Consider the following 121,016-nt stretch of genomic DNA (forward strand, 5'->3'; position numbering starts at 1 on the left):
CATTAAAACTTGACGGTTCAGATACCTGTATAATAACTACACTGAATATCACAGAAATATAACTTAGTCTTGATGCCAGTTGCTGAACCCTGTTTTATCGTCCGCCTAATGTTTTGTTGTTGTTTTTTAAGGTGGTTTTACCTTACTTCGAAGGTGCCAGATCCAAATCTGGATGATGCAATTACTCTTGCATCCAAGAGGGTTTGAGATGTTCAAGATGGCCGCTAAAATGGTCTCCAAATCTGAAATTCCTTTTAAAAGTTGGAAAAATGAAGGTTTTACCTTTTTTCTTTCCAGGGTGCTGAATCCGAATCTGGATGATGCAACTTTTGCGGCCTTGAGGAGTTTGAGATATTCAAGATGGCCACCAAAAATTGAAACTGTATATTAGCGTAATCATTTCCCTTTGAATGGTTAAAAAAGTAAAAAGACTGGATGTTTTTAACCTCTCGTAAAACAAGGTTAGACCCAAAATCTTATTAGCACCCAGACTATAATGTAAGGTTAAAAACAGCCGAGTAGCCTAGGTCGTAATAGCTATTACATGCACGGAGTGAGTGCGTCGTGCATCCACACTTTCCCTCTTCCCCTTCTCAGCTCTCTCCAGGATGGCTCTCTCCCTCTCTCTCTCTCCCCCTCTCTCTGGCAGAAATAAAGTTTTGTTTTTTTTTTTAACATAATCACCATTTAGTTTGACTTCTATCCATGTGAACTGATGTACGGCAAAATCTATAGACTCAGGAACATACTGTAATGTATTACAGTGGACAGGTTGCCTACATTATACGCCTATTAGAATCATCACACATGACAATCCTCAATGGGTGATATACCTCATTATTTTAACCTCTAGAAATGGCAATTTTTACTTTGTACTTTGGTGCTGTTGATATCAATTACAATAGTCATGTACTAAAATAAACGGCCGTATTAGGCAATGTGAAACGATGGGTCAATACCACTTGGCATATTTATTTTCTTTATGGGACGTCGTCCGGATGATATAACGTCCTTTGTCTTGAAAAGGGGGAAACATGTGTCAATAAATTTCTCTCCTGAATCTCTCATAAGCCTGTACAATCATTAAACTTGATTTATAAGCGCCTAATTTGAAGCAACGATTCCTTAACAATCAGCGTTTCCAATGCATGGTATATATATAGGGCCTATACATAATCATGCCACCACAGGTGAAGTATATCTAAAGAATACCAAATCCACTCTTAATGCAAAACAACTGTCTCCGAGAGACTCCAACCAGAATGGACGTGATGGCTCATAGCTCTCTATGCATCTGCATCTACTATAAACCATGATTAAAAGTTCCTCCAATCTTAGCACACCCCTCAGCCTATGACCAAACGTTTAATGTTCACGAACTCGGACACGACGTGGAGCTTGCATTGCGGGCTAGGTCCATCGTAATCGGCGATCTCCAGAATACCTTGCTCGTCGCTCTTCTTCGTCCAGTACATCGTCCCGTCAACCACCGCCACGTCTTCCAGCCGGACCACTTCGGGATGTCGATGGCTGCTGGCCACCTCTTTGCTCTCAGCCGTCGACAAGTTGGTAACGTCCCTATAAAACACGGTGTTGTTGGCAAAAGGACTGAAGAGTATGCGAGAGCCGGTGACTAGATGCAAACACAAAGAATAAGTTATGTTAACTTTTCAGTATACCGTTTTGTGTAATATTAAAACAGAGCATCAGTACGGGCCGTTTTTAAAGTGAGAACAGGGACGTTGGATGGAGGGGCAAGACATTTTGAATGACAGATATATTGTGTCCTAAAATCGGCTGAAAAGCCCACGAAAAAGTATTCCCACTTTTGAATGCCACTTCCAACCAAAATCGGCTGCGACTAGCCTCACATTTTTCAACATCAACTGCTGACAAGCAATGAAAAACAACAAAAAGTCAACCCTACATTTTCTGACAAAAAAAAAATGGGAGGGGGGGGGGGGGCAAGTGGTAAGACCCTATGTCTTTATACATTTTGGAGATGGATTCTCCTCAGTCAGCTATCCATCTTGTAATCATGATATCAGTTCCTTGAAGGGTGGTGTGACTATATTCTTTATTTTATCACCTTGCCCCGATGTAACATTTTTTGATACGATAAAGTGACCGGGCTCGAGCTGGTAAATTTTGTTTTGCTATAGATATGAGACCATTACCGTATTCTAACGTACCACTCCTGTCGACGAATATTCCGCGAAAGTGGAACATGCTGCTCTGGTGGACTGTTTCTACAGTTGCTGACCCGTCCAGGGGTTTCCGGTCAATGCCGTAATCCCTTGTCCAGTACAGGTACCTATATGTACATTAGCCAAAAATAGACGACACCCACATTCATCTTGAAACTGTGCTAATAACCTATTTAGCTATGCATTCAAACAATTCTGGTATAAGTGGGAGATGATAAGTATTTATTATGAAATTTGTTTAGCATTGCAAAAATATCACTTCGAGAGCAAACTTCAGCTCTCTGGTACGATACAAGATATTTTGGATGAAAATCATTGTAATACATGTAGATTTTACGAGGGTTGTCATTGAAGACCACGTACAGAGGACTTTATGTTATTTTCCATCTACATCCTCTGGCAATGTTTCTCAAAACGATGCAAAAAGAAGTCACTGAGCAACGAACCCGCCGTCCTCGTCTACAGTGATGCGGCTGGTGAGGCGAGTCCCGACACGACCACGACTGCATCATCGACACCGTCGATATCAATAGCAAGAATGTCACCTTCCGCCTTTCGTACACAGTATAGAACTCTTGCCTTCTGGGCCACAACTATCTCTTTCCGATCTGGAAAGGAAATATGAAGATAGATAGATATAGATTGATGAATTCTTTAGATATAGATAGATAGATAGAAAGATAGATAGAAAGATAGATAGATAGATAGATAGATAGATAGATAGATAGATAGAGATAGAAAGCTAGATAGATAGAAAGATAGATAGATAGAAAGATAGATAGATAGAAAGATAGATAGATAAATAGAGAGAGAGATAGAGAGATAGATAGATAAATAGATAGATAGATAGAGATAGATGGATAGATAGATAGATAGAAAGATAGATAGATCGATAGATAGATAAATATATAGATAGATAGATAGATAGAGTTTCAGAAAGAGAGAGACTGGAAGGGAAGAGATTAATTCCCTTGAACATACTTCTTCTTTTCAGTGCGATGTTTCTGAAGCAAGTGGGAGCGTTATTCTTATTGCGTATTGAAAAGCTACTGACGTGAACAGCGCTGTGGTAACCAATCAAAGTTAAGCTGAATTTTCAAGCCGACCTGTAATAAATGTTGCGGCTTAAAACGATTATACTGCATCCAGCCTAAAACGTGAAAGCACTTTCGTCATCTCTAATGATTCTGTTTGATAAGTTATCATATACATGTTTGTATATCTTATTTATATAAGTGTGTGTGTCATTTACTAAATTTCAAAAGTTGATTTACCATGTACAATGATATTTATTTATTTATTCATTCATTTATTTATTCATTTATTCATTTATATCACTGAAACAAATTTCACCTGTCAGATGTGAGTCTATGATCAATGCTTATGAAAACAATAAAGATACATGATATAAGTAGCTTTTGAAGGACTGGCAGTATCTACAAAACGTGAGCATTGTTGATCAAATCACTGTCATTATCATCGTCATAGTTATCATGCGAATAATGACACATTCGTCAATGATCATAACGATAAGAATGGAAAAGATAAAGGAAAATTAGTGAGGGTGATGATGAAGGAAGACAGGAGAGGAGACAAGTTACCCGTCCCCAAGGTCTGGAAGACTTCCACCTGTCTATCGACTTTCTGAGCCCTGTAAATCCCAGTCTTGTCTGTCCAATAGACCCTCTGCTCGACGGCATCCAGGGCGATCCCCCAGAGGTTACCGGCCGACGGCAGCACGAGAAACTGGGAGAACTGTAGACTACTGTCCAAATCTGCCATCCATATGGTGCTCGATCCTCGGTCGATCACGTACATAGTGGGTCGTTCTTCACAGTGAGTAAAAACAAGAGACTAGAGAGAGGGGGAGGGTGGGTGCAGAGTTAGACACGGAAGCAGGGACAAAACGCCCGATGTAGACATTTTCTTTTTAAGACCCCTAAATCATCACAATCAGCCAAACCTTTGAGATCAATGGATCGTCTTACATCAAATAAATCACAGTGTTGTGCAGTGTAAAACAATCTGGTCGCTATAATGGACTATAACAATCATAACTAAAACACCAGCGTTTCGTAATAACAGGTCTCGACGAAAACAAAAGAGCACTGAACATTAAATTGCATTTGTGCTCATTTTCCTTTTTCTTTGCGTGTGTTCAGGACTTTCAACGACCAATTCCAAAGAATCTTTTATATTTTATGTTGTTAAGTTCCGTCAATGTTACAATCATACCAGCATTTGTATACACAAAAATATATGATAAATATGTAGCATTATATAAGAAATACACCATCAACGTCAAATACACTCCTCTTTTCAGGATAAACTTTTAGGTATTATGCTTCTGTCGGCTGCGAGCCAATTTTTAAGCAAACCTGATGAAGGAGGAGAACTGGATATCGTTGCCACGGCTGTAGTTGCCATGGCTACGGTTGCCATGGCTGCGGTTGTCATGGCTTCGCTTGATCCCACTACCACAGACGATGTCGATGCGCCAGTTACTTGAGCAGATGTTGACGTCATCACAAACTGTTGATGAGTCCTGTTCGTTGCAGTTACCATTTTCGTTAATCGTGGTGATGAGGACGTACTTGAAGCAAAAACAACACTTGGATTCTCTGTATGATGAAAAAAACAAACAAAGAAACAAAGACACACACACAACAGGAATGATGATGGTGAGCATAGAAAAAAACCCTATTGTAATAGTGATGATGATGATTATGATTACGATGACGATAATACTGATATGATCGTGAATGAAAATAAATGATAACAATGAAATGAATATTCAAAAAGAATAGACAAATAGAAAAACCTTAATGATAAAACTGATTTCATGCTTAAGTCACTTAGATATCAATTATTTCTCTATGTATCGTAATTGGACACCTGTGTGTTTTAACATCTTAACTTGCTTTTCATTCTAGGTCATGAATATTTACCTTCATCGCAATTTAAACCAGAAAAATGGGGAGGACAGTGACATGTGTAACCGACCATTGTTTCTTCACACCAGCCGTTCGAGCACGGATTACTGTTACAATCTGGAGAGAAAAATATGGAAGAATAATTATGGTTAAGTGAAGTATTGGATTTATGACAGCTTTCATGTTCAATTCCAGGAACCAACTGTCTCTATGAAGTTCTGAACAGTTACTGATCGACAGGTATCTATATACAATATAGAATTGGCCTACTTTAATTCATTCAAACCCATCACTTGAAAGAACTGACATCAGATTATTTAAGGGGAAAGGCTTCACTTCAACTGCATATGTTTCTTTGCTTGCTCGGTTTATTTCTGCAGTCAAACAAATGCAAATTCAAACTTATATACAAACAATGGAAAATTGCTTTTACCCAGAATGAAATTTTAGCCAAAATTAAAGTCAGCTAAAGTACACTGAAAAGTTGTCAAACGTGTATGTACAGCGCATGTATGCTGCGATCCTCATATAATTGCATCCTCTACACCCTGTTCCCGTCCTTGTTGAGTCCGACTTCACACTCGTCGAACATCGGTAAGGTGTAGTTTAGGTAGATGCCGTTGACACTACACGAAGTCTCACGAACTTGACTGGAATGCTTCATCAGAGCTTTTGCGAAAGTGAGTGGTGTGAAGTTGTTACTAAAATGGTAACTTATATCAGTGCTATTTTAGATTTCAAGTAAAAAATCGATTTGGGATTTTATAGGGCATTTCAATTACACTCATAGGCTTCCTCTTTCGCACTATAATAAACAGGAAAACAAAGAAACCAAAGCACGACATGAACAGTCGTAGGGTAATTTGGAACAATTTTATCATATGATATGGCTTTTTGCTCTTTGAACATGATGAATATCGGTATTCGAACTATCTTAGTGGTATTCTATGCTAGAAATGGGAATTAGAAAATATCAGAACAGTGTCATTGTTATACCAATATCACCTTGTACACACACGAACCTTCACACGTTTATTTGAGTGATATATCCTGGTCAGGTACAGATATCATCAAAAGAGGAAGAAGAAGGGAAAAAATATGTAGTTGTCTCAGAAATCCCAAACCTTCATCAGTTATCTAACATCTTGGTAAGCAATTACCCAGCATGATCAGAAGCATGACAATCCCGCTACGAGGTGACGAGATAGGTTTCCTCCGCACGTCCATCCTTTACAAATGAACATATTATAGTCGGGTTAACAAAAGTAAAGTGTTCTCACTCAATTTTACAGTCATATTGACCACTAGAGTAACCTTCAAACTCTGTTAAACAAAATGATTCGGCATGCAGTGTTATTATTATCATCGTTTGTAAAACTGTATTCACTCTGACAGCAATTTAACAAAAAAATACGAGGGAGAAACACTCCTCACAAGAACATCAAAACGCTGTAAGAGAATTTTAAGGAAATACAAATCAGATGTCATCAGTAGGCCCTATACATGCAGCTGATACATCTTCAGATGCACAATATAATCATCAATCATCGAAATGCATCACAGATAATCACATCATATGTGGGGTATAAAAAGCGCATGTTATAGACAGCGACACAATTACATTATACATAATATTATTATTTACATTTAAGGAAAAAGAAATAATGATACTCGATTTGCGGTACTATAAAGAGAGGGCTACCATCCGAAAATTAATCATCCAAGTGTAAAATGATTATTTCTAATAGAGGTAGCATTTTTTTTTTTGTAAGAGCCGTGACCATAGTTAAAATTTTCTGTTATCAACATGATTAGAATTAAAGGAACGCAAGGTATTATGCTCCCATTAATAGAAAACTTACATCAAATATCAAGATCTGTGCCCAAATACCAAAACTGAAATGTAAACATTAACCGTAATGTAAAACTCGGGCATTCCTTGGCTTCACTGCATACATCTCAGAGCTCCGCTCTTGAAAGATACACGCATTTTATATTCGTTCTGCCTTTTTCTTATTATTACTCCTCTTATTTCTTGTGATTTTGTACGCTAAATTTTGTAACAATCACTTGTAAATATTGTGATTTCTCATGATTCTTTATTAAAAACAATTTTTTTTTTTCAAAATGTCAGGTGTACCCTTTTGCGAAAGTGAAAAATATAATCTCTTGCACCGGTCCTGATCATCTACGGTAGATGTAGACACATGGGCGTGACAATGACAGAGCAATATGTTTTAACTTACACTGGTGTTTATTGGCCACAGAAGAGAAAACAAAGCCAAAATACACGCCTCCAGACCTTTTTTCCCACTGGCTATTCACTTGATGTTTCTCCTGTAGACCTATCAATTCACCGTTTTCAAGCAAAAAAAAAAAAAAAAATGCAGCGAAATCAAAAGAATCTGTCAAGCTCTAAACAACTTTACTTCTATCTCTCTCCCTCTCTCTCTCTCCATCTCTCTCTCTCTCATTTTCATGCACTCATTCAGTGTCTCTTCCCCTCTCGTTTATACTTTCACTTGTTTCTTTTTCTCTTTCGAATTGCTACTCTTATAACTATCAAAAACATGAAAAGACAGAGTTTGTGCGTGCATAATCGAAATTTCCCACTCAAACCTGTTTTAGTGCATAGTGCGAGAAAACATTGGTATCAACAATACCATAAAGTATGGTCATCGTGGTCTTCCAATATTATATCCATTAAGTGATACAACCATTATTTTGAGGACTTTAACACTCATATAAGCTAAATTTATGATATTAGCTTATGGAACAACGGTAAACATTGATTCACTGTTTTTAGCATCGCTTAATGAGCCCCAGTGCTGTAATTCTCAATTCGAGTAAAGTCAATTTTATTGCTATCAAAGAGAAACAAATAACACACATTCCTCAAAAAGTATCTGCCTTTTCTAGCTACACAGTCAACAGTTACTACATAAATTACCTTGATCATCATTCTGTAAATCACAGAAAACAATATTCATTGAACAGAAAATATCAATAACGTATATTTTGGGCAACGTAAATCAAGAAGTAGAAAGAAATTAATTCCAACTTACATTGCCTAGTAATCTCTGTGAGACTATCGCTGCAGTCCTCTATGGTATATAACCATGCTTTTCTTGAACTTCCTCCTTCAGACCTTGCCTAATCACAGAACTGCATTGCTTGAAAAACAATCAACTCTGCTGATTTATGAATCAGTAGGTTCGTATCTCCCACTGACACACGGCAAGAAATAGGCAACCTGTACAGTTGGAAATCAGGGCTACGCAGCAATGTCCGAGCATGTAAGCTATATAACTCCCGCACACTTCATTTTTTTCCCCCGATCGTACCAAAAATATAATAATCAGAAGTCAACAAAAACTGTGCAAGGCTTTGAAAACAGCACCATAAGGAGCCCCTTTTTATACCTAGTGAGCCTGAAAATTTCACTCGCGGCGGTTTGGCAAACGATGCGCTATATTGCACGCATGAAAGCAGGAGAAATACATGCATGAAATACAGGAGATCGAATGTCTTCAAATACCGGATATTAAGGATCGATAACCTTTCCTCGAATGTAAAGTCGATGAATAGCCAGACAGGTATGGCAATATTCAAATCAAATAGAGCAAAAAGAAGTAAAGCAGAGATAATGGAGAAAAAATAGAGATAATCAGCCAAATGAAATTGCGAACAATAATTGCGTAGAGCATGGAGAGAAAAAGAACGAGAGTGGGGGCGGGGATGGGTTGAGTGATTTGACGTGGGTATTTGTGTGTATTTGAAGAGTGTGTGTGTTTTTTGAAGATTCACTGTTTATGAACTATGATCTTGCTGTGGAAAAAAAAAAGACATAAAAGGGACATAAGAAATTGAAATGAGATGGAGACAATTTCCAACCATATTCAATATCAGAGAATATGTGACGATCTCTAATAGTCCGACAGCATGACACAGGGGCCAAGACAAATACTAAAACGACGACGACGACAACAACAACAACAACAACAACAACAACAACAACAACAACAACAACAACAAAATGTGGTGTTGTCTACGGATGTGATGGGTTAAAGAGGCCAGCTTCAGTGTCGGACAAATGCTGGATGCTCCTCTATACAAACACACATGAGACCAAAAAATAAATAGAAAAAATAAACGTTGTGACATTATCCCAACCATAATCTATAACATCGAATCCAATGTATCTCAGTATACCCCTAGAGGTCCTCACGATGATGTTTCTGTTTGGTCGCGTCCCTGTATTTGTAAGTGTAATGGAAACGGCAGAACCGTAACGTAATATTGCCGAATAGGCATGACGAAGATAATATTATACTAGTAACCATCACAGTGGGGGATAAAAACAAACAAACAAACAAACAAACAAACATGAAAATTGAAGAGGGAGAGGAGTGAAACGGAGAGTGTGTGATAGGGAGGGAGAGAGTGAGGGAAGAATGGGGGGATGGGAGAGGGAGAGGCTAAAGAAATGTAATCAAAAGCACACATAGCAAATGTATAGGGAAAACGAAAAAGAGGAAAAGATGTAGAGAGCTGGGAGAAAAACGGAAGAGCGATGGGAGCAAAAATAATTGAGTTGCATCCCACCCACTCCATTAAAGGTAGAAAGTAATATAAAAACAGAAAGAGTTAATACAGACATGATAGAACGGAATTTAGGATGACAGAGACAACAATGAGGGAGCGGAGAGTCGCAGTGCATGCACATATTACCGGAAGGAGCGCATGATATTATGAAACAATATTCGGTAGGAGCCCTTGACACGAGCAACTGTCATTACCGCGTCAAGGGCGAACTCTTTCTGGATGCGATTTGATGTCAACAACAACGACAAAAACCAAAACCACGCAATTTGAGGTCTCTGTCGGAAGGGCAAGGTCTTTTTACCGGTCTCCGCCCCCCCCCCCCCAACTCGTCGGGGGCAAAGGAATGTTGAAAGACCTTGCCCTTTCAACAAAGGGCTCTAGCAATTTTTAGTATTCCCTCCCACTGTACCATCAGCTGCCAACTACAATATGTATTTTCATCTGAAAAGAGAAAATTCGATCGGCATGAGATGATTTTTCTTTATTTTTCAGACTGCCTTTAGAATTAGAAACACGAAGATAAAGGAGATTGATATGAAAGATATTTACACTCTTGTCTCCCTTTGTACAAACGTACGTTTGTACAGAAGAGGGAAAAAAGATTGTTTAATTTCCTCTTATAGAAATATACCTCAGAAAAGATATGTACACACCGGTTCGCAGGAAGTTTGAAGGGGTGGGTGGATTTTGTCTGAGTGCTCCCGGCGAAAGGGCAACCCCTCCATACTGGAGAGGAACGTATGATACTGTAAATTCATATTAAACTGTAATGACACAACGCACATGCATACGCTCAAATTCACTTCGGCCGACTTTATCCAAATTTGAGGATTTGTTGTCGTTGTTTTCTTTTAAGTCCATGTTCTAGATAGCCAAAAGTGTGAATTTTGTTAACCACGCAAGGTTTTCTTTTCCAAATGATGGATTAAAGAATTCTTGGACTTAATCTTAACAATATCTGTGAAATCAAGATTAGAGTGGTCTAAACTTGGGGATTTATACTAAACCCAAATACACTGTATGTGGATTGAGTGAATACAGCAATACAGCAATATCAGTACAACATATGCACGACAGTTAAGTTTGAGGAATATCAAACAATCCGTTCAACAATTGTGTTTTTAAAGCTTTGGTGCCTCCATCGCTGGATGAGACTTCATGACAACAAGCATTGACGATATAAAGAAAATATAAAGAAATTCAACATATTTTGATTTTTCAAGCATATTGAAAAAAAAAACCCACCCAATTGACTAACCTCTTTCAGAAAACATGGGGAACTATATTCCCACATCAACATATACCAATATTGAGCAGATGTGCACTTTCAATTAAAAAAAAAGAAGGAAAATTTGTGCAGTTCTGTACATTTTCTTCATATTGTTGTCTATGCAAGATGCCACGAACTGTTGTAGTCTTCTCATCCAGCGATGGTGGCACTGAAACTTAAAAAAAAGTCATAACCTTTGACCAGATAGCCCTATTTTCCTTAAAACTTCATGGACGTGTTTTACTAATATTGCTGCATTCACTCAATCGACATACTTATTTGGTTTTAAATCTCCTTTGAATTTAGTCAGTCTTTATGAATTCAGACTATGCAGTGAATGAAATAGCAATCTATCTTGTGACACCTTCAGTTCATACTACGATGTAATGTCAAGGTTATTCAGTAACTACACACTTACACGCGCACACACGCACACACACACACACATACACATACCAGACTTACAAGTAGCATCGCTCATCCTGACCATAACACACACAAAGAAAATATCTATTTACATCTATGTCTATCTTGGCATCCATCTTTCTATCTATTCATCTCTCTCTCTACCTTTCTATCTATCTACATACACTTGTTTCTATATACAGGGCTAAACAGGGCAGTAGCCTAGTGGCCTAGGGCCACTAGAAATTTATGTCTGGCAACAAAATCTCTTACGGTGGCCCAATTGGGAAACGAAGATTTGAAATAGATTGTTATATTTCTGGGTTTTTTTCGGGCCAATACATTTTCCAAGCCACCACAGAAAAAAAAAGTTAGTTGTAGAGACCTCATGTATATGATACGTTTGGGCCACCGCTAATGTTGAACCATGCCTACACCTTGTATGTATGCATATATATATTTTTCCTGTAAACATGATGTATTTTTTTCAGCATGTGGAATGTAATGAATATATATATATATATATATATATATATATATATATATATATATATATATATATATTTATTTATTTATTTATTTTTGCTTTTGGTCTCTTCTGTTTTTCCTGTAAACATGATGTATTTTTTCAGCATGTGGAATGAAATGAATTGAATTGAATTCATTTGATTTTCTTTTAATGGCTGCTATTAAGGTTACAGTGCATGCTTGTAAGCACACACATACACACACACACACAGACACAAATTGGACATCTGTACATCCCTCATCATCTCATTACCTTACCACTCCCTCTCATTCATACTTAATCTGTAACACTCAAAACCTTTGATCATTGAACATATCCTCTGATATGATTTTACAATATACAAAGTGTATAGTCTGTATCAACACAAACACTATCATTTTACAGCACTCTCTGAAGGAGATTCCCCCCCCCCCCCCCCCCCCACAAAAACTGTTTCCAGTAAAAATCAGAATTCTGTATTCAAAAGTTGCTGGTTGGTAAGTATTTGTCGGGAATCAGGATAAAAAGAGGCTTTAAAATTTTTGCACATAACTGGATCTTCTTGATATGGCATGTCATTTAGCATTTGTATAATAAAACAAAATAAATAATAATGACAATATCCTTGATATTCACCTTGCTAAAAGTTTAAAGAACCTTTTTTTCTCCTAAAGAAAATTAGTGGTAAGTTATGCAGCCCAGAGAGAGAAAAACAACATGAATAAGTCACATGATCTACATAATTATGTAGATCATCATTTTCAGGTGCCTGTAGAATGCCACTATTCACTCCATTCTTTTACTGACACTGACTTTATGTAGTAACTTCAAGAACATTAGGAAATTGTCTTTTAACATTATTTCCATGACACAGTACTTCCAATCTGTCACCATCCTGTTTTTTCTCATACCAGAACACAAAACTACTAGTTGTACACCCGGTTAGGACATTGTTCCATTTATTTACAATAGTTACATTTAATCAATAAATGTTTCAATTCATGTAAAAGGCAGAAATCATAGCTGTTGAGAATGTAAATAATTAGGTATATTATGAAGTCTATTGAAAAAGTTAAAAAAATAATTATTCTGTGCTAAGAATGAAAACAGATTCATTACAGACAAACAATCCTGGAGTACACTGCATATGTATCATGAATGTATGCTTAAATACAAGTGGAAGGCAACTCTGAATCAAGCTGAATCCATTCTGACAGGAAAATAAATTTTCACTTGGGCAATATCTTGACTTGCAAAAAAAAAAAAATGTACTAATAACACACATCTTTCACATTTCTAGTTTGAGAGCTTACGGGTACCTCAGATCAGACAGAAATTCCGACTTATGTGGTCTTGACTACAGGACTTGACTATGATGCTGCCCTTGATGGGACTAAGGAATAACCTAACTTGACAAAAACTGTCCTCACCGGGAATGGGCAAGGATTAAGAGTTTTTGCTAAGGAGGAAGGGAAGGATTTGGTAATCATGACACTTTGCTATAAGCCAGGTCATATGGTAGCTCTTGTGCACATTTGTACAATGGACCTTTCGTTTTTCTTCGCTGGTTGGGCACTTCACTCATTTTCAATGAAACATAATGCATAAGCTTGCCCGATGTAACAAGTTATCGGATTCATGTTCAGAGGAATAAACTGTGTAGACCAGCTGACCAGAGTGGTCCATCAATTAAAACAAGGGGAAGCATCCCCTTCATTGTTCAGCATTAAATGCATGAACAAAATTCTTCTGTTTATTGTAAAATACAGTGCACTCCCGTTATAACGAAATGCTCGGGACCGGCAGTTTGCTTTCGTTATAACGAAATTTCGTTATAACCGAACAATTATACTATATAACGAAAACAAGGAAACCACGTATATCATATTCAGTTTGTTGAATACTCATCATACACTGGAAAGCTATGTGAAATTTGATGGGATAACTGTATTACAATAATAAACGCAAGTTCCCCTCAGAAACTGTGCGTGACGCAAGGAGCGAACACACAGTGGTGTGAAGTGTTTACCCATGCAGAGACGCTATACGCTTGTTCCGCTACGTATTTTCGAAAGCAATTCGCATTTCGCTATAACGGAGCACATTTCTTTTGTTTTTCTTTGTCTGTGGCGCTCGGAAACGACTTCGTCATAACGGAAATTTCGCTATAACCGTGTTCGTAATAAGTGAATTTTGTACCATAGACTTTAATGGTGATAATTTTGGGACCAGAAGATGTACTTCATTATAACGAAATTTCGTTATAACCGTGTTCGTTGTAACGGGAGTGCACTGTACATGATGTACGAGGCTTTGTTGTTGTCAGGTGGATTGGTTGCCATTTGCAAGGACTACATGAATAGTCATTACAGTGTATATCAGATCCTTATCTCAGTACATTTAAAAACCAGCATGTGAAATAACCTTATTCTGTTCATACACAAAGGGGAACTGTGAACTGGCTGATTGAGAGCTTCCCTAATGAAATCAGAAGGGGTTAGTATCAGCTACAACATAATCTAAACACAATTACTTCTCAGAACTTAGGGAACTAATGCATTTTGATCAACATGAAACTGTTGCCACTATTTGAGTTAATGGAAAATATTCCAGGTAACTGTCAAACACAAAATGAAAAGAATTAGTACTCATTATGCAAGTGCAGAAATAGAATGTCACTCATACAGTAGTCAAACTATATTCCTCATTCAGTTTCCATACATTCACAGGCAGAATATACAGCAAGGGTAGCTTCTATCTCTCCAGTGTTCTCCTTGACCTACATGTCATGACAATCACATAGATATCCTCCATTGTCTTGGTGACCACTTAATGCCGTTTTGCCACTAAATAAGATTCACAGAATTTAAGATTTGCAAGCAGTTTATGGCTAAACTATAACCGATGTCTATGCAAAAACTCAATGGAATCCCATTTTCTGTGCTCATTTTTCCACCAATAATTTATATTCATTTCTAGTCAATTTTCTTCTGTTTGCATTTGTTACATACTAAAAAAGCTGCATCACTTTGGTGATCCCTCGCATTTATCCCCAAGTTGAATTATCCTTTGGGTTTATGCCAGGCTCAAGTGTGTGCTTGTGTGTCACACACAAACACACTGCTATAGCTTCAAACCATCCGAGCATTGAGAATTTAGGGTTTCTGGGACGAACACTGAATTAGGGCTTTCTATAGCTTAGTCGGTAGAGCACCGGGCTAGCAATCTGGAGGTCTCGGGTTCGTATCCCGATGGAATCCCATTTTCTTTGCTCATTTTTCCACTTACAATTAAAAAAAAAGAAACAAAATAACTAGAAAAAACTGACATTGGTAGTGAAATCAATGACATTTGAAGCTGAGCATACCAACTGGGGTGTACTCACACAAAAAAATAGTGAAGACTAGATCAGCAAAACCTGGATTTTATTTTAAACATGTTCTGCTATGAGGAGAACAAACATCTTCTTGAACATGTTTATGAATGTTTTTTCACCGCAATGCACAGTAACTGTTCAGGCTCTATCCACAACATTGGTCATTACAACTCAGTGTGTCTGCTTATGTCGTTTCTCTCAGATGACATTCATCTACTCATGCACAGAATGTGACTCTGAATTGACTTATAGCTGAGTTCACTCGCTGATAGTACGATGACATCCTTCATCTCTTAATCAAATTTAAAAAAAAGGAATGGAAGGCATTGGTCTGCTGTCATTCACTAATACAACTCTTCGTATCATGTCACGCAAAAACACAACATAAGCATTGAATAAATGCCCTTTATGCATGACATACACACATCACTTGACCTTATAGTTTCATCTTGTGAAAGCATCTTTCACATGCAGAACTGCAGCATGTGCACACTGTTCCCTCAGTGCTCATTATTTCCTTTTTTCTGAGTTAAGTCTGTAAAGAGCATAAAGAGGCTTATCACATGGAAGCTCGTCCAAGCATCCTACTTTGGCTTCTTCTGATCTCAAATTATGGCTGGGTGAACCAGTGCAGTGTGAAGTGGGCATCTTGCTCCACCTCCAATTGCACAGCTCCTGCATGAATAGGCAAGGTCTGAAATGGGCATCAGAGTCCAGGGTCTGCCTAAAATTATAGCATGGTGGACTGGAGTAGTGTGAAAATGGCAGGTTACTCCAGGATATTATCTAAGGCGCGAGTAACCTGCCATGCTGTCATTGGCATTCAGGTGCCTTTACCAACAGACGATCTCCGTTCCACCTAGGGTATGATTTCACCCGGGGAAACAGCTAGAGAAGTCCATCTGGATTTTCTGTGGCTCCAATTACCTCATGACTGTCTGGCGATTGAAAAGGTCAAGGGTCACTGAGCTAAGGAATGCTGGAATGCTGTCACCACGGAGTAGGAACTCCTCCACCATATCAGTGAGCGTGGATGAGAAGTCATTCTCCAGGAGATTCATCTCACCAGTTGGTGTCATCTATGCAAATGAGATGTATGGGAATACAATGCTGAAGTTTACAAATCAAATACTTAAAAATGTAGTAGGTTTACTTCTTATCCAGGATGTATTTCAAGTAGCAATCACCTATGAAGCCATTTTCCCCTCATTTTGTATGTGTGCTGCAGAGACATTTCCTCTGAAGTCAAAAATTTTCATTTTGAATGGAATATATCTCTAGAACTGAAGGAGCAACTGTATTTGTCACGGATAATTAATGGAAAGAAAAAGGCATCTGCATTTTTAGAAAATGTATGGTCGAATGTGTCACTGGATAAAATTTCATAGCAATTGTGACCTTTCATGGTGAGATTTCCAGGATCACACTCACTGCTGCCATTTTGAATTTAGAACAATGAAAAACCAATCTTCTTTCTGCAAATTCAGAGTCTTCGGGACTGAACAACAGTTTGATAAGAGCACAGTCTATGGATGTATGAAAGCTCTCTAAAACAGAGTGACAGTGGTGATATTAATGACATGAATGCTTTGAACTAAGGCCATATTTTCATTTATTTATCTTACTGCATCTATGTTTACTTCAACAGCACTTTCTACTCCCACAGCTTGCTGTAAAGTGCAGTTACCATGTGTATCGTCTATTTACTCTGTCTACCAATACCTCTCATTGCACACTGTAAAACGAGGAATGTTTGCATGCATTCTAATTTTGCGAGAGCCAGGATTTGCGAAATTAAAATACACGTGAAAGTGCTTGTCTACACTTTGTGCAGTGAATGTTAGAGGCAACTCGCGAAAATTTCATGCTGCGGAAGAGGCCATCGGCTCCAATTGGCAAAGTTTCATCTTGTTTCACAGTAGTTGCTTAGTACAGCCATTATACTAAACAGCTTTCATGGTACATGTTCTTGAAAGGTTTCCATGGTGGTATAGCATTTAGTTGTGGGTGATTTCAAAGTACACCACATATCATTTCTCCTAAGGACACTAGGAGCATGATTACCAAATGCTGATATTGAGTAGGTTCTTTTCAGAACCACACTTACATGTAAGAAAGAATACAAGTAAATGCTGTACCACGAAACCACCCACCACTAAGCATTCATGGCATTATCAGGGTACCGTCTCATGAAAGTTGTCAGCCCATACAAGTTCTGCAACTTCAGTAAATCCTAGGTTTTCATTGGCTTAGAAGCTCTGGTATCTGACTGTTACCATGGTGATTGTCGGAAACTGACAACTTGTCAGGGCTGACAACTTTCATGAAACGGTGCCCTGGTGTTGTGTATGTTTAAAATGCCTAAACCACAGTATGCCAGGGCATCTGCTGTGCCTGCAGGTTTATGAAGCATTCAACTGACCTGAAAGTGTAGGATGTCGTTCGGCGTCTCTGCATACATGGACAACAGCTTGTACTGGTTGTTGGTGGGGTTGTCGATGCGGTAACCAGTGAGTCGGTAGCAGGCCTGCCGGAACTCCTGGATCTTCTGCGAGAAGACCTCCTTGAGACGCTGGTTGCGGAGCTCGGAGAGCTCTAGCTCCTTCTTCACATCTGATTGATTGAAGGATTGACAGAGAGATGGTATATGAATAATGCACATTACAGAGGGTGTTAGTAAGCAAATAATCAACGTTGGTGAAGGTGACGGGACAAACTATCACTTCCGAGGCGATCTGGATGTAGCTATCTTTCCGGAGCGCAGCTGAGGAAAGATAGCGTACACATTCAGATCGCCGAGGAAGTGATAGTTTGTCTCATTGCCTGAAACTAAAAGTTGATTATTTGCTTTATATTCCACATCTAGAGACCTAGATATTCCCCTTTTATTTCACATCTGAAACCGTTTTAGCCGTCTTTAGGTATCCTCAGGGCTTAGACTACGTAGTTTATTTCAGACGTATGCGCATAGATGACAAAACAACGAATTTGCTCCGCGCCCAGCCCGTGGCCCCGAAATAAAAGTGCATTGCACTGTGGTCTATCACTTGACCCAGGTCAAATGATAGACCACAGTGCAACGCACTTTTATTTCGCGCGTACTCAAAATTGTAAGTTATATCACGCGTTAGGACTGTGTGGACTAAGAGATCAGCAAAACAAAATCACTATCATCATAGAATGTAACGAACTTGTCTTCTCAGGTGATGTGATGGGCAAAACTACGCTTTATCACGTGATCAGCTCTTGACCAATCTTATAGCAAGATTCTTAGTATGTGGAACATAATGAGAATTATCCATCTGATGGTAACTTTTGAACAGTCAGATACATTCAGGGTGGTGATGAGTATGTTCATCTGACTATTACAAAGTCAAGCAGGGTGGATAATTTTACTAACGCCTGACTTGTTACATGCATTAGTTGTTTTAGAAAATGGTGACATAGTTTCACTTCTATTGCAACAAGTTTTGCCAGATTCCAAGGCCAGTACATACCAGCTCCAAGCTTACCGAACTGCCCAAATGCAATGCATTAGTAATACACAGACAATGTAGTTGAGTGCAGACTATCAGTCGTTAGTACTGGTCATTGGTACACTAATGGCTGGTAAAAAGTAGAGTGTGGCCTTTAGGCAAAATAAAACACTGGTCATGCAATTACTCTTGGCCAATCATTGGACTATGATCAATATCACCAGTTTTATAACAGATATTAAATCAAGATTGCTTTTGGATCTTCTCAGCCCCTGCATAGCAAGAAGTGTCATCGTCTCGTAGATGGTGGTATTGCTGCTGTTGCAGATGATGACTACACAGTACTGCATACCCTGTTATTTCTGCGTACAGATATTTTCGTGCATGAGGTCATAGATATTTTTGCGAGATGTTGTTTTCACGAATTGACGCAGACACTATTAAAACGAAATGTACCCAAGTGCATAGAGACTTTCTTGCGTGTTGTTAAATTAATGATCCAACTTTGATTCGCGAAATTCACGAAAATTAAACCCTCGTGAAAATAATGGCTTTAACAGTACATGATGATTATCAGGATAATGGTGATAATAATGGTGATGACAGATGACAAGGCTAGTGACAATGAAAATGATAGCATTGATGACGACGATGATGATGGTGTCGGTGTTGATGAGGGTGGCAATTAGGAAAACAACAAATAACATGATGATAATGCCGATGGTGAAGATGATGACAATGACAATAATGATGACAAATTCTGGATATGATGAGATGGAGAAAAATAAAACCAACCCTGTACTGCTCGCGTTTGCTCCTCCTTGATCTTATTAGCGATGACCTCTGTATCTCCTCCGTCTCCGGACTCTTCCAGCACCCTCACTCGCTGCCTCAGGGTCTCGCACTCCGCCCGGAGTTTCTCTAGCTCCTCCCCCTTCTGTTTCTTAGCAACGGCAGCGGGGTTCATGCTGAAGGACAGGATCTTGGTCTTGGTGGGGTCATAGTCTCCCTGTTCAGATTGAGATTAAAGTGATTTCTGATTAAAGTGACGTGTGAGCTGAACATTTCATAAGATGGTCTTCACGCATGATCACAGTGCTTGACATAAATGTGATAAAACATGCATGTATATCTCTGCTCAGGCCTTGCTTCCTATGTGGTTTACCAGCAATATGGTTCTACCAAAGGGATATTTCACAACATCAACCAGTGTGTGCATTACAATTTACAGATTTTTTTTTTTTTTAAATCTAGTAGGATTATTTCCAGGAAGCTATCATTTTTAAAGAGTAAAGAAAGAAAAAGGTCAACATGAATCAATTATGTACATCTTGATAAAGCAATGAAGGATATCAGAGAGGAAAAAGAGGCAATAAGATTTAACAATATATATGTGACTACCCTAAATAATGTTAAGAATTATTGGGCATGCGTCATTCAAAGTAGAATTGAACTTGCCATGGAATGTTTGCACATGCAAAACCAGAACTCACAGAAACTCTGGCAGATTGCCAGAAGAATGAGCCTGGGTGAAAGTGTGCATCTTCTCCCCTCTTTTCCCCCCTCTCCACCTTCCATCATCCTCTTCCGAAGGGAAGGGGACAACATCAGGTCAGAGATTGATGGGGTACTGGGAAGGGAGGGTTTAATCTCTGGTGACATAAAATCACAAAGCAACCATGGCTGTGGTGCTGTGAGGAACGGTCACCAGTGTGATTATTATTATTATTATTATTATTATTATTATTATTATTATTATTATTATTATTATTATTATTATTATTATTATCATTATCATTATCACCATCATTATTATTATTATCATAATAATAATGATAATAATAATAATGATAATAATAATAATATTATTATTATTATTATTATCATTATTATTATTATTATAATTATTACTACTACTACTACTACTACTACTACTACTACGACTACTTAATAAACTGATTAATTAATTAATGTTTGTATTATTTTCTCCTTGTCATCCAGCACTGCTACTGGCTAAATGGTACATGTAGCTGCATGATATCTGATCACACTTAGAATATAATCAATGATTTGACTCATGCATTTCAGTTTAAAAAATGATAGGGTTAATTTTTGATGAGATGTATAACAATGATCCCTGTTCGTTTGATGACATGTAGGCTACTTAAGTGTGCATTAAACATGATTGTAATATCCTTTTAGAAATGTGACTGCATTAACGGAAACTACAATGCCAGGTGCGTCTAATTATATGGTTCAAATTCACCAAAATCAAACAGAAACTAGAAATGTCGCTAAGGCGACTGGTATGCCTCCACCATAATGCACGGTTCTCCTAATAGGTCTATAGTACACTGTCTTGACAATGTGTGATGACAGTTTCACACAATTGGCAAAATATTAGAATGACAGGTTTGCCACAAATGTGCTGAATGTTCACTTTCCTAGAACTAGGTTCAATTGGATGAATGATTAAAACGTCAGAGTGCAGGTATTTGGGGAACTGATGATTTTTACTTGACTTTTGACCCTTTTATAAGTTTATGCATTGAGTAATTTTCAAGGTATTGAGAAAAAGTATAATTTCAGTATCAAATGGTAAAATAGTATTATCTAAACCTGGCCTTTGACCTTTGACCTCACAGTTCCAAAGAGAATCACTGTTAGGTAGAACATGCATAAATATGTAAGTTTCATGATGATACCTTGAGTTACTTTCAAGATATGGAGGAAAAAGTGCGATTTTGCACTTTCACTTGACCTTTGACCTTTTGACCTTTGACCTTTTGGCAAGAAACTTCCCACAGAATATATATTGGGTAATACATGCATACATCAAGTTAAAAAAAATCCTTCAGGCACTGCATAAATATAAGGAAAGTAGTGATATTTTGAGGAGTTGACCCTGACCTTTGACCCCCTGACCTTTGACCCATGACCCCCAACTTCCCTAGATAATCACTGCCCATCGGTACATGCATATATACTAAGTTCTATGAAGATACCTTGAACCATTTGCGAGATATGGCGAAAAACATGAAATTTCAATCTTTTGACTTGACCTTTGACCCTTGACCCCATGACCCTAAAATCCAAACAAAGTATCATCCCCCCAGGATATACCCTCATACCAAGTTTGATGTAAAACCACCACACGGTTCTTGAGATATCGACAAAAACAAAACGGGACGAACGGACGGACAGACGGACGGACGTACGTACGTAGGGACGGACGGACGACCCAAAAATATAATGCCTCCGGCCACTTCGTTGGCAGAGGCATAAAAAATACTCAAACTCAGACAAATAAGACAATCTAAATCTTTCTTCTGTCATTGTGTACATTAATAGAAAAGGTCTCAATCTTTGGTTATCTCTGCAACTTTGCACTTGTTTCTGTAATTTTTTACCCTTTATCAAAAATGTTTGTGTGTGTGCACGTGCATGCATTTTTCATTTATGTGTGACAGTGACACAATGTTAGGTTCAACGTAGCTACAAAGTACTGTAATTTGTACAATGGGCTCCCACAGTCTGACTTGCCATCTGCATTCCCAATAGACACACACATACACACCTTCACACACATGCACAAACACATACACTTACAAAGGACACCACGATGTAATTTTTAACAAAGCACCCCATCTTACATGATTCTGCCATCACAATTTGCAATATGTTGTTTTGTCGTGTGAACACTGACATTGATCGAGACATGCATTGATTTGTCATATCAACAAGCCGTTGATCAAGACTTCCATCGAGGGTGCAAGTTCAAGAGTACTGGTGTGTTGTTGGGGTAACTGACAAGACCATTTTTGGTGAAAAACACTTTTTGGGATCAATTGTCAGACAAGTGAATTAGTTAAAAGATGTCCTGTCCAAATCCTAGCAATCTTACCCCAGAAATGAAGCAACCACGGCACGTCAAAGGAAAGGTGTTCTTATTTGTTATGGTGCTTTAGCTGCCATGCTTTTTAGCCCTCCTGAACATTTGACTTTTGGAGATACTAGGTTTTGTCCCCCCAGCTAGTGTTCTGAGAAAGAGAGAGAGAGAGAGAGAGGGTTACCTTCAGCGCACTCCTTTCCATGTGCAGCTCCAAAATCTCATTCCTCTCAGCCAGAGTCTTGCATCTCTCTTCCAGTGCTGCCACCTTCCCCCTCAGCTCCTCCACCTCGTCCGACGGGATGACGCCAGAGAGGGCGTCCTTCTTGCTGGCGGCTGCCTGGGCACTGGTCAGCTCCTCTCGCACATGCCTCAGCTCTAGCTGCAGCTGCACGCATGAGGGAAGGAGAGGCAAAGATTGAGAGGACTGAGAAAAGTGATGCTATCAATTTTTGTTACTAAGGGAACCAAGCATGTTATACCATTACTGGTTGGGTAGTCTAGTAAAAGATGAAATGATGCTTTATAAAGTATGGAAGAGATGTATCCTTCTTAGCACTTTCTTATCACCAACTCCCAGCTCTCCTGTTGTTCATGCACAAAAATATCAAAATCATGATTGTTTTTTGGTCAATAATTCAGGAACCTTTTGCCTCCCAAATACAGAACACAACATTACTGGGTTATTGCAGCAAAAACATGTTCTTATTACAAGGGATTAAACCATTTTGCTTTGAAAACAAGTGAAAAGAAGAAATTTAGCCGAGACTTGTGAGTAGGCAAGTGGAGAGTTGTAAGGCCATGACATCATCTACTCATCAACTTTGCATGTTTGGATGCTGCTAATATGACTGATTTGGAAAAAATATAAAATGTCACAATGCTGCAACTCTCTTATTACATGTGCAGTTTTGATCAGCCCTCTATTGTTCCATTCACCTGCTTCAACTCTATCTACCAAAGCTAATTTGAATATGGGGCATCTTATTGCACTCTAGGGAATCCCTCACACTGATACTGGATAATAATGATGCCATCTGCCATCCAAAAGTTTGAATAAAAAATTGAATTCCATAAGTACACCGCTCTCATACATTCGAGCAACTCATGAAGATCACCTTCTGTCTATCCATTCTTTTTTTTTACCTGGTGCTTGTGAGCACACACACTGACCTGTTGGACCTGCAGCCGATACTGACCGGCCTCTGCATTGGCCTGCTTGACCGTCTCGTCCAGCTGCTCGAGCTGGCGGTGGCAGGCCTGGGCGTTCTCTTCAGCCTGCTTCAGCCGGGCGTTGGCCTGAAGCTCAAAGCCGGAGTGGGTCACCTCGGTGTCGTAAGAATTGAGGATCTGGCGCATACCGTCTCGCTCCTGGTGGTTGGAATCAGAGAAGGAATTTGCTTTTGGCAGAACCAAATTCTTCGGATTAATGATTCTTGCATTAACTTGCTTTTATTAAAACTGAGTGACAAATTGCCCTTTACAGACGTAAATAAACACAAGAATCCTTAATTTGAACAGATTATACAGTACTTACTGCAATAAGGGATCAGAATCATCACTGGCTATTGGGCAGAAGGTTGGTAGTCTAGTGGATTTGATGTCTGGCTAGCAGTCAGGAGGTAATTTGTTCAAGTCCAACCCAAGTATGTATGCCCATTATCTTCAGGAACACCAAATAATCAGTGTTAATTCAAATTAATGGCAATTTGTCAATCAGTTGCAATAACAACTTGATTCTTGTCAGCAAAATAATGCAACTTCTTCTCTTCTCTGAAAGTGTGACAACAAAAGCCTGCAGTTATTTTCCTTTCCTCTTCCAGTCTCCCCTCTTGCTAGTCTATTATTTGTCACTGTTAGCTTCTTTCCATGCTTCACAAGAGGTTGTCAACCAACACAGATTAGAGGTAACTGCATGATGTGATGTACAGTCTGTATAATATGTTATATTCCTACATCCCAACATAGGAGAGCACTATGCCATCCTACACAAGGATTGACATGGTCAAGATCACTGCTTTATTACTTCACGTGTAAACTGTAAACCCAAGAAACTGAGGTGACAAAAACAATAACTATCTATGTTTCATATCTGTGAAAACCAAGAAAGTCAAGTGTGTAAACTAATTTGAGTTTCCAGTAAATTGTATGCCTATCCTAAAACTAACACATATTCAGGCTTCATTTCACCATCTGCTTCTTTGAATGCAAGAGATAATATCCATTCCTTGCTAAAGCTCTACAAAATAGTACAACGTTCATTCATATCATACCTTAGTCAGCATGAGTAGTCTCCTCTGCAGTCTTTTGACTAAATCATCTTGCTGCCTGTTATGCTCCTTTTCCTTCAGAAGATCCTGGCTGATGGAGACTAGTTTCTCACTGGTGGCCTTGTATGCCTCTTCATTTGCATGGGCACTGGTTGCAATATGAGCAGGGAACAAGATGAGCAGGAGGCAAAAAACAAAACAAAAACAACCCCCCCCCCCCGAAAATGAAGAACATACATTTAGCAAATATGCATTCACTGAAAGTCATGGTGTGTAGTAAAAAGAGAGAGAGATGTACAACTCCTTGAGATATTCTGCAAAGAAATAGCAACTGCTGTGTTAATAATACTCAAGTTGGAAACATGCAGCAATACTGCTAATGCCATATCTATGATCTGCTTTTCGATACTGCAAGTGAATTGATCATGTATACAATTTAAGTCCACATGATCAAGAAAGCAAGGTGATCAATATACAACTGTAAGCAATGAAGGAAACATAGAGTAAAGGAACAAAGAAAGAAAACTGAATACCAGTAAAAAGGGAGGATGTACATATGGTAGGCACCAAACACAAGAAATTTATAGTGCATTTATTGAAAGCATCGATTTATCACAAAGCTGCTAATGTCTGCACATGCACAAATCAGATTGCACACAAACTTGGGCACCAGCCCACAGGGTGAATCTGAGTGAAGATATGCATCTTATCCATCCTATCCCCCTTCCCCCATCCCTCCTGCCACCCCTCATCCCCAAGGGGGGAAGACAGTCGGCAGGTTGAGGAGGGGGTTGGGGTACTGGGAGGGGAGGGTTTGATCTATGGTGACATAAAATCACAAGGCACCCATGGCTGTGGGGATGTGAGGAACGGTCACCAGCAGGAGACTATTGGGCAATATTTCATGAATAGTAAAAATATAATCATCATAAAAATATTTCGCACAAAACCATGGAAACAGGGTTTCTTGGACTTGATGGGTAAAACATGAATGATAATCATGATGATAATCATACAACTAACTTTATACAGTGCATATCACTTGAGTATCTTTGCACTTGAGAATAACATATGACAAGTGTGTGGGTAGGCTACAGATTTACACTGAGTACCAATTTTAACTAACAAAAAGCCTTTTTAAATAGGAAAGCTTCTACAGTTTTCTTAAATGCATCTATCATCTGCATTCTAATTATACAATCTGGAACATTGTTCCATAGCACTGCAGAAGCAGCAAAGAAATTAATGTGATCCATAACATTTTGTACTAATTTTTGGGGAAACAAGAAGTGAATGGGGAAATGGCACATACAAAGCATGCCGACAAAATTTAAGAAATACTATATTCTTAATATGAGGAGAATAATTTCTCAATTTGGATGAAGAAAAGGGTGCCAAATATGATAAACATCCATCAGCTGAAAGCTCAGCACATGAAAAAGGGATGAGTGTGAACCCACCTTGCCATATACTGTCCTTGCTGCTCCAAGAGACTCACTTGCCCCCTCTGGAGATCCGTTATTTGCTGCACCATTTCTGAAGGAGACCTGCGACCAGAAAATGATAAACAGATACTCTATACACAGTATATTTCACAGTGTTTCTATTTTTATTAGCAAATGCTGCACAACTTAACTGATATTTGCAAAATCAACAACAACACACACACACAAAAAGAAAAGAAATGTTCCCAAATAAACAAATGCACAGTGTTTCATCTCCCAGGTGGGATATCGCTCAAATTTTTCTCTTGAAAAAGGTGATGATAGATGATATGATGATCAAACATTTCCACAAAATCCTTGTGTGTGTTAAAGGCATAATTTACCATTTGCAGATGAATAAAAAACACAGCATTAGTGCTTCAAAATAGTTCTAAAATGTGAGTTAGGGATAGAAACAATCAACGTATAAATTTGAATCAGTATAATCTATGATAAGTATTGCTAAATATACAAAATGTGAACAATATTCATACTAAAAATGTTTCCAGAATAAACCGTCTACAGTTATGGTTTATTGAGAAAAGCAGTGATATCTCCCTATATTTTAGGCTTTACTGCGAAAATTTTATACGGTAGGATGTTTTATGATACAACTGACCTACACATATGCATCAAAAGTGGTATCTTGAAAATTTCTAAAATCACTGCTCCCAAAGGTAAGTAGGACCTTTAACTGTTTGCAAACAAAACGTAGGTATGCTGGCTGCATGTACATAATGACAGACGCTATCATATATTGAAGAGGAATACATTTGCTACAATCATTTATGCCGCATTTCACAATAGCTGCAGGCAAACTCTTCATAGCTATTGGCAAAGTTATGATGAAGCAATAGCACTGAAAGAGCACACTATGATACATGTACACGAGTTGATTTTGCTGAATACTAATTGCCCAATGAAATTTTGAATAAGTATATTTTCTATCTCTTAACATAATCTCACATGTAACACACAATTCTAGCATTGTACAGTCTTCCTAGGAAGGAGCTTACATACACCAAGCTTGACAAGCACTAACAAGATATTCTTGTACCTGCTTATTTAAGGTGAATCCCCAATTTTTCCACGAAAGTATGAATTATGTCAGAATATGATGCCAAATTTGTGATACGACAGTGACGATACCCTGTTGCCATGGAAATAGGAGAATGGGGAGGTACCTACTTGGGTCTGCTGGGTTGGTCCCCACTGATGGTCTCCCACCGATGGAGCCTGGCCTTTAGGTCCTCGTTCTCCACCTGGAGACGGGCAAACTCTGTGCACCTCTCTGAGGCTCTGGCCAGCTTCGCCTCTAACCCTGTCACCTTCTCCTTCAGAAGGGCGTTGTTCTCCACGGTCTCCCTGCAAGAAGGCAGCATGTCACTCTTCTCAACAATACTTGTGAACAACAGCAGAAAATACATCAGATCACTTGGAAAGCCAAATGGTGTCATAGGTTATGGTGAGCACTACAAAAAAATCTTTCAACAGGAAGGTTTGAAGTCCATAAATGAATCATTCACTTTTTTCATATGATGGATATGCCAATCTCAAACTGAAGAAAATAATCAGTCTGTCCTTGTAATTGCATTCTTTTTTTAATCACAGATTACACAGGGATAATAGAAAATATTCCAATAAAAATGCATATGTAATACTTTTCAAACTCCTTTTTAAAATTTGTTTATAGCAGAATAGCAATACTTCATAATAAACATATCCCTGAATTTGTTGCTGACTTCAGTTCTTCGGTATTCTTCATGATGAATACTAAAAATAAAAACAAGATATATATGTATGTTATTCTTAATATACCTTTAACTTCAATTACTCAGTCATCAAGTTCATCTTTCTTTAATATGTTTACACCAAATCTCACAAATTGATTTCACTTATATGGATAATTCATTGAGTGACAACTTAGTAAAAGTATTGATTGGTATCAATTTCACCCATGTATTATCAAAGTCACATTTTGATATACTGTAAAACACGATATATTCGCGGCACGAAATTTTCGCGAATTGGAGCCGACGGCCTATTTCCTGGCAAGAAATTTTCGCGAATTGCCTCTTGCGTTCAATGCATATAGTGTAGATAGGAAATTTCGCGTGCATTTTAATTTCGCGAATCTTGGCGCTCGCGAAATTTGCGAAATTAAAATGCACGCGAACATTTCTCGTTATACAGTAGTTGTTTTCTCAGTCTCAATTAGCACTTCTCATAGAAACACAGCCAAAGGTGGAGGGTGCTCTTTATCATGAAAGAGCGACCTAAGATTCACAAGAATATGAAGCACCATAGACACTATTCACACAAATCTACCTGTAGAAAGCATTCTCGTGCTTGAGCCGTGAGATCTCCTGCTCCAGCTTGGTGACTTTCTGAGCGTTGGCCTGGACGGCCCTAGCAACCACCGCACCATCCTCCTGATCCCGTATCTGCTGCTCCAACATCTTCCAAGAGAAACGGAATTGAAAATAAGAAACAACAATAACAGTCAGCCAACAGCGACAGCTGCCATGAAGTGAATCTTTTTCATGCAGTCTACATTGAGCAAGAGTAAAATGTTCTAGTACATGAATAAGAGTTTGACTGCTGGGTACAATGTATTATATACTGTATACCTGGTGCACTTTATGATGTTTATATTTCTGTGACTTTTGCAAATTGGCTGGTATTTGTGGAATTAACAACATGCAAAAATACTACCTCCCATAACACAAATGCCTAGTAAATCATATCTAAGCTGTATAAACACTATCTTTTCTACCGACAAGGGATATTAATTTCTTATTTTTTTGCGTGGTGAGCGCTCCCATGATATGGTAAGAATACTTCTTACATCAGTCAATATTTCTGTATGGTGATGTGATAACAATACTGACCCTACCTTTATTTTATACTGTGCAGCCACCAGCTCTGACTTGTATTCCTCCATTGCCCTGCGCTGACTGGAAGCATCAATGCCTCTCCTTGAAGGAAAGAACACATCAAAAACCAACTGATAAATGGGATTAATACATTGCCAAGCATAGAGCAGAACAGATGAAATCTGTATGAATAACTTATCTTACTTATATAACTGTATCATGGTGATGGCAGACTTGATGTTGGAAAACTACAACCAAAAACTTGTACTGACGAAGATTGCTATATGACATGCTCAGATGAGTTACACAAGTAATTTTTAAGCATATACGTGTACATAAGGACATACAGATAATAACATTGGGACCTGATATTTTAAATAATTATCATCTGGAGAATTCCTCAATGACTGACTCCGAACAATATAACGTCGGTCGTGCGTCTGCGCCGATTGGCAACAACACTTTCCTGCCATCAAATCAAAAGAGCTGATGAAGCGTCCTGGATCGGCCTTGAACCGTTTTCAGAATTGAAACAGTAAGTTCAGTTGAATTGATTTAATTTTGTACCTTTAAAGACCTAATAAAATGCGTGCAAAATGTTTTAATATGCAAAAGAAATGTAAAATATATGTCATGATTATCAATGTAAATATGTTGTCAGTGTCGTTCCGGTTTTTATCGCTTCTAGAAACTCCCCCAAATGTCACATTTTTGGAGGACCCCGTTACAGCTTTTGCGAAAAAGATAGTCACGTGACCAACACCCCTGAACCGATTGATGACGTATAAGCACGGAGTTGTGCTCAGTTAGCAGACGCCGCTCAGCACAAGCACTCAGATTACTAGCTTGGTACACGCGCGTACACGATAGCTAGCCCGGCCAGGCCCGGGCCCCGCGGGATGTGCGCTCCCGATCGACCAACTGACTGTCGACATGTACGCGTACGCATTACCACGTACATTATCACAAAGTTAGCTTGCACAGATACCTGGTACCTCGAGCATAATGTCTTCCCCTATATGGGTAAACTTCGACATTGATGATGATGATGAAGACTGCAGCTCTGACGATAGCGGAGAAGAAGAGGAGGCACATGAAGTTGAAGGGGAAGATGGGGAGGGAGAGGCAGCCGATGAACCAGAACGTTATCGTGGGGCTGCACCTTACCGATATGAACCAGCTGCATCTCCCCCGCTGCCAGTGCAAGAGCATATAAAGAACATGGCACTAAGCCCGAGAATAGACCTCACGGAAACGATCGCCTGGGAAATACAGAGTGGTATGTCTGGTATGCCCCCATATAGTTTAACGTTAGAAAGGATATACGTGTACTGTATTCTACATGATTGACATTGTAAGTTGTAACTGCTTGTCTAGTAAATAGATTAGAAGAACAGACCCAGCTTGCTCACAAAGTGAACGGCTACTCCGGCCGCAGCAAGCAAGGGGGAGCGTCCCGGCCGTGGCCTGGCCCGTCGGCCGGCGCTTACATAGTAGTCTAGTACTAGATCTAGTAGCAGTCTACTAACAATGTTAGTAGTTATAGTAGTCTACTAGTAGTAGTAGTCTACTAGTACTACTACATGTGTACTAGTAGTAGTACTATTACCACTACGGAAGTAGGTCTAGTAGACTAGTAAGTAGTAATAGCAGAATCTTTGGTAGTAGTAAAAACAGAGGCTACACTCTAACGCCTATTCGGGGATATGTTGTTACAGGGTGGGTCGTGGCTAAAAAAAAAAGAAAAAAAAAAGGCCTAACCAGTTTCCCATACCATAGTCAGTTTCTGCAATATTTGTTATCAGTAATTTAGATGCGCCATTTTCTAAGAAAAACGATACCAAGAATGATCGTCAATTTTGGTCGAGTAGTTTTTGTTTTATGCTAAAAATCATACTGTGGAAGGAAGCCCAAACGCCGTGCTTGGTCTACCGATGAATGCCACGGTGGGGCTGGATTCACGAGTAGGTCTAGGCCTATAAAGCAGGCGAGTCGCCGTAGTATTAGTACAGACACGCAGTGGTGGTGGGGCTATCGTGAAATAGGCCCCACCACAGTGCGTGTGCACCGTACCCGTGCGTTTATAGCAAGCAAGGGTAGGTCCTCCTTGGGTTTAGGGTTAGGTAGGGTTGTTTGGTTAAATTGGCCGTTAAATTAGTCGAGGGCCATGTTATGAAGTCATTTTCGCCGCATTCACGAGTATTGACTGTGGAAGGCAGCCCCACCGCCGTGCTTACCTACCGAGATGAACGCCACACGGTGGGGCTGAATTCATGAGTATTTAAACAGGCGAGTCGCCGTAGTATTACTATTTATCTATTAGTACAGACACGCAGTGGTGGGGCCTATTTCACGAGTTTGCCGAAAATAATGGATATCCAAGCGTACCACAGTTGTAATCTGTATTATTGGCAGTATTAAATCCGATACAGTTCATTAAATATTCTTTTGTCTAGTAAAGGCTTAGCCAATGACAATAGTGCAGCGCAGCACCTGCTATGCGCTCGCTAGTATAGCTCGCTCCCCCGCCAGCGCTAGCCAGTGCAGCCGCCGGCCGCCGGCTGTCGCTGCGCTGCGCTAGCATAGCCTTGCCAGCTCGCTGGCTACGGCTCTAGACTGGTCGTGAACGACTCCGTTCTTAGACGTCATCACAATTTAGAAGTGATAGTGCGCCGCATGCGGCGAAAGTATAGCATGTTTTCCAAAACCGAGGAAATTGCATCCATTATGTTAACAAATATAGAACAAAATTCAGAACAGTAAAAAAAACCGCACAACCATAGAATTACTTAAAATTTAACATTTAATATTATTACATTATTGAGAAAAAAATGCCCAAACCATTTTATTATGTCTTTAAGGAACGTTATCTGGATGAATCAGAACTTACACCAATTGATCATTGCAACATAATTTCAAACTGGTAGTGCATTGTATCTAATTCAAGTACAACGAGAAACAAGACACAACAACATGTCCCAGTTATATAGTACAACTGACTAGCTTTGGAATATTTTATTTATCAATTTCTTTTGTCAGTAATGTGTATTCTTTTTTAATTAAACCTGAAGAAAGTCAGGTGTGCTCTATCCTAAAGACAGAGTCTGAAGTACAGCTCTACAATAATTACATATTAAAAAAAATGAGCCCACAGACAAGCTTTCCCTAATGTTTTATACAATAAATTGTCACTTTCCTGAAGAGGAGGAAAAAATATAAAGAAGACAAAATGAACAAAACAGAACAAAGAGTGTTTCAGAGTGAAACTCACTTCATGTGATATCTGAGCTGGGCATCTGCATTCTCTAAGTCCACTCGCAACAGCTTCATCTCCGAATCTTTCCTAGACGACAGGGAGGAAAAGGCCAAATTAAGACTTGGCAGATTTGTTTGTTTGTCTGCAGTACCAATGAGAAGGTACCTAAATACGATATAGCCTGTCACATCACACCTAGTTTAACATTTGATCTGCAACTCAAGATTTTTTTTTCCACCATAGTTTTAATGCTTGTCAGGATAAAGTACAAGCAGCTTGCATGACTGAACTTTACAAGCAACTCCTGAAAATTCCTTCACATACATTTTACAACACTATGCCAGGTTTCATTTGACAGAGGAATACTTCAAAGAAAAAAAAGGGTAAGCATCAAGCTCAGAACAATCTGAAAACGTTTCAAAAGTCTCATGATAATGAAAATTTGAAGTTAAATGAAGCTGATAATTACGCTTTGAAGCTTTTCATAGAGGAAACTGCACCAAACGATTTACTAAACCTTCAGCATTGACAAGTGATTTTGCTTTAACCCTGATTTTCAAGTGCAGGGTGGTCCACGAGGGGTTTCAAGATGTCGCTGCAACATGCTCAAAACAGGTTCAAAATAAAATGTATTCAAACATGTGAAAAACATAATTAAACATCAAACCACCTGGTTCTTAGATATTTGTGTGAAAAAAACAAACAAACGAGAGATAACATTGAATGTAAGCAGTACAGAGAGAGAGAGCTGCAAAATATTGCATACTATGTGCTCGTGATGTGCGCACTGCACACACATACAATTTCTGTAATATACTCAGATTCTGAGCTTGCAACATGCTCAAATTTCAAGTAGTGGACTTCCCTGAAGTGTATCTTGTTCACTTACCTGTTGATGTCATTGGTGAGCTTGGAGATGCTATTTCGACTGCTGATCTGAAACTGTAAAGGAATAGGAAAGAAACATATGTGTAAGGCGGTACAATAACTAGAAACATTGCAGCAGAAATCGGACTGTCCAAATCAGAGTATGATAAAGAGAAATGGAAAACAGCAATTTCAAGCTACAAATATAACTTTGAGGTTACCCACAACTGTAACAAGTACGTGCAATATGGGTTTTTGAAGTGTTTTTGTTGTTGTTGTTTCAAGCTTTTAGACCTATTTCATTCCAAATTATGATATTAAGGAAATATATATCACAACAGAATTAATCTATCCGAGTTAATACATGGAAAACTAAGATATACACAATGCATTTGTTACTTGTCACGTGAAAAGAACCTTAACTACTCTTTCCTTCGATGACTTTTTTGCATCACTTTGGGGTCATTTTGATTGAGTTCTTCAGACCAAGGAGTTTCATTGTAAAACTGAAATAATCTTAATTAACCACAGTAACAATAATATCCAATTTTGATATAACTTGAAACTATAACTTTAAGGAAAGCATTTTTTTTTTTTTTTTGGGGGGGGGGGGGGAGGGAAGGGGAGCTTTTGCACCCCTTGCAAGACTCTCAATTTTACATATCTGGAGATGAAGTCTGCTCACATCCTGCATTAATGTCTCCAACTTGAGTTTCTGCTCCCGGAGTTCCTGAATCTGTTCATCGTACTGCCTTCGCATCCCTGCCTTGGTGCTCCGCTCTTCTTCGAGCTCTCGCTTCATCCTCTTCTCCTGGTTCACGATGAACTCAAGCTGGCGCTGAAGGTCCTCGACGGTGTCCATCTTTTCCTGTTGCGCGGGCATCAAGTGAGAGTAAGATTCTAATTGAAGGGGGATCTGTGTCTCTGATAGTTTGCATCAAGTCTATTTTAAGGTGACATATCATTATGTACACAAAACACAAAATGTAAAGTACCAGGTAATGTCACACACTAAGAGGGTAATGTTTCTTCACGTTAGCAGGACACAGTTGTTAATACAGGCAAAGCTGCACTCATTCTAAATGGGATATAGTAGCACAAAATTCTGCATCAAATGCATATTATATAAACTTCTCAAAATTGTTACCAATTCACCAAAATATCAAAAAGTTCAATTTTGAAGCAACAGGGAGTGGGTGAAGATAATCATTTTGTAATTGCCATATTACTATGACACTCGATACAGGCCTTATAACAGAAAATTATTTCCATAGTACAGTGTACAAAGAAATGACGCAAAAGCTCTAAGAAAATTGCAGCCGGGCCCCCATACAAGCTCTTGCATGCAGATACAATGCACCAGCCCCAGTGAAATAGCAGTCCAAACACCAAACACTTGAAACTACAGTATATAATCCATCATTGTGAAAGACCCGGTAGCATGGATATACCATGGAGTGGAAAGGCTGGCCCGGCTTGGATATAATCGAGAATCTCCTTTACAAACTGTGTACAGCTTTATCACTGAACCCTTGGATAAGCACACACACACAGCTGAGGAATCTCGATTGGAGTCGACCATTACCAATGAGCTTTCGCTTCCATACACATATTCACTGACAAGGGCTATTAAAGTGGTTTTCGAAAGTACCTCATGCGGTCAGTAAAGGAAGATTGATTCAATCCACCCATGTCTCCTCATGCCACTAGGTCTTTAACCCGTTAAGGATGGACTGATTTTGCTACAAACACGCATTTCCCACAGACACTTGGCCAAATATACTCGGGACTCATCCTCAACGGGTTAAGGGCGTACCTGTAGCTGCTTTTTGAGTTTCTCCTCTCCCTTGTCCGCCTCCAGCCTCGCCCGCTTGCTGCTGGTCTTCATCATCTCCATCTCCATCTCCAGGTTGGCGATGCGGCTCCGAGCCGACAGGAGGTCACCTTGTCTCTCGCGGGTATGCTGGTCCCGCTTCCTCTTCTCTGCGTGTGAAGGAAAGGGGCCAGTGAGTCCCATCATTAGTTTTCAGAATATGTTGCGTGTAAATGAAATCATACAGACACTTACAATGATGTCATTGTGATGGTTATTCTGGTTTTTGCTTCACTTCTGAAGATTATTGCACTACACAGCATTTTCTAATGTGAATGTTGAAACACTGGTATAAAATCATTTGCAAAGACAAACAATAGCATCAGTTGTTCTTTGCTGAATAGAAATATTGTTGTAGTCTATTACAAATATCATTCAACTGACTATGCCCTTGTCGTAATTCTCATACTTGCAATTCATACCCTATTTCTGTAAAAGATATTCATTCTTTCCATTTTTCATCAGGATGAATGCAAACCTAAAACATCACACTCACAGGATCATTCCTAAGCCTTATCCAGGGGCGGATCCAGGAATATCCGTAAAGGGAAGGCGCCTTTACAAAATTAAATGGGGGACAGCGTGCACCCCCATTTCATTCTTTAGAAGTTCTTTTGTCTTAACAAAAAATGAAGAGGGGGCATGCGTACTGTGCGCCCCCTCTGGATCTGCCACTGTTATCACAAGTTTGGTTCTTACCGATATCTTTGGCGATGAAGCTCTCAAACTCTCCCATCATCCGAACCACCATGGTGTTGTCTCCTGGACTCTCCATTCTTAATGAGGTCTTCTGTCAGCAGTCTCAGTCACGCAAAGTCTACTGAACACTAAAAGAGTAGTAAGCACATACATAACCTAACTGTGCACTGTATACATCATATATTTAGCAAGGGTAATCTTTCGCTAACTGGGACTCATTGACAATTTTGCAAGTGATTGAATTTGTCATGGAGTACAGTACCGAAAGGAGACATGTATGTGTGCATGTCACACTTTAATATGTTGGAATGAGAGTTCATACTTTAGCGTGTTTTTAAATTCGCGAATAGCATCCCACTCGTGAAATTCGCAAAAAATATAAACCTTAGAAATATTCAGCGTATACAGTAATTGCACACTTCTGTGGTTGGAGAAACTGACGTCTAACTGGAAATGTGGCATAGTCAATGGTGTGGACTTGAAATTAGACTAGAGGCCAGAGCCCACACCACACATCTGTCCTGATGGAAAGAATGTTAGAAATACGCAGACACTGTAGTAGGAACTTAATACAGTCCACTTCTGCTATTACAAGCACAGTTACAATTATAATGAAACTCTCATTACAACAATGAAGCAAAAATTCAGGTCTCAAAATTATCATCTATCTACTTATTAGTACATCTTCACATACTTTTAATACTGTTTGGCCATAACAAAATTTTGACACAGTGCACTCCTGTTATAATGAACACGGTTATAACAAAATTCCGGTTACAACAAAGTAAGAGTTCAGGCCGCAACATCACCCACTCTGTGTATTTTTATCATTTATTTGGTTATAACAGAATTCTGATATAACAAAAGGAAACTATCGGTCCCGAGGACTTCGTTATAAGTCCACTGTATAACAAAAGACAACTGCCAGTCCTGAGGGCTTGGACATGACAGAAGTTGCCTGTTAAAGAGACAGCAGGGCTGTCTAGAATGCAAACAAAAATCAGGTTACTTTCTTTGTGATGGTGGTCGTGTGATGCTACAGTATGATGTATGCTGCACGTTAGTGTGGCTGTATCCTGCCTCTCAACCTTAAGCCATGGTCAGACATTACATGGATATCCTTTTTTTCATATGCGGTCACATCACTTCAACAGCGGATTTTTCTGTAATTAATACAGGTGTACTGTACTAATTGAGATACTGTATGTGGCTGAACAAATGTTAACAGACTTGGCGTAATTGTGCTTTCTGGCATAATTTTTGACGCTTTTTTTTTTTTCATAGTTCGAACAGAATTGTTCCAAAAATATCTATTCTTCTGGATGGTAGGCCTACTTTCCTGCCTGTTTTTTTGCTTCTTTTGTTTTGTTTTTGTTTTTTTGACAATCCATACGCATCTTGTGTACTATGATCCAAAGACCTTTTTTTGTTTTTGTTTGTTTGATTGTCAGCCAACATGTAAACAGAATTGCATAAATGTGAATCTCTGGTGATGTGTTCGCTTGCTTGTCAGCTGATTTGGGGAGAGACTTGGCAGAAAAAAAAAAATATGTGAAGACACTTTTTTTCTTTTTGATTGTTTGATAATTGAAAAATGTAGCATAATTCATTTTCATGGTAATTGAGCATAACTTTGGGAGGCCTCTAGCACAATCCCATTTTTCATGCTAGCCATATACCATCGGTGGCAGTGGTTTGTTCCGTAAGCAGGGAAACCATGATTTCATCATTGGCAAGCCAATTCATTCTACCAAGGTACCCTTTTTTCAGTATCTTTGTGAAATCACAAATTTATCTCCCAATCGGTAGCAGAGAGCAGTCTTGAAATCTGATCTTTATAAAATTTGAGTCCTTTTTCAAGTTGTCTAAACAAGCAAGCTGTGGGATTTTCAGAGCAAGTTTGTAACGTATGCATGTGAGGAGATTTCTGTGCATGGCGTTTTATTGCATGATGGCTTGCATGCTGTCTGCACTGGATCCAGTGGGACACTTGCACGAAAGGCGCCCAAAGGCTAGAGGACGGCAGAATTCACAAAGAAAGTGAATTCATAATACCTACAAAGTGATTAATTTGCTGACAAATTCAAGTACCCACTTATTCTATCAGGGAGAAATAGCAATTTGGAATATATGCACACAATCAGGCTGGTTCTGATTCTATTTTTCTCTTTCAGTGCACTCCCGTTATAACGAACACAGTTATAATGAAATTGCAAGTACAGCAAAGTAAAAATTCAGGCCCCAGATTATCCACTCTTTTTGGGGTTTTTTTACTGTTTATCTGTTCGATTATAATGAAATTTCGATATAACGAAAGAAAACAGTCGGTCCCGAAGACTTCATTATTAATGGGAGTCGACTGTAGGAATGTTTGTAAAATGATGTCAGACTTCACTTTCATGGGGCTGATTCGTGCGCGGAGAGGCAAGAGCCGTAGGAAAAAAAAAATTTTGAGTCGGATCAGGCCGATAAGTGCGGCAGTCCTGCATTCAGCGATCCCGCTGGCGCCCGTTTCAGCAGGTCACTGCATATCGGTTGATTAGGAGCGTGTTTCTACAGGGGACACCTCCCATCACCTCGTATCACCTCGCATCACTGCTAATTTTGTCCCTCGCATCACCTCATATTTTACGACTACTAGAAATGTTTCTAATGAGCGATAAGTATGTGGTGATGCAGGACGATGCGAGAGAACTTGCTGTGAACCGGAAGTCGCGTATTTTACAGATGTGGTCACAGGTCACACCGTATGGGAAGGTAAACAAAATGATAAAGATAGCACAAACTGTCAAACTAGATCAGGACGTAAAATGTGCATTAGTATTTTCGCTCATACTTTTTTCACTGCCAATCAGAGAATCAGGAGTCAAGTTCAATCTGCTACTTTGAGAAGGAGAAAGTGGCCGCATGTTTAGGGAGATGCAACGTCTCAAATTAGTAAGAAGCATGTATGATAGGCTACATACATGTAACGGCATTCTGCTTTGTTTTGCGTCCCAAAATGAAATGCCCCTCACTACTTCTGTCATCTGCCGTGTTTTAATGGGCGCTCTGCATCGGTTGATTAACACTTGATTTTTGAAAAAAAAAAACAGATAGGATTTTTTCTTCTTTTCATCATGGATAGTGGACACGTGTGAGTAACAAAAAATCACCGTGCAAAGTTGCGACAATTTATACATCAGATGTGAGATGAATAGAAGTGAATAGGGGGGCCTCATGAGGCGTTCCCCCCCCGGGCCTCATGAGGCATGGGGGTGGTCCTCATGAGGCGTGGGGGCGGTCCTCATGAGGCGGGGCAGTCCTCGTACGCGGGAGCGGTCCTCATGAGCGGGTTTCCCGGACGCGTGTTTTTTTTAGACGGCGCAGATTGGGGACCCTAAAAATCTATTGGGGACGCTATCCCTAAACCTAACCAGTCCTAATCCTAACCCTAACCATCAAACCCTAACCCTAACCCCAACCCTAACCCTAACCCTAACCCTAACCAAAAACCCTAACCCAACGTTTTTCCCATAGGTTTAACACGCGCCATGCCCCAATCTGTGCCGTCTTAAAAAAAAAACGCTTCCCGGACTGATATAGCACGACCACGGCCACGGTACGGCACGGCCGCGGTGCGGTGTAATCGGTAATTTAGTACAGTCGTGTATGTAAATATCTAATTAGTTTATTGACATTATATCTACCATATTTACCTTGTGCAAGCGTTTCCTTCGGCAGATGCTGTATTCGCTACAATATATGGAAAATTATAATTATAAAGGCGCTTTTTCTAGCTCACTGCTCTGCCAACTCCCAGCCCATCCAGCTTCAAATTTCACAGGGCGCTGACATGTTAACCTCACTCAGCAATTCTTTAACACTATTTTTTGAAGAAATTAATGATTAAAACAAGAATAATAATTCAATTTTAAATATTATTAAGTAGGTGATTATTTTTATAATTAATTCAAAAATATATTCAAAATCAAACTTAAACTTAGTTTATACCAACTTACTGTACGTTTACGGTAAATTCTGCCAAAGCGACCTAGCCACCTAGCTCGTATTCTGCGATCATGGCGTCTCTCAGCCAGGCTGCCCGTGCGGCAGCAGTAGCAAAACAAGTGAAGCCATTTATGTCCAAAACTCCCGAAGAAGCCAGGAGAAGAGCGAGACAGCTGTACAAGGCATGGTGGAGAGAGGTTCCACACGCAAGTATGCTTTTGAATACTCCATTTTGTATCTTATTGGATTGTTTGAAGATTCATGTGTGGATTCTAGTCACTGATGATGATGATGACACTGCTTGGGCTACTTAGTGTACAGACTACAGTACAGTACGATTACTTACGTGCTAGCTGCCGATGCTATCCCGCGGTCCTGACGGCCGCGCCGCACGGCACGGGGTGGCCTCACAGAACTACAGTATTGTTGCCTTCGTCGTTTGTGTAACAGTTGCTAGTTGGTGATGTGTGTATGAAGTGTGGCGCTAGTGTGTATACTTTTGAATTCGCACCTGTTTGTCAAACGATCTCCAAACATGTATACAAACTCACTCTTGGGAAAGAGTTCCTTATGTACCCCCCACTAATTTGCACAAAATAAATAAATTACTATTTTTTTTTACTACAGCTGTAATAATAAACTAAATAAAGGTTATGCTTCTAGGGTTATGTCTCAAATTAGGAAGTCTTCCCATAAATGGCATCACCATAACCTTTATTTAGTTTATTATTAGTAAAAAAAAATAGTAATTTACTGGGGGGGGGGGGGGGACATAAGGAACTCTTTCCGAAGTTAAGATTTAATTCTAAGTATTTACAAGTGTCGGAAAATCATTGGAAAATTTTGATCACTTTTTTAAATGCTGCTCTGTACTCAACTCTCAAGCACTGCTGCACAGTGCAAATACAGTAAACCTCGCATGAGTCGAAGCTCTCGGGACTGACAAAAATGCGTCGACTTAAGTGAACTTCGACTCTCGCGAGAGTCGATTTTTTTTTCGACTCACAGTTATGTACATGTATTATAGTACATTTGCATGCATGTGTGTGTGTGTGTGTGTGTGTGCGTGTATGTGTTTGCATTCAAATTTGTCTGTTCTTGAAGATAATGTTCTTATTTTGTTCTAAATTGAACATGGAATTTGTATCAATACTAGTGTAGTTAAACATAGTTCTGTGAATGTCTGCGCTAATGTGGCAATGTGCAGGTGCTATGTCTATGGTGCAACATAGGTAGCCATCTCTGTCAACCTACCATGAGACAAACACTCTCCCAGGCCCATCCCACCTCCATTGAACAAAAGTATACAGCCAGCCGGTCACGCACAAACAAGCTCCGCCCACTTGGCCTGTCACTGAAATATTAAGGAGTTCTTGCTTGACATGGATAAAGTATGGATGTGCTGTGTGTATGGATAAAGTATGGATCGATGTGCTGTGTGTATACATGTATACATGTGTATGTATTCGACATGCGTGCGGAGCGGTACGGTGATTGTGCATGCTTACCTGCAGCAGGTCAGGGACGGGGTTCTGCGACATGCCGATTTTTTATTCTCCTCTATTAAAATGTAATGAGAATGCCAGAGAAATCTTCTTCGGCTCAAGTGATGTAAACTACGTATATTTTGTACAAAAGGGACTGAATGTTTTACTTCGACACAGCCGAAATTCGACTCTCGCACTTCGGCTTATCCAAATATTTCTTAGAGAAAATACATAGGGAAAAATCGGGACTTTTTATTTTGCTTCGAGTTAAGTGATTTTCGACTCACTCGACGTCGACTTATCCGAGGTTTACTGTACGCTCAGCGCTAACCGCACCAGCAACCCTAACCGCACCAGCGACCCTAACCGCACCAGCGACCCCGGGCCCAACACGTACGTGTTACTAGTACAATGTGTAGTTACAGCGACCCCAACACGTACCATTGGTTAACAGCGCCCCGCGCCGTGGTTAGTTCAGCGCATGCTCTGTACACAAGCACAGTACGAATACTTTCAGCGCATGTTCTTTGCACTATTAAAGGATCGTTCATTTGGTCTGAATGTAGTGACACAGGTCAGCTTTTGGTGTTGTTGAAGAGATAAAAATTTGTTTTTCTCTTTTCCTTGGCCAAGTCTTGCATTAGCGGTTGTACATGTACATGTTGTACCTTCAAAGTGGTTGAGCACGTGTGGAAATGTGTGCTGCCACTTTCTCTTTCTCTTTAATAGTACAACGTATCTTTCCTTCTTTCATTTTCAGGTAGAATCTATACCATAATTTCCCTTTCCTTCCTATCAATCATTTCTGTGTGGTTTTCCTCTTGTCTAACTTTATCAATTTTATATTTAGGCCTAATTGTAACTACTTTGTGCCTAATAAATTGTTTGTTGTTTCTCCATGCATGGGTTGTTTTTCCCTCCAACTACAAAGGTCTTTCCCTTCTATCCTCTCCAATATCTTTTTATGTGTCATTCTAATGAATCATTTTCTTGATTTCCTTTTCAACCTGTATAATTCTTTTTTTCCTTCATATTCATATTTGCCTTCATCCAGTTTTGATTCATATCTTATTCTATTACTCTACAATTGTACCTAACTGCTTTTCTGTTTTTAATCTATATTTTTCTCTTTGCTTTCCTCATTTGTTTTCAAACATATACATTTCTCCCTTGCTTTCCTTTATACATATAAATGCATGCATGTTTATCTTCTTTTTTCCCTTCCATTATCTTTTAGTGTACTCTCTATTTTGTAAACCTTTTGTTTCATTTTACAGGTTTTTTTTTGTTTCTTTCCTTTCCTTTTCCCCCTTTTCCTATAGCCTTAAAGCCTAAGGCTTTATATACGTTCACCCTTGTCTCACATGTATAACCACATTTTTCACAAATCTTCTTCCACACACACACACACACACACACACAACATGAACAACCCCAATCCTCAATCAATCACTCCCGCGACTCGATACAAACTGAGAGAAAGGCGGAAAAAAGTATTATCTTTTTAAATGTGACGCAGGATAAACGCACTCATAGGCAGAAGTTACGTTTCATCTCTTTTTATTCCGCTCAGAAATAAATAATAAAAAAGAAAACCTGTGTTTGGAGTAAACAAACAGCAAAACAAACAAATGAATATTTACAAGTTATTGAAACACGTTCATAAACACGTTCAACATAGAGAAAGATAGATACATGTGTTACTGCACCAAAGAGGTAACATGTGTAAAGTGAATAACAAACTGAACGTATGATGTTTACTCAACAATACATCATAGTATGTAACCATGTAAAAGAAAAGAATGATTCAATGAGAAATTCTCAGCTAAGCCAGCTATCAAATCACAATGCATCACTGCATAAGTCCATATGAAACAGTGTATGTAAAAGACTATCAAACCCATCATTCACTCAACAGAAGTGAAGATAACAAGAATACAAAGCAAAAAGAATATGACGTCAAGAAGACTTCCATATCAGTAAACTGTAAACTAGGCGTTGACAATGTTTACCAATACATTATATTAAATATTCCATAATGATTGTATCTTTGTAGTCTGACACATCAACTAGTCTCTCCATACTAAACACTATTTCCCATTCATCATAGCTAAATGCAAGTAAAGCATGAGAAACCATTAAAACCATAGAAATAACCATAGCTCTGGATTAAAGATAATCCAACTGAAACATAGACAAGTATAGAAGTACATAAACTCTACTCACTGTCTAGAAAATGATACATATTGACACAAATGATCTAATAAATCAACAAAACATCTTTATGAGACTCACCCTGGCCACCTAGCCTGTGCTCATAAGGAATGTACAGTAACTGGCGAGTGAATGTCCAGTTACAGAATTACAGAAATTCTGCTGGCTCCATGTTTGCAGAACCTAGTAAATTAATAACACAGCATGAAACAATAAACATATGGGCTAACTGAAAGTGGTAAAAGAACATCAAAACTGTAACTGAAATCACAACTCACAATATACCACTGTTTTGGAGATTATAGTTTCATATGTTGTAACCCAAATAAGTTGTTAAACAAGCAGTTTGACAGAAGGATACGCAAGTAGCATATAGGTCGAGAAATGCTACAAAAGCCATAAATCCAAGTTCATACTAATCCTTTGACCAGAAGCCATGCAACTTGAAATTGCTTCATAAATACATAAATGGCTAATCTTATTCTGTACTCTTACCAAACGATGAATAATATACAACTAAGGTACATATGTGGCATCTAAAACACTATTAATGAAATTGGCAAACCAATATTAACATCACCTGTCCACAACTCTACTTAAACAAGGAGAACAAAGGTAACAAAGTATTCAGCCATACAGTGCATGTGTACAAAGCACACTCCTTCCTTGGCTCTACTGAGTCTTATCTCGTTGCCATAGTAACAAGAGGGACTGGTCAGCAAGAGTAGGCACACAAAGTCACTGCACTCTGTGCCATTGCACTCTGCACTATGCCTTATTACCTTCACACAAATATATATGTACAATGTATATACAACGCCTTCCTACACACATGCACACTGAGGTAACCAATCTCTCTCTCTCTCTCTCTCTCTCTCTTTCTCCCTCTGCCAGCTTGCACTCTCCACACACATCCAAACTTCCATCTAATTTGCATATATGCCTCCATGTAGTAATCAGTAGGCCTACACATTGGCCCTATGGGATGGAATATATACACACTCTCTTTCATACACACAGCCACACAAAGCTTAACATCAAGTACAAACAACTAGTCCTTTGTTCTTGCATCTCAAAGTTCCTTGCAACATAGCATGGTATACCCTATGAGACAACTCTTTGAACTCTTCAAAAGTTTCTTTAACTACATACGCATACTTTAGTTACAATTCTACGTTAGCATGCATCATATATCTTTGTACTACTATGTAACATATTACTAATATATAACTAACACACAAGTTCAATTTTGTTATTAAACTTGTTACCTTCAGTCATATAACATATAACTATGCACAAGTTATACAGTGCATCACTCAAACTTGCATGAGTTGGAAACTTTCATCATCAATACTTGGAACATTACTTTTAAATCAAGTCAAACAAGTATACAACTTTCAGTATTTATACTCTGTGAATGGAACTAACAGAAAATCAATAAAAGATACAGAAACATACCTTCAGGCTGCAGATTTTCTGGGCAAATTTCAGATTTGAGGAGATGCTCTGTGGGAGATGTTCACCTTGGTAGAGCAGCTAGAACAATGGCAAATTTGGGGTCTTTGTGCACCCACAAAGAACTCTCTAGCAGCTCTTGGCTGGCTTGGGATTAAATATGCAAATTAAGCTACTTGCAGACTGCTCCACTCTTAATGATGGGGGGGGGGGGTGCATCTCAGGAGGGGGCATCTGCAGGGTCAAATATACTGGGGACAACTTTACTGCTGCACTTTTGCAATGTTACACACTTCCCTGCTTGAGGGTTTGTGTCCCACATAACCCACTGAATACAAACAGTAAAAGTAAGCTAACATCAAAATCAATTCGAACATACCACATCATAAAACTTACTTATATTGACTTAACATCTGCATTATAAGAAGATTTGACTTTGCAACATCTGCCATGATGCTGGGATGTGACTGACTATGTATTTCAGCATTGATTTCTCTCACAGATGAGCGAGGTAGATTGTGTGGGTTTGGATGGTGACCTGCTGTTGTTCTTGAAGACCGTCTTGGAACATTAGAAGGTTCAGGTTCATCACAAGCTCGTGTTTGAGTTTCAGGTTGGTCACCAATTTCGTCTGCAGGTGGGTTTGGTATGGACTGATCATTACTGTCATGTTCATCTTCGCCATCTGCAGAATCGTCTTCCAACACAGGTAATACGCCATCTAGTGATTGATCACTGTGAATACTTGTTGAAATCTCTGCTGGTGTATCATTCACCACTTCGTGAGTAGGGGGATTTTCCTCTCTAGGAATGGGAGTAGGTATGTGAACTACAAAGTCATCTAGACATTCGTCATCATCATCAGATCCATTAGATTCACTATCTGATTTGCCTGATGAGGTGAGTTCAATCTCATCATCTGGCTCGACATGCAGTCCCATGTCTTCGACAAGTGTCTTTGAATCGAGCAAATCTCTTCTGTGGAGAGTTTTTCGCTCTGACTCTCTACCAGACACAGGCTCGACAACATAAGCATGTCCACCGCTTTCCAAACGTTTGACCACCTTGTAAGGCCTTGATTCCCAAGTGTCTTGTATCTTGTTCCGGCCTTTAACAGTACGGTTCCTAATGAAAACTCTGGCTCCAACAGGGAGATCCACATCAGTAGCCTTACGATCGTTCAACGCTTTTCGTCGCAGTGCCTCCTGCTCTGTTCTCTTTGCTGCCAACTCAAATGCTTGATTAAGCTTACTGTGATGGTCTGCGATCCAACTATCTAATTCTTGGTTCTCTTCCGAGTGTGTGCCGACACCAAGTAGGTGGTCTATTGGTAACACTGGGTCTCGTCCGAAGAACAGATAGTGTGGTGAATACCCGGTTGATGAGTGAGGTGTGCTGTTGTATGAGTACACTAGCTCAGGTAGGAAGTCAGGCCATTTCCTCTTGTGTTCTGGAGGCAGTGTCCTCAATCTGTCGTGTAAAGTCCGGTTGAACCTCTCGCATTGCCCGTTACCCTCTGGGTGATAGGGCGTTGTCCGGCTCTTGGCTATGCCATACACTTTGCAAAGCTCTTGTATGATCTTGCTTTCAAAGTTGCGGCCTTGGTCGCTATGGATGCGTCGTGGAACGCCAAACCTAACAAACCAATCTCGGACTAGTACACGGGCGACAGTGGACGCTTTCTGATCACGGGTAGGAATGGCTTGAGTGAACTTTGTGAATACATCGGTGAGGACAAGTACATTTTCAATTCCACTGCTGCTCCTTTCCAGCACCGTGAAATCCATTGCAAGTATCTCCAGGGGCCTTGTCGCTGTCAGAGATCCCATTGTGGGATGAAGGCGCTTCCCTGCTTTGGCCAAAGTACATCTCTGGCATTTCAGACAGTAGTCTGAGATGTCTGATGACATACCTGGCCAATAGCACCTGGTCCTTGCAAGAGCAAACGTCTTCTCGTACGCTTGATGACCTGCTTGATCATGGATAGAGCTGAGTACTCTATCTTTCAAGCAGCTTGGGAGTAGTAGCTGTCGCACTTCCTCCCCTCGATCGTGAATGACGCGGTAAAGAACACCATCCTCTTCCTTCACCTTCTTCCAGCATCTCAACAGTTTACGAGAATACTTGCCCTCTTTCATCAGTTGCCGTCGGGTTGGTGGATGCCCTTTTCTCCAGAAGTGATAGAACCTGCTTAGTCCCTCATCAGACTCTTGAAGACGTCTTAGGTCATCCCTGGACATGGAAGGCAAAGGGGAAACTGTCTTTGGCTCCATACCCTTTGACCGGGTATGCACCTCATTCAACAGTCCATGTGTCATTCCTTCATAGATACCTGCATGAACTTCTGGCGGCACAGGAGTAGGATTGTCAGCAATGACTTGTTCTTGCTGAACAGACGTCAGGGTGACTTCTTCCAGTCGAGCAGAAGTAGGCTGAACACCATGTTGTGTCTTCCTGCTCAGGGAGTCGGCGTTTCCATTGGACTTCCCTGATCGGTACTTGATCTTAAACCGGAATTGAGCAAGGTCAGCAGCCCACCTAGTCTCAGTTGCTCCTAACTTTGCAGTGGTCTGTAGATAGCTGAGGGGATTGTTGTCCGTGTAGACCTCAAATTCGGCACCAATGAGTAGATCACGAAATTTCTCAGTGATTGCCCACTTTAGCGCAAGCAATTCCAATTTCATGCTCGAGTAATTATTCATATTGCGCTCATTGGGTTTTAAGCTCCTACTGGCATAGGCAATGACCACTTTCCTCTGTCCCTGCACCTGAGAGAGAACAGCACCTAAGCCGAAATAACTGGCATCTGTCTCCAGGATAAATGGCAGCTCAAAGTCGGGGTATCCTAACACAGGAGGTGATACAAGTGCTTCTTTGAGGGTGACAAAGGCTTTCTCACACTCTGCAGTCCAGTCTGTTGAGATATTTCTTGTGTTATTATGCCTGGTCTTCTTCTTTGTGGTTTTCCAAACATCTTCTGGCTGTTTCAGGAGGTTATGGAGAGGTGCTGCGATCTGCGCGTAGCCTTGAACGAATCGACGATAATAGCCAGACAGCCCTAGAAAACCTCGGAGATCTCGCTCTGTCACTGGTGGAGGCCATTCCTGTACTGCACGCACCTTCTCTGGATCTGGAGTTGTACCTTCGCTTGACACTACATGTCCCAAGTAATGTACCTTCGTCCTGAAAAGTTGACACTTTTCAGGCTTAACTTTCAGGTTCAGTGTAGCTAAGCGAGAAAGCACAGTCTCAAGCCTGTGTAGGGTCTCTTCAAATGTAGCACCAAATATCAGGATGTCATCGAGATACACCAGAAGAGACTGGAAGTTGAGGTCTCCAAAGGCCTTATCCATCACACGCATGAATGTCGCCGGCGCGTTACACAGTCCGAACGGCATTCTGGTGTACTCATAAAGCCCACCTGTTCCAGTTCTAAAGGCTGTCTTCTCGATGTCCTCTTCGGCTACTGGAAGCTGGTTGAATCCATGAGCCAGATCCAAGGAGCAGAAGTATTTTGCTCCCTTGAGTGCTTGCAGAGCCTCCTCGATCCGTGGGAGAGGGTACGCATCTTTATGTGTCTTTGAATTAAGAGCCCGGTAATCTACGCAGACCCTCAATTTACCGTCCTTCTTTCTCACAAGAACAATAGGTGATGCATAGGGACTGGACGACTCTCGGATGATTCCCCTCTCAAGCGACTTCTTGAGATAGTCTCTCACTTCGTCCCAGTGATGTGGAGGGATTCTGCGATATGGGATCTTTACTGGTCTGTCGTCTTCTGTTACTATCCTGTGGCTGACAAGGTCACAATATCCTATGTCTTCATCATCCTTGCTAAAAGTGTGCTGAAATTTGGAGAGGGTTGTGAGGAGTTGCCTTTGCTGGTCATTGGTAAGCTCACCAACATCTAACCTGGATACAAGTTCATCAACATCACCACTGTGTAATCCATGTTCGACGATGGAGGCAGGTTTCAATACGCCGATGGGGGTTCTTGGGGGAAGGTACACATCTTTATCGCTGAAGTTAGCCACCTGCATGGGCACTCTACCCTTGTCGTCCACTGTCACCAATGCAGCTCCTAGGGTAACTCCTTGTGGTAATTCAGCTACATGGGACACATGACGCTCAAGGAGGACCTCTCGTCTCTGCCCAACAGAAGTGGGTTCACAGGATCCATCTATTACTGTTACTGTGCGAGCTGGAATTAAAATAGCAGTATTTCCTGCAATTCTAACAGTTCTGATATCAGCTTGGGGCCTATACACTTGGAGTGCATAGAGCATGTTGACCTGTGCTTCATTCCCAGACTCTTTGACCTTCTGCAAATATTGATCCCCGTGTAATGACTGAAGCTCTGCCTGGACATCCCTCAATACATTAGAACCGAGGACCACTGGAATTCTTTTCTTTCTTGATTCTACCGGAGTATTGACAGGATCTTTGACAACTAAAAATCCTAGATTGTAGAAAGTATGATTGAAGACTGTAATTGGGAGCTCAATGTATCCAACGAAGGGTATGTCTGCTCCTTGTGACGCAGAGATTTGGATGATTGATGACACATTCACTAGCTCAAAATCCTGAACTAGATTTTCCTTGAAGAAACTCTCTGTAACCGTAGAGACTTCAGCTCCAGTGTCTATCAAAGATCTAACCTCTGTGTCACCAAGCTTGATGCTAACCTCCGGACAGTCTCCCACCGCTCGTCTAATAATTGAGCCTCCCTGTAACACTGTCTCGCCCACCACTTGGCTCTCAGTAGCAGGCTGGTCTAGTTTGACGACTGCTGAGTAGTCTGCGAAGAAGGATGTGAGGTTGGAGTTTGGTCATTCATTATGGGTGCATGCGTTTTCGGGCAGTGTTTCCTCAGGTGTCCTGGCTCGTTGCAGAGCCAACATTTTCGTGTGTTTCCCTCACTTGGTCGTGGTGGTCGCTGTGGCTTGGATAGAAGGGTGAGCAGAGACTCAATTTGTTTCTGCTGGGCAGCGATCTGCTTGGCTTGTTGGCGGACAGTGTCTTCCATGTTGTCACCAACATTTACACCTTGCACTGTGACATCTCGCTTCCCCTTTCCTTTCTCTCTCCGACCCATGAGTTCTAAGACCCGATCCCTGGTGTCGAAGAAGGACATCTGTGGATGATCGCTCGAAAGACGTCTCAGCTCCATCCTCATCCCTTCATCCCTAACTGCTTCCGCTAGGCGATCCTTGAGTTGGGTTTCCCTGGTGCGCTTGAGGGTGGAATCAAGGAGAACCATCCTGTCAAACAGTTTGACGAGCTCGAGGGAAAGTGACACAATATCCTCCCCCTCTGTTTGTTGGTACCCATAAAACCTTTGTTGAAGCTGAGCTAGGTTACTGGTATCTCCGAAAACCTTGGACAGCACCTGGAAGATTTTATGGGGACATGTTTTGATATCCTCACCTCTACCCAGGATCTCGCGGCGAGCCTTCCCAAAGAGATGCTCCAGTATGAACGCTGCTTGTTCCTCTGGCCGGAGATTCTTGGATGCCATGACCATCTGGGCATCCTCTATCCAGTCCTCCGCAGAAGGATCACCAGACCTTTCAGGCCGACCGCTGAACCTCTCCAGCTTCCTACCTGCAGAAATATAAAGTGTCCTCGTCAAGGAGGGGTCAGGGAGTGGATGATGGGGTGTACTTGGGGTGGCTTGGTCATCTCCAGCTGATGATTGAGCATCCTCTCTGGCAGCCGTTGACTTTTTCAGCTCTTCTAACTCTTCCTTTGCCACCTTTGCTTCTTGTTCCTTCTTGTCCATGGCAGCCTTCATCATCTCCATCATCTTCTCCATCTCCTCCAGCCGTTTCTCAAAATCTGGCTTATCTTGAGACATATTGGAAAGAAAGGGAAAACAGGACAAAAGAAAACAAAATGCAAAACAAAGGCAAAACTTAACTGCCTCAAACAGTATTTGAGTACACAAATAAACAACTAGTATTATAGATTATAACTAGGAGTTATCTTTCTTGGAAGAGTAGAAGGGAACCAGCCATCAGTCACATGCTCAGCCGTTGTTGATACACCATCCTTCAGAGGAGCGAGAAGTCAGCCTCCCTCAGACTTTCATCACAGGAACTCGGAGGTGGGTCCACAGTCACTGCAGGCCATCGGTTGGTGTCACAGCAGGGAGACATCAGGGGTCACGCACCGCTCACCGGCAGCCAGGGTTTGAGTTGAGTGTCAGGAACATCCTGCCGACTACGCCAAAATGTGACGCAGGATAAACGCACTCATAGGCCGAAGTTACGTTTCATCTCTTTTTATTCCGCTCAGAAATAAATAATAAAAAAGAAAACCTGTGTTTGGAGTAAACAAACAGCAAAACAAACAAATGAATATTTACAAGTTATTGAAACACGTTCATAAACACGTTCAACATAGAGAAAGATAGATACATGTGTTACTGCACCAAAGAGGTAACATGTGTAAAGTGAATAACAAACTGAACGTATGATGTTTACTCAACAATACATCATAGTATGTAACCATGTAAAAGAAAAGAATGATTCAATGAGAAATTCTCAGCTAAGCCAGCTATCAAATCACAATGCATCACTGCATAAGTCCATATGAAACAGTGTATGTAAAAGACTATCAAACCCATCATTCACTCAACAGAAGTGAAGATAACAAGAATACAAAGCAAAAAGAATATGACGTCAAGAAGACTTCCATATCAGTAAACTGTAAACTAGGCGTTGACAATGTTTACCAATACATTATATTAAATATTCCATAATGATTGTATCTTTGTAGTCTGACACATCAACTAGTCTCTCCATACTAAACACTATTTCCCATTCATCATAGCTAAATGCAAGTAAAGCATGAGAAACCATTAAAACCATAGAAATAACCATAGCTCTGGATTAAAGATAATCCAACTGAAACATAGACAAGTATAGAAGTACATAAACTCTACTCACTGTCTAGAAAATGATACATATTGACACAAATGATCTAATAAATCAACAAAACATCTTTATGAGACTCACCCTGGCCACCTAGCCTGTGCTCATAAGGAATGTACAGTAACTGGCGAGTGAATGTCCAGTTACAGAATTACAGAAATTCTGCTGGCTCCATGTTTGCAGAACCTAGTAAATTAATAACACAGTATGAAACAATAAACATATGGGCTAACTGAAAGTGGTAAAAGAACATCAAAACTGTAACTGAAATCACAACTCACAATATACCACTGTTTTGGAGATTATAGTTTCATATGTTGTAACCCAAATAAGTTGTTAAACAAGCAGTTTGACAGAAGGATACGCAAGTAGCATATAGGTCGAGAAATGCTACAAAAGCCATAAATCCGAGTTCATACTAATCCTTTGACCAGAAGCCATGCAACTTGAAATTGCTTCATAAATACATAAATGGCTAATCTTATTCTGTACTCTTACCAAACGATGAATAATATACAACTAAGGTACATATGTGGCATCTAAAACACTATTAATGAAATTGGCAAACCAATATTAACATCACCTGTCCACAACTCTACTTAAACAAGGAGAACAAAGGTAACAAAGTATTCAGCCATACAGTGCATGTGTACAAAGCACACTCCTTCCTTGGCTCTACTGAGTCTTATCTCGTTGCCATAGTAACAAGAGGGACTGGTCAGCAAGAGTAGGCACACAAAGTCACTGCACTCTGTGCCATTGCACTCTGCACTATGCCTTATTACCTTCACACAAATATATATGTACAATGTATATACAACGCCTTCCTACACACATGCACACTGAGGTAACCAATCTCTCTCTCTCTCTCTCTCTCTCTTTCTCCCTCTGCCAGCTTGCACTCTCCACACACATCCAAACTTCCATCTAATTTGCATATATGCCTCCATGTAGTAATCAGTAGGCCTACACATTGGCCCTATGGGATGGAATATATACACACTCTCTTTCATACACACAGCCACACAAAGCTTAACATCAAGTACAAACAACTAGTCCTTTGTTCTTGCATCTCAAAGTTCCTTGCAACATAGCATGGTATACCCTATGAGACAACTCTTTGAACTCTTCAAAAGTTTCTTTAACTACATACGCATACTTTAGTTACAATTCTACGTTAGCATGCATCATATATCTTTGTACTACTATGTAACATATTACTAATATATAACTAACACACAAGTTCAATTTTGTTATTAAACTTGTTACCTTCAGTCATATAACATATAACTATGCACAAGTTATACAGTGCATCACTCAAACTTGCATGAGTTGGAAACTTTCATCATCAATACTTGGAACATTACTTTTAAATCAAGTCAAACAAGTATACAACTTTCAGTATTTATACTCTGTGAATGGAACTAACAGAAAATCAATAAAAGATACAGAAACATACCTTCAGGCTGCAGATTTTCTGGGCAAATTTCAGATTTGAGGAGATGCTCTGTGGGAGATGTTCACCTTGGTAGAGCAGCTAGAACAATGGCAAATTTGGGGTCTTTGTGCACCCACAAAGAACTCTCTAGCAGCTCTTGGCTGGCTTGGGATTAAATATGCAAATTAAGCTACTTGCAGACTGCTCCACTCTTAATGATGGGGGGGGGGGGTGCATCTCAGGAGGGGGCATCTGCAGGGTCAAATATACTGGGGACAACTTTACTGCTGCACTTTTGCAATGTTACATAAAGATACCATAAAAGAACTTGCTCTGATCGCTATGAGAAAGCTACATTCCGCGCTTGCTGCCGTGAGCGTGTTTTGTACACCGTGCTGCGCTGTCTGCTCCTTTGCAACGCAGTTATTGCCGAGTGAACATGCTGCAGTTAACATATTCTGACATGTGTAAAAGTATCAAAACAGTGAAAATTCCTTTTATACTGGACTTGAATCTCATGCAGATGCAAATATTTGAGGCTTTTGGATAGTTAGAGTGAGTTTGGGAATGTTTAGAGATTGTTTGACAAACAGGTGCGAAAGTACACTAGTGCCTAAAGTGTGCTGCAATGATGTCACAAACTGTTGTATTTTATTCTTCTCATTCAGCCATTGCAGCACCAAAAACTTGAAAAATTATTAACGTCAGAACAAATTTTCAAATTTAGCTGAACAAATGTGTTCTGCTAATTTCTGTTGATATTGCTGCATTCACTCATTCCACACATATGTACGTTGTATATATGTATATTTTTTCTTTAGTGTTAGTAAAAGGAGAAATATTTACAACATGAAATTTTCGCAAATTGCCATTGGCATAATTCAATTCATACAGTGTACACAAAGACTTTCACATGCATTTTAATTCCTAGTTTTACAGTATTTGTAATTACATCCCTACAGCTGTGAGGAACACTAGTGTATGCTTACTAGGTACATACTACCGTAGTGCAATGAATACCAGGCACCGACACATGCAGTGTAGTTAGGGGATGTAATGGCTGAATAAATGGGATTCAAAAATCTGGTCTATCTAGGGACCCAAGATCGTCAATATGTCTCAGGACTGACTGGTGTTATCTTCCTGGAACCAAGAACAGGTCCAGATCCTTGCTCATTCTCAGCACACCAGTTTGTGGTGCACCCTCTGATTACATATTTGCTGGATCTGATTTACAGCTTGAACACTTACAATGTACATTACCTGCATGTTAAAAAGAGCTTGTCTACACAATGTACTGTCAATCATACATTGCACTTTATCTTAATGATAACCTCAGGGACTGCATTTAGGACTGTTTAAGCACGGTGCTCAAGCATTTACTGGGTAGACCTACATGCAGAGTAGTCCAGTGGTGGATCCAGAGGGGGGCGCAACCGGCACACGCCCCCCCCCTTTATTTTTCGTCAAAAACAAAAGAAATAAAATCCCAAAAAGAAAAAAATGAAATGAAACCCGGAAGTGGCGCCAGAAATATTAGTTGCCCCCCCCCCCCTTTACAGAATTCCTGGATCCGTCCCTGTAGTCAGTGAGGTTATTCTGAGTTTCCTGTCATTATTCAAATGTTTTTGACTTATGATCATGAAACAGTGAAAATTTGTTTACTTTTTTGTTCTTTAGGTCCGTGAGGTTCAGTGGCAGTTATTTTGAAATTGTATCATATTGACTGATTGTTTTTCCCCCTCCTATCTCTCCAGTCCAACAGTACCAGCTTGATATAACTGTGAAGGAAGGAAGGAACAAGGTGCGAGAAATGTTCATGAAGAATGCACACATCACAGATCAGAGAGTAGTCGACATGCTGGTCATAAAGGTATGACATCGTCTGTCATTACAACAACAACAACAAAGAAAGAGTGAACAAGTTTATACCGTATATTTGTTTTTTTTATTTTTTATGACAGCACTCTTCATCTTAAATTGCATTCAATGTCTTGACTGCCATGATTTCATCTTTTTTTTTTTTTGTATCTTTAGAACAAATTGTGCTGGCAAATGCAAGGAGACAACTCCATTTAAAAATCAATGTTGAAGACATCATCAATTTTGATGCTGTTTATATTCTATGGCTCTTTAGATTCTAATTTTCTTGTTGTTTTATGTAGAAAAGGACATTGTCACATTTCAAATGTCAAAGTTACCAGCAGAAGTAATGATAGTTGTAGAAAAAGTATGATTATATTTATAATCATCTTTCTCGTTATTATTATCACCATCATCATCAGTATTATCATTATTCACATCATCATTATTATCATCTTCATTCATATCATCATCATCATCATCATCATCCTCATTTCCCATCATGAATGGGGAGCACTGCAGATGGATGAATAAGGCTTCAGCCTCTTGAAACGATCGAGTCTGGCATTGTCAAATCCTGCGTGATTCAAACATCCTTGGACAGGGTGGTTGACCCATAATGTCTTCTTTTGGCTCTGTTGAATAAATGGCTCCTTGGTAAGGTTTGGTTGATAATGATGGGGCCCCCTGGAAGAGCAGCTCTATAAACAGTGATGAGGCTTCACACTCATCATTATTTTATTAAGTACAGTACTACAAAAATTGTTATCATTGTCATTGTTGCAGTTACTAGACAACCAATTATCATCATTAGTGTTACAGTGCATCCACATTACAGTGAACACAGATTAATTACAACGAAAATCTCATAACAACAAAGTATGAATTCAGGTTCCAAAATTATCACTTACATCTACAGGTATCGTACTGTTCAGCTATAAAAATTTTGATGTAACAAAAGAAAATTTCCAGTCCCAAGGATTTCATTAAGATGAGAGTTGGCTGTACCAGGTTTAATTCCAAGTCTGTTTTTTGTTTTGTTTTGTTTTTCTTCCGTCCTGTCCAGGGAAAGATGGAGTTGGAAGAAACAATCAGGGTGTGGAAGCAGAAGACACACATAATGCGCTATTTCAATGAATCGGAGAGACCTGTACAAACAGACTTCCTGACAAGGTTCTACGAGGGAAAGAATTGAACAGAGATAGATATTGTACATATATACCGTGGAACTTTTGAATACTACAGACGTCTTATTTTGAAAATTCACCGCCATGATGTGCATGTGAATAATTTGAAACTGGTCGGTTGAGGTCTGCTCCTCGTTACACTGGCAGTATTCAGGAAAATTTGGTCAATGTTATGTAATGATCAGAACTGCTCACTGGCAACAGCTTTTGAAGAAATGAGTCTGTACTTAAAATGGCTCATATCGACATGTTTGTGACCAGGTACATGCAGTTCTTGAATATACAGTGATATAGTTTATGTGAGAGTGATATGCAATATCTGTTGTTCAGTGTAGGAAAAAAAAGCAAAGGCACTACAGAATTAAAAAAAAACACACAGCAGCAACAATTTGTAACATTGCAGAATATGGAAACCTCACAAAGAAGGCAAGGAGACAAAATCTACATGGTTTGACTGCTGCTCCCCTCACTTGAAAATCTCTTGAACACCTGTGAGCTGGACAATAGAAAACTTTGCCCATATTTCCCTTTGTGTGTACTGCAGCAGATCCTCATAATTTTATGTTGTATGTGCATTTGACATGGTCTGCACTGTGGGATTTTGCAACATAAAACCAACTTGGATTTCAGACTGTGTGACCTGTGTCCTCTTTTGCTTCACTGTAGTAGCGTGATTTGTGCTGAGGTGTAGACATGTACGCATGTATGATGTGAAACATGCTAGTGAGACCAATTACAATGTACGCATTTTTGAGTAAAGATTATCTTGTGCTTAGTGGATGTTCAGAAACCTATTTTTTTTTTATTTGTGAACTTGTAATGTTCCATGGATTCTGCAGTCACTCTCATCGGTATGTGGATGCTGTGTCACTTTAGCAAAGGTAAAATAAGTGGATAGTATATAAAGTGCATACAATACATAACAAATTTACATCATCAGCAATAAAACAGTCTGAAATTCCCATGTAATATTTGAAGTGACTGCACAAGACTACCTGTTCATATATAAAAGCTATTTTAGGTGAATATGTGTAGCAGCTACTCGGCTTGTGAGGACAACTTATCGACTCTCCAATATTTCTTCATCTTGCAGAGTATGTGAATTGTCCTGAACAAAATACCCTGTCCCTTGAGCCCTCTCTCTGATCTTGGGGTAATTTTATAAAATCAACAGGATTTTGACTTCTTTGTTGTTGTGAAGTGAAAAAGTTGGTAGAAGACTACACCAGAGAAGTCTGGACTACACAAGACTACACATGCAATTATATACCGAGAATCCCCAAACAGGCGGAATGTTTCTCCCCCACCAGTGCATGTATTCAAGCATTGTCACGATAGGATAAAAGCTTTACAAAAGTTTTGAATGTTTGATGGTGTTTGCAATTGTCGGTGTGTGATGCTCCTTTATTTTAGACACAAGTTGCTGCAGATAGCAATTATGCTACACTCTCCCAACAAAGAGTTCTACCCACATACACTATAGCATTCATCTGCAGATTTATTTTATTATTACCACGGGTATGTAATTCTTTCAAGAACTTGTGTTGTTCCAATACCCATACACAGTCGATCAAATTGGGAGGGGGGGGGGGGGATATCATCTAAGAAAGACATTTTGGAATGATCATTTTTTTTTTTTTTTTTTTTTTTTTTTAATTAGCAGAGACAGAATGGTTCAGTGCAGTGCATATTGGTATGGTCAATTCAGTTTCTTGAATTCTAGAGGATATTGCTTTCAGGAGCTGGTTTAGCATCATTGATAGATTAACATCTCGGAATTATGAAAATTGCATATCACCATGTGGGTGTACAGTGGATAGTGCAGTGTAAGCCTTCACAAATATGCTACCTCTCTTTTGTACAGCTTCCCTTGAAATGCTGTTTTTAAATAGGCAACAGGGGAAGTGATGAGCTTTGCAGTCACAAAGAAGTTGTTTGCCTGTACACTTATACAAGTATATGCTTGGCTGAGTTTGTGCGCTCTACAAGGTTTCATTACTAAGCGCTACCGTGTATGTGTAGATAGTGTAGAAGTACATGTAGTTCACATTACTGGTAAACTTTCAAGGAATGCATATGCAGGGTAGACACCCCTGATTTTTTTCACATTAATTAGATTGACCAGATCAGAGCACAATTCTATTAATTACAGAGATATCTTTAAAGGAATGGTACAGTTTTGGTTTAGACGGTGTTGTAGGTTTCTGACTTTGTGTGTGTGTGTTTGTGAGATTATGAGTAATCTCTATAAAATATGAAAGAATATGTAATTCTTAGAGGAATTCACAGTATATTTAAAGAAAATTGGTCTTGAAATGATGGCGGAGATATAAAAAAAAAGCAATCCTAATGTAATACTACAGCCCATGACTTTTATTAGGATCTCTTTGTTTCACCTTATTTTGGGATATCTCAGTCATTTCAAAACCAATTTTCATCAAATAAACTTTCAATTCCCATTAGAATCGTATTCTCTGTAACATTTCAGAGTGGTTTCTAAACATCTTGGAAAATGTTAAAGGCTGAATCCTCACCTTGACCAATACGATGTACTGTACTATGTTAACCCTTTAAGGCACCATGAAGTGAAAAGTGTAATATTTTCCCCAGGGAAATTAGCTGCAGAAATTAATGCCCTTTAACAATACAGTAATGTCTTTTTAACATTAAAAGGTAATTCCAGACCAGTCTATAAGTTAGCCTCGTGAGAAAGAATAAAAACTTAAATTACAACAGTCAAAATTTGATCAAAATTGGATGAAAAATAGGGAAGTAATGAAATTGTGAAGTTTCACCAATTTCTGCAGAACAGTTCTTATATTGTACAGTTAAAGTGAATATGCAAATGAGTGAGCTCATAATGTTATCACCTCACAATTTTCCATTGATTGTATACAAAATAAAAAGTTTTTTAATTTGTTATTAAAGTGTAAAACGTTAAATGTTATTCAGGTTGATTGACTTCAAAATATGTAATGATCAGTCAGATATATCAGGATTTGAAACTGGGGCATAATTGCACTTGAATGAAAAAATGGAAATTCCAAAACAAGTTGTGAGGGGATGACATCATCACGTCACTATTTACATATTCATATTGACTATGCAAGAACTGTTTCAGGAAAAATTAGTGACATTTCAAAATTTCATAACTTATTTCTATCGAATTATGATCAAATTTTCGTTGTGCTAACAAAACTTTACTCCTTTTTCAGAATAACTTTAAAGTGCACTGGTATTCCCCTTTAAACTGGCACCTCGGGACATTTACTGCATATCTCAAGAAAAATCACCAGGTAGATGCAAAGTGCTTTGGCTGAAAGAAATTTGAAAAACACTTGCCAATTTCATAGAGAAACTGGGACTCTGATCTTCTGAAATGTGTTGCATATTTAAAAATTGGTCATAGAGTTGGCAATCAAAATTATATTGCAAATTCAGCTACCAAAACACTTATGTATATAAACCAGATCATTGTCCCTTTTTTCTAATCTGCAACACACAGGTTTGCAACATTAACAATGAATAGTGAAAATTAAAAAAAAAAACCCAGAAAGGATATACATTGTAGCACCAAAACAGTAAAATGTGTTTTTTTTTTTGTGTGTTATTTAATGGGCTAATACAACACAGTGGACTCCCGTTACAAAGAAGTCCTCTGGACCGGCAGTTATCTTTTGTTATATTGAAATTTCATTATGACCAAACCATTCAACCATAAAAAGACAGAGCAGATAATGTTGCAGCCTTAACCTTTACTTTGTTGTAACCAGAATTTCATTGTATCAAAATTTTATTATAACCAAACTATTAAACCATAAAAAGACAGAGTAGATAATCTTGCAGCCGTAATTTTTACTTCGTTGTAACCGGAATTTTGTTATAACCGTGTTTGTTATAACGGGAGTGCACTGTACATACAGTTCATTAGCACGTCTTAGGAGGCAAGAAAATACAAATGAATTCTGGTATTTTTTTTCATGTACACACACACACATACACACACACACACACACTAATGCTTCACACAATTGGGGGAAGGCATGTAAATCAATGAGATGTACACAATACTTTAATAAGTTGTTCTGCACATTTATTCTCAGTACTTTGTGTGTGTCACAATGTGCGCTTGATTTGTGTTAAAAAACAGTACATACCATGTAGTCATGCACATGCTTTGCTCTGAAACTATGTACAGTGTATGTTCCACAGTATGTACTCTTAATGGCCTGCACACGGACACATAGTTAGTAAACATATCCAACACAGGCCACATGTATGCAAAATAAATCATGCATATTTATTGTAATTACACAGGAACTGCATGATAACAAGGACATATATACACACACCAAGACAATACCTTGTTATATCAGGCTTTTCTCTATATCAGGGCACGAAAAAAGAAGAAGAGAGAAATAAACAAATTTGGGACCTGCAAAATCACCTTATTATCAGAGGGCTTTTGTTATATCCTACTGCCTCTTCTAATGAGGTTAAACTGTACTATTCACTGTATTAGCACTGTGCATAGTAAAACACTACTCCTGGACATGTAATGTGTGAACTTCACACGCAGGAATGTTCAAATAACATACAGTGTACCCATGACTAACCAGCTGAGAAAGATGCAATAAATAAGAGACAGCATTCAAAATTGTCGGGGCCAATGCACACTGCTGTGCTGATATGTTGGAATGGTGATTAGCTTTACTATCGTCCCATTTGATGAATTCTTAGGCTAGTTTCATAAAGAATCAAAGCCAGCTCCATGACTGGTTTCAACCAAATGGAAATCTATCAGTGAGTTAAGTCAAACTACAGATATATTGCCCAAATATGGTAAGACCTCAGTACAGTATCTCAGAAGTCATGAATTTTTAGGAGAGTGAAAAAAAAATTGCAAAATAAAACTCATTTTGGTGTCAAATAATGCAGAAACAATGTTTTAGATTACTTTAATATCTGTATTGGTTTTTTAACTCAAATCAGTATTTTCTATACTCAAAATTTAGGTGGAGGTTCTTGAATACAATAGGCTAATTGGGAAATGAGGTTTGTCACCCTAGGGACATTATGGCATGTGCCATAACGCTTAAATATCACCAAAACAATCAGACAGTCTATGTACCGACATGTGTTCATTTGTGACAAAGATTTACTTTACTTTTGTTGATACAGTTTGTTTTAATAAACTTGTAATTCATAAATGTAAATGTGATTAATATCTAATCACAGGGTTAGCCTAGGTTCAAAATATGTGATAAATAATAGGAATTCATGATGTCATGTAAACTTGCATCATTGCCTCAGGAGTATACAATTGTATCTACAGCTGTAATTCATGTAATGCATCTGCCTCTAAAGAATTGCATGGTTGGTTTTGCCACATATCAAATAGAAATAATTCTTAACAAAATCAAGGAAATAAAAAAAAAAGAAAAAAAGAAAATATATTGTAAAATTATTGCACCTCAATGCTAGCTTCGAGGCACTTTCTCTCTTTTTATTTCTTAAATGATTATTTATAAAACTACAGACCATGTACCTCTATGTAAAATGATACACATTTGTTGCCCACAGGCTATTGAACCTAGCTATGTTATGCCCTGCGGGTGAACTGTTAAGTTATAAATGCAATGTAGGACCCTACATAGGTTAGTAAACTGGACTGCTGTTAGGGGAATGACAAGTACAGGTACAGCTATATAACAAAATAAAATACACAACACACAAATCAAGCAGTTTACCAAAATGATAAACTGTATGCAGTAACAACTAAGATGTGCTTCGTACTTTGCGATCACACAATGTCTACTTAATTGAAAGACTCAAATATCTATGACAATTTCATGTACAAGAATAGAAAATTTATGATACTGAAGTAATTTTGTCAGACCATTCTGTCTTCAGCTCTATTGTACATAGATAATACATGTATGTCAATATTGATCAAAGGAAAATCATTTATGAACATCTATCGTGCGGTTTGTTACAAATTGCAAACATAATTCATATATTCCCATAATTAAAAAATTAAGTTTGAAACTGCTGTCTATTGTACCAAAACTGTCACTCAACAATTTTGTGCAAAAATATGTTGCCCTATTTTTATTATCTTCTATTAATTCTAATGCACACAGCAGTGAGGTTTAGCAGTGAGGTTTCCTCATGCTTGCTTTATACATATCAGACACATTTTTTTTTTCTTACCATGGCACTACTTGTTTGATTACAAGCAATGGATGTAAGCAATGCTCGTGCACCTCTTATAGAAAACTAATCAACAGTAATTTACCGTTATTATTCTGTATTAGTATTGCCATTTATATGCTAGGAGAGATATAGTGAGAAATAATTATCCCTTCTTCACTGTTGTTGGAATAATATCCAGTACAAACCTGTTGATAGTGACCACTCAGAAGGACATAGTGTATAAGTAGTGGCCTTTATAAACAAGTGCTAATTTAACTTTGTCATGTACCACTAGCATCTATGACAGATGTCACATAAAAATTTACCTCACACATCTAAACATAAAACAAGGTAATACGACATACGAGTTAGACATCAGAAAGACAAGTTTTGCTGTTGTTGTTTTCTCTTTCCTTCTCTAAGATCCTTCTTGGCAACAATTTGATTTGCTTTATGACAAAAAAGGCTCTTGTGTGAAATGTGGAAACTCTGACAGAAAGAAAAGTAATCAATTTCTGGTACAATGCACATACAAACTGTAGTACACATAGACAGGAGTCAACCTACAGACTGCAGCCCATAAACGCAACAAACATTGTCCATGACAAAGTACATTGTAGGTGACCGATGCCGGCAATCGTGCAAGATCTTAAACAAACAAAAAAGTTATCACAATAAAGCAGGTGGCCACTATAAACAGGTGCCTGTTTCAAGACAAGTTTGACTGTATGTCATTCTCTATTTCCAAAGCTGTCCACATCAGCTGCATTTGCACAATTTGCACAAAGTCAAATGGCATGTTGTGAATGAGGGAAGATAACAGTGGTTGAAGACTTGCATGCACACTTAGTTATATGTTGAAAAGTCGGTTATGAAATACTTTATACACCACTTTACAGCAGCACTATGTCATAAAAAGCCCAAGAGTATACTACGAAATTAGCATATCTTAAGATCTTGCAAAATCCACTCACACGAAATGCACACATTCATCTTTGATCCATGTTTAAACAGGCCATCTATATTTGTTAAAGTAGAGGTATGGACATGGTATGATGTATGGATAGGACTGTTGGTTGTACCAACATACTTGACCATTAACATTACACATAATCACAGCAGAATTAATTTCATCAGGTAGAAAAAAAATTAAATTAAAAGAATTTTCCCATCCTATACTAAGGAGGGGTTTATTACCCCCATGTGATGATACTATACAAATTCAATTCCCTCGTATTTGATTTCGGCAAACTTTATGTCTGGCATCAAGATCTTGCCATCTATACTGAATGCTGTAATGTAAGTGGCTATTTTTCCCGCATCCTCCTCAGTCTTAAGGGCGACAATTACTTGATCGTTTGTCCCTGGAATGAACTTGAATGAGGAGAAGCCACGGATGTTGTTCAGCGAGCCAATCTTGTTGTAGCGGACATCGGTGAAGTCCTCGTTGCACGTGAAGAGAATGTTTGTCGCGCGGTGCTCGTCCGCCGTCTCGTCATACTTTTCGGTGCTTGCCCGACGCGGAAGAAAGAACCACCGCTTGTGAACGCTGCTCCACACTCCAGACTCATGAATCATATACCCTAGAAGAATCAAACGAAAGCATACAAAAATATCAGCAATATTTCATGACACTGCAGGCAACTGGCTACCTACTTACTTTTATTCATCCTAACATGATACCCTAAAAGAAGCAAATTCATATGAGACAATCAATCCTGCCCAAGTTGAATCTATTTGGACTGGAGAAAAAGCTTTAACTTAGAGAAAATTCAACTTTTGAGGGATTGAAATCAATAGAATATAAAGAGGACTTGGCAAGACCTTTGACTCAGGCAATTATTCAACTTCTTCATGCAAGTATGACTTAAGCAAGGACTAATTTGCCAGCTCTTCCAATTTGCACCAAATCTGTCAAAGTGAATGAACGCAATCACAAGAAAAGAAGCCAAATTATAGCTGAGAGTTTACAATGAAGTCACAGGTGCAGAGATGGAATATCTCCTCAAAATCTTTAAAAAGTTACAAGTTTTTCACAGAGCCCTTGGATCAAAAAGCTTTATCAGAAAAATACACACTCTGTCTACTTCAAAATGCAGTTTCAATTCTCTTGCTTAAATTATCTTCGCAGATACTGTAAAAGTGGTTTCTTTCGCAGTGGTTTTATTTTCACGCTTTGAGGTTGAACCACGAATTTAACATCACACGAAAATGTTTTGAAAAGTCACGCAAAATTAACTACGCAAGGAAATGTTTTGAACTCGCCGCTTGTTCAACGCACATGCACACACGAAGATTCCGCGCATTGAGTGTATTGATGGTCAACACATGCACAGCAATACTGCGCAATGTAGGTACAAGCATGTTATAAAGTACTCGAGAGACGGGATTTCAGGTAAGCCTGCATTTAATTTTAATTTCTATTCAGTAAATGGGCAATTCCGCAGTTAGGTGGACATGACATGGATAAAAGAAATGTGCCTCTTTATCTTGCTCTTTAATTTAGGTATCAACTAATGCCATGGATGTTCACCAATCACTAAGGTCTTTCAAATTCAGTAAATTTTATTTTTCGTATTTATTGATTTTGCAAGATCTAAAACCATCATTTAAAATGTACATGTGGGACTGGGGATGCTGAAATTCACTTAAATGCCAATTACAGTAGGTTGCTTTGAAATTTTTTCTTCAAATTTTTGCTAAAAGGTAAAAGATGAATACATTTAAATACTCCAGAAGTCATGTGACATTTTGTCAATTACGAAAGGGTGAAATGACCTGCGGAATTACTCCGGACAAATGTAACGTTACTAACCGTAACGTTACTAACCATGCATTTGGGGTTCTAGCTAATAAATTATCGGTCGAACTGCTAAAAATATTTGCGTGAACATTTGTCATGATGCAATAATTGAAATTAATGCAACACTTTGTTTGAAGTAACTTGAAATTTTGCACACTTTTTGTTACAAGACACTGATTTTTTTGTCATGTCCTTTTTTCGTAACGTTACTAACCAGCCCTTTTAGTTGCCATAGCAATTCTAATATTGGATTGCACTCATTCTTTTCTATATCATAGACCTGGGAAGGATGAACATGTTTTAACATGATTTTGTCTAGAAATGAATAAATGGTGATTTAGTAGTAAAAATAAATATCTAAATTTCTTTAAATGTAACGTTACTAACCGCGGAATTGCCCAAATAAAAGAATAATTGGATTATAGTTTGGGTTTTCATGTACAAAATAAAACAGTTTTTGCCAACTGTGAATTCACAGTCGGCACCAATGGAAACCGCGAAAGTATCTGTACGCGAAAGAAACCACTTTTACAGTAATTGGCACCTGGCAGCTACAGCATGAGACTATGAGTGGGACTTTTGAAAATGCCGCTGAATGTCAAAGAAACTGATTTGCTGACACAAAGTTTCTATGTTCTCTTCCTTCTTATTTTACTCAAATTGCATCTGATCATTGCTTCGTAAATGCAATTATTTCACTGGCTTTTATTCAACATATGATAATAGGAGGACCACATTCTCTCTCACAAATGGGTCATTCCCAGAGACTCCAACCCTAAGCACCTTCTGATCGGGAGATTCTCCCGCCTGAAACCCCTAGCAAACGGGAGACTCCAATTTGATATGTGCGAAGTTCCTTGCTCTAGGGTTCTAGATGCTCTCTCGTGCTATCTAAGGCTTATTTTTTCAACATACAATGATATTAAGTAAGAAATCATTTCAAGCGGGAGACACAGAGCCCTGGCGGGAGAAATTAACTCTCAAGCGGGAGAACGGGAGATTTTGCAAAAATGGGATTTCGGCGGGAGATCTCCCGTCGAAAACGGGAGAGTTGGAGTCTCTGCATTCCATGGGGTTGGGCCTGCTCTAGATTTTCATGTTGTGCAGGGAATAAAAGTCATATTCTGAAAATTTTATCAAATAATTGCTTGTGGTTTGTGGTTATTCTTGGAGAGAGATGTGTGAAGAATTATTTGATGAATAAAAAACAAGCCTGTGTACAAATTTATTTTGTCTGTGACTGTTTCATTGTTGATGTCTCATGGTTTTTTTGTGGTACCAGTTGTGACAAAAATATATGCCATTTTCATGGCAATGTAATACAGAAATACACAACCTTTCAGCATTATGCCTATCATAATTAAGAGAGGCAAGGTGACTTCTACAAAGACTATAAGGCACATAAACATGTGTCACAAAATAAGAACACCAGAGCATCTTGAAGCAACCTCATACCGATGTTACAAACGAAGTCCGCGGCGATTTTTGTTGTAACATCGGTATTGCATGGTTTTACATACACTTATAATCATAATATGATCAGAAACTTGATTTCTATAATTAGACTCATATTTTAGGAGTATTATTGTCCAAAAATTAGCATCAAAAAGCTCCAAATAAAAGAGAAAACACAGAACATATTACCGTACTTCCGTCCGAAGTCCGGCCTCTTCGTGTAACATCGGATAAGAAAGTCGCGCTCGCGACAAAAAGAAGAGTTACTAACTTCAGCAATCGTATTTACGTCACTGGCAGTACTTCCCCAACGGCGGGAAGACCACTTACAGCCCGTTCACACCTACCTGGACGGCGCAAGACCCGTTTTTCTGCTGTAGTCCGTGTTACATCGGTACGTAAATTTCGATGTTTCCGATCGGGAATTTCAATGTTTCCGATGTCAATCAGTAAGCTTGTACGCTATTTTACGAAGTAAATAACTTTTGTCACATTTTGTAAACTGTATTGGAGGAAAAAAACGATATTAAAACCACTAAACTGGCCAAATATACGGTGGACGATGATGCTGTTAACACGCTGTAGTCCCACATACTGAGATATTTGTTACTTGTTCATGTTCGTAATTGTGATCGCCAAATTTCCCCTTTTATGCCCGTCTCTGCAAAAGGAGCATGTGTCCCTCTCTTAGAAAACCGTACAAAAGTATGTCCAGTGTATCTTCACGGCAATATAACATCATTTTACCTCCCGATTCTTGTGAATTTTGGACCTTACTTATGTCATTCGTATCTACCAAGTAGATGTGCTGAACGTTAGTACGGTACTATGAAGTTGGAATACGTAGACGTCCAGACTGCGTCTGAGCTAAAGAAAGAGTTTGCCCAATTTTGTTGTTGATATTTTGGGAATTAAGAGCTGTTAGATTCTTTCTCTTGAACAGATTTACAATGTCAGTGTTTTCCTTTCAAGATTTCACTGACCTGTTAATAGTGTTAGATGGCTTTACGGTGCTCTGATGAAGCAGTACATGGGTTCACTGTTTCCATTCCACGTTCACCCACTGTAAAGTCTCAAAGATAAAATGCCAGTTTCATATTCATTTTGGGTAGGTAATTGGTAGGAAATAGTTCCATATGTACCGCAATCAAAATTGGCATTTTATAATATTGGTCTATCCTATCCTAAAAAGAGGGCAAAATTTTTGAATTTGATGGGGATTGAGTACCGTAAAAAAAAAGAAGGGGCCTAGTATTTTGTTTGAGGTCTATTTGGAATAGGACCGTAACCGTAAACCTAACCCTATCCCTAACCCTAGCCATGACACTGGGGGCAGCGCCCTGCCCTTGGCCTTGCTAGCTTACATAGATGTGGAAAAAAAAATTAGCATAGAATATTAAAATGATTTTTTACATGCTATATTATTATTAATATTATTAACATTACTGCTGTACATCATTTTAAGCGTAACCCATATTTTTTTTTTTTTTTTTTTTTTTTTTTTTTTTTGGTGGATGGTACACATGGAACTGTAGCCAACTGGTATGACAAGAGGTAGAAAGGTAAGCAAAATTGTCCAAATTATTTAATTCCATTCATATACACAGATACATCAACAGGAATATAAAGAGTACACAGACACAAATTTTCTGTTAATTCTTTCATTTTATTTCTCTTCACACCTTTTGTCCAGTTTGTCGATGAATCTGCCATGGATCCTCCTCTGCCGCCGCTACGTGATTAAACTACGTGAAAGAGTGAAAAGGGCACAGCCACAGCACTCCACAAACAGAGAGAGGAAGCTGACAAAGCAACACCAAAGAAGAGCGAACATAACAAACTAGACAAAAAGAAAACTGCACGGAGGGAAAATGGACATTGTAGAAAAGAGCAGAAATTAACTTCAAACAAAGAACATGGAGAAGACAAGAAAACTTGTATGATTTCTCTTTATTAGTTTTCATAGTTGACTTGACAGTTGATGAAGTTGTTAGTCAGAGTATATAAGGTCAAATTGTGTAAGGCTCGACATCATTCTTCTTCTTATTATCAAGTCTACCTTCTTTCATACCAGAGTTACAAAGAATTGAAGTCTGTGTAACATAGGTATTGTTCCAAAGGTATACAGCAGGTATAATTCCAAAGAACTGTTACATTAGTGTTATTCATGGGAACATACATAAAGTCTATGTGTGTAGGTTTTAACATCCGACACCACAACAAAGGAAATCAGTTGATATGTCGTAATGTACCTATGTTACGAAGACATACTGTCCGTGTAACATAGGTAGTATACTGTGGACAAGGTTGTAGTACGAAAACCCCTGATGATAACAATAAAATCATGTTTTCACTTGAATGTCCATACAACTCACTTGCCTCGACTGTAGTTTTTTAGAGATTGTTGTTATTGTGTCACTCTTGAGGAAAAAGTTAAACCTTTGGTTAAAATTGTAAATGGTTTGTAGAAAAAACATGTTAATAAAAGTGTCTTGCAGTTGATATCAGAATGGACAATCTTACTAATAATGATCTCATGTGCCTGTCAGATAACATGTTGATGTGTTATGGTGGAAAAAAACTGGGATATGTTCGTTGTTATCATTTCAGAACACAAAATTATTGAGGATGTCACAAAATGAAGTCCATGTAACGTAGGTATTTGTCTTACCTGTTTACCCATGCTGACTGAAAGTGTGCGAAGTAATAAACAGATTTCTAGTGGAATAAGTTGAAGAATGGGAGTAACAAATCAGGGGGAAAAAGAAAATTTCAATTTACCCAACTTGAATTTTCAACTTGTATGTCACAATTTCAGTCCCAACCCCATGTAATTACCCAAATATTAGAATGACTGAAACACACATTCCCTATGATGCAAAAAAAAAAACAACAACAACAACAACAACAACAACAAACAATCTTACCTGGATATGGATAACCAGCTGTATTCCTCATGGCGTTGTAGTTGCCGACCCAATTCAGGTGATGCACGGCACCGAGATGGTTGACCACCTTCACATATTGAGGATTGAGATTCTGGAGCTCTCCGGTTGTTGTGGTCCACTCCTTCCCCAGCCCTCCAACGTAGAGGTGCTGGTCTTTGACAGCCATCCACTCTCCCTTGAACCCTGGGTCAAGGGTGAAAGGTGACATCAGAGGAAGTTGCAAGAAAAAAACAAGGAAAAGTAGAAATTACGCGGTGCGTAATATATGTCCCCGCCGGAAGTAGCATTTAGTAGCAAAATGTACAATATAGGTAAAAAATCAAGGTCAAAGGTCAAAGAAGTCAAAGGTCAAAATTCTGTGTAGAAGTTTTGAAGCTCTCACCTAGTGCCATCACATAAAGGAAACAGAATCGAAATCGGGTTAGAAATGGTGAAGGAGTAGCATTTTGTAGCCAATGTACAATATAGGTCAAAAATCAAGGTCAGAGGTCAAAGAAGTCAAAGGTCAAAATTCTGTGTAGAAGTTTTGAAGCCCTCACCTAGTGCCATCACATAAAGCAAACGGAAGTGAAATCGGGTTAGAAATGGCGAAGGAGTAGCATTTTGTAGCAAAATGAACAATACAGGTCAAAAATCAAGGTCAAAGGTCAAAATTCTGTGTAGAAGTTTTGAAGCCCTCACCTAGTGCCATCACATAAAGCAAACGGAATCGAAATCGGGTTAGAAATGGCGAAGGAGTAGCATTTTGTAGCAAAATGTACAATATAGGTCAAAAAATCAAGGTCAAAGGTCAAAGAAGTCAAAGGTCAAAATTCTGTGTAGAAGTTTTGAAGCCCTCACCTAGTGCCATCATATAAAGCAAACAGAATCGAAATCGGGTTAGAAATGGCGAAGGAGTAGCATTTTGTAGCAAAATGTACAATATAGGTCAAAAAATCAAGGTCAAAGGTCAAAGAAGTCAAAGGTCAAAATTCTGTGTAGAAGTTTTGAAGCCCTCATCTAGTGCCATCACATAAAGCAAACAGAATCGAAATCGGGTTAGAAATGGCGAAGGAGTAGCATTTTGTAGCAAAATGTACAATATAGGTCAAAGGTCAAGGTCAAAGGTCACGACTGAAATTCTGTGTAGAAGTTTCAAAGCTCCCATGTAGTGCTATCATATAAAGCAAACAGAATCAAAATTGGCTCATAAATGACAGAGAAGTAGCAAATTGAAGATTTTGATCACACACGGACGCACACACGGACACACGGACGGACGGACGGACGGACGGACGGACACACGGACACACACACGTACGGAGCCCGTTTCATAGTCCCCTGCTCGAACTCGTTCGGCGGGGACAAAAAAGGTCATTCATTCAGCACATAATCATCTGTACCGGTACATATAAAATAGTAGCCAAAATTGGTTTTAAAAATACTAGGGGGGAAGGAGGAGGTCTTTACGAAAGTGCACACGGATGCATTTCAAATGACAACTTGTGTGGTGAGCCTATCATCACATTCCATCTAAAGTAAAATGATACACCTCGATTTCACAACCTGTCTCACTGATTTTTCTTTTCTTTTATCCTCATCACAAAGAAGAGATATCTTGGTACACGGTAACTGAATGTCATGGAAGTAGCACAAGTGAGAATGCTGCAATGTCAACTATGGGTACACCATTACGAAAGAAACTCTTTTAAATGTGACTGTATTAACGCACATGCTACAGGTTTGAAATCTGGCTTGGCTAATCTACTGCCTCCTTTGTCGAGCTGGGGATGTCCAAAACAAAGGGGTGTTGGCAGGTGAGGCAAGGTCAATGTTTAGAGCAGTGAGTGCTGAACGAGTTTGGCACAAACCCCATGGACCTCAGCCAGTGGTTAATTGTCACTGATATACAAAATTCATATGATGGTACTAAGAGATAATAATTGTCAGAGCATTATGAGCAACCCCCCCCCCCAAAAAAAAAAGAAGAAAACCAACCAACAACAAACACTAAAAATACAGACTTCTGAAAGCACCATCCATTGCATCAGTGTGCTGGGGCTTCATGCACAGTTTATATTCTGTAAGTGTAACACAATCAATCTGGCTCCTCTCCAGAAAATATAAACAAATGTCATTGAAAGGTCCTTCACACATTACATCACTTACAAAGGAAAAGTTGGACAAACTACAAGTAGTTGTTCAACAAGAGTGAATTCATGGATACGATTCACATCCATATTTTCAGATCAGAATTCTTGAGCAGCACATGTTATTTTACAGTATGTTTTTTTTGTTGTTGTTGTTAATGGGCCCCATATTACTCATGGGAAAGTTGATGTGGAAGTCTAAAATATACAATGAGATCTTTGCCTCCTTAAGAAAAAAAAATCAAAGTTTGGGAAAAAGATATTTTAAAGGATCATTTTTACATACAAGTGTGTATCATCCCCCCCCCCCCAAAAAAAAGCAGATATGTATTTTGACTGAACTGGAAAAAAAACATGGGCATAAGCATTCTTATTTGGGAAAGTTTTTGCTATGCTCCCCTCCCAAATTTAATATTTTGCCATACACCACTCTAAGATATCCTTCCCTTGGCTTTTAAAAGATGCACACAGGCGTGTACACACATTCGTTCTTGTTTTCATGACTTTCAGTGCAGTGCACATATTTCAACTTCAAGTGCTGTGAAACTTTGGCAAAAAAAAAAAAAATCATTGGGCCTATTATTGTTACAATCATATCATCACCTTGATTGTCAGTATTTTTAATCAGTTAAAGGGATGGTATAGTATTGGTGCTGGAGATGATAAATTTGGCTTTTAACTTGTTGGGAGATACCAAGAGACCACTTATGACATAATACAGAGCATACCATTCTAAGATTAAGAAGAATTCAAAGTTTATTTGATGAAAATTGGTTTGGAATGACTGCAACATCCAAAACCAAACTAAATCAAAGTGATCCCAATAAAAGGTGGGCCCCACCTTTTATTAGTAGGATTGCTCTCTTTTATATCTCAGCCATTTCAAAACCAATTTCCAAAAAGGCAAAATACTAGTACTTAGCAGGGGCCGCAGAAGGGTGGTGGGGGGGGGGGGGGGGGCTGGGGGGCTGCAGCCCCCCCACACTTTTTGATCATGGGCAGCCCCCCCCCCCCCACTTTTTGATCGTGAAAAAAAGAAATAAAAAGAAAGAAAGGGGAAAAATCGGGGGAAAAGTCACACTACCCGAATTTCCCACAAAAAGTGTGCTTCAGATCACTTAATCTTGATTTCAAAAACACAAAAGCTCCGTACAGTGGGAGGGGGCATCCCCCTCCCCTTCTACCTCATTAGACTTTGTACATACACACACATGATGAACACGCGGAATAAGAGCTAAATGTCGTGATTTTGACATTAACACTTTCCTGAAAAAAGTCCAAATTATTTCCATAGATATTTTTTTTTGGGGGGGGGGGGGGGGGGTGGGGGAGCTAGAAAAATATCCAAGTACCGGGTATTGCACTAAAAGTTTGCACCAGATTGCTGAATTTCAGGTCTGAAAATGTAAAATCACCTTCGTGTGGGAGGAGAAATATCCCTTTTGTATCCTATATGACCTATACACCCTCGTGAGCATTCCTTTTCTGTTTGATTGCTTAACAGACAACGTTCATGAAATTAATTGTAACAATAAATCAATACAAGAGGTGTAAATGCTACCACTTTATAGGCAAATTGTTCAATAATAATCCCCATCAAAATATCCTGCTACCTTAAACAAGTGGGGCCGTTTCAAGTCGATCAAAGACGGAAAAACATGCAGCAAATTGCACCATTTACAACATAAAAATGCAAAAAATTTTCATCGTGGGAGGGGGAACACCCCCCTCCCACGCCCTCGCCCCCGTTCCCTCCTCTTGCTCGGGCTCGGTCGCTTTGCTCCCTCGCATAGTAACCACCGCCCCTCCCAATATCACAAGATCATTATCCAGACTACGCCCGGTGCATCTAAGCGGGGGGTTTAAGTCGATAAAAGATGCAAAAAGATGCAGCAAATTGCACCATTTACAACATCAAAATGCAAAAAGTTTTTCCCGTGGAGGGGGAACATCCCCCTCCCCCTCGCATAGTAACCACCGCCCTCCCAAGATCACAAGATCATTATCCAGGCTACGCCGGTGCTTGCCATCCAATGGTAACTACCATGGCAACAATACTCAACAGCCAATCAAAATCAAGAATTAAATGGAAGTTACCATTGGATGGAAGTTATCATTGGATGGCAAAGTTATCATAATTGTAACTTTTATGAAACGGGCCCCTAGAAGTTAGGTCTCAACCAAAACTAAAACAATCCCTTTAAACAATCATAGAAACTTTCCCAGTTTGTGACTTGATTGAGAAAATATATTTGCACCTTTTGTATTCTTGCCATCTCCGTCAGCAAGAATTGTCCACGGGTACACCTTGTCCCCGGCCACTTCGTAGATGATTCCCGTGCGGTCGTCCACAGTGTACAGCTTCCCATTGAAAGTAACCAACTCCGAGAGTTCCATGCCCCGCCCACCTTGGGAGAGCTGAGACTTCAACTTCACAGGAGTCTCCTCCAAGTCTACCGTTATCTTGTCTCCATATGAGCTGATGGACAGCGTTCCTCTTCTGAGGTAGCTGAGCCACTGGTTTGCTTTGTCTGGATCTTTGTTGGTGGTGTCTGGGTCCGATATGACGGCAATTTTGTATTTTCTGCCATCGACTGTTCTCTCGACCGCAGAAATAGGGTAAGTTGAATTGTACACCAGCGCTGCTGGAGCGGCTTGGAATGGAAGATGGTTGTCCATATGATATGACGCCTGTGAACTTGGAAGAAGCAGATAGACTAGAAACAACAACATGATTACTACAAGGAGAACTGCAAATTTCGGTCGAATAAATGATGTCATGAAGCGTGTCCAAGGAGGAGAGGGAGCGCCTGCTGACTTGCTACCTGATGAGGAGCGTGAATCGAAGACCGGTGTTCTCACGTAGCTAGCGCTGCTGGCATTCGGCATGCTGTGCTGTGCCTGTGCCGCTGCTGAGAGGTCGAGTTTCTGAACAAATCTCTCGAAATCAGAACTCAGTGGATATTGCACACGTGAAGGCAGATATGCCGGTAGTGTGCAAAGATATGTAATCTGGCTTGAACTTCACAGGGCAAAGGTTACTGGGGACGGATAAAGCTATCTCGGTCAGATCCTGCCACGGTCCACGAACTGTTTTCTTATGGTCTTGTACATCGTAACACCACTACGCACTGCATGCATGCAATATCAACGAAGGTCGACTACGTGTACGTGTCCATGTGTACCTTTCGGCTTTGCAAGGTATTAGACTGATTTTAGTATGATCTTTATTTACTGTATTTAAAATATGTTTTATCTTCCATAAATATGTACTCAAAATAATACTAATATTATTAATATATGATTTTATTCTAATTAAAGACAAAAAATTCATTGTACGCTTGATTATATGGATTTTTATTCTTTGTTGCTAAATCACTTACTAAAGAACGTTTAGCACAAGCCATTGTAATTAAAGGGACACACTGTGCAAGTGCAGTAGTGCAAACACCTGCATGCATGCGGCGCTAGCGCTGCCACTGGGCGCTGCGTGGGCGCTACCCACCCGCAGTCGCCCGCGCGGCGCGGCGCTACAAGCAAAGTATGTTGCGACCATTAAATGCGACCGATACGGGTGTTTCTCTGTAATAGGCTGTGCGAAGCGAAGCTTGTCTCGTCTAACACGATGTCGACATGATGTCTCTCGCTCGGACACGTTTTCTCCAATGCTGGCCAAAGATTGCATGGGTGAGATTTGGATGGAAATGGAGACAATGAGAAGAGAAAAGCTCAGTAAATAAACCATAACGCATCGGCGGAGCGGAGGCCGAGGGGAGTTAAGCTGGAGTCAGGCTGCATCGTCCTTTAGACCCACTAACTTAAATCCATGTAACGTTAGAGAGTTGTCTAGGTCCGTTAGGATTGTATTAACTAGCTGCGACCACGCAACCCGTACGCAGGAGCGCCCCGGGGTCAACTTAGGATTGTATTTGTAATGTAGGGACGGGAAACGTGGACACGTAACAATAAGGATTCCCTACACTAAAAGTCTAGAGCTGGTCACTATATGCACTAGAAACATGTCTTCTACTAGATCTAGATATCTATGAAATATAAGATTCTAACGTTACTAGACTAGTCTAGCTAGTTAGTTGAAATAATTTATTACAGGAAAATTGAGCAAAGAAAATAGGATTCCATCGCCATCGGGATTCGAACCTGAGACCTCCGGAGCTAGCCCGGTGCTCTACCAACTGAGCTATAGAAAGCCCTAGTTCAATGTTCGTCCCAGAATTTAAGAAACCCTAAATCTCAATGCTCGAATGGTTGGAAGCTATATAGCAGTGTGTTTGTGTGTGACACACACGTACACACTTGAACCTGGCATAAACCCGAGGGATAATTCAACTTGGGGATAAATGCGAGGGATCACCGAAGTGATGCAGCTTTTTGAGTATGTAACAAAGGCAAACAGAAAAATTGACCAGAATGAATATTATTTATTTGACAGGAAAATTGAGCAAAGAAAATGGGATTCCATCGGGATTCGAACCCGAGACTTCCGGAGCTAGCTAGTTGAAATTATGGCTGCCTATTAAATATCTGGCTTTGTATTTACCTTTTTGCTTTATCAGTTGCTGTTTGTATTTGTGAAATTGTAATCCACATGCACGAAATCTGCATTGCCAATAGCCCGACGTCCCTGTTCGCCAGCACGGCTTGTGTACAGCGACAGGGCTGTGTATACATGTAGTTACATTGCCAAATGCCATTGAGCATTTGCATTGCTACTATCTAGACTGCGACCAAGGGAGGTGATTTAGAGAAGAAGTGGATTCTCTTCTCTTCTACTTTGTGCAAATTTATGCATAGGCTCTAGCGTTCCACTGGTTTTTATGCTCTATGCCAGACTATACTCCAAGCGGCTAGCCGCTGTTCTAATGGTTTTGATATGCAGACCAAATAAGAGGTTCTTGACTTTAACAATGTTAACCTGTTTTATTTCAGAGAAAATGTTGAAATCCTGCGTGTGGAGCTTTTTTTTTTCGGTGAATGTTACAGAACCAATCAGGATTTCAGTTTTTCTTCATATCTTCTTATCAATACCTCTGGACTGACGAAGGAGATAGAATAATATCGCATTATTAAAAAGTGAGCAGTTTCCCATTTTGCGCATATTCATGAATACATTACACGGATTAAGTATTTGGCTAATCATTTCCTTGTGTTTAATAGCATTTTACAAGTAAAGAAGTACATTTTTTTTCCGAATTTTTGAGTTCATGTATTCTCAAGTAGGACATATTCTCAAGTAGATATTCAAAAGGAAAAGCAGAATCTCTTTACCTTGGTGTGACTGGCTGACATCTGATGTGACCTTCACTTATTTGAAGATTTTCATCATTTTCAAAAGAAATTTTGAGAGTACATCCTGTGTTTCTGTATGATTTACATGTTCCTACAAATGTACAATATTGTAACCTACAGTGATGCTCTTTCAGAGCAAGACAGAGTTGACAAGGAGAAATGGATGTTTAGTCGTGGTAAAATGATGAATTTTTTAATTGGAAGTTCAGCTTTTTAAAAAGTTAATTAGGCCTGTACAACCATGATAGACCACTTGAGATATGGAGAGTCTGATAACTTACAAGTATTAATCTTCTACTCTACATCTTAAAGTCCCAGAGCCAGCCATGTTCCCTGTGCAGCACAGGCATGTTCACACCAACCTTGTCTCCAGAAGCAGCAACCTCATCGCCAGTGGCAACATCCCCAGAGACTCGCTGCTCCTCTGGAAGCGATGCAACTGGTTTGGCCAGCTCAGAAGAAAATGACACCGCTGCCCTCCTGGGTCTGTTGAACACGTTGCCCGAGTCGGAACTGAGGATGCTCAAGTTTGTGAGCAGCAAGACGGCGGAGGGGATAGTGCTGCACAGAGAGAAGCACGGATTATTTGAGAAGCTGGACGACATCCTGCTTATTCCTGGCATTGGAAGGTGAGTGAATTTTTTATAAAGTTTGTACAAGAACAGTAATCACTTCATAATGGTCTTTGATTATGAGAATGATGATACTATTACTATTAGGGATGATGATTCTGCTACTACTGCTACATCCAGATTTAGCTTACATTTATAGGATCTGATGGTAGCATGTATACAGTGGACTCCCGTTATAATGAAGTCCACGGGACCAGCAGTTTTCTTTCGTTATATCAAAATTTTGTTATAACCGAACAAATAAACAATAAAAAGCATAGAGCCAATTATGTTGCAGCCTGAATTTTTCCTTCATTGTAACCAAAATTTCATGATAACTGTGTTTTAATGGCGTGCACTGTAATATGAGTCCTCATTCAAAGCTTATTAATGTTTATAAGATCATGATATTTTATTTTCTAGCACTGGTAGTGACCTATGAGGTGTGTGTCGACAGCTGTTTCTCATCCTGTGATGCCAGCATATCAATGTGCAGTAATGTAAGAGGTGGTGGAAAAAAAAAAAAATTGGTTGTTTGCATTATAATCTTACGACAAATTACATGTACATTGTGCATGTATGTGTGCACCTGTGACAAAATTACTTTCTTGCAGTCTTGCTGTACCACAGTGTCTCTGTGAGTCGCACCTCTTGCGTTACTTTTTCTATCTTGTGCAGGAGAACACTAGACAATCTGAGGAAGGATCTTTCTAGAGGGGTTCAACAGAGGACCACTAGAATTGAAACACAAGGCACCAATCACCTAAGCTTGACAAGGGAAAGACTCCAGGTACCGTGTATTCCTCATGTTATACCATTAAGAAAAATCTGTAAAGCTTGTGTAAATGTGCCACCCAATTAACAAACTATGTATGTACATGTACAACATGTACATGTATGTGATGTAATAAAGAGTAGGTGTGTGGTGTTTGTTTGTTCAGGTATGGTTCTTCCCCCCCCCCCCCAAAAAAAAAAAAAAAAAAAAAAAAAAAATAACGGAAATAACATAAGGAGGAGAGAACAAAAACATACATGTACAAGTTGTACTGATCATACCTTGGAATGGGGCTTAAAGTTTATCATACTTTGATTATACTTATTCTGATCATTTGACAAATTAGTAGTCTGTACATTAAGTTTAATGGGCCAGAACTTAGTTCTGTGGGAATATAATCATTGGTAAAATGTGTGATGAAAATAAATTTATATCAATATTGATAGAAATGATTATTTAAAAAGGTAGGTAGTCTCTAAGAGCATGTTTCTACTGAGAGCACCTCGCATCACCGCGAATTTTCATCACTCAGTAGAAACACGCTCTCAGGCACACATCCAAAGAATTGTGTACTGCCATGGGGGATTTTCATCCAGTTCCATTCTTACATGTACACTCGATTACACACTGATGGCAGCTAGAATATGTTTGCCTGACAGTCATGAATCCATATTGGTTGTGACAGTAAGAGTTTATTCTTTTATACAGCCCTATTTTTGCTGTGTTCCAGTTCTCAGAGCTCTTGCCAACATATTGCTTCATTGGTCACTGGAATCAAACCTGCAGTAGTGTAACTCCACCTTACGGGTGCAGTATTCCACCCAGGCTGCCATACTGAGCCCACATGTGCTAAATGCAAGACATAGATTTTCAACTTCCATGGTGATCGTGCTTTCATCAAATGCTCTTTTGCAGAGAGGAGTATTGTTGGTAAAATGTCTTGTGTAGAACAAACTATCTTGAATTTAGGGCCAAAATCAAGCTCTGGACCTCCTTATTGAAAACATACTGTGAACTTCTGTTTCTATGACGCAGCCACAGTTTATCTTTGCTCACCTTCATCTTGCAGAACTTACAAGACATAACTGCCATTGATGTGGGACTAAAGCACGTAGCCTGGTCACACATGGACCGACAGAGATGGGTCCACCAGTGGCGCTTCCAGCCAATTGAGGGGATTTCACCTGGCAAGTGGGACCCACTCAATTACCTTAGACTAGTAAGTTTCCTTTGCCTTGTAGGCCTACATTGTTACCAGAACACTAGTCTTGTTGTGGCTTGATGGTTCCAGGGATCTTGTGCACATGATTTTGTTTTACCCGTTTAGGACGGTTTGATTTTGCTACGAGCATTTCCCATAGACACCTGCCCGAGTATCGGACTCATCCTCAATGGGTTAAACGAAATTTATTCCAATGAGATAATTTTATGAAGGAACCCTTTGTGAAAGCTGTTTTGGAGTAAAGCTCACATATTATTGAAGGGGGGAGGGGGCATAATTATACCCAGTCAGAGCACTATTCACTCCCTTAGAGATGATTTGTTTGTTAGTTGCCCTTATACAGTGCACTCCCGTTACAACGAACACGGTTATAACGAAATTTCGTTATAACGAAGTAAATCTTCTGGTCCCAAAATTATCACCATTAAAGTCTATGGTACAAAATTCGCTTATAACGAACACGGTTATAGCGAAATTTCCGTTATAACGAAATCTTTTCCGAGCGCCACAGACAAAGAAAAACAAAAGAAATGTGCTCCGTTATAACGAAATGCGAATTGCTTTCGAAAATACGGAGCGAAACAAGCATTTATAGCGTCTCTGCATTGGTGAACGCTTCACATCACTGTGTGTGTTTGCTCCTTGTGTCACACACAGTTTCTGAGGGGAACTTGCGTTTATTATTGTAATACAGTTATCCCATCACATTTCACATAGCTTTCGAGTGTATGATGAGTATTCAGCAAACAGAATATGATATACGTACGTGGTTTCCTTGTTTTCGTTATATATTGTATTTGTTCGGTTATAACGAAATTTCGTTACATAACGAAAGAAAACTGCCGGTCCCGAGCATTCCGTTATAACGGGAGTGCACTTTATCCTTACATTATAATCATTTTGTGATACTTCAATGACTTAGAATAACTCGAGTGGTAACAAGCAATTGTTTGATTCTGGGATAGACTTTTTGAAGGTCAGTACCAAAGATATGTAGTCAAATTCAGAAATTTCACTTGGGAATTCATTTCATGAAATATGGTATAAAAGTTGCAGAAACTGATATATATTGATCAGTTTGGAGCAAAATGTGACATTTGTATACTCTTTCATGACTTTTTGTGAGACATCTTGGTTTATGGCAGCAGATAAGATTTGATTGTATGATGTCAAATGTTGCATTTGTATTTTTTAATTTGTTGTTTAGATTTAGAATGCAAGAGTGTAAGGTAATGCATATATTGGCTTGCTATAACAGGTCTGTGATAATGTACTGTATACGCTATAATTTTCGCGTACATAAATTTTCGCGAATTGCCGCTGTCACACACTTTCGCGAGTGGTTAAATTCGCGATTGAGGGACCAGAGAAAATATGAAGTGACAAAGAAAGTGTGAATTTTCAACTTACTAGCAAATAAGAATGATACTAGTTATACACTGCATGAAAAAAACTTAGTACTTGAAGACTAATGCAGTGGTGTGATTTTTTTTTAATGGGATTTAACCACATAACATGTAATTTTGGCAACAGTCATGCACACATACACATGTACATGAACAATGAGGGGTGCACACCTGCTGAAGTTTGTGTTCTAAAAAGACTCAAGTTTTGTTTTGTTTTTGTTTTGTTTTTTCATATAGGGAGAAGGTAAATTAGTAGCAATGCACAAAGGAGCCTGCTTTACAAATGCTGTACTCTTTGGATTTGCAATCTTAGTCCAATAAAATATGATGTACATTAAGTGCACTGCATGTCTGTTGCACAGTACGATACAGTAATTGATGGCACATTTCATTGCATTATGCATACACATCTATCTTGATGCACTTATCATACCCCTCAGGTATCCAGCCTCATTGACGAGATGCCTCATACTGACCTGTACGTCCTGGAGCACAAGTCTTTCACCTCCCTAAACAAGGGCACCTTCCAGACCATGCTCTTCATCCGTTGCCTGGAGACGATGTTCTACACCAGTCTTAACAGCAACATCCACGAATCGGGAGAGGTGCGAGCCATCTCCCTTCCGCAGAACGCCGTCGGAAAGCACTTCGGTCTCCTCGTCGGCAGCCAGCGCAAGAGTGGCCAGAATCTTGTCAGGACGTTACTGAGCGAGGGGACCGAGCGCAGAAATGCTTGGTTCCCCGTCAGGATTATGTACGAAAATGCCCTCACCTTTGAGGAATCCAGCAAGTACGAAAGGGAGCATCTCGCAAACTGTCTCCTGAGAGCCATCGCTTTCTACGATATCTACGTGGACTCAAAGCCTGGATTTAAGTTGAAATGATTTCTACCAAACCTCTATCTCTCAAAATTCATAACTGAATACTCATGATGCAGCTTTCATGCATGGATTGCTCAGAGTAAGCCATAACCAAAGGCCTGATGATGCACCAGCAGTGGATGCAAATGCAATTTGATTTATATTGATGGGTTCTTGGTTGTACTTTGCAAAAGCTTAGACTGATATTTCTGATTTTTTTTAAAATCAAGATCAACCACTTTTTACTATCTTTTCTAGCATTGTGATAAACCTTGCCAAGATGTAATGATGGTCGCGCTACATCTGTAGGATGCAGGAAATTATTCTAAAGAATATTTTCACGGTGCACTATGTATGATATACATATCAAACCTGACAAAGACTAGTGATATAAAGAGAAATCAGCTTGCATTTGCAGAATAATGGGTAGTAAAGCAGTTATTACTCAACTGATTTCCAGGTTCTATTTTGATCAAAACATTAAAATTGTTATGAATGTGTGTGACTTTCATCACGTTTATAATATACTTGCCTCCGGATTGGGTTATTCCATATGGGTGCACAGCAGATTGCTTCGTCACTTTACATTCTGAAATAATATGCAAATGTCTTGTACACCTTGTGCAATGTAAATTACACAAAAAAAAAAACAACAACAACAAAAAAAAACAAGTGACCCAGAAATATCTGTTAGGCAATATAGTGGACTCTCGTTATAGAGAAGACTGGTACCAAACCTGTGTAACAACATGATTTTTTTTGTCTCTTTGCCCTTGAGTTCAATTTTTTTTTTTTTTTTCAAACCGTGTCATAAAGTGAAATTTACAAAGTGATGTCACTGGTTCCAAAGAGCTCTTCCCTCCACCCCCCCCTTTTTTTTTTGGGGGGGGGGGGAGGAGGTGGGTAATGAGAGTCCATTGTATGTGTGTGTGTGTGTGTGTGTATATCTTTGTATTTTTTTTAGAGAGAGAAAAAGAAGAGATAATGTTATGTTAGTTGTAAATGGAGATGCAATGTATAAAGAAGAGACAAATCCCACCCCTAGTAAGGAATCTTTAAAGATCTTCTCTAGAACCAGAAGTGATAGAGCTATAAATGTAATATCATGAGTTAGTACATTAATGACTGTAGTTCCAAGTTTGTTCATTGCAGATCCAGTGGTGCCCCCCCCCCCCCCCCCCCCCCCCTTGGAGTCATTGGGGGGTGAGGGGGATCCAAATGCAGGCCTAAATTGTACATTTTATTCTTCTTGAAAAACAACATAATGGATTTTCACCAAACTTGTTTGAATGGGCACCATGCGGGACCCAAACCTCGCGACCCAAACCTCGTAAATATTGGAATACAGTTGCACCAGTATTCGATAACATTCTTCTCTAGAATCAGAAGTGATAGAGCTTGAAGTCTTTTTTTTTTCCACACTGCATAGTCCAACTTTTTAAGTACAGTGTACTTGGCAGGTAGTTTTATCAGTGTGATGGAATATATGCAAATGGACACCTTGTCCCTAGCTCTCAAAGCTGCCCCCACCCCAAGTTTCCAATATTCTCAGGTAAGAGTCTGCAAGAATGCATGGAAAGTGAACTTTGGATACTCAGTCAGGTGAGCGCGAGACCCCCCCCGAGTCTCTTGTTATTTGGTTGGTAGAGACGTGGACTGTAATGGCTTTTAAACTCACTAATTATTCAAAGCAGAAGCAGATATCCAATTGTCATTCATAAGTTGTTGGTGGCATTTGTGGAGATTATGTGAGAGTATGCAGGGACTGAAGGAAAAGTACCCTAGTCCAAAGTTATGCAGCTGTATGCATTTGCAGAGAAGTCTGGAGTTTCTTTTGCTCTTTGAATGTATATTTGAGAATATGTGTTTCTTTTGCTCTTTGAATGTATATTTGAGAATATGTGCACAGTGTGTTGTTGGTGGGAAGTTGGTACTAATGCTATATTTACTGGTTGTACTGCTAAAATATATGTAAGAAATCTAATACACCTGTATGGCAGGGGGATTTGTAAGTCCTACTGTATCTCCATTTGCAGTCTCATTTGGGTTTTTGCTCTTACTGTTTTCCTGTGGCTTGCCCTTTATGTTTTTGATTTTGGAAAAACTGACCCTCTGTTGCAACTGGTACTTCCCTGTTTCCCATTCCCATGGAAAAAGATAAAGGCATTACTATAGGATGGGGGGAAAAGGTACTGTACAATTTTTCTTTTAGAGCACTGATGATATAAAATGTCATCACTCCTTCCTCCCCTCCACCTCCCAAAATCATGACTTGGCAGCCACCTTCTAAGCTGTTTACCCACCTGTTTCTTAAGAAATTTTAATGATGTAATCACAGAGTACCAGACAAATTAATTCTAAACTACATGTACATCCAAGACAACTGTAAGCTCTTTCTCTGTTTGTGTGCATCAAAATGTTGCATGATACAGTGCACTCCTCTTATAACGAACACGGTTGTAACAAAATTCTGGTTACAACGAAGTAAAAATTCAGGCTGCAACATTATCCACTTTATGTATTTTTATTGTTAATTTGTTCGGTTATAACGAAATTTCGATATAACGAAAGGAAAATGTTGGTCCCAAGGACTTCATTATAAGAGGAGTCCACTGTACCATCATAACAAATGTGTGATGACCTCATACATTGTAATAGGCTTTGTTGGTACACTGTACATGTACAGTGTGTATTCAACTGAAGAACCAACCAAGGAATCAGTCATTTCATTATTTAGTAGATCATGTATTATTTTAATCTCAATGCTGTCATATTTTGACAATAAAAGTGCAATGCAATTGTTGTAACTTCATATACATTTGTAATTCTTCTTCTTTGGATTATGTCATTTTTTAATGAAATAAATTTTAGTCTCATTTAGCCTGCTATAGTAACTTTGTAATGCAGTTAATATCATCTTCAAGTATTATTTACCATATCATTCTTTTATCGGGTACAATGTACTGTATTATAAAGAAATGCACATAGAAAAACTGACCAGAATGAATATCATTTATTAGTGGGAATTGAGCAAAGAAAATCCTGATGGAATCCCATTTTCTTTGCTCAATTTTTCCACTAATAAGTATTATAAAGAACATAACAATGTTAGGTACTATGACTTAAATCAATGTACTAAAGGGAAAAAAAACGTTTGGGGGTTAAGCATATAAAAAATAACTAGAAAAGCACTGATGGCGCAGACCTCCGCCAAGCAGCTACTTTCCACCGAGGATCTTGCTCTTCCATAGTGATCAGTGATTTCCACCCATATGTATGCATGCTGAAAAATCGCCCTATTTCCCAATATAGAAGCCTTTGTTGCATCATAAACCCTCTACTGCGTGGCGCGCCTCACCCTAGCAGAAACTAGAGCACGCACTTTACTGCACGTATGAAAACCTCAAAAATGTGCAGCTTGAACTCCCAAGTTCATTGACCCTACCTGCCAAATATTGAAAATCCTTCATGAAATCCATAAAAGTTTCCGGATCACTACCAAAATTTATTCATTTGTTCCTTGTGTCATTCTCAACCTTTCCTGCAAGTTTCATCTAAATCCATTCCCAACTTTTTGACTTATTTTGCACAAAGAAAAACAAACGGTAACGAAAACATAACCTCCCCCTTTGGCGAAATCTACATGTGTAGATGTGTACAGGTATCTTATTGTGTAAGTCAATTTCCTTCTAGTTCTTTCTTTTCCCATAAAAGTGAAATCTGTGAAGTTAAGACTTTACCACTCTTACCATGTTAATAGACTGTACCACTAGTGTTCACAGGCACAACCATTTATACATTATAGCAATAGAAATGGACCTTTACACAGTGTTCATGCAACTGAGAAAATACACTACAGATGACGTTAGATACAATGCCATTCCTAGCCTTTTTGTCAACGTTTTGATACGCCATACACAAAGCATAGAATGAGGAAATGTGACACATAGGTATTATGTCTTATAAAAGACAAAATCACATATTATGTTTCATAATTACAAAGCATAACCCGATTCATATCCAGTGTCATATTTCTACCATCCATAGCCTTCTCGGTAAGAAACCCTACACTGAGAACTCCATGAGCCACTTTGTACAGCTCCCTCTTTGGAAGGTGGAAATCACCACTACTTGCACACAGCCATCTTGCAAACTAGCTGCATGTGCTGCTTTGAATCCAAACAACATCATGCCATGAACTGCCGGCATAATCGTGGGAGTTAAATCAATTGTTGGCTGTTGATTGCACTGGATCTCTTCCATTTCACCAAGTCCATGATTCATTGTTGCTAGGTGCAAACTTTGACCTTGCTTTTGTTGATTTGCGCGTGGAATATACCTGCATCAGATTAGACCAGCCATCAACAGTTTGCAGGGCCATTCATCACAATGTCTTGGGCATTGACTTTGATTCTTCCATGTCGGCAAATCCAAGTTTTGATAAAGGCTCTCTCTTCATGAGATCCCTGGAGTGGTGTAGAATGTGAGGCAAAGTGAACACAAGAATAGGAGTCATATGAATTGACCAAAGACAGACCAAGAGGGCAATACATGTATTCATGGAAACAGATACAGTGTGGCTTCATCAAGTATGCACACAGTATCAATCACAGGTATAGTAAAAGATTTAATCTACAGCAAAAACATAGAGAGAAGGAGATGATCATTAATCTAAATCTCAAACTCAGTACTGTAGTACCACGGTACAAATGTCATGAAAATACCCAGTAGATGTAAACTTCTTTTTTTTTAATATATGTACAATGTATTTTAAATATACATTAAGATTCAAATTTGCTGTACCACATTATATGAGAGAGGTGTGAGAGTGCGGTACTGATGATTTATACAATTTGGTGAGTGAGAGAGAAATTGGAGAGCTGGCCACGAGCAATGAGATTTATGATTTTTGTTTTGGTGTAATAATGTCGGAGGTATATAGAGCAATTCTGCCTGTTGCCTACAGCCGAGAGGGATGCCCCTGCTTTTCATATAGTCACATTGTCTGTCATTAATAGAATACGCATCTTGATACGTATCGACGAAGCTAAAGGGAATTGACCTCAAACATAAAATTGCCAAAACAATACAGCTGTAGTGCCATACAGTATAGTACTTATTAGTGGTGTTTGAGGGAAATCAAGACAATCTGTTCAAAAGTTATGAATTTTCAGTTTTGGTTGAATGGTTTAATCCATGTGCCATCATCACTGGAAGAGACTACAGTACAACAATTCTTGATGTCACAGTACTTTAAATAGTGGAATGATATAAAGAAAATATAAAAAGAAAAACCACAAAATGTATTTTTTTCCGATAAAAAGTACACATTCCTTCGACTTGTTACTGACACAGATTGAGGGCAATATTAATCCCCCTGGATTCTGAAAGACGTAGTAAGTTAAGCGCTCTTTCATGATCAAACAATGTAAATGTCTATGTTGATATATGCTATGTAAGTTCAAATTTAACAGCTTTGAAAGATTTTTTGTTGTTCTAGATATAAAATAAAGACAAATGTATCACTGATGTCAAATAGCATTCTGATTTTTCTAATGTTTTGTTGTCTGATCTCACATTACATTCTGCTCAGTCAGGAATAAAATCAAAATCGTGAGAATTTACTCTCCTTAGTTCATGAGAATTGTCACTTAAAGTCAGTCTTCATTCAAGTAAAACAGGAAGATTTGGCAGCTCTGCATACCTCTCCATTCTGCATTCAAGATAGTCTTTGGACTCAAGTCGGCATTTGTGCGAGTCAAGGTTGTTTTCCCTCAGACAGTCCATGAACAGCTCTTTGAATTTCTTGCATTCCCCTGCACAGAATATATGGGAAGCATAATAACGGGGTGCTACATAAGCACTTGCCCGATTGCCTGGCCGGGGCAAGTGAAAATAAAATTCGGGCAAGTGTTTTTGAACAATGATAACAAATGCTTGCCTGAATTGGGCAAGCAAACAGTTTTGAAGCCACATTTTTTCACTTATTCCCCCAACAAACCCACAAAGTCGACCATACAGAAGCCCAAAGATAATGGCTGTTTAGTGATGCAACACACTTAATATTTCATTCGAACACTTACTGTGTACAGTGTATACGTGAAGAAGCCCTAATGCAATGCAACGGCAACACCTGATCGAAGCAAGTTTGTTACTCCATTGTGTTCAAGCATGCAAATCAAAGTTTGCTGTTTATTCAAATGATTGTGTTTTATTAAGCCCTTGACTATCACAGGATTTTCTATATTATTTCCTTATATTTTGGACTTTCTTTTCGGGCAAGTAAAAGTACTGTTCAGGCAAGTGCTTTGCAGCAAATTTGAAAATCTGCTTGCCCGAACGGGCAAGTGGTAAAATAAAGTTATGTAGCATCCTAAATACTACAGCTCAGTGTATGTAATAATATGTATACTTCACCTCTGAGATCACTATCATGGATTCTCAAATCAAGATTGATGATTATTCACTGTAATGATGTAGATCTCTAATTAGGAAAATCTACTGGGTAACACAATTTCAAGCAACTAAATGAATAATGATGACAATGATGATAATAATAATAAATAGATAATTATAATAACTACAAAACATTTTACTGATATTATGGTAATGCTGCCAATACTACTACTTTTGCTACTTCTAGTATAATAATAATATTGTTAATGGATTGTTGTTATTTTTAATGCGAAAGTTAAAGTGGAGTTTTTGGAGAAGAAATTAAGGTGTTAAATGAATTGATGGGTAATGTAGTAAGGTAAAAGGTATAAGAAAGGAAGGAGATGTGTAAAATAAGGAGGGATAGGTAGAGAGAGAGCAAAGAGAGAGAGGAAGAGAGAGGAAAAAGAGAACGACTTAGCGAGAGGCAAAGAGAAAAAAATAGGAGATAAAATTGTATTATTATGATAGAAATGCATGCTATAGAATCAAATATTGCATACTTTAATTTGTGTATAAATGTATTTTCTGGTCAATTTGTTTGTGATTATGTAACTGAAATTGTTGAGTGTCTTTTTTATTATGTCAGATGTATAATAGTCTCATGTTTTTCTGTATTACTTTGTCTTTGCCTTGTGTCTCCTCTTAAATCCAGGAGGCAACCTAGGCTTTCATGTTAAATTGTTTATTTGAATAATAAAGAATGTTGGACAACAACATTAAGACTTGGTACTGGTAAGAAAGAGTGACTCGAGACTTGACAAGATCAAGGCTCACTTTATTAAATTTAGTTAATTTCAACTGACTTAATTAATGTTTATTGACTTTATTAAGTCTTGACAACAGTATGAAATATTCCAGTTATTGTAGCTAGAAATTCCAAGACTCAGTATTACTATTATCTGATTAAAATGTTGAAATACCTTAAACTTAATCTAAATTTTACAAGTGGAAGACAAAAATAAACAAATAATTTCATTTAGCAAGTTGGAAGGACACAAAAAGAATTACGATTTTATGTCATACACAGTTAGAAAGGTAGCTGTAATCAAATCATCTTGGCTCTGCAGGTCTGAAGTGAGCTGAATGGAAGGCCCTATTCCCAAGCCTAAGATTAAGGATAGACCCCTTCGACTTCCGAGTCTTCACATGGGTTAATAGTGCGAATGATATGATTGACGAAGCTAAAGCTTAACACAATACACAACACAGGAAGCAATAGATGGGGCTACACTCCCTACAGCCGTTTGCCTACCTTCATGATCCAGTGGAAAGCTGCCTTTATCTGGAGGTCTTGGCTTGAAGCTCTTCACTCCGAAATTCATTGCAGTGGACATTTTGGCACAGTGTTCGAGATTCTGGAGATTAGGAAAACGGGAGCAGCGGGGCGGAATTATTGCAAAACCTCTGCCTCTTCAGTCACGCTTATTGCGAAGTCTCCTGTTGCTCAACATCCGTATTATGTAATCGAAGCGCCTCAATCTTCGTCCAAAAATAATTCGCCCAACCAAGGAGTTACTACTTGGCCCAACAAGAATGTCGAAACACACAATGTCATACTCTGTCTCCTCTCTCGCTTGCCCCTCCTTTTCTCACTCTCTCCCTCTCTCTCTCTCTCTCTCTCTCTCCCTCTCTCTCTCTTTCTCTCTCTCTCTCCATCTCTCTCTCTCCCCCCTCTCTCTCTCTCTCTCTCTTTCTTTCTAACAAAGATTTGTAACACATACAAGTAGATCTAGAATATTTATACTGAACTGAATTTTTAATGATCCTAATACCTCTGTAGGGGGATGGGGTTGGGGTGGGGGAAGACTGGACATGACATTTCTTCAGGGAAAATTATATAAGTCAGGGAGGATTTGAATCCGAAGATTGCAATCTCTTCACTTTTCCTATAAAAGAGGATGTGACATGAACTTCAAGTGAACCAAATACCATATTATCCTCTCAAGTAAAAGGCATTATCTATGACATCCTTGGTGATGTTGTTCTTGTTTTTCTCCTGATTTTTGCATAAAACTGGAGTGATAGAGTATATATATGTACTCTCAATGCCTATACAAAGATAAATGTGAATCAACTCCCAAATTTACACGCTGTATTATCTGTACATGTATGTACGTATATAATATATATATATATATATAACAATTAAGGGGCGGATCCAGGATTTCTGTAAATTTTGGGAAGGCGCCTTGTCAAAATTAAAGGGGGTGCAAGCACCTGCTCTCCCCTTCATTTTTTCTTTTTATTTCTTTTGTTTTCACAGAAAATAAAGAGGGGTGCGCGTTTAAGGCCTTTTCAACATTTTAATCAGTTTATACTTAGTCTTAGAATATCTAGCTACAGTAATTGGAATATTTCAAACATAACACATCAATATTTGGCCAATGTCCCCAGGCCATCGGGCCACAGCTAATTTTGAACCATCCGGAAATTTATAGTATGTTCAAATGCATGTAATTTCGTCCGTCTTCTCTGTGCCGTGCACAAGTCTTTCATAATTTCCACTCTTCTTTTGGTAATTTGTAATTTACAATTTACCATGTTCATATACAGTATATCATGACGTGTCATGTAAAAATTATTTATTAAACTATGGTATGCAAGTGCAGTTTAAGTATACTCACAACCCTTGAACCAAAGAAAAGGTGAATACTGAATCTTTATCATTAGGCTACATCGCACCACTGATGCCCTCAGCATTATATTATTCTCAATGGACTCTGAAGTTGTGCTTAATTGCAAGCTGATGTTATGAAATGCAATCAATGCACTCACCCGGATTGTCTTGGCTACAGTATGAGTTCCATGGTTACAGTCAAATTGCATATGCTACAATAAATAAAGAAATGCATTTGTTAGTGTATAATTTGTTCAAATATTGTTAATCAGAGCCTTGAAGAAGCCGGGGGGCAAAAAAAAAAAAAAAAACGCAATAAAAATAACTTCATTGGCAAAAATGCATCAACTATTAAAAATGTAATGTAACATACATTCTGAGCCTCACTTTACATACATGAGGCCCTATGTGTGTAGTAAATATATCCCCTCTTGAGATAGCATCATGTGGGATATGCTCGAATGATCAAAATTTAATTACTCTTGCAGTTCGAGGCTTATCATGATATAGCAAACTCCGTTTTAATCGAAGGATACATCAGTATAACCTTGATGTGCTGTTAAAAGTGGGTCGGCGAAAAAGTATTGGGATAGGCCAAAGTGCCACTGGCCGATTTTCACATGGTTACCCTGAGTATTCCGCGAAACGTGAAATCGCGTATCGTGCCTTCACTTCGGCAGCAGGATCCGCAGGAGCTGAACGTGGTGAAAGTGCATAATGGCTGGCTATTCCGCATGCTAGCTCGCTGTCATTCTGCTCTGACACTTTAATCATTTGATCATATGTAGCTGAAACTGAAAGTGTCGAAGTCAACCACGGCATAAACACCAACGCCAACTGGTTGCAGGATCACGCATAGACAGAAAGATCCGTCTGTCCGGAGGAGTCTTTTATATTTTTGACGTTATCGCTCTCAAAGGTGGAGGGGATCCGTGAAGCCAGACGCAGTCTCCGCGGAACATTCCCCGACGACCAGATAAACATGTAAATTTTACAGACCGATCTTTCGGTCGAGATCACGCAGCGCAGTCAGTGAGTAAATTAGGTAAGAAGACCATTGTTTGTTTTGTCATGCATTGTCCATTGACCTTGCTTGACATTGCATTGCCCGTCATGCCGGTATTTTTCTGTTATTTGTGATATTATTATCATTGATCTGTTAATGTAGCTGAAACTGAAACTCACTGAAAGTGTCGAAGTCAACCTAAAAGTTTTGAGTTAACCACGGCATAAACACCAACGCCATGCCAACTAGTTGCAGGATCACGCAGCGCAGTCAGTGTCAGTGAGTAAATTAGGTAAGACTATTTTTGTTGTCATGCATTGTCCATTGATCTTGACATTGCATTGCCGGTCATGCTAGTTTTTATTTTTTTTATTTTTTTTTTTAATTTTTGATATTATTATCATTGATCTGTTGATGTGTAAAACAATGTTCAATAGCGTGTAACTAGACCAGGGGCGTATCCAGGCATTCGAGGGGGCGCCTTTGCAAAATAAGGAGGGGGGGGGGGGGTGCAAGTACCACCCCATTTTTTCTTTTTATTTCTTTTGTTTTAGCCAAAAATAAGGGAGGGGGGGGGGGGGGCGAGGCTTGCCCAATGTGCTTTCCCCTGGATCTGCCACTGTAGACTATTGTAAAAGTGGACATTTTCGCGGTGTTGAAATTTTCACGCATTTCTCGCAACCAGAAACTAGCGCAAAAATAAAAGCACGCCAATATTCATTCTTGCCATAATTCCAGTAGGCCTACCTGTAGTTAATGTCTTGATTCCGCAGAATTGAAAACATGTGAAACTCTTAAACCGGCCGTGCGCGAAAAATTAGTCATGCAAAAATATCCACTATTACTTTCGCTTTGGGGAAAATTTAACTTTACATTTCTTTTCATCCTGCTACAGAGTTTGACCTACTACTACCACCAGAAGTAATAGAGGCTGTCCAGAGTAATTTTAAAGTGTATTTCAGCCAGGCAGAGTGTGGGCATCACCGGTAAGACGAGACAAGGTCAGCTTACAAGTTGTAGACTTTACTCTCTAGTATCTGTACAATTGTAATTAGAGTATGAAATTGATCCAAAGATAATTAAGTATTAAATTCATTTTTTTCTTTTAGATTTCCATTAGAGTTTATTTTCCATACATGCCCCTAAATTATCATTTCTTCTCACACTTAGCCTCTCATCTCAATTCCTTTCCCTTTCCTTGTGCTTATCATACACATTCCAGCACCTTCTGATGTGAAGTCACACGGCCTTGGAAACCGAAGCAGTGAGGGCAAGCGAGCGTGCATGAGAGCTCAAGGTCTGACTAGTTAGGCTATTCATCATTCACAAGTTAAACAAATGCCTTTGTGTGTGGCGATTTCGACTTTATTACTTTGGCAAAGCTTTCCAAAATCTGACATCTTCGGAAAAACAATCTAGAAGACTAGACTTAAACTCTATTTTCAAAATTTGAGCAAAAAACGGCACACAAACGCATTTGTTTAACATGTGAATGAATATCCTTGAGCAACACTCGCCTGCCCTCAGAGTTAGGGCGTGCTTCGGTTTCCAAGGCCAATTGTGACGTCAATGCATCGGGTCTATTCATGCTTAAATTCAGCTCATGATCACCTCATCTTTACTTTCTACTGGCATTCGTTCTCTCTTTGACCTCCGGTCACACTTTTTCCTTTTAGCATTTAATTTGATTGGCCTGTGTAGTCAATGATTTAAATATGCAAATGGAAAGAACTCTGGAACTCACTGAGAGAGGACCTCCTTCTTCTGCCTCTCCCTTTTTGCCCTGAATCTCTGTTGGAGATTGACTAAATGCTGCCCAGCATTTGGAGTGCTGAGTGACTAGCTGATGATGATTTTGGACACCAGAATGAGTGTTACATAATCATTGATTTATTGGTGACAGATAGCCTATAAGTATCCCTTCAGTCTCCAATCGTATTCTGAGTGTTCCTTTACTGGTGATCAGAGTTTCCTTTCATAACTTTCATAATTTATTAACTTCTTTTTTTCGTTATTGTGCACAGTCATGCTACCTTTTGACTTTTCAGATCATACATTTAAATGTGAACATTCTTCATTTAGATGGACGCTCGCCCTGGCCTTAGCATTAACGCAATGTAAATTATATCTTTACATGTCAGCCTTTCATATGTATAGGCTGATAGAAACTTGCTCTTGAGTCCAAAGTTGACTGTCTGAAACACATCAAAGCTAAGACTAGTAAGAAGATGTCATGAATTTCAAAATGCATGTTGAATTGCTTTTCTCTTATTTTTCTGCAGTCAAGGGGCCTTATCCTCTCTGTCAAGGTAAGATGAAAGGAAAGGTCAGCGATGAAGAGCACGAGAAAAAGCTTGAGAAACTGGAGGAAGACTTGTTCCTGGATGTCACATTTGATGTTCAGACCAATGATCAACCTCAGCAGTCCAGCGCCACAGCCCCTGTCTATGTAAAGTCCATCGGTAGAGGAGAAAAGAAAGCCCGGAATCCCCTGGATATACCTCTTCCATGGCAGTATTACGAACAGGTTGGTTGAAGTAACGTCTCCTGTTGAACGTTTATCATTTGTTTCTGACGGAAAAGAATAGATGCAGTCTTGATCATCTCTCCTCCAAGTGTTGTGAATTTTCAGAATTAAGTCAAATTTTCCTGATTTTTGTTTTGTTTTGTTTGTTTGTTTGATGGAATGATGTTTGGTAACTTATCTTTTAGGATACTGTATCACAATGTGTTATAATTGTTAGTGCTTTGCTCTAGACTGTATGATTTTTGTCACAAATGCTATGCACCACTTAATGCTGTAAGAAAAAAAATGCTTTATCTACTTTAGCTCCTCAAGAAAAGGATAGTGTGATTTAGGCCTACCTGGGAACCTTATTGCCTACAAGCTACAGTATTTGTGACATATGAATTCATTTATGTAATTCTCTATGCTTCCATCAACAGCATACTCATTTAGCAATAATGTCAACCCTTTCTTCTTGCCATTTGTTTAGGTTTTAAGTTTGTTTGTTTATGTTGTGGTAGCTGTCAAAATTACAGAGCTGCCAAGAAAGGGGGGAATATGGAAGAAGTGCCACACCACAGAGACCTGCCTATCCTGCGCAGCCCCAACTGAAGACCAACAGTAAACAGTCTGCACCCATGGCCTCAAGAGAGAGGGAGAGGGGATGTGGTGGAGAGGTCAAGCAGAGAACAAGGGGGCGTGGCAGGGGGAGGGGAAGGGACCTCCAGGAAATTCCGCCTTCTTGGAAGCCAAAGCCGTCCGTCGTGCAAATGCGAGATCTTGGCAAAAGTGGCCTCCCCAATGGTGAGAAAATAAGAATTCAGGCTGTTTCAATGCACAGTAAAGTTACGTCAATAAGATTAGTTTAGTACGTGTATAGCAAATTCAGTGCTAGAGTTTTTGCCCTACAGAAGCATGCAAATGATGAAAATATTTTTTGCAAAGAGATCAAAGTTTAAATGGATATACTTTTATCTCTTTATTGAGATTTTGTGTAGTCCTGAGAGTAATGTGCTTTGAGACCAGGAGTTGTTTTTTATTGAAATTAACTTCCAGAATTGAAAGATATTTTAGTGAATGCAAGGGCTGAATGAAAAATTAACAACCAACAACAGAAGACAAACAAGAAGGCCTTGTCCTGTCATTGCAAATAGAGCAATTATTCAGTTGCCTTTCAGCAAGAAACACTAGTTCCTATACATTTCAGTCACTTCAATAAACTGGACTCGTCTGAATTTCATTGTATGCTTGTGATGTCAGTGACATGCATATCCTTTTTGACCTCTCACAGCCTGTTCCTTGATTTTTGTTTTTTATCATTCTTCAAACCAACAAAGCCTTGATAACATGAAGAAAGACTGTGTGAGGTATCTTTGATATAGATCAACAAATTTTGCATTTGGAATCTGCAAGGTGATCACAGCAATATGATGATGAATTGTTCAAAAATTTTTGGAAACCAAGCTAGCTAGTGAAATGGTAATACATCAAAAGAGGGTATGTTGCTTGAAAGTTTACATAATGATGAAACCGAGGAAGGGAAGTTATGCGATAGCACCGTCGAAAAGAGAGGTATTGTTCAGATGATATGTGATGACTATCGTAAAAAGCACCCACGCGCAAGATGTTCCAGAAATTGAATTGTCCTTAAATCCGTTCAACTCAAGTGCTGGCTGTAAGACGGCCTTCGTATACATCTTAGCAATTATACAGTCTGATATTTTGTGTTCATGACATCAAGGTGATGCTGAACTGGAGGAGGGTAAAGCCCACCTCATGCAAATGTTTCTTGGTAAGCGGTCACACTTTGAGCCGGAACGGGAAATCTCCTTTCAATGCTCTGATTCCTCGGTGCGTACCTCCCAGACTGCACCAAACTTTGACCTCCGCAACGAGGCAGACTTTCCGGCAATAATCTCCAAGGGGATGCCGTTCAAGTCGGCTCGGTCGGCCAACGGGGATGCGCCACCGGGCCGGAGGAAGCCCAAGAGGCAGGAGAACAAGGAAGGATGTCTCGGTTCCGCCGGGAGCAGGGGAGACGACAACGCCTCCTCCAGTTGCGGATCAGAGAGGCGGGGCAAGCCAACTTCAAACCGCTCCGAGCAGCAGCATTCTGATGATATCGACGTGAGTGTTTGAATGAACAAAGGAGAATGCTCTGTCACCATGGCAACAGAGCCTACATAGATAGTTGTCTCTGAGAATGATGCAGATATTTTAAAGCTTAAGTTGTTCGTTATGTTTTTGTTTTTTCACCAGAGATCTTTCATTTACCAAAGGTTTTTTTGTAGATCTATGTTAAATTTTTCTTGTCATTGCTCTGTATGTATGTGGGTTTTTTTGGGGGGGATAAAATTTGTATCTTGGATGTCAACCAATCTTTTGCATTTGATAGAAGCTGTCTTCCACAAGCTTTTACAATTCAAAATGTTTAAATTTTTCTTAGGTGACTGCCTTATCTTATCAGCGTCTTTGATATGTATGCATGTGGGGCTTTTTTTTTTTTTTTGCTACATAAATATACATATGTTGCAGGTCTCGTTTTAGTGTATACATGTCTACTTTGAAGCAAATACAACATAGTGATTTAGCAGCCATCTCTTACACAAAATTTGAAGAATTTTGTGCCCTTCTTAAAAAAACAAACAAACATGTTTTACCTCTAACTTTTCCGCTTAGCCTCTGGAGGGGCCAAACGTCCTGGAACTATCTGGTCTTCCACCAGGACTAAAGAGGAGTGACCTTGGTGACCTGCTGATGGGATGTGGACACATCGTGGCCATGAAATTCCTAAAAGATACAGACACACAATTGTGTATAGGACTGGCCTATGTCAGGTTAGTACTCTGAATATCTCTATTTGTTAATTATCGTTTATCTTTCGCACATTCTAATGTATATATATGCTTATGATCTGATTCCTGATTTATTCTGTGTTATGTTTTGTTGGAAGGAAAATGAGAGTGAAAATAAATAAATAGAATATTGAATATTTTGATGGATTTACTGCAGTACATTTCACACTCTTGGTTTTCGTAGACTTTTACCAAAAATGGTGACAAGAAAAATAATTACTTGAGGAAGTCGTAATGCAATTATTAGGGATATGAGAGCTCAGAGTTTAAACTGATTTCAGACTTTTCTATTCTGCCCCAAACCCATTTTCAGACTTTTTGGTCAGTTCAAATGCATTAAAATGTTTAAAGCTTTGTGCACTTCAGAATATACATATATTTTTTGAATAAGTTCCAGAACTTTTCAGACTTTTTGCTGCAAGTACTCTCACACTTCTGAATTTTGTTTTTGTGACCTTTAGTAACTTGACTTCTCTATCCTGAAGGATATAAAATGTCACAATTGCTTCGTGATATAATTTCACAAATAGTGCAGTATTTGAGAATAGAAAAATGTTGTCGTAAGCAGTGACATCGTTTTTCCAAATACATGTAGTGTACAATGGAGGGTCAAACAGGCCAACATCTTGAAATAGTTGAAGATACATTTAAATCATGTAAAGCTTTTTTAACAATTAGAGGATTGATTTTTTATCCCAAATATGATAGGCAATATATGAAATTCAGAATGCAAGTGCACTAATCTTTCAGGTTTGTTTGTTTGTTTGTTTGATATTTCTTTGAAAGGATGGAGACTACAGAAGCCTGTGAGCTAGCCATCACATCATACGACAATGTTGAGTCTCCTTTTACTGGTAAGAGTCTGCAGTTCGTACATGTTTAGTAACATGGTAATTGATATTTGTTTGTTTTTTAGAGGCTTTATATTCTCATGTTTAGCTATGGGTATTCACATACTATATTCTGTATAATATCACTATATTCTGTATCATTTCATTTTAGTTCACTTTATTGAAGTGGTTTTATTGATATTTGTTGCTTTTTTGTGGAGGGGAGGAGGTAGAGGGCAATTTGCATATCTTAGCCATGTTTCACATGATTGCATCACTTCAAATTTTATGTTGAATCTAACAATTGGTGTAATATACCGATGTATGATATCATGGTCATTCACTATCATGGAAACTGGTTCTAAACAAGTTGCCACGTAGCCAGAATATTATGAACACATGCTAACCATACTCGAACAAAAGACTGTGACATCATCACTTTGGTACTCTGTGTCGATTGAAGTTCAAAGTATTCGGTTTGATGGTTTAATGAGATTAGATATTGTGTGACAACACCTTCCCAGCAGGTCATAAAAGTGGGAAATACATGTAATTCAATAGGATTGACATTAACCAGGGAGCCCTGTTGCCAAGATGAATGAATGCATCAAAGTGTAAATGGAGGGCTATATACTACTGGCAGAGTATAGTGATTATTCAAGAAGTCAATAGCATTTTACTTGTGTGCATGCTGCAGTTGAGTAATCTATTTTATCAGAGTAGAGATTTTTTTTCAAGAGAACATGATGATGATGAAATCATATCCACTTATTATGATTGGATTTATGAAATAATATCATTGTCCTGTGTTGATGTTCTTCCAGCGTATGTCTCATGAAATATCTCTATATACTACTTCATTCTTTCTAGAAATGTATGATGGAAAGGTGCCAAAACTCAGCGTGCGTCTCTTGCGGTCATGATGACAGCACAGAAGTGACCACTCTTCACGTCCATTTGTCTTCTTCCATCACTCTTACTAGGAATGGCCACGAGAATCTAGAGTCCCGTCTTTTCTTCATAAAACACAGGACACTCCGGACAGTGTTAATGACAGGCAGAATTCTGTAAGTGCTACATGTTGCCTTCAATAAAAACAAACAAACAAGAGGTTGAGATGATTTGTAAGTGACTTTATATTTGTCAGTACTGTGATGCTGTTCAGGAAAGTAGTCCAAAGTTATGAATATACAGCATGTTTTGTCTTTGTTCTTGTTTTGTTTGGTTTCATTTTGTTATGTAGTGAGCATTCCTTGCACTCATGAGCTATGAGTCACAAACCATGCTCTGAAAAAAAGAAGAAAAAAAAGTGGTGGTCAATTGTTTGAGGAAAGCCGCACAAGTAGTTCCACAGATGTCACTGTTGAATTATTGCTGCATTCACGCAGACAGTGTGTGATCAATTCACATTTCAGTACATTTTACATGTACTGTGAGTTTGTTATTGGAATGCTGATTTTTCACATGTTAACTACTAATGAGCTTTGCTCAAACACTATACTAATTCATTGATATGTCTAGACAAAATGATTGATTCAAACACAGTATACAATAGACTGAAATGAATTAAATATTTCATCAGTCTTGAACAGTAGAGGGCAGTGTTTTGCCAATGTAAATGCTGCTCTTTCTTGTGACAGTGTAAGGTTTGTATGTAGTACATTATATTGCCAAAGACTAGAGTGATTAATGATTTTTTATGCCTCCGCCACGAAGTGGTGCCGGAGGCATTATGTTTTCGGGTTGTCCGTCCGTCCGTCCGTCCGTCCGTCCGTCCGTCCTTCCGTCCGTCCGTCCGTCTTTCCGTCCGTCCGTAATGAATTTTGTGGACAAGGTAACTATCAAAAGCTGTTGAGGTATCCTAATGAAACTTGGCATGTATGTGTATTAGGGGGTGAAGTTGTGCCTATCAACTTTTGGGTGCACGTGCTCAAGGTCAAAGGTCAAAAGGTCAAGGTCAAATACATAAAATTTCACTATTTCCACCATATCTATGCAATGCCTGAAGATATTTTCTTGTAACTTAGTGTATGCATGTATTACCCAATTTAGATTCTCTGGTGAAAGTTTGGGTCATGAGGTCAAAGGTCAAAGGTCAAAAGGTCTAGTAAAAGTATTAAAACTTCTTTTTTTTCTCTGTAAATTGGAAAATTGTTCAAGGTATCTTCATGGAACATAGTATATATACATGTACTGACTGGCAGTGATTATCTAGAGAATGTAGGGTTCATGGGTCAAAGGTCAGGGGTCAAAGGTCAAGTGCAACACTTCAAAATTTTACTATTTCCCTCATGTTCATGCAATGCCAGCAGGATTAGTATTTTTTTTTTTTACACTTGGTGTATGCATGTGTAACCTAATAGAAATTCTCTGGAGAGTTTTTTTTTCTTTTTCTTTTTTATTACCTCAAAGGTCAAAAGGTCAAAGATCAAGTGAAAGTGCTGAACTAACTTTTTCCTCCATATCTCAGAAGTGGCTCAATTTATCGGGAAACTTACTGCATATCCATGCATGTTCTACCTGAAAGTCATTATCTTATGAATTTTAGGGTCAAAGGCCAGATGAACATGGTAACAATTTACTATTCAGTACAGAAATTGCACTTTTTCTCCATACCAGTACCATGAAAATTACTCAATGCATAAATGTATGAATGGGTCAAAGTCAAGTTAAAGTCCTTAAATCCCCAAATACATGCTCTCCTATTCATCCAATTAAACCAAGGTCAAGGAAGGTGAACATTCAACACATTTGTGACAAACTTGTCATTTCAATATTTTGCCAGTTTTGTGAAAATGTAATCACACATTGTCCACATGTACTATCTAGACCTATTAGGAGAATCATGCATTATGGCGGAGGCATAACAGTCGCCATAGCGACATTTCTAGTTTTTCTTCTGATTTATTGCTCTTGCAGATAAATTTGTCACACCATGGCCTATCTACCACACGTATAGTGTGAAACATGACTACTGTAAAAGTGGATATTTTCGCGTGACTAATTTTATTGGCCGAGTAAGAAGAGTTTCGCGTGTTTTTTAATTCCGCGGAATCGAGACATCGACTATTATGACATCGCGTGGGTTTATATTTGCGCTAGTTTTCTGGTTTCGCAAAATGCATGAACATTTCAGCACTGCAAAAATTTCCACTTTTACAGTAGTATTGCAAGGAGAGAGATTTTGCAATCAATGAAACACATGTTTCTATGGAAACTGTAAATTGCTGCCCAGCCAAAGGCCGGGCACACTGATAGTTACGTCGTGCAGTACAGAAGTTCAACAACTACAGCATTTTCAAATTATTTCTTCCAGCATTTCAATAATTCCATGCACTAATTCAGATCATTTTGAATATTCAAATTTCATATTGAATAGTCCATTGAATATAAATATGCCATGAATTTAGTGAGCAATTATCAGCCAGTTATCACCATTTCATTTCATTCTTGCAAGCTGGATGTGGACATTGCTGCATACACCGTGCAAGTCTGATTTTGCCAAGAAAGAACTTGGAATCTGGGCACAGATGGCAAACTGAAAAATTCATTAGTTCTCCACAAAAGTGCTGCAGTATATTCAGGAGTTGTACCATTTTGCTTTGCCTCTGTTCCTCTACATGTATATATGTGTTGTGATTACATTAACAGAATGTTTTGGCATTTTTTCCCCAATGGCTCCAAGTAAGATTTCTCTCTCATCTTGAAAGGACACCAACACATTCTAGATTAGGGCACACGAGTATCAGAGCTTTGGCGTAGGGATTCCTATACCTCAACTATATTTGAAAGGTAAATATTGAATGAACTATTGCATTTGCGTATACCGATTGGAATCCTTTGGTACAAATTTTAGAGAATCATGCTCTTTCCATGAAGTGTATGGCGTGAAAAGATTGTTGTAGTCAACCATACAATCATACTGACCCCGTAGCTTATTGATTGCCGGAAGGTTGGTTCCCATTTAGCACAAATCGACTATGGAAATTTGATGCTGCATAATTCTTTTTTGCCATGTGTACATATTGTGTTGGGTATTCGATCATTGTACCACTGGTATTTACCTTTGCAATTCAATGTGTGTGATTTTATATTTTGCATTCCTTAAAACTGAAGTTACATGTATCTGTAACTACCAGATAGCATGTTTGCCCCCCCCCCACACACACACATACACACATACACACACACACACATATGAGAAACTTATAAATGTTCACTGGCTTCTAAGTAGTGAAATTCTTCAGTATGTACAGGTGGAAGGAGTACTGTAACAGTAGTTTGTCTCTTGATTTTTCAGAGAGAAAAGAAAATCCATGCATTTAGAATAATCTAGTAAAGTGGCATATTATGAAGATTTTTTTTTTAATTTTAGAATTCATATACAAGAAACACAAAATAAATGAATTCATCCTTTTCCACTATTAAAGTTTTTTTTTTTCCTTTTTGTTTGTGTTTAGTGTTAAAATCATACAAGTGTGAACTTACTATATACTATACGTACTTGGTACATGTACACTGGAACATGACACACTGTTCATGTCATCAAACTAGTGTAAGTTGAATTGCTTGGACAAAATAATGTTCATGTACATGAACTCATGGCAAAATTGACTTGTTTAAATCCATTATTCATTTGTTTTGTAGGAGTCACTTCATACATGTATGATTCTTTTCGTTGAGTGTTTCATGTAGATTTTTTTTGACCAATGTTGACTATACTTGTGGTGTGCTGAAATACGGAGCATCTGTTGAACACTTCAAGACGTAAGGGAATGAGTGGCTGGAACACTTTTGGTCTGTATACTGTGTTGTCATGGTAACAATTTGATTAGATGTTAACATATTTGTAACCTGATATGAGATGATGACATTGATTTGATGTCTTCAATGCTGTGTGATTTCTTGCTATGTCCAACGTCGTCAGTCACCTTGAATGTCAACACTCGATTTTTTTTTTTCTGGTGGACAGAACTGAGTATGAAATTTTGTTGTGTTTTAATCAATTTTCAGCAGAATCTGTAATTGATCAGGAAAAACGGTCGAAGCCTGTTGAGATCAGTATTTGAACAAATCTGTCTGAATGGGGAATTGCAGATGAAATTTGGATGCAGTAAGGACTCACTGAAATCAAATTGGGTGTGTTAAACCAAGCAGTAGACTATGTAATTTCATGATGAGAAGATATATACCATGAAGACTTGGACCACATATCTGAAAAGTTATGTCTCGTGTGGTATCAAGGAAGATCTGTAGATAAACCTAGAATTTTAGCAAAAAGCATCAATTCTGAGATTTAAATGACTGGTGTGTGAAAATGAAAGAGGTTATATACATTGTATATCAGTAGGTAGTGAGTATTTAGCCTCTTTGGTAAGTACCAAGAAATGAAGCAAGGAAGAAGAGAACCGCAGAAGTGACTTTGTGCAATTTTCATGACAGATGAATATTTGCTACAAGTTACCAGCATGTAGTGAACCCTTTTACTGACGATGAGGTTGCACATTTGTTTTAGCGAAGAACATTTAGGAACATAGTATTTGTGCATCACAATGTGGATATTCCTTCTGCAATCCTAAGGCCAATCTCGGGATGATCGATTAAAACTATACAGTGAAATGCGAAATTGCGATGAATGACAATTTTCCAATGACAAGTTTCACGTTACATACGGGTACATTATACTGTATATATTGCAGTGTTCACGGATATTACTATGATGCTTGTCTTTTTTGTGTGATACATTGTGGTGAATTTCCAGCATTTACCAGCAGAATTGATTGTCACTCATGAGTTAAAATTGAAATTAATACATGTATTAGTCTTCTTTTTTCTAATAAAAAAAAAGAGAAAGTGTGGAGTCTTCCCTTTTGTGTGCTATGACTACTTTAAATCGTCTGCGCCAGCCATTACTTTGTATGAGTTTGATGTGCCACTAGAGGTGACAGTTGAAGTCAAGTTATACAGTACGACATGGCGGAGAAAAGTGACAAAAACCAGTTCAACGCAAGAACAGCGATAAACAGTGCGTGAGGCATTATACTGTGCGGTTGTACAAACTGTAGGCTACGTGTATATCCAACAAGTCTCCATTTTTTAGTATGACGTGTGTTTGCAATGTACGGTGAATATTGGTTTGCGATATATTATATCCACGTTGTTTACTTCATTTCCAACAAAAATGCAATTGCAATAAAACATTTGGATACGCATAATGACACAAAACCAGTGCAACAATGTAATCAAGGAAAGTACTGTGAACTGAAATACAAGTGTACAATAAATGTTGTGACTTTTATGACAAATACTGAATCTAAATTGTTGGAAATGGAGGGGACTGCAAAAGAACAGGGCTTGTAGTTTGCAGTCTCCTTTATTTAGCTAATTGATAAACTAGCAAAACTAGACATATTGCCCTAGGAAAAAAAGAAAAGAAAGACAAAAAGAAATACACACAATCACACTCAAACCAATACAAATCATCACCAGCCAGCCTCTATTCTAAAGTAATATATGTGAGAAAGGCACGGTGAAAACTTTCACCCTAAAATCAACCTGGATGAGTGATAATTGTTCATTTTGTAAAAACAAAACTTAAACATTGTGTCATATTGGCACGAGGGCATTCCCTTGTCAGTTGATTAGATACACGTATCATTCCGTAACCTTCGATTATTAAAATATCTACACAAAGCATAATACCCAATAGAATTTTCCAAGAAACCAGCATTGTCATATTAAAGGAGAACGTTAAATCTTGTTGTGCGAAGAAATAATAACACAGCACAGGGAGGATGCGAGAAACCTGTGCAAGGAACATGATAATAACGGGAAGTATTGTAATATCTGTACACTAGAATGATAAAGAGAACGAACAAAATTGAAGTGTAGGCAGGCACTGGAGTGAGAGAGAAGGTTGAGGGATGGAAGTATATGGTGTACAAACATACATACAGTAGTTTGAATTGACAAATTTTCATTAAATTTGTATCATCGAAGCTGAAATGACTAACAAATTCTATATTCTGCATTGTCAAAATTATACATCCATGACACAGTTCGTGGATACATCCGAGAGCAGTTTTTTTAAAACTTCCCTTTGCTTGTATAATTAGCGCACATCTGCTAAATTCGCAATGAAACGTGACCACCTTTGAGATTTCTGCATTATTGCTGATTTCAACAATTGACATATCTATCAGATTCATATTGAAAGCATGTCACAGCTGTGTTGGGAAATGAGAGAGTCGGAACGATTGTGGGAGATGGGGGGAAAGAGAAATTGAAAGGCAGAAAGAGGGAGAAAGAAAGCTGAGGATGGCATAAAGACATTACAGTATAGAAGTTAGGAAATGTCTGATCGCAGTGGCGGATCCAGGGAGGACCGCAACCGGCGCACGCCCCCTTTTTTTGTTGAAACAAAAGAAATAAAAAGGAAAAAATGGGGGGGGGGGGGAGGGGTGCATGCGCCCCCCTTTAATTTTGTAAACGCGCCTCCTCTTTACGGAATTCCTGGATCCGCCCCTGGATCGAAAGAGGGGCGAGAGAGAACGGCATAAACTTTCAAGGAGTAAGCCTGCGCCATTACAATAATGATAACAATGATGATGATAATAAGAATGTTATACTAGTGGTAATGATAATAATAATGATAATAATAATAATAATGATAATAACAATAATAATAATGATAATAATAATAATAATGATAATGATAATAATACAGTGTACTATAATAATGAAAATAGGAATAAAATAAAATAACAGAAACAAAAAGATAATAAAAGTAATAACATATAGGGTACTTCTAATGTGCCAATTTCACATGACTCAACAAAATGTACCATGAAAATGAATAGGCCTATACACAGAGTGACAGAAGTGATTTACAGTAGGCCTATTAAAGCATGGTGTGATCATATCGGCATATTTGATGACGTCATCACATTCTGCAGCTAGCGTTTCCGGAATGTGATTATCAGGGCTTCAACGATCGGATTTTCGTAATAATTCGCTTCCTCAACGTCGATCAGGTCCCATTCGCCTCTTTCCACGTACTCGTTGAGCCACTCCTTGATTTTGTAATCCCCCGTATCGACGGCATGGTACACCTTCTTTCGTACGGCCGCTATGAGTAAGGCACCTGTAACAATGTGAGGTTTTTTTTTTGCGAACGCAAAGACAGTGCGAATAGCTTTACGTAATACAGTGCATTCCCGTTACAACGAACACGACATTATAACGAAATATCGTTGTAACGAAGTAAAATTTCTGGTCTCAAAATTATTGCCATTAAAGTCTATGGTTAAAAAAAAAATCGCTTATAACGAACACGGTTATAGCGAAATTTTCTTTATAACGAAGTCTTTTCCGAGCACAACAGAAAAACAAAAGAAAATGTCCTCCGTCATATCATAACGAAATGCGGATCGCTTTCGTAAATACGAAGCGGGACAACCATTTTTAGCGCCTCTGCATGGGCGAACGCTTCAATCACTGTGTGTTCGCTCCGTGTGTCACGCAGTTTTTGGAGGAACTTTCGTTATTGTAATACAGTATATACAATAATCTGAAATTGAATACGGTTCGGTAGTTGTTCCTAAGGTTCTTATTAAAAAACACACAGATTCTGATACACCTAAATGTCCGATAGTTCGGAAATGAAATAGGGTTTGTTATTACGAACATTTTGGCGTTATTCCAAAGGTTCGTTATAAATTAGGTTCGTCAATCCGACAATGAAATAGGGTTCTTATAGATAACGACGTATCGTTAATCTGAAAATGATTCCAAAAAAAAAAAACATCCAAAAATTCCAAACGTTCATTGATCGGAATTTAAAAAAAAAAAGTTTCATTAATCCAAAAGTGAAAAAAAGTGACTCCACTAATAAAACTCAGGAATTGCAAACCTTATAAACGTCTTTAAAAGATAACCAAACTTTCGAAATAACTAACCTTTCTCATTTTTGTGATTAACAAACCTTCTTCGGAATAACGAACCTTATTCCATTTTCGGATTAAAAACTTTCGGAACAGTGAACCTTTATCATTTTATGATTTACAAACCTTCGGAATGACGAACCTCATTTCTTTTTCCGATCGACGAATCATCGTAAAGGCGGGGTAAAAGCGAACAATATATTAAAATCTAAATTATGAATTTTCGGAATAACGAATCTTCGGAAGAGCGAAGCTTCAAAATAAACAAACCTACGGAATCCCGGGAATGGCGAAACTTCGGAATAAAAGAAAGAAACGAACCTTTGGCGTAGCGAATTGTAACCGAATTTTTAACCGTCATTTTCTATACATGTGTGACAATACAATCAACTTTATATGCTCTCTTTTAAATGTAATTTTCAATGAAATTAAAAAGGTAACATCCCATTTCACACAGCTTTCCAGTGTATGATGAGTATTCAACAAGCAGTATATATTATGATATATGCGAGGCTTCCTTGTTTTCGTTATTATATTGTAGTTCGGTTATAACGAAATTTCGTTATAACGAAAGAAAACTTCCGGTCCCGAGCATTTCGTTATAACGGGAGTGCACTGTACTAAACACTTAACAAAAAGTAAGTTCCCTCTAAAACAAACATCTATATTTTATGAATCAGGAACCTTTGAGGAAAATAAATCTGAATACAGGATCATGTAGCTGTATTTCTCGGCTACCTTTCATGTGAAATTCAGTGGATATCACTTGGTCACGCTTGACTGAGCATGACTTAAAGTTTGATTTGGTGATATCGGAACAAATTTCAATTTTCCAGGATTAAAAAGGCAGCGTGCAAAAAAAGGCAGCGCGCAAAATTATCACAATTCTCACTGCACAATTTAAATTATTTTTCTTTGTTTTTAATGTGCTCATTCAACCGTAAAATTACGTGAATTGTGTGTAAAAACTGTTCAACACACGAATTCAATCTCAATTGATAGAAATTACCACGAGAAACATGTCAAATCGGCCATTTTGGTAATTCTCACCTCGTGTTCACTCAACCGTGAAATTTTGTGCACAAGTCACATGGTACGATAAGAAGCACATGAATTATACGTTGCATGCCTTCTTATCGTGGAAAATTGAAATTAGTTCCAATATCACCAAATCAAAATTGCAAAATTGGGCTTGTGAACTTCAAAAAGTGACCATTTTGACTTTAAGTCATGCTCATTCAAGCGTGACTAAGTGATATCCACTGAATTTCACATGAAACGTAGCCGAGAAATGCAGCTACATGATCCTGTATTCAGATTTCCTCAGAGGTTCCCGATTCATAAATTACAGAGGTTTGTTTTAGGGGGAAGTTACTTTTTGTTTAGTGTTTGTTTAGTGTTTTAGTATTTGATTGTAAAGGTGTACAATCATCTAACCAATTATCTCGTATGTATGGTATATCAAAGTTAGAAACTACGATTGAATCTTACTTCTTTCTCACTCAGTATATTTTTCTTCATAGAGCCGCTGCCTATATCTAACAACAAAGTGTTCTCCGCCAAACCTTTATTTTGCACCTGCATTAGAAGTAGTTATGAATTTTAGCGTCATGTACAAAGTGGAATCTCCTCCCCCTCTAAAAAAGAAAAAAAAAAAGAAAAAGAAGAAAGTGCAGAATGACTTTCTTCAAACATAATATAGGGCGTAAAAGTTTTTTGTAACCTGTAACTCTGTAGTCTCACCCGGATGTATATGAAGGTGAACTTGTTTCATTTTCTCCCACTGATAGGAAGAACGAGGAAATAACCGTCATGACAAACAATAGAAAATGCAATTGAAATCTTGCAATTTTCTGCCGTTTCATGGTCATCGAGTCAGTATTATGTCTTAATCATGGTCATGTGTTTGTCTGATCAACTCTTGCGGAAAGAGTAATTCGTGAAAAAAAGTTTTTTTTTTGCAAAAACTTCGAATCTTCACCCATTTTCATACAGCAAAGTTACTCCGAAAATTAAAAGAAAGTACATTTGGACATGCATACTAACGAACCTTCGGAATTACGAGCCGTATTTCGGCTTCGGATTAACAAACCTTCGGAATAATGAACCTTGTTTCTTTCTTCTTTTTATTTGTTCAACAAATTAAGGATTCTTTTTATTTGTTCAACGGATTAAGGATTCTTCGGAATTTGCTGTAATCCTCGAGATACGTGTGTGTGTGTGTGTGTGTGTGTGTTTTCCAAATCAAGTAGAAGCTCTTGGAGGCTTCATCTTGGATATGATGTAAGACATGATTTGAAATATCCACGTATCTTTAAAACCCGTAAACTGCTGAAGACCACGTCAGTGGCCCCGAGTTACATTTTTTTTTCATTTATTAAAGTATTTAAGTGAAAACTTATGCTATTTCACTGAAACACATTTAGTTTTAACAAACCTAAGCAGAAAAAAAAGTTTTATCGCAAAAAGTAAAATCGTATAGCCAAAAAAAGTCAAAACATGCGTTTTTGAACAGAGTACCATAGTAAAATCAATATATGGGACTACACGGACATTGATTACATGACTCACAATCATGCAAATATATCAGCAGTAAAAAGAGATAAACACCGAATTTCTTGTATTAGTGTCCTAACATACCAATGTAAAATTAAGTTTAAAAATTAATTATTAATCAAAAATTAAACATTAATTAAAATTAGGTACAAAATTTGGAAAACGATCAGGAAATTTTGAAATATGTCATATTTTTTCGTATTTCTTCTCACAATTATGGTATTTTTCAATACAAAAATTGGTTTTACAGGCATAAAATGTGAAAATTATATTTGAAATTTAATTGAAAAAAAATCTTTTTTAGTTCAAATTTTTATTTTTGATCTTTCCTCTTCAAAACAACATATGACATCACATAAAAACTCTAGAAATATAATATTTTTCAGTAATCTCCATAATATGTGTATGGCCCTAAAACTAAGAATGGCCAAAAAAAAGAAAAAAATACCCTCAGCAGTTTACGGGTTTTAAGCAAAGATATGCCTGCTTCTGACAACAAATTTGGACACACAGGATACCTCACATGAAATAATAAATACACAGTGCACTCCCGTCATATAACGAACACGGTTATAACGAAATTCCGGTTACAACGAAGCAAAAATTCAGGCCGAAACATTTTCGCTCTATATTTCCAATCATTTATTTGTTCGGTTGTTACAAAGTATAACGAAATAAAACTGATGGTCCTGAGGACTTCGTTATAACGGGAGTCCACTATATAGAACAAAAAAAACCTTAAATTTGTCGAGATTTATAGAGAAACGTAGTTTCAGTCATGCACTCATGATAGTGCAGTCCGAGTATGTAGGCCTATACAGTATGTCCGAAACAAAAATACAATAAGATTTTCGCATTGATAACACCCAATATGATTAAACTGTCTAAATGCTACTTCAGGGTCTCAAAATATAATATCTTAGCTCTATTTTGCAGAAAACCCCAGTTAGTTTGGTTAAGCGGTCAGAGAGAAATGTGGATTGTTGTATTAAAGCATGTCATGAGTCTGATTCTTCCAAGTGTAACACTTTGATGCTCTTGTGTGTGAATACAATAGACAAAAACTTGGGGGGAAGAGTTTTCTGACATCCCTCTACAAAATTCCTCATATCTCTTTGACCGTTAAAGCAATCGAATGGGGTTTTCTGTAAGATGTGGGCAATGATTTTGTTAGTTTCGTACCCAGAATTTGTATTTTGATTGATGAACTAATTTTAAAGATATCATTGCGGAGGGTCCCGTTGTTGTTGTTGTTGGGGTTTTTTTCGGGGGGGGGGGGGGCATACGGTATACTAACCTTTCCCGAGGACGCGATTGATCTCGGGAATGCCAGATCGGTCCACGCACTGGGGTGCAAAGATCCCGACAGCCGCCACTATGCCAAAATATCCTGGAGGAATAAATGACGAATGTAATACGAAAAGAAGTAATCAGAATATCACACCACCCCCCTCCATCTGTTATGTATCCTTCTGAGATCTGTTTTACACATCTTTAGAAGATTGGACAACATTTCGTCAGAGCTGGAGAGACAAAACCTAGATATGTTTTCTCCCATCCCCATATGGCACTATAGTAACTCTTCTCTTTTTTTCAAAACTTTTTCATTTGTGGTCATCATAGTTGTTGTTTGTTATTGTCTTTGAGTCAATCTTTTTTTTTTTCTCGCTCTCTCGTTTACAAGCAACACTGAAATAGAATGTGCATGATTTTATACGTACAGCTTATTTTGATCATACATCGTTCATTCTATTTTTTATAGATAGCAGCGGAAAACACCAATTCATGTAGGCCTACCTTAAAGTTATGGTCCGAAAACGTGTGCTCCTCTTGTTATTATTTTACATTGTTCTTTATTATTATTATTATAATAATTATTATTATTATTATTATTATTATTATTATCATTATTATTATCATTGCATACCCTATATTATTTATGGTCGTTATTATACAGCATACAAGGGTGAACTTTTTGATAAATGGGCAACTTATTTTAACATAACGTATATACTTTTCTCTGGCTAATATTTGTTGTACTGACATGAACTCATGGAGCAGATTGGTTTTTTTTTACATGTTTGTTTCTTCCTCTTGTTTTTTCTATCAATTTCAATACGCGTGTCGACGGAGAATCATTTACAAAATGTGAAACTTCAAGCATTACTTGCATACCGTCATCAAAGGGCATGCGCGAATTTTCTTCCAAATAGCAGACTTGCAGTTGCTTGTACGAGCCTTCTCCCGGCACTTTGCCGCCAACGCCTCATTCCCGTCCACCGCATACATATTGGTGTAGCCCAGAGATGCGAGCTGGATGATATAAACAGATTGATTGTTGTAGCTCGTTTAATTGCACAAAATACAACTCTAAAATTGAAGGAAACATATGACGTTTTAATATGTTTCTTTATTCACTATACGTTCTACATCAACATCAACATGAAATCGTACTTCAAGAGATGTGCTAAAGTTGTTGCGTGGGCTAAGAAAAATATGCTAAAAGTCATCGCCCGAAAGACAGAGTTTTTGCATTTTTCATCAAGTTTCGATCCATCCACTTGTCCGAATCCCTGTATTTGTCGATGGTTTCACGGTGAATGAAACATACATAGCACGAAACATATGTGTTCACATGGATCAGCACCTACAACTGAAAGATCATGTGAAAAAAGTATGTTGCTTATCTATGTTACTCTTTAAAAGAAAGTGACATAGATTCGCATTTTTAAGTAAAAAAAAACTACAGAGAAATTTACACATCATTTTGTTTCATATAGAATAGATTCATGTAACGCTCTCGAAAATTGCAGATAGTCCCAAAATAGTGCTGCTCGACCGATGGAACGTGCAAAAGGTCGGGATCCCATTACGTCCATGTTGAATCGCCTGCATTTTGTTCCCCGCATAGGTAATATTTTTCATTATGCGCTATATAAGATATACTATCATTATTATGATTATTGTCATTTTTCTATTATTATTGTTATTATTATTATTATTACACCAATGCTTCTCAACCTTTTTTTTCAATCTGAGCCCCACTGTGGCTCCAATGATTTTTTTTCGAGGCCCAGTTAGAAAGACTAGAAATATATATATATATATATATATATATATATATATATATATATATATAATGTTTTAGCCGACTTACGGCCCTCCTGTAAAGAAGTGGGACTCTGTATATACACGATGCTAATGTCTTGGACTATAGACCCTGGTTTTAACAGATTAAAGACTTTAACTTCGGAGTAGAATTTAATGCACGAATGGGAAATTCAATGCTACACATCGGACGATATAGTTTAGTGCCGTGGGGATTATGAGTTATAAAATTCAGGTCTAGAAATAAAATCCCGATTTTTATAACCTGGCCGACGGAACCGGGCAGGGATGGGGGGGGGGGGGGCGGTGGGGTTGGGGCGGGGGCTTGCCTCTCCCCCCCCCTCCCCTCCCACTCTAATGCATACATAGGAATACATAGGGTGTCACCACTCTCATAACAGGGCCGGCGGAACCGGGCGGGGATGGGGTGGGGGCGGGGGCATGCCTCCCCCCCCCCCCCCACTTTAATACATACCTAGGAATACATAGATTGTCGATCACTGCATTGGAAGCCGACACGAGATAGCCAGACGGATATGGAATATTCAATTTCGTGCGAAGTTTGCCCCGAAAAACTAGAATTATCACTGAAGTTGATTAATACCCCTGCCCCTAGTGTTGCTTTATAGTATGTGATGTCATGAGGGCAATGATGTTAATACAAGTTTGTGCATTTGTCGAATTGGACACAGAATAATCTTAGTTTACTGTACAATTACAGAGTTGACACTGAGCTCCACAAGGTTTGGGTAAAAGTGTGGTTACCATGGCAATGTATTGTCTGATACAAACACAAGGGACATTTTGCATAACTACACTTAAAAACCATCATATACATCAAATTTGACCTTCACAGCTTGAATTGTTTATTTTGATACAAAAATGAGTGGTTACCATGGCAACGCATTTTCCTTAAACTAACACATTGGTGTCTTGCAAAGCTACACTTCCAGATCATGATACATACCAAATTTGACTTAAATTGCTTGAATGATGGAAAAGTTATTCGATCTGCAAGGTTTTGGTAAAATTGTGGTTACCATGGCAACGGTTTGTGTCACAAACACATCACAAACATAAAAATTATGTGTTCCACATTTATACGTCAAGGCCATAATGCCTACCAAATTTGGTTTCAATTGCTTGAAAACTGTGGAAGAAGTTCACTCCACAGGATTTAAAAAAAAAGCGGTTACCATGGCAACGCATTGTCCGATACAAATACAAAGGACATTTTACAAAACTACACTTAAAGAGCATCATGCACACCGAATTTCACCTTTATAGATTAAATGGTTCAATTTGATACAAAGATGAGTGGTTACCATGGCAACACATTTTTCATTGGTGTCTTGCATGACTACACCTCCCCATCATCATACATACTAAATTTGACCTTTTATTGCTTGAATAGTGTGGAAGTTATTCAATTCACAAGGTTTTGGTATGATTATGGTTACCATGACAACGCTTTGTCCGACAAACACAAAAATTATGTCTTCCACATCTATGCCTCAAGGCCATTATGCCTACCAAATTTGATTTCAACTGCTTCCAAACTGTGGAAGTTGTTCACTCCACAAGATTTCGAAGAAAACATGCGGTTACCATGACAACGCTTTGTCAAGTAAAAACACAAAGAGTGTCTTGCATAACTACACCTATAGATCATCATAGATACCAATTTTGACATTGATTGCTTAAATACTATGGAAGTCATTCAATCCACAAGGTTTTGGTAAAATTATGGTTACCATGGCAACGCATAGTCCGACAAACACAAAAACAAAATGTCTTGCACATCTATACCTCAATATCATCATTTTCCCTAAATTTCATTTAAATTTCTTCTAAACTGTAGAAGGAGTTCGCAACGCAAGATTTTGCAAGAGATCGACCGACCGACCGACCGACCAACATCACGATGATTCCTATACCCCCTTCACACTACGCGTGGCGGGGGTAATAAATGCCTATAAAGATGGTCTTAAAAGTCCATGAACTTCAGTGAGCAAGTATACAGATTGTCATGTGATGATACCCGCACCACACTCGACGACAAGACGAAGATTTTAATCTTTAATAATTAGGTAGCCAGTTTACCTGAAGGATCGACACATTAAAGGAAACACAATGGCTCGGCTTACAGGAAGATTTTACCACCGTTTACGAAATTGCTGTTAGAGCCTGATGAGAAACTCCTCCGGTGGTCGTGTGAAAGCTCAAGATTCCCTCATGAATGACCCAAAGTTTAACATGTAATCTTGCGTCCTTGTTTGTTCAGTTTAGGAACAGTATGAAACTACAGCTCTATGCGATGTGGCCCTTACGTAACGAAATTTTATCAAGAGCAAAATGAAGAGAGAACGCAATCCAAGGTTTCCTTTGCCATGGAGGTACTACATCCATGCTTTTACCGAAAAGAAAAAGTTACCTTTTCGCCAAGCAAGCCAGTTCCACATCCGACGTCGAGAATCCGTGTCGCCTTGTCTTTCACTAGGTCCGCAATCTTCGCTGCAACACCATCAGGTAGAGAATAGGAGAGAGTTGCCATGTCCTATATCCAAGTGTCCGCAATTGAGAAAATAAGAGGTTGCTTGGTCCCAATCAAATCTTTTAATTCATTAAAAAGTTTGATTCCTATATCAGGCAAATCATCAACTGGCTAGTTGATGTGGGAATATGAGTCTTCTTAATCTATGAGTAGGCCGGATCATGTTTGAGAATAGAATGTTGACTCATGATGTTGTGCGACGTCACCGAACTATTTTAGAAGTGAAATCTCAAAGCCGGTGGGAGTTTCAGCCTGAACGTATTAGGCCTAAACGTTTGTACCCCTTTCATAAACTCAATAATGCGGATAATATCCGCAACATTTGGTCGTAAAATCGGAGCGGGGAAAGAATAATGCGCTTTATTTCGACCCTTCTATTCTCCGCATAATAGCAGCATCGGGACCAGATTTGGAGTTTATGAACGCAAACCCAAATAATGCGGATAATTTGCCGGGGGTGCGGTCAAACGTCACCTGTCTTTCCCGCAAGAGGGACGTGTGCAGTCACCATGACGATTTAAATCCGCCTTTTTCAGGACGGGTGCTCGTAAAAATAATGCGGATAATTTTCAGAGTTTGTGAACGCATTTTTTATTGAATTGTCCGCATTATTCTTATGCGGATAATTGGAGGATGAGTTTATGAAAGGGGTATTAGTGTCACTTGTAAAGGAATTAAAGTATCAAATCAACTCTCTAATAGAGACCAATCATTATAGCCGCGTCACTTTGGTGATACACACACTGTATTTCATGTTTGATAATCGCGCAACATTAGCCACATAATTTTTCTCCTTGTGAATATAAAGACTTTTTTTTGTGATCATTGTTTCAAACCCAAGTCGCTTTGTGTAAATCTGCGTGTAGCATCGCAATTTCAGTGCATTTAGTGTGAAAATACATAAATAAATGTAAAGTATCACTGACTGACTGGGGACGTCGAGATTACATTACCGTGTCGTAATCAGGAGCCCATACGTCGTATTGCTTTGATTTCTCTTCCACCGTGTCAAAGCGTTGCCTGCAAGTAGCGACCCTCTTTAAGGCGTCCAGTGTAGGAGGAGTTGCCATGGTTACGTCCGTACCGTTGAATATTTTGTCCTACCCTATAGTATGTAGAGATGCAGTGTGAACACACATATATACATAAAACGTGCTATTCTTCATATAAATGTTTGTCACGGAGCAGGCTTCCCGAGCTTGGCGCCAATTTGAAGGGAGGATGCCCCATGATGCCCTTGACGTGGAGATACCTGGATTGAGCTCTGTATGATCGATAAATCTCACAACACATTGTAGGAAATGGCAGTCTGTATCTGGAGCTTTTGAACCTTTACTCTTGGCCATCTGGCCTACATTTTTTAACGGGATTTCATTCTAATTCATCGTTAATTTTTGACTTTACCAGAGAGAACAGTCCTATAAAGAACTATGAGGTTGTTCTGGCAAAGACCCGAATACGCAACCCCGAAAATTAATCGACATTAACCCCCCCCCCCCAAAAAAAAAAGGAAATGGAATTATACTCATAACAAGGAAAATGGCATCTACAATGGATATGACGCACTAAAAATGTTAAAGAACAATGCAGATGTTATGTATAGGAAAAATAAATTGGTATAGGAGTCAAATTCCCACGCAAAGGATAAACTTAATATACAGTTGATATATGCGTTTGAATATTCTTGTCTATAGGGTGTGTAACCCCATTTGGCAAGAGCAGACAGAAAAAAATGCTTCTTGTTTTGCATAACTCTTTCTGTTTTAAGTCTTCTAAAGGGGTTTACATCTGACACTAGATTTTTTTCATTTTATTCACTATCTATCTGATAGGTATACAGTAAGCATTCGTTCTGACGTTATTTTCATTTCTTCCATTCCATAAGTTATGAAAAAGTCATATGTTGAATATTTGCAACTATAGCAACGTGGCAAAGGTATCTAAAAGACAATATATATCTCAGGGTTTGACAATGTCTTTCTCTGAGGTGGACCACCTGGGCCACTTAAGTCTTCAAATCTGAAATTTTGGTGCCCCGAAAAAGAAAGGTATAGTTGTGATAGTGGCCTATAATACACGGAAACAAAATCAATTTTTAATCTAAAGTGCCAGTAAAGTGCCCAATAGGGCCAGCAATAGATTGCATTTTTGGAACTTTGATGGCCCGACATCAATTTCAGTGGCCCCATCTCGATGCACAGTCAACGTGGGGAAACGAAGTACAAACGAGTTACGCCATTTTGAAAATGTCCCAAATTTTCTAGAGCCTTATTGCCAACAGCGTTTGCGTTTCCCCGAACCGCATTAGAAGCTATTAGAAGCTATAAAGACGTCACATCAGATCTTGTACTAATGTTTCTGGTTTACTTACTTTACTTTACTTTACTTTTACTTTTCCGGAACGATGCTGTAGGTCAAAGCCTGTTCATCGATCAGGATTGCATCCTCGGCCGCTCTTGATCCTTCCAATTAATATAGCCTGGGCTAATCTCAGTCAAACATATATCTTGAAATTAAAAAAAAAATCCATGGGACCTATACACAATCATGGCAGGGAGGGGTGAAAACTGCTTGAGACCAAGGATATACGTAGTAGTTACTCGTAGTCAAATACACAATTCTTCCAATGCTCGTCCAGCTTATTCTTAAAAGCATAAACAGAGCACCGAGACCACATCTTCTGAAAGAGAATTCCACAATATAATCGACCACTCTGTTGGCAAAAAAAAAGTTTTGACCCTCCCATCCAATCTAGCGTACCGTTTTCCAAGAGCTCTTCATTGAGTTCTCCCACCACTGTTACGACTCAACATGTCAGTGTGATAATGACCATGAAAATACTTCTACACATCAATCATGTCCTCTCATTTTCGCCTGTAACAGAGAGATGGTAGGAATAGGTGACGCAAACGATTATACAGTATACGACAAAAATGACTTCATTTCTTGACTCATTTAGTAGCCCTTCTTTGAACACTTTCGGGTCTCCTTAGCTCCCCCAGTTTGAATGGTGACCACAAAGTGTGGTCGTATTCCAAGATAGGTTGTACAATGCCTTTAAACAAGAGTTTTACATTATTCTCAGCCAAATACAAACGACTTTCGAATGATATATTCCTAACAGTTTGTTTGATTTTGCAACAGCTTGTGAAATGTGGTCTTCGAAAGTCAAATGAGAGTCCACTTAAACACCCAGATCTCTCTATAGGCCTACCTCAGTTTCAGCTAAGACGACAGTGTCAGACCCTTTCTTCATTTTTGAATATACTGGGACTCTGGACATGACCGACCAATCTTCACTGCTGTCATAAAAATTAGATTATTATACTTGTACTGATATGTCCAGGTTCTAATCTACAATCAAAAGTGACAGTAAATGTCACTCGAGTAAGTCGGCAGATTTTCACTAGTCCTCTCTCATGTGAGGTTTGCTGAACAATGTTGTTTATCTATTTGATATAAACTTAAATACCATGAATGTTAAAGAATCTGAATGATATCAATGAATATAATATATGTTACTTACGTCTGCCAGTTGTCTGCTACACAAAATATCTGCTCATTGCCACAGGAATGTAGTCAGTGTACATTACAGCCCACCCGCCGCCGCAGTAAGAGAGAAACGGCGGCAGAGAAAACGATGTACGCTCCTAAACCTGTACTACATGTTATGTATCCTCATACCATAACCAGCGATGCATCGACCGCACCCTTTGTATACCAAGGTCGTCTCAGTTTGTGCAGGGAGGTGAGACGTCTCACCTCCCTGGTTTGTAGTTCATTGATAAGTATAATGAAAGAATTCACATCAGACACAACGATATAAAACAACATGTATACACTGAAAACTCAAAATGCACGGTGTTGTGTTACCTCAGAGAATGGACAAATTTACACTTCTATGAATATTATGACAATTCCTACTATTTTGTAGTAATTTTCTATATCACTGATACTCTGAATTCTTATACAGAGCACTCGCTTTTCAAGTCCCTTCAGGTATAAATGGAACTAAGCCAAGAAAGAAAAGGCCTCTGTGTACGGTTTAGCAAGGGATCAGTGAGGCTATGTCTACTTATACTCTTCTGATATAAATAAGAATTATTGTCAGATGATTCAAATTAGAATATTTATGTTTCAGAAGTGTTGTCTTGTCTCCTATGTAAAGGATACGTCCCCTCTCCCATTCTGGACCTACGCCTCAGTATCACTATATTTACCCTTCTAACTTTGTCTATCTATCAGATTCTATCTATCTATCTATCTCTCTTTCTATCTATCGTTCTGTCATTGTATCATTCTATCTATGTATTTACATACGTAAAAACTGCAAAGAGAAATTACCGTTAAAGGGGTATTGCCGTTTTACGAACTTCGACATGGCATGTTCTTCCAAGAAGGCACCAGGAAGCGATGAACTGGAAACCCCTCTGTAGACCAATGGCATTAATCGAGCCACATGCAATAGGAACAGACAACCCCTGTCAGACGAAAACGGTGTTCCACTGAGTTGTACCAGTGGATGGAAACATGCACTCTAAAAAAGATCCGGGTCAGAACTGACCCGGAACTGGGTCCGTTGGGGTCACTCACACACCATTCCGGGTCAAAAATGACTTGGAATTTGGTCATGAAGACCCGGAATGGGGTCAGTCAACTGACCCAATTCATGACTCTGGATGGGGTCATATCTGATCCCATTCCTTGTCATTTCTGACCCGGAAAGGTGTGTGACCCTATTACGGACCCAGTTCTGGGTCAGTTCTGACTCGGATTTTTTTAGAGTGTACGAAGCCGACTGCATCGCTACAACAGAACAACGTAAAAGCAGGGTGAGAAAACTGATATGGAGATATGAATTATATATGATATATGATATATATATATATATATATATATGCCTATACATATGTATATGTAACACCTTTATTATGTAGTTTTGATGTTATTCTTCGATGGCGTACCATAGGCGGTGTTACATTGGTAAAGTTTCTCGACACTCGACGACAGCACACAGAAGAGATCAAGAGACCAGTTCTTATTACAAAGTATACAGGCTCTTTATTTAATCACAGTGGGATATAACACTTAGCAGAGATATATATGAACAGGTACTCCCCATCAAACGGCCATATATCGCCCCTAAAGAGGGATGGCAAGGGAGACCAACGCTTATGTCCTTTACCCGAAGAGGGTGAAAGAGAGAACTCTTGACCAAAAGCACATGGTCACTTTTATAGTACATCTATACTCAAAGGAGGGGCTTAATCTAAATAATATTCAAATATTCAAAACAGAGGGATTCAGATTATAATAAAACAAAGGTGTAG

The 121,016-nt window shown here is 38.7% G+C and overlaps 7 protein-coding genes across 7 annotated transcripts; 3 read left to right on the top strand and 4 right to left on the bottom strand.

Annotated features, from left to right (window-relative positions):
• Nucleotides 1-15,903: 15,903 nt before the first annotated feature.
• Nucleotides 15,904-39,801, bottom strand: LOC139722745 (mitotic spindle assembly checkpoint protein MAD1-like). The gene is made up of 16 exons (XM_071634028.1): nucleotides 39,693-39,801; nucleotides 35,995-36,122; nucleotides 35,239-35,405; nucleotides 34,108-34,290; nucleotides 33,445-33,497; nucleotides 32,571-32,642; nucleotides 29,320-29,401; nucleotides 28,752-28,882; nucleotides 27,612-27,788; nucleotides 26,400-26,486; nucleotides 24,943-25,087; nucleotides 23,843-24,040; nucleotides 22,854-23,057; nucleotides 19,576-19,789; nucleotides 17,727-17,917; nucleotides 15,904-16,383 (listed from the first exon to the last, which is right to left on the bottom strand). Exons 2-16 carry the CDS (start codon nucleotides 36,068-36,070, stop codon nucleotides 16,228-16,230), a joined length of 2,136 nt encoding a protein of 711 aa, XP_071490129.1. The 5' UTR covers nucleotides 36,071-36,122; nucleotides 39,693-39,801; the 3' UTR covers nucleotides 15,904-16,227.
• A 254-nt stretch (nucleotides 39,802-40,055) lies between these two features.
• Nucleotides 40,056-56,684, top strand: LOC139722746 (NADH dehydrogenase [ubiquinone] 1 alpha subcomplex subunit 6-like). Its single transcript, XM_071634029.1, has 3 exons — nucleotides 40,056-40,194; nucleotides 55,271-55,386; nucleotides 56,443-56,684. Exons 1-3 carry the CDS (start codon nucleotides 40,056-40,058, stop codon nucleotides 56,569-56,571), a joined length of 384 nt encoding a protein of 127 aa, XP_071490130.1. The 3' UTR covers nucleotides 56,572-56,684.
• A 7,163-nt stretch (nucleotides 56,685-63,847) lies between these two features.
• LOC139722760 (soluble calcium-activated nucleotidase 1-like) lies at nucleotides 63,848-75,110 on the bottom strand. The gene is made up of 3 exons (XM_071634048.1): nucleotides 74,352-75,110; nucleotides 69,944-70,147; nucleotides 63,848-64,341 (listed from the first exon to the last, which is right to left on the bottom strand). The coding sequence occupies exons 1-3, from the start codon at nucleotides 74,980-74,982 to the stop codon at nucleotides 63,971-63,973; spliced, it is 1,206 nt and encodes a 401-aa protein (XP_071490149.1). The 5' UTR covers nucleotides 74,983-75,110; the 3' UTR covers nucleotides 63,848-63,970.
• Nucleotides 75,111-77,734: 2,624 nt separating this feature from the next.
• LOC139722747 (transcription elongation factor, mitochondrial-like) lies at nucleotides 77,735-82,974 on the top strand. Its single transcript, XM_071634030.1, has 4 exons — nucleotides 77,735-78,029; nucleotides 78,690-78,801; nucleotides 79,856-80,005; nucleotides 81,855-82,974. Exons 1-4 carry the CDS (start codon nucleotides 77,749-77,751, stop codon nucleotides 82,296-82,298), a joined length of 987 nt encoding a protein of 328 aa, XP_071490131.1. The 5' UTR covers nucleotides 77,735-77,748; the 3' UTR covers nucleotides 82,299-82,974.
• Nucleotides 82,975-85,150: 2,176 nt separating this feature from the next.
• LOC139722749 (cytochrome c oxidase assembly protein COX19-like) lies at nucleotides 85,151-90,149 on the bottom strand. Its single transcript, XM_071634031.1, has 3 exons — nucleotides 89,965-90,149; nucleotides 87,979-88,090; nucleotides 85,151-86,740 (listed from the first exon to the last, which is right to left on the bottom strand). The coding sequence occupies exons 1-3, from the start codon at nucleotides 90,044-90,046 to the stop codon at nucleotides 86,659-86,661; spliced, it is 276 nt and encodes a 91-aa protein (XP_071490132.1). The 5' UTR covers nucleotides 90,047-90,149; the 3' UTR covers nucleotides 85,151-86,658.
• Nucleotides 90,150-94,649: 4,500 nt separating this feature from the next.
• LOC139722713 (uncharacterized) lies at nucleotides 94,650-99,830 on the top strand. Its single transcript, XM_071634004.1, has 6 exons — nucleotides 94,650-94,862; nucleotides 95,363-95,645; nucleotides 96,583-96,968; nucleotides 97,521-97,678; nucleotides 98,483-98,550; nucleotides 99,397-99,830. Exons 1-6 carry the CDS (start codon nucleotides 94,650-94,652, stop codon nucleotides 99,447-99,449), a joined length of 1,161 nt encoding a protein of 386 aa, XP_071490105.1. The 3' UTR covers nucleotides 99,450-99,830.
• Nucleotides 99,831-106,481: 6,651 nt separating this feature from the next.
• Nucleotides 106,482-116,756, bottom strand: LOC139722715 (methyltransferase-like protein 27). Its single transcript, XM_071634005.1, has 5 exons — nucleotides 116,640-116,756; nucleotides 115,567-115,689; nucleotides 112,259-112,337; nucleotides 111,322-111,414; nucleotides 106,482-106,669 (listed from the first exon to the last, which is right to left on the bottom strand). Exons 1-5 carry the CDS (start codon nucleotides 116,754-116,756, stop codon nucleotides 106,482-106,484), a joined length of 600 nt encoding a protein of 199 aa, XP_071490106.1.
• Between the last annotated feature and the right edge of the window lie 4,260 nt (nucleotides 116,757-121,016).

This window comes from Diadema antillarum, unplaced genomic scaffold (assembly GCF_040938485.1).
Source record: "Diadema antillarum isolate AM-2024a unplaced genomic scaffold, OU_Dant_1.0 scf00000170, whole genome shotgun sequence".
NCBI lineage: Eukaryota > Metazoa > Echinodermata > Echinoidea > Diadematoida > Diadematidae > Diadema > Diadema antillarum.

Bases quoted from the DNA above. Each gene is read 5' to 3' on its own strand.
- LOC139722745 (XM_071634028.1), bottom strand. From the start codon at position 36,070: ATGGAGAGTCCAGGAGACAACACCATGGTGGTTCGGATGATGGGAGAG. The intron at 25,088-26,399 runs GTGGGTTCACAC...TATTGCAACCAG, and splicing joins CAAGGACAGTATATGGCAAG to TGCCCATGCAAATGAAGAGG. The intron at 19,790-22,853 runs GTAACCCTCTCT...CAATCTGAACAG, and splicing joins TGGAAAGGAGTGCGCTGAAG to GGAGACTATGACCCCACCAA.
- LOC139722746 (XM_071634029.1), top strand. From the start codon at position 40,056: ATGGCGTCTCTCAGCCAGGCTGCCCGTGCGGCAGCAGTAGCAAAACAA. The intron at 40,195-55,270 runs GTATGCTTTTGA...CTATCTCTCCAG, and splicing joins GAGAGAGGTTCCACACGCAA to TCCAACAGTACCAGCTTGAT. The intron at 55,387-56,442 runs GTATGACATCGT...CGTCCTGTCCAG, and splicing joins TCGACATGCTGGTCATAAAG to GGAAAGATGGAGTTGGAAGA.
- LOC139722760 (XM_071634048.1), bottom strand. From the start codon at position 74,982: ATGCCGAATGCCAGCAGCGCTAGCTACGTGAGAACACCGGTCTTCGAT. The intron at 70,148-74,351 runs GTGCAAATATAT...CCCTTGACCCAG, and splicing joins AGATGGCAAGAATACAAAAG to GGTTCAAGGGAGAGTGGATG. The intron at 64,342-69,943 runs GTAAGATTGTTT...TGATTCTTCTAG, and splicing joins AGCTGGTTATCCATATCCAG to GGTATATGATTCATGAGTCT.
- LOC139722747 (XM_071634030.1), top strand. From the start codon at position 77,749: ATGTTCACACCAACCTTGTCTCCAGAAGCAGCAACCTCATCGCCAGTG. The intron at 78,802-79,855 runs GTACCGTGTATT...TTCATCTTGCAG, and splicing joins TGACAAGGGAAAGACTCCAG to AACTTACAAGACATAACTGC. The intron at 80,006-81,854 runs GTAAGTTTCCTT...CATACCCCTCAG, and splicing joins CACTCAATTACCTTAGACTA to GTATCCAGCCTCATTGACGA.
- LOC139722749 (XM_071634031.1), bottom strand. From the start codon at position 90,046: ATGTCCACTGCAATGAATTTCGGAGTGAAGAGCTTCAAGCCAAGACCT. The intron at 88,091-89,964 runs GTAGGCAAACGG...TATTCTGTGCAG, and splicing joins CTTTCCACTGGATCATGAAG to GGGAATGCAAGAAATTCAAA. The intron at 86,741-87,978 runs GTATGCAGAGCT...ACACCACTCCAG, and splicing joins CTTGAATGCAGAATGGAGAG to GGATCTCATGAAGAGAGAGC.
- LOC139722713 (XM_071634004.1), top strand. From the start codon at position 94,650: ATGAAAGGAAAGGTCAGCGATGAAGAGCACGAGAAAAAGCTTGAGAAA. The intron at 94,863-95,362 runs GTTGGTTGAAGT...ATGTTGTGGTAG, and splicing joins CATGGCAGTATTACGAACAG to CTGTCAAAATTACAGAGCTG. The intron at 95,646-96,582 runs GTGAGAAAATAA...CATGACATCAAG, and splicing joins CAAAAGTGGCCTCCCCAATG to GTGATGCTGAACTGGAGGAG.
- LOC139722715 (XM_071634005.1), bottom strand. From the start codon at position 116,756: ATGGCAACTCCTCCTACACTGGACGCCTTAAAGAGGGTCGCTACTTGC. The intron at 115,690-116,639 runs GTAATGTAATCT...ACTTGGATATAG, and splicing joins GGGCTCCTGATTACGACACG to GACATGGCAACTCTCTCCTA. The intron at 112,338-115,566 runs GTAACTTTTTCT...TATATCATCCAG, and splicing joins CTGGCTTGCTTGGCGAAAAG to CTCGCATCTCTGGGCTACAC.